This window comes from Tursiops truncatus, chromosome 1, assembly GCF_011762595.2.
Source record: "Tursiops truncatus isolate mTurTru1 chromosome 1, mTurTru1.mat.Y, whole genome shotgun sequence".
NCBI classification, from domain to species: domain Eukaryota; kingdom Metazoa; phylum Chordata; class Mammalia; order Artiodactyla; family Delphinidae; genus Tursiops; species Tursiops truncatus.
In genome coordinates this window covers 68160088-68304266 of record NC_047034.1, presented here as the reverse complement: position 1 = coordinate 68304266, position 144179 = coordinate 68160088, and the positions used below count along the sequence as shown (strand labels likewise).

General features: G+C 39.0%; 2 protein-coding genes across 9 annotated transcripts; both read right to left on the bottom strand.

Moving 5' to 3' along the window:
- Positions 1-40281: 40281 nt before the first annotated feature.
- Positions 40282-70614, bottom strand: SLAMF6 (SLAM family member 6). The gene is made up of 8 exons (XM_019932598.3): positions 70487-70614; positions 50067-50390; positions 47042-47305; positions 46453-46569; positions 46100-46138; positions 44967-45046; positions 42373-42447; positions 40282-42023 (listed from the first exon to the last, which is right to left on the bottom strand). The coding sequence occupies exons 1-8, from the start codon at positions 70590-70592 to the stop codon at positions 41970-41972; spliced, it is 1059 nt and encodes a 352-aa protein (XP_019788157.2). The 5' UTR covers positions 70593-70614; the 3' UTR covers positions 40282-41969.
- A 2599-nt stretch (positions 70615-73213) lies between these two features.
- Positions 73214-123183, bottom strand: CD84 (CD84 molecule). Of its 8 annotated transcripts, none has more exons than XR_004526537.2 (9): positions 123100-123183; positions 106327-106674; positions 94454-94705; positions 93935-94054; positions 93245-93277; positions 91977-92074; positions 89095-89284; positions 83959-84130; positions 73214-73585 (listed from the first exon to the last, which is right to left on the bottom strand). XR_004526537.2 is itself a non-coding variant. In XM_019932658.3 (8 exons), the coding sequence occupies exons 1-8, from the start codon at positions 123143-123145 to the stop codon at positions 89219-89221; spliced, it is 1041 nt and encodes a 346-aa protein (XP_019788217.1). In that variant the 5' UTR covers positions 123146-123183; the 3' UTR covers positions 86212-89218. The 8 variants fall into 8 exon arrangements, 3 of the variants coding, with proteins under 3 accessions (XP_019788217.1, XP_019788197.1, XP_019788207.1); XR_004526528.2 differs by lacking the exon at positions 73214-73585 and adding an exon at positions 81585-81839; XR_004526534.2 differs by lacking the exon at positions 73214-73585 and adding an exon at positions 81585-81839 and having other exon boundaries at positions 83959-84112.
- Between the last annotated feature and the right edge of the window lie 20996 nt (positions 123184-144179).

The following is a 144179-nucleotide window of genomic DNA, read 5'->3' as shown; positions in this document are numbered from 1 at the left end:
TCCTTGGGTTTATCCTGTTTGGGACTCGCTGCACTTCCTGGACTTGGGTGGCTATTTCCTTTCCCATGTTAGGGAAGTTTTCGACTATAAACTCTTCAAATATTTTCTCTTGTCCTTTCTCTCTCTCGTCTTCTGGGACCCCTATAATGCGAATGTTGGTACATTTAATGTTGTCCCAGAGGTCTCTTAGGCTGTCCTCACTTCTTTTCATTCTTTATTGTGTCTGCAGCAGTGAATTCCCCCATTCTCTATTCCAGGTCACTTATCCGTTCTTTTGCCTCAGTTAATCTGCGATTGATTCCTTCTAGTGTAGGTTTCATTTCAGTTATTGCATTGTTCATCTCTGTTTGTTTTTTCTTTAATTCTTCTAGGTCTTTGTTAAACATTTCTTGCATCTTCTCGATCTTTGCCTCCATTCTTTTTCCGAGGTCCTGGATCATCTTCACTATCAGTATTCGGAATTATTTTTCTGGAAGGTTGCCTATCTACACTTCATTTAGCTGTTTTTCTGGGGTTTCATCTTGTTCCTTCATCTGGTACATAACCCTCTGCCTTTTCATCTTGTCTATCTTTCTGTGAATGTGGTTTCTGTTCCACAGGCTGCAGGATTGTAGTTCTTCTTGCTTCTGCTGTCTGCCCTCTCCTTCCAAGTTTTTTGTATGCATACAAAATACATTTATATCTTCTTCTTTGCCCACCTTTCATACAAATGATATTCTACTGTTTTGCACCTTGTGTGAAGACATGAAAAGGACAAACTGTAGAAGATAATATTGATAAGCTTCACTGCATTGAAGTAAAACACCTTTTGTTTAACTAACAAATTCCTTGAAGTGAGTAAAAAAGATTCATCATAGATGAGGAGAAGATATTTACAATGTATATACTTGTATTATTATAAGAGATAAATATATATAGATCTCCTATAAATCAAAAGAGAAAAGACAAATGATTTAATTAAGATTGGGCTGCAGAGATGACAGGGAATCCAAATGCCCAATAAATTATTAAAATATCAGAGAAATACAAAATAAAATTGCATTGTGAATTAAAACTTCCTTTCACATTCATCAGATTAGCAAAAATGGAAGTCTGACAATATCAGGTGCTGGTTGCAGATGAGGCAACAGAAGTGAGAACTGCTTCAATCATTTGGAAAACAATTTCATAATATCTGGTAATCTTGATGAGGCCCCCACCTGATAACTTGTAATTCTGCATTTAGGCAGAGGACTTAGAGAAACTCTGACTATGTACATAAGGAGACATGTACATTTCATTCTTCTTTTAAATAGAAAAACAAAGCAAAGGGGACAAACCCTCAATTTAAATATCCACCATTGTGGTTTATTCATATAGTGGAATACTACACAGCCATGAAAACAAACTATAGCATCATGGATAAACATGAATGAATTTTTCAATCACAATATTGTGCAAAAAAGAAAATTATAGAAGAATACATGTAGTATACTACTTGAAAACATACATCATAATAGCTTTTGTTGTCTAGGGACACAAATGTAGTCAAAATATTTTAAAAATGCACAGGAATAATAAGCACCAGTATACTTGGCAAGTATACTTTCAATTAAGCAAAGGTAATTTATATGGTAATCTAAATTTATAAACTAGGTGCTGACTACACAGATTTTATTATTATCCTTTATATTTTTCATTTGTCTGAAATATTGAAAAATAAATTGTGTGATTTTTTTGTAATGTTGTTAATTTTGCTGAGACCCAGATGTTTTTCTGAGATCCAAATATTCATATTAATTGAATATTTGAAAAGCATTTTAAAATTTCCACAGCATTTTCTTATTTTATTTAATCTACAACATAATTTTTGATCATTGGTTGCAAAGAAATATACTAACTCACATAATAAAATAAGAAGTTTGCTAGCATAGGGAGACTCTCTACATGAGCTATGGAGCCTGAGTCCAGGTACCAGCTCTCCCACTTGTGTTCTTGTTCCCTATTTGCCTTATCCATGAGTATTTTTCATTTATGCCATTATGACTCAATATTAGACTCACAAATTTCCACTTACTTCGTCAGAGCACAGCCAAGACCTTCTCTTCAGGAAAACCTTCACTCTTGCCCAAAGGTGTGAGGTGTTTCCTTGGGACCTCCACAGGTCCACCGAATAATAATTCAAGGTTGTAACTACCCATAGTAGCAACGTGTCACAGACAGAGAGCTGGAGGGGTTGGAGTTTATTTAACAAATTAATGGATAAGAACCTTACCTATCATTGTGGCTCTCATCCACTGCAAGCTAATGACTAGGCCAAAATAATAGTGCAGCCTTCTCTGTGGTCCCTGAAGTGGTCTGATGGAGGGTAGCAGTCATTAATACTTGCCAGGTTTCCCATCACTTGCAACATGTCATTCTAAGCTCAGCAATTGGACACCTGTCCAATGATTGATGGGGTAATACCTCAATTTTAGCTTCACTATCACTATCTCAGGCTGTAATAAAGATTTAATAGACAAACAAGAATCTTCTTCTTATGCTGCTATAACTGTAGCTGGACCATAGTATTCACTCAATTTTAAACACGAGTTGGTCTCTGTGAGTAACGGTGGAACTGGACAAAGGTGAATTTTGGCCAGTGCAGTTGAGGAGCTAGGGCCTTTTTCATACATGCTCTAGGACTGAAAAAAATCCATATAGTACTTTCAAACTGATCACCTTTGCAGGTGGTCCTCACAAGGTTGTACACTTTTGTACACCTTAGACTTGAAGGAATTCCTGACAGGTGCACCAGGAGACATATGCAAGAATGTTCACAGAAGCATTGTGCTTATTGGCTCAAACCCAGAAACAACCCAAATGCTCTTCAACAATAAAATGCATAAATAAGCTGTGATTTATTCACATGATATAATATTATACAGCAACAATCAAAAAAACTATAGTTGCAGGCATATAGTTGCAGGCATACTGTTTTGCTACAACAGTAGCAAAACCATTCACGATTTTTCACTTCTGGGCCATGCTTTTGGGGTTTGGCAGCTTCACTACATGAAGTAAGTAATCATTGATGACTAGTCTAGCCACTGCAACACAGGTCACACATACCCTGCAAGCATCTTTGTAAAGGGGATCTTCTGAGTAAAAGATAATGTAAGCTAAATGGGGGAAGAGTATTGTGTTTGCTCAGTCTAAGTATTTTCATTTTGAATTTTTTTTAATATTTGGTTTCTTTAGAGATTTTGGAATAGTACTGGACCATAATTTATGGTGAGAGCTACCAAGGGGAGTTTCTCTATTATTAAATGATTAATTCAAGAAAACAGAGGCCCAGAGATTAGATCCAGATATCTGTGACATCACAGGCTGAGGGTATCTTAGGAATTTTTAAAGGATGCAGCTCACACTTGGCTCTGAATTTTGGAAAGCCTGTTGCTTTGTCTTAATTCACCTGAAGTATCAGCCGAACTATAGCATAAAACTTGATGTTCTCACCTGAAATTTGAAAAACAGAGCTACACAGTGTTTACATTTTTGTATAAATTTCCTTCTTTCCGCATGTTTGTTTGTTTGTTTTAACTAAGCTGGTTGAGACTGAATATAAAATAAGTCAGAGATTTTAAACGTTCTTTTGGTTCCAGGTTTAAACTGAGCTTCCAGCCTTTGGTGCCTCTTGCTGATGGTGAGTGGGGTGCTGTAACTTATGAAAGTGGAGTGAGGACCATCGGCAAAGTCCGTTCTGTTTTTGCAGTGGATACCTCCCGCTTCCTATTTATTTTTTAATGTTCTATACAGAAATAGCATGAATCCAAATTTAAAAAAGGAGTTTCAGAGTGGAAAAACCAAGCCACCTGCTGACTTTGGTGAGGCAGAATTCCACCCTGGTCTGAACAGCCTGCAGCTCTATCTTAAAATGGACCTTGAACATCCAAGGGCTGCTGCCACTGCTACCCTGAAAGTCTCGGCAGACCAAGCCTCACTGGCACATCTGCGTCTCCTGGAAAGGCAACTTGGCATTTGTTTTAGACTCCTTTCGGGGCTTTTGTTCTTTGTGAATTGAAGGGGTTTGATTGGGTGACCTCTAGGTGGATTTTTGAGAGGTCTTGTTCTCTTGAGTTCTAGGATCTCAATTTTGCACTAGCAGGTTGGGGTTAGAAAGAGTATGGCTTAATTCCCTCTTGAGAAACTCAAGTGTTGAGTTCACATCTGCCTCTGTGTGGAAGGCAGTGTTGGCTCTATCCTAACTCCTGTTGGCTGCTTTGCTTCCAGTGCTGTCAGGGTGATCAATGATAATGGACTAACATGGACATGTAAGAGGATAAAAATAGTCATAGTGCTTGCATGGAAACGTGTGCTTTTTTCAAAACATATTCATAAAACTTTTTGCACCTTTCTGAAACTCTCTGAAGAAATATGAGGGAAGACAATGGGACCCAATAACATGACTAGCATCAGTTATTTCCAAAGTACCAAACATTGTGCTAAGCTATTTATATACACTGTTAACACATTCTTCATTTAAATTTATGTATACACTTCAGAACAGCTCTATAAGATAGGTACTACTGCTACAGCTGATTTACAGATGAGGAAATCAATGCCTTAATAACTTAATCAGGTCACAGGGATACAGCTTGTAAGCAGGGCTGGGATTTAAACCTAGGTCTGTCTGACTCCAGAACCCCAGTGCTTACCCACTAGTCAACATTGCTTCTCTACAGAAACAGGGGTAGAAAGCTCCTATGTGGTCTTAGAATCCAGGTTGGAGCCTAATTAGTCATCTTAGAACCTAGGTTTCCTGACTGCTATCTAATGCTTCTTTCTTTTTTTCGTTTTTTATTGTGAAATAGATCGTATTGTATAAACACACATACATACGTATATTTTATATTGTAAAACTGTCATGTAAATTTGTCAATATTTGCTCAGATTTGACATATAAAATGGCAATTTCATGATTTAATATACTATATACTTTTTCATGAACTAGTTTAAAGTTAAAACACATTCTAGTATAACCACCATCCCAGTTTAAAGAATAGAACATTGCTTTCTGTGTCCCTCCCTGGCACATGCTCCTTCTTTCCCCTTCTAGGTAACACTGTCCTGACCTTGTGATAATCGTTTCTTTTCCTTATAGCTTAACAACTGTTAAACTTCAGGGATGTTGACATCCCTAAAGAATATAGCTTATTTTTGCTTGGGTATGTCTTTATATAAATGGATCACACCATGCATATTATTTTGTGACTTGCTTTTTTCATGCATCACTATGTTTGTGAGCTAGATTGATGCCTGCAACTATAGTTTTTTTGATTGTTGTTGTATAATATTATATCATGTGAATAAATCACAGCTTATTTATGCATTTTATTGTTGAAGAGCATTTGGGTTGTTTCTGGGTTTGAGCCAACAAGCACAATGCTTCTGTGAACATTCTTGCATATGTCTCCTGGTGCACCTGTCAGGAATTCCTTCAAGTCTAAGGTGTACATTTATGGGTAGAATTTCTAAGTGGAAGAAAAGACTAAACTATTTGTACCAAATTTCTCTGCACCCAGCAGGTGTAACTTATACCAAGTTTACATTGCTCTATGTTCTTACACTTGATATTATCAAACTTAAATATTTTTGTATTCTGAAGGCATGTAATGGTACTTCATTTTGGTTTTAATTTGCATTTCTGTGATTATTAAAAAGGCTGAGCAATTTCTCATGTCTTCATTGACCATTTGGAGTTCTCCCTTGCCCTTTGGGAGATGTCTGCTCATATCTTTTGCTTCTTTGTTTTATTGTCTCTCTCTCTCTTTCTTCTTCGTAGGAGTTCATTATATATTTCTGGATATTAGTCCTTTGTCAGTTGTATATATATTATAAATATCTGCTCTCAATTTGTGGCTTGGCTTTTCACTTTCTTGATGATATCTTTAGTTGAATAGATTAAAAAAATTTAATGTATGAGTATGATTAGTGCTTTTTGTGTCTTGTTTAAGAAATCCTTTCTTATGCCAAGATCATCAAGATATTCTCCTATATTGTCTTTGAAAATCTTTATATTTTTGCCTCTTATATTGAGGTCTTTAATATTCCTGGAATTGCGTTTTGTGTATGGTGTCAGATAGGGGGAGGAGTCCAGTTGTTCCAGAGTGATTTATTTAAAAAATCCATCCTTTTCCCACAGATATGCACCACCACTTTCCACTACGGGTAATCAATGACTCCCTGTTCAAATTTGAGAACAATGGAATTATTAACTTTTTATACTTATTGTTTTACTCTTCTCACTTATTGTTTCCATGTGGTTATTTTACAGATGTAGTACTATGAAAATACTGAAGTATTATCAATATTGTGTATCTCTTAACTTCCCTGAGTTGAGGACTACCACATTCATAACGACCTGTAAATTCCCCTGGATACCTGTCCCCTTCTGCTACCTTGCTCCAAGCCACACAGATCAGAGATGCCTGTGTGGTGACTCTTGTCAATAGCTGACTCTCAGGTTTTGAAACTTTGGAGACAACAAAGGGATAATTCAAGTCACCGAGCAAAGAGTTAGGGAAATGAGCCAGGGGAGCCAAGTTGTGTACTGGGCCTGGAAGCAAGAAAACATGGGTCCCTTCTGTAACTATTTTCTGTGTGATCTTAGACTGACCTCAGTTTTCTTATTTGTTGGGCTACATGAATTATAATGACTCTTTCACTTCTAAAATTCAAATGGGACTCAGTCATTATCTTTCTGTGTGACTATAAGTATACATACATATATAGATTTTAGTTTCTTTTTCTATAACTCTAGTTTCTTTTGCATGTTTATTCAGAGTCAGTGCTTAATAAATATCTGATTTCTTACCTGTTTTAGGACAATAGCACGGATGTACCCAGGGAAGAAGTGGAAAGGAGGTATGGCAAGAGTTGGTGAGAAGTTTACAAGAAAGGGTAAGGCCCACCAGTCTGCCCCCTCAGTCACTATAAAGTTCTTTAACAACAATACATGTACCTCTTTGAAACTGTTTCCTTCACTTGCAAATGAGGATAACAGTACCTACCTCATTTACTTTATATACTTTTTGGGAAGATCAAAGGAGATATTAGAAATATAAATAATGAAGTATTTTAAAAAATGGAAGCAGTTATATATACACTCACTGGGTACTGTCTCTGATCCTGCAAAAACAACACATAATCAATTCCAGCCTTCAAGGAGCTCACAATCCACAGATATAACATGGTATAGTGGCAAAAACACTGCAGTAGAAAAAGACACCCTATTTCCTGGTATTATATTTGTTGTGTGAACTTGGACAAGTCTTTTAACCTCCCTGAACCTGATCTTTTATTTGCAAAATGGGCAGGAAAAGATTAAGCCACACAGTTGATAACATTGCTTCTAAAATTCCCCGATTCCATGTCCCTGGACAAATTACAACTATTCTTCCTCTTTTTTTTCTTTAATATTTATTTACTTATTTATTTATTTTGGCTGCACTGGGTCTTCATTGTGGCAGGTGGGATTTTCATTGCGACACACGGGATCTTCATTGCGATATGTGGGATCTTTAGTTGTGACATGAGGACTTCTTAGCTCAGGCATGCAGACTCTTAGGTGCAGCATGCAAACTCTTAGTCACAGCATGCTGACTCCTAGTTGTGGCATGCAGGCGGGATCTAGTTCCCTGACCAGGGATTGAACCTGGGCCCCCTGCATTGGGAGTGCGGAGTCTTACCAACTGGTCCACCAGGGAAGTCCCTCCTCCTTTTTCTTTTTTTTCCTTCTTAAAAGAAACATTGTGAGGGTCAAGCAAGATGTGCCAAAGGACTTTGAAATCTTAAGGGGCTGTGTGAATGTGATGTGTGGTTATTTCTATCTCCCCCACCTCCTACCCTTGGTGTGAGTGGGTTTCAGGACCAGCTGTGTAATTTGCATGGCCTGTTGCAAGATGAAAACATGGTCCCTTATTAAAAAGTTATTAAGAATTGCAGGACAGCAACATCAGAGCATTAAACCAAACACAGGGACCTTCTCAGCGTGTGGCCCTGTGTGACAGCACAAGCCACAAGACCGTGAAGCCATCCCTCGTGGTTTTGTAATTTCCCAAGTATCCAGCTCTCCTAGCACCGCTTGGTGGTTTACAGGTTTATGACCTGTCCACCTGTCTTTTTACTCGTCTGTTGCAATACACAAGGACCAGTCATGCAAGTTATTATCCACTTAGTAGAAAGTGAGGGAATTCATGGCATTGGGTAATATACCAAAATGGAAGTATTCTTAGTTTTAGTTTCATTTAAAATTACACAGTAGTGTTTTGATCTACTTTACTGACAGGTCTTCTTGACTTGGTCGACCTCAAAATTCTTCCTTGAATGGTTTTAAACAGTCCCTTGGACTTTTCAACTCGTGTCACCTAACTTCTTGCTCTGTTGCTTCTCATCCTCTACCCCAGAAAAGTTCTACAGACATCCTGCTATTCCAGCCCATCTTCCAAGCCTATGATCAATCGGCTTCTTTTACTTACTTCAGCTTTCTGTTTGAAACTCAAGTGCTTAAGAATAATACCTTTTAAACCTTCCCTGGTACTTCCCTTGGATACTAATTTAATGCTCGGTCCCAGAGATCCCCAATTTTTTCCTACAACAGATAGTTTTGATTCTTACAGTCTTAAGTTTTCTGGAGTTAAGACTTCTTGAAGTTTTTGAGCTGAGGGTTAGGGCTTACAGGAGGTAGCCCATGTGAGGCTTCAATGCTTTAAAGAATAACTGCAATAAATGGACCTGACCAAGGATGAAACGGTTTGTTAAATAAGACAGTTACTTACCTATCGCTGAATGTTGTCTAACTAGGCTCGGTAACTATAGAGGCATTTGAGCATGGGTGGAAGTTTGAGTGAGATGGTCTTAAAAGGTCTACAACACTGACAGTCTGGTGATTCTGTGTTAGCAAAGTTATTATCAGGTTGACTCCTCCTCCTTTACTTTTTTGAAAATCTCTTAAACTGCAAATGGGCATAAGGTTCTTTTCTGGAGTGATGGAATGTTTTAAAATTGGATTATAATGATGATTGCACAAGTTTGCAAATTTACTAAAAATCATTGAACTGTACATTTGAAATGGATGAATTATGGTACATAAATTATACCCCAATAAATCTGTTTTTAAAAAGTCTTGAGAACTTACACTGTCATATTTTTAAAACAATATATTTATTTTACATTATACATTATATATGTTTAAAGTATATGCTAAGAATTGGGATAGTTTTAAGAGACTAGATACTCAAATAAGAAGTTAAATCTAATGCCTGGAAATTTATCTAGAATATGTTAAAATGATGTAAACGTAAAAAAATGTATGTGAATCATCACTGAAGTTACTGACTCATTCTTTAAAAAATTATTTAATTAGTTTTAAATTTACACACAGTAAAATTCATTCTTTGTGATATATACTTCTGTGGGTCTTCTCAAATGCATATAGTTATATAACCACCACCACAATCAAGATATGGAACAGTTCTATCACATTCAAAAATCCTCTTGTGCTGCCCATCTGTAGTCAGCCTGTCTCCCACCTACAGACCCTGGTAACCACTGAGCTGTCCTCTGTCTCTATAGTGTTGTCTTTTCAAGGACATTACATGATATATACATTTTGGAAAGATTTTCAAACAGCAATTACTAATTTTAATTTTTAACTGAGATATAATTGACATATAACATTATATTAGTTTCAGGTGTACAAAATAATGATTCAATATTTGTATATATTGGGAAATGATCACTACAATATGTTTAGTTTACTAAACATCTGTCACCTTACAGAAAAAGTCGTAACAAACTTTTTTTCTTGTGATGAGAACTTTTAAGAACCACTCTTTTAGCAACTTTCAAATATACAATGAAGTATTATTAATTATAGTCACCATGCTGTGCATTACATCCTTATGACTTACGTATTTTATGACTGGAAGTTTTTATTTTGTGACCAACTTCACCCATTTTGCACCCACTCCCCCTTCCAATGACACCACCAATCTGTTCTCTGTATCCATAAGCTTGTTTTTGTTCTTTGGAGGGGGGTGGGGGGAAAGTTTAGATTCCACATATAAGTAAGATCATATGGCATTTGTCTTTCTCTGTCTGATTTATTTCACTCAGCATAATGCCCTCAAGATCCGTTTAGGCTGTCGAATTTTAATTTTTGAATTACAAAAATAATGGCTATTTTGGGGTTGTGGGAATTTCCCTGCTGATAACTAGTCAGATTGAGAAGGCTGAGATAGTCACAGACAGGATGAGGTTAGTCTGAATTCAGTTATTCTCATAGACTCACACTCAGTTAGAGCTGGAAGGATTTTTAGAGTTATTTAGCTAAAATCCTAATTTTAAATATAAAGAAACTGAGGTCCAGAAGACAAGAGTGAATCTCAAGCTTGTGTAACTAGTAGTAGAATTGACCTGGCACTCAGTTTCTTTTTTATAAAATTTAATTAAAAAAAATTGAGGTATAGATGATTTACAGTGTTTCAGGTGTATAGCAAAGTTACGTATATGTATGTAAATATTTCAGATTCTTTTCCATTATAGGTTATTACAAGAAATTAAATATAGTTCCCTGTGCTATATAGTAGGTCCTTGCTGGTTATCTATTTTATATACAGTAGTAAGTATCAGTTAATACCAAATTCCTAATTTATCCCTTCCCACCCCTTTCCCCTTTGGTAACCATAAGTTTGTTTTCTATGTCTGTGAGTATATTTCTGTTTTGTAAATAGGTTCATTTGTATCATTTTTTTTTAGATTCTACATATAAGTGATATCATATGGTGTTTGTCTTTCTTTGCCTGACAACTTAGTATGATAATCTCTAGGTTCATTCATGTTGCTGTAAATGACATTATTTCATTCTTTTTAATTGCTGGGTAGTATGCCATTTTATGTATATATCACATCTTCTTTATCCATTCATCTGTTGATAGATATTTATGATGCTTCCATGACCTGGCTATTGTAAATAGTGTTGTTATGAACATTGGGGTGCATGTATCTTTTCAAATTAGTGTTTTCATCTTTTCAGGGTATATGTCCAGGAGTGGGATTGCTGGATCAAATGGTTACTCTATTCTTAGGTTTTTAAAGAAATTCCATACTGTTCTCCATAGTGGCTGCACCAGTTTACATTCCCACCAATAGTATATGAGTGTTCACTTTTCTCCATACCCTCTCCAGCATTTTTTATTTGTAGACTTTTTGATGGTCATTCTGACTGGTGTGAGGTGATATCTCATTGCAGTTTTGACTTGCATTTCTCTAATAAGTAATGATGAGCATCTTTTCATGTGCCTATTAGTCATCTGTATGTCTTCTTTGGAGAAATGTCTGCTTAGGTCTTCTGCCCATTTTTTGATTGGGTTGTTTGTTTTCTTGATATTGAGCTGTATGAGCTGTTTGCATATTTTGGAGTTTAATCCCTTGTCAATTGCATTATTTACAAATATTTTCTCCCATTCTGTAGGTTTTCTTTGTTTTGTTTATGGTTTCCTTTCCTGTGCAAAAGCTTTTAAATTTAATTAGGTCCCACTTGTTTATTTTTGCTTTTGTTTCCATTTCTCTAGGAGATAGATCCAAAAAAATATTTCTGTGATTTATGTCAAAGAGTTTTCTGCCTATGTTTTCTTCTAGGAGTTTTAGAGTATCAGGTCTTACATTTAGGTCTTTAATCCATTTTGAGTTTATTTTTGTATATGGTGTTAGAGAATGTTCTAATTTATTCTTTTACTTGTATCTGTCCAGTTTTACCAGCACCACTTTTTCAAGAGACTGCCTTTTCTCCATTGTATATTTTTGCCTCCTTTGTTGCAGATTAATTGACTATAAGTGTTTGGGTTTATTTCTGGGCTTTCTACCCTATTCCATTGATCTATGTGTCAGTTTTTGTGCCAGTACCATACTGTTTTGATTACTGTAGCATTGCAGTATAGCCTGAAGTCAGAGAGCATGATTCCTTCAGCTCCATTCTTTCTCAAGATTGTTTTGGTTATTTGGGGTCTTTTGTGTTTCCACACAAATTAAAATTTTTTTTGTTCCAGTTCTGTGAAAAATGCCATTGGTAATTTGATAGGGATTGCATTACATAGTGTTAATCTCTATATTAGCACTCAGTTTCTTAACAGTCAGATTAAGTATGCTTTTAACTATTATATAACATGATTTTTACTATTGGTTTTGTCTGACTTTCAGTTCTAGCACAAATTCTGCCTTTTTGTACTTCCTCTGCCACATTCCTGATTGCTGATATCAAAGCAATACTTGGTATATATCACTAATACTGGAAAAAGGATGGTTTTGGACTACCATCTCATTGTTAATTCCTGACTCTTTGCATCACGAAACTATTTCAGTAACTCACTAATTAATATGTATTTGGTGGCTGTTCATTCTGCTTATAGGAAAAATGCCCAAGAGAAAACACACAATCCAGACTCAAATCATTTTATTTTATTTTTTATGGTCAGAGAGGTAAAGTTTTTTTTTTAATTGGGGTATAGTTGTTTTACAATGTTGTGTTAGTTTCTACTGTACAGTGATCAAGTCATTTTAAATGGTGAGAACAAGAAAGGTCTTTATAGATCATTTGAGGTGGTTCTGAGGCATTGTTAGGCATCTGTAGAGTCCCCACCTGGGGCACCTTAGTAACGGGGTAAAGAAAGGGGCTGAGTGGTAGCTGTGCTACCTCCTCTGATGAAACCATTTGGTATCATTATCATTCTTCCTGAAAGGCTTCCTTTAACATTTCTTGTGGTGCCAATCTGCTGGTGATGATTCAGCTTGTGCATGTCTGAAACAGTCTTTATTTCAGCTTTGTTTCTGAAGGCTATTTTCACTGGGTATAGAATTCTAGGTTGACAGTTTTTGTCTCTCACTCTCAAGATGTTGCTCCATTGTCTACTGTCTTGCATTGTTTCCAATGAGAAATCTGCTGTTGTTATTACCTTTATTCCTCTGTACATATGTCCTTTTTCCTTTGGCTGCTTCTAAGCTTCTCTCTGTATCACTGGTTTTAAACAATTTGATTATGATGCACCGTGGCATAATTTTCTTAAGTTTTTTTGTGGTTGGAATTTATTGAGTTTCTTGGATCTATGGGTTTATAATTTCATCAAACTTGAAAAATTTTACTGTTAATTTTACTTCAGACATTTTCCCCATCCCCTTTTCCTGGACTCAAGGTACACGTATATTGGTCCATTTGAAGTTGCCCTAAATGTCAATAATTCTTGGTTATTTTGTTTTCAGTCTTTATGTTTCATTTTGGGTAGTTTCTATTGCTAATCATTTTTTATGCAGAGTTTAAGTTCACTAATTTTTTTTTTTTAATGCAGAGTTTAATAAGTTCTTACTTTCAGCCAGTGCATTTTTTCATCTCTAGAAGTTCAGTTTGGGCCTGTTTTATATCTTCCATGTCTCTCCTTTTTTTTTTTTTTTTTCCTGGCCATGCTGTATGACTTGCAGAATCTTAGTTCCCCAACCAGGGATTGAACCCAGGTCACGGCAGTGAAAGTGCCGAGTCCTAACCACTGGACCACCAGGGAATTCCCTTCCATGTCTCTCCTTAATATGCTCATGCTTTCTTCTACCTTCCTGGACATATATAATATGTTTATAACAGTTGTTTAAATGTCCTTTTCTATTATTTTTACCATTGGTGTCATTTTTTGGCTCTTTTTCTTTTTTTTGTCCTCAAAATGAGTCACATGACCCTGATTCTTTGCATGTCTGATAATTTTTTTTATTGGATGTCAGTTTTGTGAATTTTAGGTTATTGGAGGTTTTTGTATTTTTTAAAAATAATTCTGAGTTGTGTGTGTTGTTAATTTATTTGGAGATTGTTTAATATTTTCAGTTTTGCTTTTGAGTTTGTTAGGTGAGATTAGAGCCAATCCTCTTTATTCCTTAGTGTACATCCAAATTTCCATCTGCAATCTTTGTATTTTAGCCTTAAGAACTTATTTTAATATTCTTGTAGTGTATGTCTTCAGGTCATGAATTCTTCTATCCTTTTATTCTTCTTAAAAAGTCTTTATTTTGCCTATTTTCTAAAAGATATTTTCTCTGGAAAGAACTCTAGATTTAGTGTTTTTTCTTTCAACACTGTAAAGATGTTTTTTGTCTGCTTGCTTACAAAATTTTTTTACTAGACATCTGCAATAATGCTTATCTTTCTTCCCCTGTATGTAAGGCTCCTCTTTCCCTTGGCTGCTTTTAAGATTTTTTTATCACTGGTTTTCAACAATTTGTTTATGATATTACTTTTTGTGGTTTTTATGTGTATCTTGCTTGGGGTTGACTGAGCTTCTTGGTGCTGACTGAGCTTCTGTGAGTTTATAGTTTTATCAGATTTGGAATATTTTTGGCCATTATACCTTGAAATATTTCTCTGCTCCCTCTTTTTGGTCTCTGATTACATTTATGTTATTCTGCTTAACAGTGCCACACTTCGCTGAGGTACTGTCCTTGTCTCTTTTTTAAAGTAATTTTTTCTCTGTATTATTCAGTTTGCCTCTCACTCTCAAGATGTTTCTTGAGAGTGTTGTTAATGGTTTTAATGATTTAATGTTTTTAATGGTTTTTTATTACTATGTTATCAAGTTCACTGGTCATTTCTTTTGTAACTGTTAAGCCCAGCTAGGGAATTTTTATTTCAGATATTGTATTTTTTAACTTTATAACTTCCATTTAATTGTTTTCTGTGTCTTCTATTTTTTCCCATATGAACACAATAAGGAGAGAAGTGGAAGTATAGAAAAGAACCAAATGCAACATCAGCTTAAAACATTTTAAAAAAATTGATGTAGTCCTGAAAGTATGTCACTGAGATCTTTTGTTGCAGAAAGGCTAATTGATTGATGACTCCAGCAGCATGCTCTGAAGCCAGCATTGTGTTTGTACTGAAGTCATGGTTTTCATGGGCTGCACTTAGTCAGTGATTGAATGTGGTTTGTATACTAATGCAGGCTTTTTCTTGTAAGATGCAGACTCCTCTGATGGGTGATTTTGGCTTGAGGACTCATCAGCCTAGCTGAGACTTTCTTAGAACTGCATGGCAGTTGGAAACTCTACTAATCCAATTCTTCTTCCTTTCCTCTCTTTTTCCTAAGGGTCAGATCTACATCATGGTCTGAAAAGCCTCCCTCCTGCTCCAGTTCCTTCTCTTTTTCTCATAGGCATCTCCCTCAGTAAATCTTTGGCATCTTGTTCATTAGAGGATCTGAACAAATATATTTATTATTATTTTATTTTTGTTTTCAGCCAGTATAGAATTTCATTTAAATAAAAGGTTACAGATCTAAAAGTTTTTGAGAACTAGTGATCTATTTTATATCATTTATAGTTTAGATACTGAAGCTCAGAGGGTCCTTCTGAATATTGAGTTTGTGAAGCAAAACCAACTTATATTATGGCAATAGGTGATAAAGGCTTGTTCTCCTATCTGGTGACCTGAGGTCCTGGATAAAGAATCAGGAGCCCTGACATTATTGCTAACTCTCTTTTGTACCTAGACAAGACACTTAACTTCTCTAAGTTTATTAAAAGGTTTGGGCTAGCTCACCTATATAGACCCTTTAACTCTAAATGTAATTTTATAGAAGAGAAAGCTTAAGTAATTTACCTGTCCAATTATCCAAAGTCTTGTTAGTGAATATCTGGATTGGACTTTTTTTTCCTAACAGCCAACAAATGGCCCAAGACTTTTTTTGTATTGAACTGTCTTTAGGAAAATACCTTGATAAACCACTCGTGGTAAAGGATGTAATCTGAGAACATGGATTTTGGGGCCAATATAATGAAAAAAGTGGTTGAACTGTTCTGTATAAAAAGAGAAGGCATTTAGTTTTCACTCTAGGAGGGAATAGAAAAAAGAAGGAAGAAGCAAGGAAAAAGAGTGAAGCTATCAAAAGAGTAAGAAGCTAGAGAGCTACATGGGGTGAACATTCCTGGGTGTAGAATGGGGAAAGGGTTTTTAAGCCTAGAGATACACAACATTTAATTGAAGCTTTTTTTTGTTTTGTTTTCTCTGTATGAATTAGGCTTCTGTGTTTGAAAGTAACACAAACCCAATTCAAAGAAGCTTCAATAAAAAAAATCTTAGTGGCTCACAAAGTTTGGAAAGATACTAGGAGAGTTTGTATCATCTAAGGAAGAGTTACAGAAACCAGAGCTGCAGGAACTGGAACCACAAACTTGATTTAAAATTGCCAGATCTCAGGAGGAGCTTCAAGATGGCGGAAGAGTAAGACGCAGAGATCAACTTCCTCCCCACAAATACATCAGAAATACATCTAAATGTGGAACAACTCCTACAGAACACCTGCTGAACGCCGGCAGAAGACCTCAGACCTCCCAAAAGGCAAGAAACTCCCCACGTACCTAGGTAGGGTAAAAGAAAACAGAAAAAACAGAGACAAAATAATAGGGACGGGACCTGCACCAGTGGGAGGGAGCCGTGAAGGAGGAAAGGTTTCCACACACTAGAAGCCCCTTCGCGGGCGGAGACTGCGGGTGGCGAAGGGGGTGAGCTTCAGAACCATGAAGGAGAGCGCAGCAAGAGGGGTGTGCAGGGCAAAGCGGAGAGATTCCCGCCCAGAGGATCAGTGCCGACCGGCACTCACCAGCCCAAGAGGCTTGTCTGCTCACCCACTGGGATGGTTGGAGGCTGGGAGGTGAGGCTCGGGCTTCGGAGGTCAGACCCCAGGGAGAGGACTGTGGTTGTTGGCTGTGTGAACACAGCCTGAAGGGGGCTAGTGCGCCACAGCTAGCCGGGAGGGAGCCCAGGAAAAAGTCTGGAGCTGCCGAGGAGACAAGAGACTTTTTCTTGCCTCTTTGTTTCCTGGTCCGTGAGGAGAGGGGATTAAGAGCGCTGCTTAAAGGAGCTCCAGAGACTTGCGCGAGCCGCGTCTATCAGCGTGGACCCCAGAGACGGGCATGAGACACTAAGGCTGCTGCTGCCGCCACCAAGAAGCCTGTGTGCGAGCACAGGTCACTCTCCACACCTCCCTTACGAGGAGCCTGTGCAGCCCACCACTGCCAGGGTCCCGGGATCCAGGGACAACTTCCCCGGAAGAACACACAGTGCATCTCAGACTGTTGCAACGTCATGCTGGCCTCTGCCAGTTCAGGCTCACCCCGCACTCTGTACCCCTCTGTCACCCCGGCCTGAGTGAGCCAGAGCCCCCGAAGCAGCTGCTCCTTTAACCCCGTCCAGTCTGAGTGAAGAACAGATGCCCTCCGGCCACCTACATGCAGAGGCGGGGCCAAATCCAAAACTGAACCGTGGGAGCTGTGCGAACGAAGAAGAGAAAGGGAAATCTCTCCCAGCAGCCTCAGGAGTAGTGGATTAAATCTCCACAATCAACTTGATGTACGCTGCATCTATGGAATACCTGAATAGACAACAAATCAACCCAAATTGAGGAAGTGGACTTTGGGAGCAACAATATATATATTTTTAATCCTTTTTCTCTTTTTGTGAGTGTGTATGTGTATGCTTCTGTGTGTCATTTTGTCTGTATAGCTTTGTTTTTACCATTTGTCTTAGGGTTCTGTCTGTCCATTTATTTTTTATTATTTAACTTAAAAATTTTTTCTTAATTATTTTTTATTTTAATAATTTTATTTTATTCTATTTTATTTTATCTTCTTCTTTCTTTCTTTCTTTTTTTTCTCACTTTTATTCTGAGCCATGTAGAGGACAGCTCTTGGTCCTCCAGCCAGGAGTTGGGGCTGTGCCACTGAGGTGGGAGAGCCAAGTTCAGGACACTGGTCCACAAGAGACCTCCCAGCTCCACGTAAAATCAAATGGTGAAAATCTCCCAGAGATCTCCATCTCAAGGCCAAGGCCCAGCTCCACTCAACGACCAGCAAGCTACAGTGCAGGACACCCTGTGCCAAACAACTAGCAACACAGGAACACATCCCAATCCATTAGGACAGAGGCTACCTAAAATCATAATAAGGCCACAGACACCCCAAAACACACCACCAGACGTGGACCTGCCTACCAGAAAGACAAGATCCAGCCTCATCCACCAGAACACAGGCACTAGTCCCCTCCACCTGGAAGCCTACACTACCCACTGAACCAACCTTAGCTACTGGGGGAAGACACCAAAAATACCAGAAACTATGAACCTGCAGCCTGCGAAAAGGAGACCCCAAACACAGTAAGTTAAGCAAAATGAGAAGACAGAGAAACACACAGCAGATGAAGGAGCAAGGCAAAAACCCACCAGACCCAACAAATGAAGAGGAAATAGGCAGTTTACTAGAAAAAGAATTCAGAATAATGATAGTAAAGATGATCCAAAATCTTGGAAATAGCATGGAGAAAATAAAGAAACAATTAACAAAGAACTAGAAGAACTAAAGAGCAAACAAACAAAGATGAACAACACAATAAATGAAATTAAAAATTCTCTAGAAGGGATCAATAGCAGAATAACTGAGGCAGAAGAACGGATAAGTGACCTGGAAGATAAAATAATGGAAATAACTACTGCAGAGCAGAATAAAGAAAAATGAATGAAAAGAATTGAGGACAGTCTCAGAGACCTCTGGGGCAACATTAAATGCACCAACATTCGAATTATAGGGGTCCCCGAAGAAGAAGAGAAAAAGAAAGGGACTGAGAAAATATTTGAAGAGATTATAGTTGAAAACTTCCCTAATATGGGAAAGGAATTAGTTAATCAAGTCCAGGAAGCACACAGAGTCCCATACAGGATAAATCCAAGGAGAAACACTCCAAGACACATAATAATCAAAATATCAAAAATTAAATACAAAGAAAAAATATTAAAAGCAGCAAGAGAAAAACAACAAGTAACACAAAAGGGAATACCCATAAGGTTAACAGTTGATCTTTCAGCAGAAACTCTGCAAGCCAGGAGGGAGTGGCAGGACATATTTAAAGTGATGAAAGACAAAAACCTACAACCAAGATTACTCTACCCAGCAAGGATCTCATTCAGATTTGACGGAGAAATTAAAAGTTTTACAGACAAGCAAAAGTTAAGAAAATTCAGAACCACCAAACCAGCTTTACAACAAATGCTAAAGGAACTTCTCTAGGCAGGAAACACAAGAGAAGGAAAAGACCTACAATAATAAACCCAAAACAATTAAGAAAATGGTAATAGGAACATACATATCGATAATTACCTTAAACGTAAATGGATTAAATGCTCCAACCAAACAACATAGACTGGCTGAATGGAAACAAAAACAAGACCCTTACATATGCTGTCTACAAGAGACCCACTTCAGACTTAGGGACACATATATACTGAAAGTGAGGGAATGGAAAAAGATATTCCATGCAAATGGAAATCAAATAAAAGCTGGAGTAGCAATTCTCATATCAGACAAAATAGACTTTAAAACAAAGACTATTAAAAGAGACAAAGAAGGACACTACATAATGATCAAGTGATAATGATCAATCCAAGAAGATAAAACAACTGTAAATATTTATGCACCCAACAGAGGAGCACCTCAATACATAAGTCAAATACTAATAGTCATAAAAGGGGAAATCGACAGTAACACAATCATAGTAGGGGACTTTAACACCCCACTTTCACCAATGGACAGATCATCCAAAATGAAAATAAATAAAGAAACACAAGCTTTAAATGATACATTAAACAAGATGGACTTAATTGATATTTATAGGACATTCCACCCAAAAACAACAGAATACACATTTTTCTCAAGTGCTCATGGAACATTCTCCAGGATAGATCATATCTTGGGTCACAAATCAAGCCTTGGTAAATTTAAGAAAGTTGAAATCGTATCAAGTATTTTTTCTGACCACAATGCTATAAGACTAGATATCAATTACAGGAAAATATCTGTAAGAAGTACAAACACAAGAGGCTAAACAACACACTACTTAATAACCAAGAGATCACTGAAGAAATCAAAGAGGAAATCAAAAAATACCTAGAAAAAAGTGACAATGAAAACACAATGACCAAAAACCTATGGGATGCAACAAAAGCAGTTTTAAGAGGGAAGTTTCTAGCTATACAACCTACCTTAAGAAATAAGAAACATCTCAAATAAACAACCTAACCTTACACCTAAAGCAATTAGAGAAAGAAGAACAAAAAACCCCCAATTTAGCAGAAGGAAAGAAATCATAAAAATCAGATCAGAAATAAATGAAGGAAATGATAGCAAAGATCAATAAAACTAAAAGCTGGTTCTTTGAGAAGATAAACAAAATAGATAAACCATTAGCCAGACTATCAAGAAAAAAAAGGGAGAAGACTCAAATCAATAGAATTAGAAATGAAAAAGGAGAAGTAACAAATGACACTGCAGAAATACATAGGATCATGAGAGATTACAAGCAACTCTATGCCATTAAATGGACAACCTGGAAGAAATGGACAAATTCTTAGAAATGCACAACCTGCCAAGACTGAACCAGGAAGAAATAGAAAATATGAACAGACCAATCACAAGCAATGAAATTGAAACTGTGATTAAAAATCTTCCAACAAACACGAGCCCAGGACCAGATGGCTTCATAGGCGAATTCTATCAAACATTTAGAGAAGAGCTAACACCTATCCTTCTCAAACTCTTCCAAATTATAGCAGAGGGAGGAACACTCCCAAACTCATTCTATGAGGCCACCATCACCCTGATACCAAAACCAGACAAGGATGTCACAAAGAAAGAAAACTACAGGCCAATATCACTGATGAACATAGATGCAAAAATCCTTAACAAAATACTAGCAAACAGAATCCAACAGCACATTAAAAGGATCATACACTATGATCAAGTGGGGTTTATCCCAGGAATGCAAGGATTCTTCAATATATGCAAATCAATCAACATGATACACCATATTAACAAATTGAAGGAAAAAAACCCATATGATCACCTCAATAGATGCAGAGAAAGCTTTTGACAAAATTCAACACCAATTTATGATAAAAACCATCCAGAAAGTAGGCATAGAGGGAAATTTCCTCAACATAATAATGGCTATATATGACAAACCCACAGCCAACATCATCTTCAATGGTGAAAAACTGAAACCATTTACACTAAGATCAGGAACAAGACAAGGTTGCCCATTCTCACCACTATTATTCAACATAGTTTTGGAAGTTTTAGCCACAGCAGTCAGAGAAGAAAAGGAAAAAAAAAGGAATCCAAATCGGAAAAGAAGTAAAGCTGTCACTGTTTGCAGATGACATGATACTATACATAGAGAATCCTAAAGATGCTACCAGAATGTTACTAGAGCTAATCAATTAATTTGGTAAAGTAGCAGGATACAAAATTAATGCACAGAAATCTCTTACATTCCTGTACAATAATGATGAAAAATCTGAAAATGAAATTAAGAAAACACTCCCATTTACCATTGCAATAAAAAGAATAAAATATCTAGGAATAAACCTACCTATAGAGACAAAAGACCTGTATGCAGAAAATTATAAGACACTGATGAAGGAAATTAAAATGACACAAATAGATAGAGAGATATACCATGTTCTTGAATTGGAAGAATCAACATTGTGAAAATGACTCTACTCCCCAAAGCAATCTACAGATTCAATGCATTCCCTATCAAACTACCACTGGCATCTTTCACAGAACTAGAACAAAAAATTTCACAATTTATATGGAAACACAAAAGGCCCCGAATAGCCAAAGCAATCTTGAGAAACGAAAATGGAGCTTGAGGAATCAGGCTCCCTGACTTCAGACTATACTACAAAGCTACAGTAATCAAGGCAGTATGGTACTGGCACAAAAACAGAAATATAGATCAATGGAACAGGATAGAAAGCCCAGAGATAAACCCAGGCACATATGGTCACCTTATCTTTGATAAAGGAGGCAAGAATATACAGTGGAGAAAAAACAGCCTCTTCAATAAGTGGTGCTGGGAAAACTGGACAGCTACATGTAAAAGAATTAAATTAGAACACTCCCTAATACCATACACAAAAATAAACTCAAAATGGATTAAAGATCTAAATATAAGGCTAGACACCAACAAACTCTTAGAGGAAAACATAGGCAGAACAGTCTATGACATAAATCACAGGAAGATCCTTTTTGACCCACCTCCTAGAGAAATGGAAATAAAAACAAAAATAAACAAATGGGACCTATTGAAACTTAAAAGCTTTTGCACAGCAAAGGAAACCATAAACAAGACGAAAAGGCAACCCTCAGAATGGGAGAAAATATTTGCAAATGAAGCAACTGACAAAGGATTAATCTCCAAAACATACAAGCAACTCATGCAGCTCAATATCAAGAAAAAACAAACAACCCAATCCAAAAATGGGCAGAAGACCTAAATAGACATTTCTCCAAAGAAGATATACAGATTGCCAACAAACACATGAAAGAATGCTCAACATCATTAATCATTAGAGAAATGCAAATCAAAACTGCAATGAGATATCATCTCACACCGATCAGAATGGCCATCATCAAAAAAATCTACAAACAATAAATGCTGGAGAGGGTGTGGAGAAAAGGGAACCCTCTTTCACTGTTGGTGGGAATGTAAAGTCATACAGCCACTATGGAGAACAATATGGAGGTTCCTTAAAAAACTAAAAATAGAACTACCAAGCAACCCAGCAATCCTACTATTGGGCAGATACACTGAGAAAAGCATAATTCAAAAAGAGTCATGTACCAAAATATTCATTGCAGCTCTACTTACAATAGCCAAGACATGGAAGCAACCTAAGTGTCCATCAACAGATGAATGGATAAAGAAGTTGTGGCACATATATACAATGGAATATTACTCAGCCATAAAAGGAATGAAACTGTTATTTGTAGTGAGGTCAATGGACCTAGAGACTGTCATACAGAGTGAAGTAAGTCAGAAGGAGAAAAGCAAATACCATATGCTAATACATATATATGGAATCTAAAAAAAAGAAAAGAAAGAAGAAAATGGTCAGAAGAACTTAGGGGTAAGACCTACTAGAGAATGGACTTGAGGATACGGGGAGAGGGAATTGTAAGCTGTGACAAAGTGAGAGAGTGGCATGGACATATATACACTAGCAAACGTAAAATAGATAGCTAGTGGGAAGCAGCCGCATAGCACAGGGAGATCAGCTTGGTGCTTTTTGACCACCTAGAGGGGTGGGATAGGGAGGGTGGGAGGGAGGGAGATGCAAGAGGGAAGAGATATTGGGGACATATGTATATATATAACTGATTCACTTTGTTATAAAGCAGAAAATGACACACCATTGTAAAGCAAATATACTCTAATAAAGATGTTAAAAAACAAACAAACAAAAAACATTGCCATCTCTCTCTCTCTTTCTCTTCTTCCCCCCTTCCTTCTTTTCCTATCTTGCTCATCTCTGCTTGACTTTTTCTTTCCATGCTGACTTCACTCTTTACTGCAGACAGGACTTTGCCATGTGGTAGGAAACATGGTTCCTGCCAGACCCAGCTCAGTGACCACGGAAACAGAGCTTTTTGGGTTCCAGGTATGCATATAACAATCCTAGGGACCTTCTCTAATTAGCCTTGCTTGGATTACATTTCCATCCCTTGGATCAATCATCAGTGCCAGTGATACTAGGCACTATGATTGTCCTACAGAAGTCATGTGACTACATTTTTGCCTAGAGGGGAAGGGTCTATTACCAGAAGAATGGGAATAAAAATACTTACTGGGAAGATAAAAATAAGAGTGGAACTTTGTGTTGCTTAAACTCTCTTCCAAAAACCTTCAGTACAATCTCTATCCATGCAACAGCTTTGTGTACATGGAGATTTTCAGGTGGAAATTTTGGAAAGGATCTTAGGCCTTGTCGGCTCTTTTTAAAAAAATACCTATTTATTTATTTATTTAGGCTGCACCGGGTCTTAGTTGCAGCATGCCGGATCTTTGTTGCGGCATGCAGGCTCATAGTTGCAGCATGTGGACTCTCAGTTGCAGCATGCAAGCTGGGTCTAGTTCCCCAACCAGGGATTGAACCTGGGTCCCCTGCATTGGGAGTACAGAGTCTTACCCACTGGGCCGCCAGGGAAGTCCTCTTGTCTGGGTTTAAGGTAGTAAGGGGTAGGGAAACACACATAGGTGGTCAAATGATCCATAAACTGAACTAATTTAGCAGAAGCAGGAATTTGGAGCCAGAAGTGACAATGAGAACAATGCCATGAAAGAGGGCATCGGATTACTAAAAGATGTAGGTGGAGATCTGAGGCCATCTTATGTAGTTCTGTGACCTGGAAATGGGCAGATTAATATTGTTGGCTTATTAAAATGGGGTATTGTAAGTTCTTCAAAGATTCCCCTGCTAGGAATCTGTAAGTGTAATTCCTGTCATGTGGTTGATGCTTCTTATCTGACAGGCCGGTTTTAACTTCAACTCCTAGGAATGAGCCTCCTATAGTAAACATAAGGTACCTCTATGGAGTCATGAGTTTTCAAACTGGCTCCAGGTCAACTCCATTTTAGAAAACCTGTGTCTGGTATGAGGAAACATTCTTATTTCTGTTCTGCCCTCTGTGGATGGTCAGCCTTCTTTTTTCTCTGCTCTGTGGCCTCAGGTCCATCTATCCACAGCCTCTCTTCACAGTCCTTATAAACCCCAAACTCCAGAGGACACAGGTCACTCTGAATGATCTGCTGTTTATGATTCTATTGAAGCCCATCCAGTTGGCTTAGGGTGAAGGGAAGTCCCCCTTCCTCGTGCTGTGAACATGAGCATTTACACAACTCTTTTAAAGAAATTCTGTGCTTCCCCTTCTCTTCAGCTTTAACTCCTGATACAGGGGATGTGCTAAGGGTCACAAAGCCAGCTTTTGATCATCTCCTTAGTAAATTCCTGAAAAAGAGGGCAAGCTTTGTACTGTGAGGAGAGCTTGGCATCTACTGTTTTATTTTTGGTTTTGTAGACTTAGCCCAAACTAACAAAGAAAGAATACTGTTTTAAGCTCCTTTTACACAAGCATTACCTCACTTAAACATTTCAATATATTGGTCCCATTTTACACATGAGAAAACAGGTTTAAAAAGGTTACGTGACTTGTATGAGATCATATAGATAGTAAGTGGCAGGGATAGAATGTGAACGCAGATCTTTCTCACTTCAAACTTTATGCTCCTTCCACTTTAAAAGTGTTAACTGATTACCAGGGAGGCCGAGCGTCTTGTGGTTAATGCTCTGAGTCAGGCTTGAGGAGCCTTGATCAAGTGCTGGTGCCTCTGACTCACTATGGTGCTAGTCCATTTGCCTTTGTGTCTCAGGTTTCCTTTATGTGAGCTGTGGAACATAAAAGTAATACAAAATCTTATGTACAGAATCTTACTTCCTCTCCTTGTGACAGTGCTCCCCAATCAAGATACATGTGCATTACTGAGAGCAATACAAAAGAAAAAGAAAGAAGGACAGTGGGGGAACAGATCAAAAAGAAAGAAAGGGAGTCAGAGAAAGACAGAGAAGAAAGGAAGGAAGGAAGGAGGGAGAGAAGAAAAAAAGCCAGCAAGAAAGAAAGCATTCAGAACAGGGCTAGTTCTGGAGCTTTGTTTCTACAGTTTAATCAGATAGGCTCACAGTGAATGGAAAGTTTGCAAATTTAGAAGTTATTTCTGACTCCCTAGCAGCTTTCAACATCAAAGTGCTTCAGACTCCCCAGAGTATTCACTCAACACCAGGGCTCCGGTAATCATGACCTGGGAGGGGAGGTAAGGGTGAAGGGTACAGACTCAACTGTTACTTGTGGAAAAACCAAGGATAAACAGGAAGAATTAAAACAGGAAATGACTCATAAACCATAGAAGGGGGCACTCCCTTTACCTTGATCATTCCTCTCACAGAAAGAAGCATTTCCATTATCTTTGTTTTTAGGATTTTTCCCTCAACAACTCAAACTCTCTTAACTCCCTCCTATGAGGCAAATTCAGTTTTTCCGAAGAAGTCATGACAAACCTCTCTGGCCTCTTCTTTCACTCTTCTTTCAAGCATACTGAATACTTGTGTTGAGTTTTTGCTATTGAAGAAAACAGGATTAGTCAAAGATTTGTAAATACATTGCTTATAAAAAAGCACAACAGCAGCTGCAAATTTTATGGGTCTGGTAAAATCATTTAGAGAAGTGATGGGTTTAGAAAAGCTCCTCAACAGGCCTGTTTGGTTCAGATCCTGTTCTGATCCTGTTCTGAAAAGGGAACAACTGTGACAGAGTTCAAATTGGTCGGCATAATAAAGTAACAAGTGTGTTTCAGTTTTCCCCTTGGGGGAAGGCAAGTGGTGTGCTAGCAAATGTTTAAAAGCCATTTCTCTGGGCTTCCCTGGTGGCGCAGTGGTTGAGAATCTGCCTGCTAATTCAGGGAACATGGGTTCGAGCCCTGGTCTGGGAAGATCCCACATGCCACAGAGCAACTAAGCCCGTGAGCCACAACTACTGAGCCTGTGCGTCTGAAGCCTGTGCTCCGCAACAAGAGAGGCTGCGATAGTGAGAGGCCCGCACACCGCGATGAAGGGTGGTCCCCGCTTGCCACAACTAGAGAAAACCCTTGCACAGAAACGAAGACCCAACACAGCCAAAAATAAATAAATAAACAAATGTGGGTTTAAAAAAAAAACAAAGCAAAAAACCACTTCTCTAATAAAAACTACAGACGAACAGAAAACCCACAAAACCCTGATTTATAGCGCTTGTCCATTCTGTGGTAGCATTTGCATAAAGATGTGTACCATTATACAGTATTTCCACTCAACAGGTAAAATAGATGTAAATAGTCTCAAGAGCATCGAATACTAAAGTGTAGTAAAATAATTAGGAAGTGAATATTTACTATCTTTTAAAAATATAATTTATTTGAACGTAAGCTTATATAATTTAGTTTTTAATAACGGCTGTGTTTAACAACAGGCTTGTGAAATTCCTGAAATTTTAGCAATGGACTTATGTGTACCTGTATGCAGCTATGGCATACCACTAGCTTTGGGGGCCTGAAACTTTAAGAGGAGAAAGAGAATGGTCTCTCAGGAAGGGTACATGCCAAAACAATAACAAAAAAGCGATACCCAATGAGAAACTCTCTGTGCAGAGATGACCAATGGACTTTGAGGACAGTGATTTAAATAATTCAATTTTAATTTGTTTTTTATTCCAGCCTTTTTCCTCAAATCTTTAAGTGTGTTAAATAATGATTAAAGAAGACAATTTAGGTGATACAAACAATCTTTACCTACCATTTTATGAAGTGGAATGTCTCCATTTGGAGAACTGCAAAATGGGGCGGAGGGCAGGAGCTTTTCTTTTTTTTTTCTTTCTTTCCTTTTCTTTTTTTCTTGAAGTATCATTGATTTACAATGTTGTGTTAGTTTCAGGTGTACAGCAAAGTGATTCAGTTATATATATATATATATATATATATATATATATATATATTTCAGATTCTTTCTGGCAGCAGCTTTTACAGGGTAAAGACTAAGGCAAAAGCAAGTAAGTATAGAGCCCAGAGTTGGCTTGGTGTTTAGGGACTGGCTGACTGGATATACCATGTTTCTGGTCAAGCAGAGTGTAGGTGAGCAAAACTTGCCACCCCAAAACATCTCTTTCGCATGAGCATTATTTTGAGCTGAAAACAATCAAGTCTTAAAAGACTCAGGAAGAAATTTCGACCTTCCCCCTAACTGCCTAAAAGAATTTAGATAGACTGGTCCTGGAATAGGGCTGTCACCAGAGATAATCTGCAAAGAATATGGGCTAGGGGTGCTGGGGAAACTCAGCAGGGCCTATTGATAAGAGTCCACTCTGTGCACTATTGTCTCAGGTGGCCCAGCAAACATTTGTTTACCAAACATTTGCTTTTCAATCTCCATGTGAATTGCCTACCACCCCTTTGAAGTCCCAAACCACTACACCCAGCATCCTTTTTTGTCTTTAGCTGAAGATGATATTTAAGGTGAGGGTTTTGACCATTTTGGTAAGTTACTCAGTTTTCCGGGATCTCTCCCAGTTGTACATGCTATTAAACTTTTGTTTTATTTTCTCCTGTTCATCTGTTGCATGTCAATTTAATTCTTGGGTCAGCCAGAAGAACCTACAAGGAAAATTTCCTCCTTCCTGACAAGAGCATTTACTAGGACATGAAAGTTGTCAAAGTTTTGGTTTGATGACATGGCATCTGGGGCAGGCAGAGCTCCATCTTGGGCCTAGAAAGTTATTTGAACAAGTGAAAGTGTGATAGACACACAGACTAGTGTTTGATGGTACTTTCACGGTCAGGGTCCATGCAAATGTAAAACAAAGAATGTTGCCCACCATCCTTGGGCTGTCTGTGAGGATTAAGACATTAGCCACTGCAGTTGCTGACTGACAGTATGCCCTGAAAGGAATTACAGATGAAAAACAGCATAAGTCACTCTGTGCTTTGGAAAAACAAGCCCCTTAGTTAGTTAGAGATCCCAGAAATAATTTTAATGAACCCAAATTCTTGTGTTTTCCCACATATATATTTTAAAAAACACTTAGATCACTAACAGAGATACCTGTTCCTCGTGACTAGCAGTTACCTTTTACTGAGGGGTGTGTGTGTGTGTGTGTGTGTGTGTATATATATATATATATATATATATATATATATATATATATATTGGCTGGTCCTCCTACCTCCTCAGAGCACTTAGCCAGAGCTACCTGAGAGGCTGTTTCCCTGGCTATAGTTCTCTGTAAGACCCTGAATAAAATTCAACTCAAAGCTCTGACATGTACTTTTTTTCAGTCAACACTAGTGATGAAATAGTATGGAGAGAACACAGCTGTAGAAGGTGAAAGGACAATAGGAAATGGAAACTCTATAGGTGTAGCAATTTGGAGTGAGGTTACCAGGTGAGTATAAGCACTGCTTCCTTCCCAGCCATACAGCAATCCCCTGGAACAGGAATTTCTGAGTGTGGGATGGGGCTTGAGGTGTTTTATCTGGGTGTTAAAGGAAAGGGTGACCCTAGAAGTCTAGAAGAATTAAAAACATTTGGCTTGGACTTCCCTGGTGGCGCAGTGGTTGAGAGTTTGCCTGCCAATGCAGGGGACATGGGTTTGATCCCTAGTCTGGGAGGATCCCACATGCCGCAGAGCAAATAAGCCCGTGTGCCACATCTACTGAGCCTGCACTCCAGAGCCCACGAGCCGCAACTACTGTGCCCACGTGCCACAACTACTGAACCCTGTGCACTCTAGGGCCCGGGTGCTGCAACTAGTGAAGCCCATGTGTCTAGAGCCCGTGCCCCCACAACAAGAGAAGCCACTGCAACGAGAAGCCCATCCACCACAACAAAGAGTAGCCCCTGCTCACGACAACTAGAAAAAGCCCATGTGTAGCAACGAAGACCCAACGCAGCCAAAAAAACCAAACTAAAACAACAACAGAAAAAACATTTGGTTTAAATATTTAAGGAATACTTTATTTAAAAAATGGTTAAGGAGGATTGGGAAGATGGCAGAAGAGTAAGATGCGGAGATCACCTTCCTCCCCACAGATACATCAGAAATACATCTACACGTGGAACAACTCCTACAGAACACCTACTGAATGCTGGCAGAAGACCTCAGACCTCCCTAAAGGCAAGAAACTCCCCACCTACCTGGGTAGGGCAAAAGAAAAAAGAATAAACAGAGACAAAAGAATAGGGACGGGACCTGCACCAGTGGGAGGAAGCCGTGAAGGAGGAAAGGTTTCCACACACTAGAAGCCCCTTCGCAGGCAGAGACTGCGGGTGGCGGAGGAGGGGAGTTTCGGGGCCGCAGAGGAGAGCGCAGCCACAGGGTGCGGAGGGCAAAGTGGAGAGATTTCCGCCCAGAGGATCAGTGCTGACCAGCACTCACCAGCCCGGGCGGGCGTGGGCTGGGAGCGGAGGCTCGGGCTTCGGTCGGAGCGTAGGGAGAGGACTGGGGTTGGCGGCGTGAACACAGCCTGCAAGGGGTTAGTGGCCCACGGATAGCCGGGAGGGAGTCCGGGAAAAAGTCTGGACCTGCCGAAGAGGAAGAGACTTTTTCTTCCCTCTCTGTTTCCTGGTGCGCAAGGAGAGGGGATTAAGAGCGCTGCTTAATGTAGCTCCAGAGACAGGCGCGAGCCGCGGCTATCAGCGCGGACGCCAGAGACTGGCATGAGATGCTAAGGCTGCTGCTGCAGCCAGCAAGAAGCCTGTGTGTGAGCACAGGTCACTCTCCACACCTCCCTTCCGGGACCCTGCGCAGCCCGCCACTGCCAGGGTCCCTGGATCCAGGGAAAACTTCCCCGGGAGAACGCAAGGCGCGCCTCAGGCTGGTGCAACGTCACGCCGGCCTCTGCCGCCGCAGGCTCGCCAAGCATCGTGCCCCTCCCTCCCCCCCGGCCTGAGTGAGCCAGAGTCCCTGAAGCAGCTGCTCCTTTAACCCCGTCCTGTCTGAGCGAAGAACAGATGCCCTCCAGCGACCTACACTTAGAGGCGGGGCCAAATCCAAAGCTGAGCCCTGGGAGCTGTGCGAACAAAGAAGAGAAAGGGAAATGTCTCCCAGCAGCCTCAGAAGTGGATTAAAGCTCCACAATCAACTTGATGTACCCTGCATCTGTGGAATACCTGAATAGACAACGAATCATCCCAAATTGAGGAGGTGGACTTTGAGAGCAAGATTTATTATTTTTTCCCCTTTTCCTCTTTTAGTGAGTGTGTATGTTTCTGTGTGAGATTTTGTCTGTATAGCTTTTCTTTCACCATTTGTCCTAGGGTTCTATCCGTCCGTTTTTTGAATTTAAAAAAAAACTCTTTTTCTTAATAATTATATTTTTATTTTAATAACTTTATTTTATTTTCTTTTATCCTCTTTCTTTCTTTCTTTCTTTCTTTCTTTCTTTCTTTCTTTCTTTCTTTCTTTCTACTTTTTCTCCCTTTTATTCTGAGCTGTGTGGATGAAAGGCTCTTGGTGCTGCAGCCAGGAGTCAGTGCTGTGCCTCTGAGGTGGGAGAGCCAACTTCAGGAAACTGGTCCACAAGAGACCTCCCAGCTCCACGTAATATCAAACAGCGAAAATCTCCCAGAGATCTCCATCTCAACACCAACACCGAGCTTCACTCAATGACCAGCACGCTACAGTGCAGGACACCCTATGCTAAACAACTAGCAAGATAGGAACACAACCCCACCCATTAGCAGAGTGACTGCCTAAAACCATAATAAGTCCACAGACACCCCAAAACACACCACCAGACGTGGACCTGCCCACCAGAAAGAAAAGATCCAGCCTCATCCCCCAGAACACAGGCACTAGTCCCCTCCACCCGGAAGCCTACACAACCCACTGAACCAACTAAGCCACTGGGGACAGACACCAAAAACAACGGGAACTATGAACCTGAAGCCTGCAAAACGGAGACCCCAAACACAGTAAGTTAAGCAAAATGAGAAGACAGCAGATGAAGGAGCAAGGCAATAACCCACCAGACCTAACAAACGAAGAGGAAATAGGCAGTCTACCTGAAAAAGAATTCAGAATAATGATAGTAAAGATGATCCAAATTCTTGGAAATAGAATAGAGAAAATCCAAGAAACATTTAACAAGAACCTAGAAGAACTAAAGATGAAACAAGCAACGATGAACAACACAATAAATGAAATTAAAAATACCCTAGAAGGGATCGACAGCAGAATAACTGAGGCAGAAGAACGGATAAGTGACCTGGAAGATAAAATAGTGGAAATACCTACTACAGAGCAGAATAAAGAAAGAAGAATGAAAAGAACTGAGGACAGTCTCAGAGACCTCTGGGACAACATTAAACACACCAACATTTGAATTATAGGGGTTCCAGAAGAAGAAGAGAAAAAGAGAGGGACAGAAAATATTTGAAGAGATTATAGTTGAAAACTTCCCTAATATGGGAAAGGAAATAGTTAATCAAGTTCAGGAAGCACAGAGAGTCCCATAAGGATAAATCCAAGGAGAAACATGCCAAGACACATATTAATCAAACTGTCAAAAATTAATTACAAAGAAAACATATTAAAAGTAGCAAGGGAAAAACAACAAATAACACACAAGTGAATCCCCATAAGGTTAACAGGTCAACAGAAACTCTGCAAGCCAGAAGGGACTGGCAGGACATATTTAAAGTGATGAAGGAGAAAAACCTACAACAATATTACCCTACCCAGCAAGGATCTCATTCAGATTTGATGGAGAAATTAAAATCGGCAAAAGCTGAGAGAGTTCAGCACCACCAAACCAGCTTTACAACAAATGCTAAAGGATCTTCTCTAAGCAAGAAACACAAGAGAAGGAAAAGACCTACCATAACAAACCCAAAACAATTAAGAAAATGGGAATAGGAACATACATATCGATAATTGCCTTAAATGTAAATGGATTAAATGCCTCCCACCAAAAGACACAGACTGGCTGAATGGATACAAAAACAAGACCCATATATATGCTGTCTACAAGAGACCCTCTTCAGACCAAGGGACACATACAGACTGAAAGTGAGGGGATGGAAAAAGATATTCCATACAAATGGAAATCAAAAGAAAGCTGGAGTAGCAATTCTCATATCAGACAAAATAGACTTTCAAATAAAGACTATTAGAAGAGACAAAGAAGGACACTACATAATGATCAAGGGATCTATCCAAGAAGAAGATATAACAATTGTAAATATTTATGCAACCAACATAGGAGCACATCAATACGTAAGGCAAATACTAACACCCATAAAAGGGGAAATTGACGGTAACACATTCATAGTAGGGGACTTTAATACCCCACTTTCACCAATGGACAGATCATCCAAAATGAAAATAAGTAAGGAAACACAAGCTTTAAATGATACGTTAAACAAGATGGACTTAATTGATATTTATAGGACATTCCATCCAAAAACAACAGAATACACATTTTTCTCAAGTACTCATGGAACATTCTCCAGGGTAGATCATATCTTGGGTCACAAATTAAGCCTTGGTAAATTTAAGAAAATTGAAGTTGTATCAAGTATCTTTTCCGACCACAACACTATGAGACTAGATATCAATTACAGGAAAAGATCTGTTAAAAATACAAACACGTTTTTTTTTAGTCTTTTAAATTTATTTACATTTATTTATTTATTTATTATTTTCGGCTGCGTTGTGTCTTCATTGCTGTGCACAGGCTTTATCTAGTTGCAGAGAGCAGGGGCTACTCTTCATTGTGGAGCATGCGCTCTGGGTGCACGGGCTTCCGTAGTTGTGGCAAGCAAGCTCAGTAGTTGTGGCTTGTGGGCTCTAGAGCACAGGCTCAGTAGTTGTGGTGCACAGGCTCAGTAGTTGCTCCGTGACATGTGGGATCTTTCTGGACCAGGGCTCGAACCCGTGTCCCCTGCATTGGCAGGCAGATTCTTTACCACTGTGCCACCAGGGCAGTCCCTATTTTTAGTTTTTAAAGAAACCTCCTTACTGTTCTCCATAGTGGCTGTATCAATTTACATTCTCACCAACAGTGTAGGCGGGTTCCCTTTTCTCCAAACCCTCTGCAGTATTTATTGTTTGTGGATTTTTTAAAAAGACTTTATTTTTTTATTTTTATATTTTTAAAGTTATTTATTTATTTATTTAATTTATTGATTTTTGTCTGCATTGGGTCTTTGTTGCTGCACGCGGGCTTTTCTCTAGTTGTGGCAAGCGGGGGCTACTTTTCATTGTGGTGCGTGGGCTTATTGCTGTGGCTTCTCTTGTTGAGGAGCATGGGCTCTAGGTACACAGGCTTCAGTAGTTGTGGCTCATGGGCTTAGTTGCTCCATGGCATGGAGCATGGAGTTGCTCCATCTTCCTGGACCAGGGCTTGAACCCATACCTCCAGCATTGGCAGGCGGATTCGTAATGACTGCACCACCATGGAAGCCCATTTGTGGATTTTTAATGATGGTCATTCTGACTGGTGTGAGGGGACATCTCACTGTATTTTTGATTTGCATTTCTCTAATAATTAGTGATGTTGGCCATCTGTATGTCTTCTTTGGAGAAATGTCTATTTAGGTCTTCTCCCTATTTTTGGATTGGGTTGTGTTTCTTTTGATATTGAGCTGCATGAGCTGTTTGTAAATTTTGGAGACTAAGATCTCATCTGTCACTTTGTTTGAAAATATTTTCTCCCATTGTGTGGGTTTTCTTTGTTTTGCTTATGGTTCCCTTTGATGTGCAAAAGCTTTTGAGTTTAATTAGATCCCATTTGTTTATTTGTATTTCCATTACACTGGGAGACAGATCGAAAAAGATATTGCTGCAATTTATGTCAAAGAGGGTTCTACCCATGTTTTCCGCTATGAGTTTTATAGTATCTTGTCTTATATTTAGGTCTTTAATCCATTTGGAGTTTATTTTTGTGTATGGTGTTAAAGAATAATCTAATTTCTTTTTTTTGCTTATATGTGGAATTTTTTCTTTTTTTTTTTAACATCTTTATTGGAGTATAATTACTTTAAAATGGAGTGCTAGTTTCTGCTTTATAACAAAGTGAATCAGCTATACACATACATACATCCCCATATCTCCTCCCTCTTGTGTCTCCCTCCCACCCTCCATATACCACCCCTCTAGGTGGTCACAAAGCATAGAGCTGATCTCCCTGTGCTATGAGGCTGCTTCCTGCTAGCTATGTGGTAGTATACATAAATGCGTGTATATTTGGTAGTATATATAAGTGCATGCCACTCTCTCACTTCTTCCCAGCTTACCCTTCCCACTCCATGTGTCCTCAAGTCCATACTCTATGTCTGCGTCTTTATTCCTGTCCTGCCCCTAGGTTCTTTTTTTAGGATTTTTTTTTTTTAGATTGAATATATATGTGATAGCATACGGTATTTGTTTTTCTATTTCTGACTTATTTCACTCTGTATGACAGGCTCTAGGTTCATCCACCTCACTACAAATAACTCAATTTCATTTCTTTTTATGGCTGAGCAATTTTCCATTGTGTATATGTGCCACATCTTCTTTAACCATTCATCTGTTTATGGACACTTAGGTTGCTTCCATGTCCTGGCTATTGTAAATAGTGCTGCAGTGGACATTGTGGTACATGACTCTTTTTGTTTATTTTATTTTATTTTTAACATCTTTGTTGGAGTATAATTGCTTTACAATGGTGTGTTAATTTCTGCTTTATAACAAAGTGAATCAGCTTTCCATATACATGACTCTTTTTGAATTATGATTTTCTCAGGATATTTGCCCAGTAGTGGGATTGTTGGGTCATATGGTAGTTCTATTTTTCATTTTTTAAGGAACCTCCATACTGGTCTCCATAGTGGCTATATCAGTTTACATTTCTACAAACAGAACAAGAGGATTCCCTTTTCTCCACACCCTCTCCAGCATTTATTGTTTGTAGATTATTTGATGATGACCATTCTGGCCAGTGTGAGGTGATACTTCATTGTAGTTCTGATTTGCATTTCTCTAATGATTAGTGATGTTGAGCATCCTTTCATGTGTTTGTTGGCAATCTGTATATCTTCTTTGGAGGAATGTCTATTTAGGTCTTCTGCCCATTTTTGGATTGGGTTGTTTGTTTTTTTGATATTGAGGTGCATGAGCTGCTTGTATATTTTGGAGATTAATCCTTTGTCAGTTGCTTCATTTGCAAATATTTTCTCCCATTGTGAAGGTTGTCTTTTCATTGTTTTTATGGTTTCCTTTGCTGTGCAAAAGTTTTTAAGTTTCATTAGGTCCCATTTGTTTATTTTTGTTTTTATTTCCATTTCTCTAGGAGGAGGGTCAAAAGGATCTTGCTGTGATTTATGTCATAGAGTGTTCTGCCTATGGTTTCCCCTAAGAGTTTTATAGTGTCTGGTCTTACATTTAGGTCTTTAATCCATTTTGAGTTTATTTCTGTGTATGGTGTTAGGGAGTGTTCTAATTGCATTCTTTTACATGTAGCTGTCCAGTTTTCCTAGCAGCACTTATTGAAGAGGTTGTCTTTTCTTCATTGTATATCCTTGCCTCCTTTATCAAAAGTAAGGTGACCATATGTGCGTGGGTTTATCTCTGGGCTTTCTATCCTGTTCTATTGATCTATATTTCTGTTTTTGTGCCAGTACCATACTGTCTTGATTACTGTAGCTTTGTGGTATAGTCTGAAGTCCAGGGGCCTGATTACTCCAGCTCCATTTTTCTTTCTCAAGATTGCTTTTGCTATTCGGCATCTTTCATGTTTCCATATAAATTGTGCAATTTTTTGTACTAGTTCTGTGAAAAATGCCATTGGTAGTTTGATAGGGATTGCATTGAATCTGTAGATTGTTTTAGGTAGTATAGTCATTTTCACAGTATTGATTCTTCCAATCCAAGAACATGGTGTATCTCTCCATCTGTTTGTATCATCTTTAATTTCTTTCATCAGTGTCTTATAGTTTTCTGCATACAGGTCTTTTGTCTCCTTAGGTAGGTTTATTCCTAGGTATTTTATTCTTTTTGCTGCAATGGTAAATGGGAGTGTTTCCTTAATTTCTCTTTCAGATTTTTTTCATCATTAGTGTATAGGAATACAAGAGATTTCTGTGCATTAATTCTGTACCCTGCTACTCTACCAAATTAATTGATTAGCTCTAGTAATTTTTTGGTAGCATCTTTAGGATTCTCTCTGTATAGTACCATGTCATCTGCAAACAGTGACAGCTTTACTTCTTCTTTTTCAATTTGGATTCCTTTTATTTCTTTTTCTTTTCTGATTACTGTGGATAAAACTTCCAAAACTATGTTGAATAATAGTGGTGAGAGTGGGCAACCTTGTCTTGTTCCTGATCTTAGTGTAAATTTTTTCAGTTTTTCACCATTGAGAATAATGTTGGCTGTGGGTTTGTCATATATGGCCTTTATTAGGTCGAGGTAGGTCCCTCTATGTCTACTTTCTGGAGAGTTTTTATCATAAATTGTTGTTGAATTTTGTCAAAAGTTTTTCTGCATCTACTGAGATTATCATATGGTTTTTATCCTTCAATTTGTTAGTATGGTGTATCACATTAATTGATTTGCATATACTGAATAATTCTTCCATCCCTGGTATAAACCCCACTTGATGATGGTGTATGATCCTTTTAATGTGCTGTTGGATTCTCTTTGCTAGTATTTTGTTGAAGATGTTTTCAGCTATGTTTATCAGAGATATTGGCCTGTAGTTTTCTTTTTTTGTGACATATTTGTTTGGTTTTGGTATCAGGGTGATGGTGGCCTTGTAGAATGAGTTCAGCAGTGTTCCTCTCTCGGCTATATTTTGGAAGAGTTTGAGAAGGATAGGTGTTAGCTCTTCTCTAAATGTTTGATAGAATTCGCCTGTGAAGCCATCTGGTCCTGGGCTTTTGTTTCTTGGAAGATTTTTAATCACAGTTTCAATTTCAGTGCTTGTGAATGGTCCATGTATATTTTCTATTTCTACCTGGTTCAGTCTCAGAAAGTTGTGCTTTTCTAAGAATTTGTCCATTTCTTCCAGGTTGTCCATTTTATTGGCATATAATTGCTTGTAGTAATCTCTCATGATGCTTTGTGTTTCTGTAGTGTTTGTTGTTACTTCACCTTTTTCATTTCTAATTCTGTTGATTTGAGTCTTCTCCCTTTTTATCTGATGAGTCTGGCTAATGATTTATCAATTTTGTTTATCTTCTCAAAGAACCAACTTTTAGTTTTATTGATCTTTGCTACTGTTTCCTTCATTTATTTTTCATTTATTTCTGATCTGATCTTTATGATTTCTTTCCTTCTGCTAACTTTGGTTTTTTTTTGTTGTTGTTGTTCTTTTTTTGTTGTTGTTGTTACACAGGTCTCTCACTGTTGTGGTCTCCTCCGTTGTGGAGCACAGGCTCCAGACGCGCAGGTTCCGTGGCCATGGCTCACGGGCCTAGCCACTCCATGGCCTGTGGGATCTTCCTGGACCGGGGCAAGAACCCTTGTCCCCTGCATCGGCAGGTGGACTCTCAATCACTTCGCCAACAGGGAAGCCCTGTTGTTGTTCTTGTTCTTCTTTCTCTAATTGCTTTTGGTGTAAGGTTTGGTTGTTTATTTGAGATGTTTCTTGTTTCTTGAGATAGGCTTTATTGTTATAAACTTCCCTGTAAGAACTGCTTTTGCTACAACCCATAGGTTTTGGGTGGTCGTGTATTCATTGTCATTTGTTTCTAGGTATTTTTCAATTTCCGCTTTGATTTCTCCAATGATCTCTTGGTTATTTAGTAGTGTATTGTTTAGCCTACATGTGTTTGTATTTTTTACAGTATTTTCCCTGTTATTGATATCTTCTCATAGCACTGTGGTTGGCAAAGATACATGATATGATATCAATTTTCTTAAATTTACCAAGGCTTGATATGTGACCCAAGATATGGTCTATCCTGGAGAATGTTCCATGAGCACTTGAGAAGAAAATATATTGTGGTGTTTTTGGATGGAATGTCCTATAAATATCAATTAAGTCCATCTTGTTTAATGTGTCATTTAAAGCTTTTGTTTCCTTATTTATTTTCATTTTGGCTGATTTGTCCATTGGTGAAAGTGGGGTGTTAAAGTCCCCTACTATGATTGTTGTACTTTCAGTTTCCCCTTTTATGGCTGTTAGCATTTGCCTTATGTATTGAGGTGCTCCTACATTGGGTGCATATTTACAATTGTTATTACTTCTTCTTGGATTGATCCTTTGATCATTGTATAGCGTCCTTCTTTGTCTCTTGTAATATTCTATTTTGTCTTCAATGAGAATTGCTACTCCAGCTTTCTTTTGATTTCCATTTGCATGGAATATCTTTTTCGTCCCCTCACTTTCAGTCTGTTTTGTCCCTAGGTCTGAAGTGGGTCTCTTGTAGACAACATATGTATGGGTCTTGTTTTTGTATCCCTTCAGCCAGTCTATGTGTGTTGGAGCATTTAATCCATTTACATTTAAAGTAATTATCGATATGTATGTTCCTATTACCATTATCTTAATAGTTTTGGGTTTGTTTTTGTAGGTCTTTTCCTTCTCTTGTATTTCCTGCCTAGAGAAGTTCCTTTAGCATTTGTTGTAAAGCTGGTTTGGTGGTGCTGAATTCTCTTAACTTTTGCTTATCTGTAGAATTTTTTTTCTCCACTGAATGTGAATGAGATCCTTGCTGGGTAGAGTAATCTTGGTTGTAGGTTTTTTCCCTTTCATCACTTTAAATATGTCCTACCACTCCCTTCTGGCTTAAAGAATTTCTGCTGAAAATTTAGCTGTTAACCTTATGGGGATTCCCAGGTATATTATTTGTTGCTTTTCTCTTCCTGTTTTTAATATTTTTTCTTTGTGTTTAATTTTTGATAGTTTGCTTAATATGTGTCTTGGCATGTTTCTCTTTGGGTTTATCCTGTATTGTACTCTCTCCTGTATGGATTTGATTGACTATTTCCTTTCCCATGTTGGGGAAGTTTTTGACTATAATCTCTTCAAATATTTTCTTAGACCTTTTCTTTTTGTCTTCTTTTTCTGGGACCCCTATAATTCGAATGTTGGTGCGTTTAATATTGTCCCAGAGATCTCTGAGACTGTCCTCAATTCTTTTCATTCTCTTTTTCTTTATTTTGCTTCCTGACAGTTAATTCCACCATTTTATCTTCCAGGTCACTTATCCGTTCTTATGACTCAGTTATTCTGCTATTGATTCCTTCTAGAGTATTTTTAATGTCAGTAATTGTGTTGTTCATCACTGTTTGTGTGCTCTTTGGTTCTTCTAGGTCCTTGTTAAATATTTCTTGTATTTTCTCCATTCTGTTTCCAAGATTTTGGATTATGTTTACTATAATTACTCTGAGTTCTTTTTCAGGTCCGTTGCCTATTTCATCTTCATTTATGTGGGCTTATAGGTTTTTACCTTTCTCCTTCATCTGTAACATAATTTTTTGTCATTTCTTTTTTTTTTGCTGGGTGGTGCTGTATTCCTGGTTGTATGGCCTGAGATGTCCAGCACTGGATTTTACAGACAGTTGGATAGAGCTGGGTCTTGGTGCTGAGATGAGGACCTCCAGAAGTTCTCACTCCTACTGATATTCCCTGGGGTTTGACGTTCTCTGTTAGTCCAGCGATTTGGTCTTAGAGCTCCCACCACAGGAGGTCAGGCCCGGCCTCTGGCCTTGGAACCAAGATCCTGCAAGTTTCGTGACATGGTAAAAAAAGAAAGAAAGAAAGAAAGAAAGATAAAAAGGAGCAGTACAATATCAAAGTTAAAAACCAATATAAAATTAGAAAGATAAAAAATATATTAGGAAAAATAAAAGTTTAATTGAAACAACTGCAACAAGGTAAAATAAAACCACAACAGGAAAAAGAAAAAAAAAAAAAGGTGGTGGTGGGGAATGAGCCAAAAGTAGAGAACAATAACAAAGTATAAAGAATAAAATAAAATTAGAAAAATAAAAGATTTATTAGGAAAAATGAAAATATAAGAGAATCAACAAGGTAAAACAGAATCCCAATCTAAAAGAAGAAAAAAGAAAAAAAAAAAAACAGCCTTGGCTCTGGGAGTGGAGTTTAGGCAGTGGTGGAACTAAGGCAGGGGCAGAGTTTAGGGTGGGGTGGGACTTAGGCAGGTGGGAGCATGATGTTTGTGTGTGGCCCGGGGCCTAGGCTCAGGACCACATAGCCAGAAAAGGCCCTGGGGGCGGGGTTTAGGCTGGACGATGTTCAAGCATGCGGCGGGGCCTCTGCTTAGGACCTGCATGGAAGGGAAGAGGCAGCACGTAGCAAGGAGGGCCTCTGGAGTGTGGAGTTCCGGAGTTTGGAGGAAGGGCCCTGAGTGAGGGTGTATGGGTGGTGTTTAGGCCCAGCACATTGAAGGGGGTCTCAGAGGGTCTCCGATTGTAGAGGTAGAGCCCTGGGTGGGGGTGTAGGAACAGGGCTTGAGCTCTGCGGGTAAGGCGGGAGACTCCAAGGGCAGAGGAGTAGGCCAGGGAGCCCAACAAGCTCCCCAGTGCCTAAGTGGACAGGGAAAGCACTGGCCACATTCCCTTCCATTCCTTTGCGCCCCTCCCCCACTGTCACCTCCAGGGTCTCCCCTGTAGCCACTGGACCCCTAACCATGAGTGGGTGCCCCTAGGTGTAGGAACTCCTCCCCTCCCCCAGCCACCCCTCAGGGGTGCCGGTCCTAGAGGTCGGGCCTTTACTTTTGCTCCCCCTTCCCTCCCTCCCTCTCCCTCAGATCCGTATGGCTGGAGGATACCTAGGTGGGCAGAGGATCAGGCCCAGGATCTCAGCAGGCTCCTGGGGGCCCAAGTGGGCAGGAGAAACCTGGCCACACTCCTTGTTCATCCTTTGCCCTCCCAGTGGTTCCCCAATTTCCCCCTTCGAGCATAGGATCCCTTCCCCTCCTGCAGCCAACCCTCAGGGACGCCAGTCCCCTCTGACCTCCACTTCTTCTACCCCTACACTCCCCCCACACCCTACCTGGTTGCTGGGGGTTCCTCCTGTCCACTTAGGTGTTCATGGTCCCTTACCAGTGCCCAGTAGGTGCCTTAGTTGTGAGGAGATGCGAATTCCGCATCCTCCTAGTATGCCATCTTGACTCCACCCCCGTATCATACGGTTTTTATTCTTCAATTTGTTGATGTGGTGTATCACATCGATTGATTTGCAGATATTGAAATTGATCAATTGATAGTGATCATGGTGTATGATCCTTTTAATGTATTGTTGGATTCGGATTGCTAGTATTTTGTTGAGGATTTTTTCAAGCATGGTATCTGATGTATGTTTTCACTTGGAGCTGATTAGAAATTGTTATTTGGGTCATATGCTGGAGATGATGTTATTCCTTGAATGTTTGACCCAGGTAAGCAGATTCAAATCTGATAATCCTAGATATTCAAATTCTGTTGTCAGACAGAAACCAAGCTCTGTTCTTTCCCATAGGATTAGAAGATGTGTTGTTCCTGAATTCCTTTGAAGACTTTCAGCAAATTACATGACACTGTGAAGGGCAGTTGTCCTGGAATAGGTGGGCTTTCTGTAATGGAAAAAAGAGAAAAATAAAGTAGGTAAATAGGGACTAGAGTGTCAGGCCACTCCTCATGGATATAGAGGTGGTTTGGAGAGCACTAACAGGCAGTAAGGGATATTGACAGCATAAGCAGGATTAAATTTAAAAAACAAGTAGGTTAAAAACTCAGTTATGTGTGGTGATCCTAATACAAGGTAGCTTCTTGGATATGTTTTGGAGCTGTCCTGAGACTTTCTGTATCCTGCTGATATTTGTGCATCTGTAAAATGGCCCCTTTACTTTTACCATATTTGCAATGTCATAGGTCTGAGAAGAGAGGTAAGAATGTAAAAAGATGTGCCAATCATAGGCTTACCTCTTGGGACTGTTGAACTTCAGAGTAAATTGTGGTGGAGTCATTGTTTTTCACAGGTTTTGGGATTTCCATTTCCTGTAAAACACAATCATACCAATTCGGCTCACATAAAGAGAAATGTACTCATTCACAGATACAGTAAGTCCCCTACTTATGAGACTTCAAGTTGTGATATTTCAAAGATGTGAACGTGTGTTCACATGTCCAATCATGTAAGTTAGTTCACGTGTCTGGTGTACATTGTCATGTCAAGTGGTTGTGTACTTGACAACAAAGTAAGTGCACAAGCTTTTGTGTACTTACTTTGTGTAGCTTACTAATGAAGACCTGATAGAATTGGAGGCTCAAAGAAAGAAGAGAGACAAGAGGAAGAAGAAGTAATTGAAGAACTGAAGAGATTCACGATACAGGAAATGGAAAGGGGATTTTCTTTATTTGAAGAGGCACTGTTAGTTTTTGAGGCACAGGACGCAAATATAGAACAGTACATGAAGGTTGCCGCAGCCGTTCAGAATGCAATCCAGTGCTACCGTGTCATTTATGGTGAGAAAAAAAAGCTACTACCCAGACATCACAGGATCATTTTTTCAAGAGAATAGTTAAAATTGAATGCAGCAAGGAACCAGAACCTGTGACATCAACATCAGGCATGGGTGAAATTGCAGCTTGCCCTCCACCTCCTATTGCAGGAGATCCTTCAGCTCTGCCATCTCCCATGTCCTCTTCCTCTGCCAGTCAGTAACTCTTCTTGCCTGTTCACTCGATACCAGCCCCTGTAAGCCAGCTCTTGTACCGTATTACTGTACTTTTCAAGGTATTGTACTGTAAGATTAAAAATGTTTTCTTTATTTTTTTTGTTTTTTTGTTTTTTATGTATTATTTTTGTGAAAAGTATTATAAACCTATTACAGTACAGTACAGTACTATATAGCTGATTGTGTTAGTTGGGTATCTAGGTTACTTTTGTTGGACTTAAGAACAAATTGGACTTACGAGCATGCTCTTGGAATGGAACTCATTTGTATGTAAGGGACTTACTGTATATTCTTGGGAAAAGCAGTGTGACAAATGAGGGATAATGTCAAAGTTCTTTAGGAGGAAGGCTAGGGAGTGTCTAGCAAGAGAAGCTGGAAACAAAGCACCACTAGCTCTTAAACCTGTGAAGGATTAGTCACCTTTCCTGAGGCCCAAACAGAAGCACAACACTCCAGCAAACCGGTGGTCTCAAGAACCAGAGAGAGAGAGAAGGGTGACCTTGTTGGCAGTGGTGTGAAGGAAAGAAAACATTCTTGTCCTGCATCCAACTCTGCTCTCCTTCCTCTATTTTTAGGAACTAACCTACACACCAGATGGTTATTGTATTACAGCTTTTGTCTCAGATCTTTACTACCTATAACTGGAGTTATTGCCTGCTTCATTTTACCCCTGTGATTCTATTTGCCTGGTCATCATGTCACTGGGGTTCTCCTCAAGCATGGGGAACTGGTAGAGCAGGAATATCTTGGCTTAAGAATGGCTCTGCCTGGAATAAAAAGTGTGGCAGTAACAGAAGTCCCCCATCCTCATAGTTTTTGGCATTTTAAATTAACTAAGGCATATTTGGGGTGTTATCAAAACCTCTGAAACTCTCCAAAGTACCATGTTTTGCTAAGCAAAAGTTAACAAACTTGCCGGAGAGTTTCTTTGTTTGTTGAGAGTAATTCATCTTGTCTTCAAGAGGAAATTGGAAAGGCAGTTGAAATATCTGAAGTGAGAGCACTTCTTATTGTTGGCTAGCTTCAGAGTCTACTTTGCAAATACCTGTGAGGGGCTTTGTGAAGGGAGATTTGCTTGTGGAATCCAAGATTTCTAGCCAGACCATTGTTTCCATCAACTGAAGAATGCTGGCTCTCTTGGGTTATTTTTCAGAAGACATGGAAAATGGCCTCCCAGGATGTGTAGTGTTATTTAGAAATGTACCACCTGCAGGTGCTTTATTTTGCGGTTGATGGGGAATTACTGATGCATGGTGAGGAGTTCCTGATGCCTGACCAAGGCCATCCTGTTATGTTGCTAGAGGGCAGGGGACGATTGAGGACTGCTCATGCCGTTAGTGTCCTCTACTGTTGAGGGATTGCAAATTCTTGCCCCTCTTCCCTCTTGAGAGACTCTTCTGAGCTCCCCTATTTCCCCTACATCCAGGATGAGAAAGCCCCTGATACAGAATCATGCCTTCTGGGGGCTCTCAAGCTTAAATGAACTCTGATCCATCCAGCAAGTATTTACTGAGCATCATGCTAAGACATAGGGGAAGAGAGAGGAAGACATAATTTTCACTTCCAGGCAGCTTGTAATTAAGCTGAAGGGACAAGACTCACTGATGCATTAAGCAGTTAGATTAAGCAATGTAAAGCAGGGTATGAGTCAACATTCTACTGAGGTGTGAGCATTGAGGTCTAGAAAGGTCCCGCACATAACTCTGCAGTTCTTGTCGCTGCCTTTGCTTCTCCTCAATGGTGTATGTCATTTGAATTTAGAAAAGTTTGGTGACAATGTCATGTATAATGACTGTAAAAATAATGACCATGAAGGAGTATAAACCTGAAAGTACTCACCCTCTTTGAATGGGTGACCTGAGCATACACAGTGCTCCCTGGAGAGAAGGAAGCATACTCTACGTTCCTCACAGTCTCTGCTGTTAACACAGGAAGGCACAGTCAGTAGCTGAAGGACTCTGGTCTGCTCTCCCAGGACCTTGTCTACCCCAGGCCATTCTCTGACCCCAGAGAGGCAATTGTTCAAAGCATGGCCCTTCCTTAGGGTTCATTCATTTTTGACAGTCTTTGGAGTTCTGGGTTGAACCAGAACATTCTCAGTCATGTGATCTATTTCTGACCTCATCTCCTCAGGGGCACATGGTCTTGAGCTATCCTAAAGCCTCAGAGTCTCCCTCTGGCTTCACAGGAAGGGAAGCTTCTGGGACCAAATAACACTGCCTACACAGGAGCTAGAGAACCTCACTGGTGAGCATAATGGAGCCAGATTATTTCACATATATAATACTATTAAACTTTTCAGAGCTCCTTAGAGTGGGTTTGATTATATTAGAGATGAGGAACTGGAGGCTCAGAAAGTTTTACAGACTTGGTGCAAACTCACACAGGAAGTGATCAGACAAGAATTTGAATGCATGCCTTCTGACTCCAAACCTCATGCCAGGTCCTCCATGCATGAATTCATGTATCTCTCACCCATGAAATAAGACTCAATGCCAGTCTGAGTCCAGAGCCTGTGTTTCTGTCTCTATATCATACTTTCTTTTCTGACTGTGTCCACTCAATGCCCAAACCCTGGCTGAAGAGAGTGATGGGGTCAGGCAGTTTGTCTTTGGGCATGTGATGCTGTAATCCTGTCTTTACCCTGCACCTCCTGTTGATAATGGACAGGTCATGAGTCCTTTCACTGGCGCTTAGTCTCTCCATTGGCAGAGTGGGGAATGACCCTAATCCTACCCCAAGAAATTGCATGAGTGACCGGTTTGCATGCTTGTAAGGAACCCTGTAAGTCACACAGGGGACAAACTTGCACAGTTCCAGGTGTTATCCCCTTGCACCATCTGGTCCATCTGAGTAGTGACATTCTGACTCCCTCCTCTCTCATTATACAGCCCTCTGACTGCCCTCCTTTCCTTTTCACTTGGTTCTTCCCATCTGTTTTATGATTGGGAGTTAAGAGTCTGGAAGCTCACCAGGACACTGGGTTTGCTGAGTAGAGAATTGAAAGAAACCTGAAAAATAAAATTAATTGAAATCTGTGACTATAGTGAGAGAAGCCTTCCACCCCCTACCCCTAGATGTGTCTCTCTAGAGGGTGTGGTGGAAGGGGACCCGAAAGGGTCCTGCATTTTCCAGTAAGACACTTTTCTAGGAGATTAGCACATGTGTATTCACAACCCAGGTGTTGTCCCAGTGGACCAGCTGAGCCAGGGTTTGCATGCTCCCTCCCTTTATCTGTCTTCTACAAGACAGAGTCTTTTGGAGGCCCCAAATGCTAAGTCTCTGGAACCTTGGAGAAGAAACAGTAAGTAGGAAGAAAGGAAACCTATTTTTTTCCTCCAAACAAATAATAACACGATGATGACCACGACTATACATATTGAAGAAACTGCCACTACAATCCACATGGTATCCAGGTGTTCATTTTTTTCATTAGTAACACCTAAAAAGAAAAAAAAAAGAAGTTGCACTTGAGACACATCGAGTGAGGCCCAGAGTGGTTTTTTAGAGCCTCTACTGCATCTCTTCTAGACCATCTTTGGGAGTTGGGTGGGTTCATCTATACCCAGAGGCTCTGGGGGTATGAGCAGGCTTTCTGGGAGTGGGAGTCCCATTTAGGCAGACAGGGCATGGTGGAGCCTGGTAGAGCCAGTGGGAGGAAGCAATCCTGCCTTCCCAAGGACTTTGCTCTTGGGATCTGAGTAGGCTGGAGAAAGGGTTGGTGGAGGGGGAGGGAGGAAGGAGAGACCTCTGAGGGAGTGAGAGGCATGGAGCCCCAGGGGATGTCTGTCCCTTCCCAGTGTCACTTGGCTGTCTCCTACTGGGCTGCTGTTTTAGGAATCATAAAGGGCACAAGAGACACCCCACACCTCACAGCCACTCAAGGCTCTCAGAGAGACCTGAGACATACTTACTTTTGCAGAGACTCTGGACAGAGACAGAGAAGGATGAATTGCTGACAGCATTCTCAGCTACGCAGGTGTAGGTCTCTTCATTGAAACTCTTGGGGTCCCAGGAGATAGTAAGGTTTGCTTCACTTTGAAGTGTGTTTCCTGAGACCTGCCACCTGAATAAGATGTTATCATTTGGATTCTCCACAGAGCAGGTCAGGAGGATCTCACAGGTCCTATTATTAGACCATTTGGTGTGAGGGACAACTTGTAAGTTCCTCAGTCGTCCTGTGTGCAGAGAAGAGGCCTGGATTAAGGACAAATGTCTTGGCTCAGCCCTCTGTGAAAAATATCTCTCACCTCGATGTTTCTGTATTCCACCTGACACAGCTGTGTATTCTGTAAATAAGTCTGCATGTACTGCCTAATTGATGACATCAAGGTATGGGGTGACCAAATGATAAGGGACATCAGTATGAGACAGAGTAGGCAGTGGGAGAGAGGGAAGGGAAAGACTGGGGTTGTCGCCAACTAGTCAGGTGATTTTAAGCTGATCACTTTAATTTTTGGAGCTCCAGTTTCTTCCTGGGGGTCCTTCTAACACTTGTTCACTGCCCCTTATGTAAAGATAATTTGGAGACTAAACTAAGGGCCAGCCCTACCTCAGCCAGGTCCAAAACCAGAAGACCAGGCACACTTCTCCATTGTCAGAGTTCCCTAGATGGGATGGAAGATAAAAGCTTAACACTCTTGGAGAACTGTATTTCCCACATCTGTGGGAATATTGGTTCTCACTGGAGCTGATGCTGGCTCAAATGATGACAAAGAGACCTTGATGTAGAGTGTCACCAAGTCAGAAAGGGAAATGTTGAGAATTAAAGAATTAGGAAAGGAAGAAGTGAAGAAACAGAGAGAAAGCAAGAAATTCTGGGGAAGAAAGAAGTGCAATATATTTGGGACTACATATGTTGCAGAAATATCCGAGAGCAGAGACCAGAAAATATCACCTCTAAGGTGTCAGTGGCTGTGAATCAATGGGGACATGAAAGCAGTACAGAAAAGCCCTCTGACCTAGACTCCGCCCAAGGGTTGAAATAAAGGTGACCCAATAGAAACAGAATGACTCCAACTGTCTGATTAGAAGAGATTAAGTAATGCTTTAAGCTTAGCTAACTGAGTAGGGGTGGTGGAACATACCTTGCTGGAACAGAATTTTCATGTCATGGCAAGAATGTTGGATTTAGAGTTAGGAAGACCTAGGTTAGAATCACGGCTTTGTCATTTACTGGCTACATGGACAAATTATAGTCTCTTCATGCCTAAGTTTCCTCATCTATAAAACTGGGCAATAATACTTACTTCTTGGGTAATTATGAGAATTACATGAGACAGCATGTAGCACAGAAATGGCAAATATTTGGCATGAATATTACATCTCCTTCAGCCAATGTCTGTTGCTGACCTCAAAAACCTATCTTGATATCTTTCTCCATTTGATGAATATATAACTACTGATTTGACATTTCTACCTGGATATAATGTGTATCTCCAACTCAACATGTTCAAAAAGACTCCTGTTTTTCTCTCCAAAACCTTCTCAATCTGCAACTTTCCCCATCTTAGTTGACAACAACTGCATCCTTCCAGTCATCCAAGCCAAAAGCCCTGGAGTCATCCCTGACTCATCTTTTCCTCTCATACTCCCACATCACAAAATCCTGGTGGCTTTACCTCTAAAATATATCCAGAATCCAACCACTTCTCACTACCTCCACTGCTACGACTCTGGTCCAAGCCAGTATTACCTCTTGCTTAGATAGTTGCAATGGCTTCCTAATTGGTTCAGTGGCTTCCACACTTGTCCAAAGAGATCCTTTAAATAAGTAAGTTAAATTATATTACTTCTCTGCAAAACCCTCCAATTGTTGTCCGTTCCCCCAAAAATGAAACCAAAGTCCTTGTGATGGCTCTTATAGCCTTAGAAGATATGGCCCCCTACTTCCTTACTGACCTCATTTCCTATTGCTCTCTCTTACTCTGCTCCTTGATGTTTGACCTTCTTTATATTCCTTGAGCTGCCAGACACAGGGAGTGCTTGTGTGGGATGGCTCTTCATCCAGATATCTGCATGGCTCACTCTTTTACCTCCAACATGTCCTGGCTCTAATGTCATCTTCTCAATGAGGTCTATTATGATCATTCCATTTAAAATTGACCACTGCTTTCTGGCACTTCTGATGCTCCTTATTCTGTTCTAATCTCTCTTTCTCCATAGCACTCGCAGCTTACTGTGTCATTTGTTTATATATTATGTGTACTGTTTATTATTGCTCCCATATTCCCTACTCAGAATGTCAGTTCCATGAGAGCAGGGACCTTTGTTTTGTTCACTGATGTATTTCAAGGGCCTAAAACAGTGTCTCGTATATTATCCCTGATTAACAAATATTGTTGACTCAGTGAATAAACAACATGACTCTGATATCTTTCTTAACACTGAACCCTAGAAAGTTACTCCCAATTAATTGATATTGGCCCATAAGATCAAATCTTTGCCATCCCTAGCCTAGTACATACAGAACAATTGGCCAGTGTTTTTTAAAAGAAAACCTATATAATTTATATCTTAAAATACCTTTGCACAATTGTAAAACATGTTGGTGTAGCTTACACATCTCTCTGTGTATGTGCTTTTGAAGGAGAGGCACTCCAAAAGGCCCTGAGAAGCCATTGGCATTCAGCCTCAGGAGTGTGGCTGTTGCAGAAGAAGTTGTGCTTGGTCTTCTAAATAGTGGCAGAAGAAACTTGTCTCAACAAGTGTAATGGAGCCTAGTACAGGGTCTAGAAGTCACAAGATTTAGGTTCTAATCTTAGCTCTGTCACTAACTGCTGTGCAATGCCATTGAATAGTTTTGTTGCTGGACCTCAGTCTAGCTCCAAATGCCATGCTTTTTACCACTAAGCTATAGTGCACACTTGCAGTCACATAGACTTGAAATATGTACTATTTTTCAGTCCATACACAATTAAACCCCATGATTTGACTCACTGAAGATCCTCAGATCATAATCGGTAAACAGTGAAGAGGTCAGTGTGGTTATCTGGGCTCTGTAAAGTCCTGAGTCTGCCATCGTCAGGTTGCTGAGCTGCAAGGAATAGGACTCGGTGACATTCAATCGATTTTTCCGCTTTGGGTCAGTCACCCTGTTTAGTGCTTCATTTGGCTCTATGAAGATGGCAGATTTTCCCTCATGTAGCCAGGTGATGGACGTGATCTTCTCTTCCACAGGAAACTTCAGGGTAAGTGTTACAGACTCCCCCAGGACCCCATTCACAATCAATGGGGTTGAGCTGGTTTGTGAAACTGTGTTCCCTGTGAACACAGAAAGAAAACTGCTATAACTCTCCCTGCCCTCCCCCTGTTCCCCACACCCTTTCTCCATCCTCTGCCAGTCAGTTAGAGCTCTCTGATACTGAAGTCCAGAAATATGATGAAAAGGGAAAGGGTTAGGAGGAGTGTTGAAATGGGCAATCACAGAGGCTCCACCCCAGCAAAATGTCTGGCACTCTTGTTTAATGAGTAGTTGATCCAGATGATCCTGGCCAGTCTACCCTCCCACACTAGCTGGTCACTCCTGAGTCATGGCCACACTATCTGATCCCAGCTTCTGAGTTATCTGGGCATGAGATAGAGAGGGACAACTATATCAACTCTCTGGCACAGACTTCAAAACCCACAAGTCTTTGCTGATGAAATATAATCAAAGCTTGACATTTATTAAATACTTACTGTGTTCAGCATAGTAGGCTTGTGAGATTTAGAGGACTAGTAATAGGAATTTACAGTTCTTATACATTATTTCATTCGACGCTGACAACAATTCTGTGAGGCAGTAGGATGAATATTACCATCTCCATTTATAGAAAGGATCTGAGGCACAGAGAGGTTACCTAGTTTTCCCAGGGTTACCTAGCTAAGGAATAACAGAGTCAGGATTCAGACCCAACTCCTTTGACTCTAACTACTTTGTGCTCTTTCCATGATACCAGAAGATATCTTTTATTCTCCCAAAAGATTATTGTCTAGTAGTTGAGGAGATAAAAACTGATAAGCATAAAAATAATAGTTAACCTCAAAGTAACATACAATGACTATACTCTCATGAGCCTCTCTCAGAGCCATTAATGTTCAAGCAAAAAAGGTGAGATAGTCACAGTCATTCTTAAAGAAGATGTTTCTTTACCATCTTTTGCCAAATTCCTAGCATTTATCATACCATTTTTTTAGCCCTCTGTTTACTTGTTTGTCCAGCTGACCATGTCTTAATTATCTTTATATCTCAACACTGTGCCTAACACAAAGTAGGATATGGAAATGTTTGAGTGAATCAATGAATAGGTAACCATTACCACAACCTCAACCTTCTCAAGATCTCTTAATTCTCAGGAGAGGATCTGAGTAGGTGAGGAAATGTCTCAGGATCTTTGCACTCAGCTCCTGGGTGACCTCACACTTCCTCTCTTTTTCTCAAATTGTCACATGCATGCCCATCACATGAACACTGCCACCAATTCCCCCTCTTTACTACATCTTTCCCATCAGCACTTTAACATGCTGTTGTTTGTCATTTGACCATTCTTCCCTCTCAGAATCACATGGGTGAATATCACAAGCAAAATCTTGAGTGAAAAAAGAAAATACAGATACAAATAGAATACAGTGGCATGCTTACATTTATTTAAAGTTAAAAAACAGGCAAAACAAATCTATTACTTTAGAAGTCAGGATAGGGTTACCTTTGAGGAGGAGGGAGGGATAGCAAATAGGAGGGAGCATAGAGGGGGTTTTCTGGGCTGCTGATAATGTGCCATTCCTTAACCTGTGTCTGGATACACAGATTTATTCATTTTATGATTATTCCTTGAGCTGACACTTAGGATTTGTAATTTTCTCTTTGTATACTATATTTCAGTAAAAGAGGTTAAAACAACAAGAAAAAACAAAACAAAACAATTACAATGGCCTATGAGGGCTAGAATGATCTGGTCATTTTTCTCTTTTTAGCCTAATTTCCTATAACTCTCCCCCTTACTCCCTTTGCTCACACTATGCTGGCCTGGTTATTCCTTGAACAGGCCAGAGTCGTACACTTGTAATTCCTTCTGCCTAGAATGCTCTTCCCCCAAGTGTCCACGTGGCTCACTCTTTCGTCTCCATAAGGTCTTTAATGCAAACATCCCCTCTCAAGGAGGCCTTCTGTGACCACGCTTTCCTCACCACAAGCCCTCACTCCTGTGTACTCATTGCCTTTGAATTTGTTTTTCTCTGTAATACTTACTTTCTACCATACTCTGTAATTTGCATATTTGTTTTTTTGTTCTTTTCCCCTTCTATAAGAATGTAAGCTCCATGAAAGCAAGGATTTTTTTCTGTCTTGTTCACGGTGCTGGACATTCTTGAACAGTGCTTGGCACAGAGTAGGCACCCAATGAATACTGCTGGGTGAATGAGCACAGCTCCATCCCTTGTTTTGCAGGTTCTCTGCCCAGGATGTTTAGGACCGGTTTCTCTTTGTAACGGGTCTCGGCATACCCTGTGGCCCAAAGACTCTCCAAGAACTGTTCTTCCTTCTCTAGCACAGACCTTTAAGTTTCCTTTGTTGTTATAGATCGAAATCATTCATTTATTTAACAGGCCATTCATTGTACTATTTGCTCAGCTTTATGCCAATTCAGTGAGTAAAAGCCTTAGAAATCATGGCATTCAGACCATACTTATTAGATTCATTTTATGTACCAGTTTCTGGACTGAAGACTGAATATAGAAATGAATAAGACATTATCTGTTCTCTGGACTCACCGTTTGGTAGAGGAGTCTGACAGGTAAACATGTAGCTATGGTGTGGTGAGTTAGGCGTTGACCTAGGATAGGGTTTGCTTCTGCATTGCCCTCACACCACTAATTGCACACTCAATATCGAGTGTTTCTTTCTCTTAGATATAGTTAAAATGTTCTTTTCCTCTATTTTTCATAATCTTGAGGTAGGGATTATGCTTATCATCTCTGTATTCCTAGCATTTAGCACAATTTTGAGCTCAATAAATGTTGAATTGATAGAGATAACTGCTCTATAGGAGCACAAATAGTGAAAATGATGGGGTAGAAAGGGTTGGGGGTTGTCAGGGAACACTTTGCAGAGAAGGTAACATTGTAGTTGGGTTTTGAATAAAAACAAGAAGTTCTCCATTGCTTGATTATTTCAAGAATGCCCGGCTCTTTCTTTGCTCCATTGTTCCCTTTGCCTGAAATACCTTGCTCACATTTTCCCATCTGGTGAGCTCCTATTTATCCTTCAAGGATAAGTTCAAATATCTGTTTGCCTTTGTTTATATTTGTGGGGTTTGCATTTGGTACAGGGGAGGAGACAGGAGTTTGTGGTTGGAGAAGAGGAAAAGTTATAGAAGGAGGAGAAGGGGTTGGTAGAAGTAATTCCCTGCAAGTCTAAGAAAAAAAAGAAGATAAGAGCCACTGTGCTTAAGGAAGGTGAAGGTAAGAAGTTACTGAAAAAGCTCAAAGGCTCCTCTGAAAGACTTTGGACTCTAGGAGAGCTGCTTTTGGACCCAGATGACGTGGTGTGGCCCAGAAGGCACAAGAAGGCCTTTTTCTCTACTCTGCCTGGGATCAGCACTGATGCTTTGGGAATGTCTTGGGTCAGCATCCTTGGCATGGATATCCACGTTCTCTGCAGAGCATTGAGGTCTTCTGTAAGTGGTTCAGCTAGCTGCAGATTTGGAGGACTAGAATCAGAAGAGACTAAGAATTGGGAGGATGCCTCATGACCTTAACAGAAGGCTGCTTTGGGGGCCTATGGGAAGCATCCCTTATAAGTCACTGGGAGCCACTTGGAGCATGTGGGTGGTGCTGAGGTCCAACGCCTGGTGTGGATGTTCAGTCAGCAGAAATTTGGAGTATGTTTGTTTACATGTTTCACTCACTCTGGAAACATGAGTAATGTATCAGTCAGCTCTTTATGCCCCCAGAATCTGGCCCAGGGATCTTGGAATACTAAATAGGTTGAGATCAGAATGTAAAGTGTCTTGAATGATTATCTGAATGATTTTTTTTGAATATATTAAGAAACATGGAGTATTTTTGAGAAATGCAAAGGAATAAAGAAAGCAGGTAAGGCTGAACTGATTCTGAAAAAGAGAAAAGTCAGAGAAACTTTGGGATATCTAACCTAGGGGAATGGCTTAGGCCTAGGACTGGCTTAGGCCTATCTATAGGAAAAAGAGATATAGTGGGTTGTTTCAGCTCAGCATGAAACAAGTTCAGAAGGAGGGTAGGGGTTGATTTCTCAAGAGATTTAATAGAGAAGGGAAGAGATATATAAGGCAGGATCTTGAGTAAGACAAGTGAAAATGAAAATACAACATACCAAAACTTACAGGGTGCAGCGAACACAGTGCTCAGAGGGAAAATTTGTTCTTTGAAAAGATCAGGAAGATTGACATAATTTTAGCTAGATTAATTGAGAGAACAATAGAGAAGGCTCAAATTACTAAAATTAGAAATGGAAGAGTGGACATTACTGCAGACCTTATAGAAATAAAAACGATTATAAGAGAATAATATGAATAACTGTATGGTAACAAATTAGATAGCCTAGATGAAATAGACAAATTTCTATAAACAAACAGATTACCATGACTGACTTAAGAAGAAATAGAAAATCTAAGAGGATCTTTAACAAGTAAAGATATTGAATCAGTAATCAAAAACCTTCTGGCAAAGAAAAGTCCAGGACCAGATGGCTTCACTGGTGAATTCTACCAAATATTTAAAGAATAATTAATGTCAATATTTCTCAAACACTTCCCCAAAAAAGGAGAGGAGAAAACACTTTCTAATTCATCCTATGAGGCCGGCATTACCTTTACCAAAGCCAAAGATATCATACACACACACACACACACACACACACACACACACACACACACACGCACGCACACACAAACTATGGACCATTATCCCTTATAAGCATTGATAGAAAAACCCTCAACAAAATATTAACAAACTGGATCCAGCTGCATAGTAAAAGGATTATACACCAAGACTAATTGGAATTTATTTCAGGAATGTAAGAGTGATTCAACATATGAAAATCAATCAATGCAATATGCTACATTAATATAATTAAGGGAAAAAGACACATGATCATCTCAATTAATACAGAAAAAAACACTTAACAAAATCCAACACTGTTTCACACATAAGAATCTAAAAGTAGAAGGGAAATTCCTCACCTTGATAAAGGGCATTTGAGAAACCCACATCTAACATTCTATTCAAGAATGGAAGGGACTTCCCTGGTGGTGCAGTGGTTAAGAATCCACCTGCCAATGCAGGGGACACAGAAGATCCCACATGCTGTGGAACAACAAAGCCTGTGCACCACAACTACTGAGCCCGTGTGCCACAACTACTGAAGCCTGCATGCCTAGAGCCCGTGCTCCACAACAAGAGAAGCCACTGCAATGAGAAGCCTGCCTACTGCAATGAAGAGTAACCCCAGCTCACTGCAACTAGAGAAAGCCCACCCACAGCAACAAAGACCCAATGCAGCCAAAAATAAATAAATAAATAAATAGATTTTTAAAAAAAGAATGAAAGACTGAAAGCCTTCCACATAAGGCCAGGAACAAGATAACAATGCCTACTTTCATCACTTCTATTTAACATTGTACTGGAAGTTCTAGTTACAGCAATTAGACAAGAAAAAGAATAAAAGTTATCTTAATTGGAAAGGAAAAAGTGAAACTATTCCTATTCACAGGTGATGTGATCTTATAGATAGAAAATCCTAAAGAGTCCACAGAAATAGATTGGTGCAAAATGGTAGAGTAGAAGGACATGGGCTCACCTCCTCTTGCAAGAGCACCAAAATCACAACTAACTGCTGAACAGCATTGACAGGAAGATGCTGGAACCCACCAAAAAAGATACCCTACATCCAAAGACAAAGGAGAAGCTGCACTGAGACAGTGGGAGGGGCACAATCACGATAAAATCAAATCCCATACCTGCTAGGTGGGCGATCATCCACAAATTGGAGAACAATTATACCACAAAAGTTCTCCCACTGGAGAGAAGGTTCTGAGCCCAATGTCAGGCTTCCGAGCCTGGGGGTCTGGCAATGGGACTAGGAATCCCCAGGCAATCTGACTTTGAAGGTCAGTGGGATTTGATTTCAGGACTTCCAAAGGACTGGGGGAAACAGAGACTCCACTCTTGGAGGTCACACACAAAGTCTTGTGTGCATGAGGACCTGGCTAAAGGAGCAGTGACCCCATAGGAGACTGAACCAAACCTACCTGCTAGTGTTGGACGGTCTCCTGCAGAGACAGTGGGCAGCTGTGGCTCACTACAGGGACAAGGTCACTGGCAGCAGCAGTTCTGGGAAGTACCCACTGGCATGAGCCCTCCCAGAGGCTGCCACTAGCCCCACCATATAGCCTGTAGGCTCCAGTGCTGGGTCACCTCAGGCCAAACAACAGGGAGGGAACACAGACCCACCCATCAGCAGACAAGTGGATTAAAGTTTTACTGAGCACAGGCTCAGCCCACCAGAGCAAGACCCAGTTCTACCCACCTCCAGTCCCTCCTATCAGGAAGCTTGCATAAGCCTCTTGGATAGTCTCATCCATCAGAAGGCAGACAGCAGAAGCAAGAAGCAAACCTACAGCCTACAGAACAAAAACCATAGTCACAGAAAGATAGACAAAATGAAAAGGCAGAGGACTATGTCCCAGATGAAGGAACAAGATAAAACCCCAGAAAAACAACAAAATGAAGTGGAGCTAGGCAACCTCCCAGAAAAAGAATTCAGAATAATGATAATGAAGATGATCAAGGATCCTGGAAAAAGAATGGAGGCAAAGATTGAGAAGATGCAAGAAATGTTTAACAAAGACCAAGAAGAACTAAAGAACAGAGATGAACAATATAACAACTGAAGTGTAAACTATACTAGAAGGAATCAATAGCAGAATAACTGAGGCAGAAGAACTATCATTATTCTGAATTCTTTTTCAGGTAGACTGCCTATTTCCTCTTCACTTGTTTGGTCTGGTGGTTTTTACCTTGCTCCTTCATCTGCTGTGTGTTTCTTTGTCTTCTCATTTTGCTTCACTTACTGTGTTTGGGGTCTCCTTTTCACAGGCTGCAAGTCCGTAGTTCCCGTTGTTTTTGGTGTCTGCCCCCAGTGGCCCAGTGGCTAAGGTTGGTTCAGTGGGTTGTGTAGGCTTCCTGGTGGAGGGGACTAGTGCTTGTGTTCTGGTGGATGAGGCTGGATCTAGTCTTTCTGGTGGGCACAACCATGTCTGGTGCTGTGTTTTGGGGTGCCTGTGACCTTATTATGATTTTAGGCAGCCTCTCTGCTAATGGATGGGATTGTGTTCCTGTCTTGGTAGTTGTTTGGCATAGGGTGTCCAGCACTGTATCTTGCTCATCATTGAGTGGAGCTGGGTCTTAGTGTTGAGATGGAGATCTCTGGGAGAGCTTTTGCCGTTTGATATTACATGGAGCTGGGAGGTCTCTGGTGGACCAATGTCCTGAACTCAGTTCTCCCACCTCAGAGGCACAGGCTTGACATATGGATGGAGCACCAAGACCCTGCCAGCCACATGGCTCAGAAGAAAAGGGCAAAAAAAAAAAAAAAAAAAAAAAGAAAAAAGAAAAGAAAAAAGAAAAGAAAAGTTATTAAAATTAAAAATAATTATTAAAAATAAAAAAGTAATAAAAAAAGAAAGAAAGAAGAGAGCAACAAAAACAAAAAACAAATCCACCGATGATAACAAGTGTTAAAAAGCTATACTAAAAAGAAAAACAACAAAATAACGGACAGACAGAACCCTAGGACAAATGGTAAAAGCAAAACTATACAGACGAAGTCACACAAAGAAGCATACACATACACATTCACAAAAAGAGAAAAAGGAAAAAATCTATCTATCTATCTATCTACAAAAGGAGGAAGAGAGCAACCAAATCAATAAACAAATCTTCCAATGATAATAAACTCTAAATACTAAACTAAGATAAACACAAAGCCAGGATCAAATTAGATGCAGGAAAGCAAACCCCAAGTCTACAGTTGCTCCCCAAATCCACCACCTCAATTTTGGGATGATTTGTTTTCTATTCAGGTATTCCAGAGATGCAGCGTACATCAAGTTGACTGTGGAGATTTAATCCACTGCTCCTGAGGCGGCTGGAAGAAATTTCCTTTTCCCTTCTTTGTTCGCACAGCTCCTGGGTTTCAGCTTTGGATTTGGCCCTGCCTCTGTGTGTAGGTCACCTGAGGGTGTCTGTTCTTTGCTCAGACAGGACGGGGTTACAGTAGCAGCTGATTAGGGGGCTCTGGCTCACCCAGGGCAGGGGGAGGGAGGGTACGGAATGCCAGGTGAGCCTGCGGCGGCAGAGGCCAGCGTGATGTTGCAACAGCCTGAGGAGCACCGTGTGTTCTTCTGGGGAAGTTGTCCCTGGATCACGGGACCCTGGCCTGGCGGGCTGCACAGACTCCAGGGAGGGGAGGTGTGGATAGTGACCTGCTTGCACACAGGCTTCTTGGTGGCTGCAGCAGCAGCCTTAGCATCTCATGCCTGTCTCTGGTGTCTGTGTTGATAGCTCGCACCTGTCTCTGGAGCTAATTTAGGGGGTGCTGTGAATCCCCTGTCCTCATGCACCCCTAAACAAAGGTCTCTTACATCTTAGTCAGGTCCAGACTTTTTCCCGGACTCCTTCCCTGCTAGCTGTGGAGCACTAGCTCCCTTCAGGTTGTGTTCATGCAGCCAACCCCAGTCCTCTCCCTGGGACCTGACCTCCAAAGCCCAAGCCTCAGCTCCCAGCCTCCACCCACCCCGGCTGGTAAGCAGACAAGCCTCTCAGGCTGGTGAGTGCTGTTGGCACCGATTCTCTGTGTGGGAATCTCTCCACTTTGCCCTCTGTACCCCTGTTGCTGTGCTCTCCTCCATGGCTCTGAAGCTTCCACCCCCGCCCATCCCCCATCTCCACCAGTGAAGGAGCTTCCTAGTGTGTGGAAACTTTTCCTCCTTCACAGCTCCCTCCCAGAGGTGCAGGTCCCTTCCCTATTCTTTTATCTCTGTTTTTTCTTTTTTCTTTTGCCCTACCCAGGTACGTGGGGAGTTTCTTGCCTTTTGGGAAGTCTAAGGTCTTCTGCCAGTGTCGGTAGGTGTTCTGTAGGAGTTGTTCCACATATAGATGTATTTCTGATGTATTTGTGGGGAGGAAGGTGATCTCCACGTCTTACTCCTCCACCATCTTGAAGGTCTCTCTGGCATGATATATTTAAAATGATGGAAGGGAAGAACCTACAACCAAGAATACTCTACCCAGCAAGACTCTCATTCAGATTTGGACAAGAAGTCAAAACCTTTACAGACAAGCAAAAGCTAAGAGAATTCAGCACCACCAGACCAGCCTTGCAACAAATGTTAAAGAAACTCCTCTACGCAGGAAAGAGACTAGCAACTTAAAACAAACAAACAAACAAAAACAATAACCACAAAATAAACTTGCACATATATAGACTGATATATCAAAACCTCATGGGAACAGCAAACCCAAAAACTGCAACAGATACCCACACACAAAAGAAAAAGCAACCCAAACACAACACTAAAGACAGTCATCAAATCACAAGAGAAAAGAGCAAAAGAGGAAGGGAAGAAAAAAGACCAACAAAAACAAACCCAAAACAACTAAGAAAATGGCAATACGAATGAACATATATATATATATATATATATATATATATATATATATATATATATATATATATATATGTTTTTTTTCTTTGTGGTACACAAGCCTCTCACTGTCATGTCCTCTCCCGCTGCAGAGCACAGTCTCCAGACGTGCAGGCTCAGTGGCCATGGCTCACGGGCCCAGCCGCTCTGCGGCATGTGGGATCTTCCTGGACCAGGGCATGAACCTGTGTCCCCTGCATTGGCAGGAGGACTCTCAACCACTGCACCACCAGGGAAGCCCACGAATGCACATATTGATAATTATCTTAAATGTAAATGGATTAAATATGCCAACCAAAAGACATAGACTGGCTGAATGGATACAAAAACAAGACTTGTATATATGCTGTCTACAAGGGACCCACCTCAGACCTAGGGACACATACAGACTGAAAGTGAGGGGATGGAAGAAGGTATTCAATGCAAATGGAAACCAAAATAAAGCTGGAGTAGCAATACTCATATCAGACAAAATAGACTTTAAAATAAAGCCTGTTATAAGAGATAAAGAAGGACACTACACAATGATCAAGGGATCAGTCCAAGAAGAAGATATAACAATTGTAAATATATATGCACCCAACATAGGAGCACCTCAATATATAAGGCAAATAACAGCCATAAAGGGAGAAATCAACAGTAACACGATAATAATGGGGGACTTTAACACCCCACTTTCATCAATGGACAGATCATCCAGACAGAAAATCAATAAGGAAATACAGGCCTTAAATGACACATTAGACCAAATGGACTTAATTTATATTTATAGAGCATTCCATCCAAAAGCAGCAGAATACATATTCTTCTCAAGTGTACATGGAACCTTCTCCAGGATTGACCACATGCTGGGCCACAAGGCAAGCCTAGTAAATTTAAGAATATTGAAATCATATCAAGCATCTTTTCTGATCACAACGTTATGAGATTAAAAATAAACCACAGGAAAAAAACTATAAAAAACACAAACATGTGGAGGTTAAAAAATATGCTACTAAAGAACAAATGGGGGCTTCCTTGGTGGCGCAGTGGTTGAGAGTCTGCCTGCCATTGCAGGGGACACAGGTTCGTGCTCTGGTCCGGGAAGATCCCACATGCCATGGAGCAGCTAGGTCCATGAGCCATGGTCACTGAGCCTGCAAGTCTGGAGCCTGTGCTCTGCAACAGGAGAGGCCACAACAGTGAGAGGCCCGTGTACCGAAAAAAAAAAAAAAAAAAAAAAAAAAAGAACAAATGGATCATTAAAGAAATTAAAGAGGAAATTAAAAAATACCTAGAGACAAATGAAAATGAAAGCACAATGATTCAAAACCTATGGGATGCCTCAAAAGCAGTTCTAAAAGGTGAGTTTATAGCAATACAATCTTACCTCAGGAAACAATAAAAATCTCAAATGAGCAACCTAACCTTACACCTAAAGCTATTAGAGAAAGAAGAAGAAGAACAACAACAACCAAAAAAAACCCCAAAGTTAGTAGGAGGAAAGAAATCATAAAGATCAGAGCAGAAATAAACAAACAGAGACAAGGAAAACAGTAACAAAGATCAATGAAACTAAAAGCTGATTCCTTGAAAAGATAAACAAAATTGATAAACATTTAGCCAGGCTCATCAAGAAGAAAAGGGAGAGGATTCAAAACAATAATATTTGAAATGAAAAAGGAGGAGTTACAAATGACACCACAGAAATACAAAGGATCATAAGAGACTACTACAAGCAACTGTATGCCAATAAAATGGACAACCTGGAAGAAATGGACAAATTCTTAGAAAGGAACAGTCACCCAAGAATGAACCAGGAAGAAATAGAAAATATGAACAGACCAATCACAAGTACTGAAATGGAAACTGTGATTTAAAAACTCCCAAAGAGCAAAAGTCCAGGACCTGATGGCTTCACAGGCAAATTCAATCAAACATTGAGGGAAGAGCTCACACCTATCCTTCTGAAACTGTTGCGAAAAATTGCAGAGGAAGGAAAATTCGCAAACTCATTCTATGAGGCCACCATCACCCTGACACAAGACAAAGGTACCACAAAAAAGGAAAATTACAGGCCAATATCACTGATGAACATAGACTCAAAAATTCTCAATAAAATACTAGCAATCTGAATCCAACAGTACATTAAAAGGATCATACACCATGATCAAGTGGGATTTATCCCAGGAGTACAAGGATTTTTCAATATCCACAAATCAACCAGTGTGATACACTACATCAACAAATTGAAGAAAAAAACCATGTGATCATCTCAATAGATGCAGAAAAATATTTTGAAAATTCAGCACCCATTTATGATAAAAACTTCCCAGAAAGTAAGCAAAGAGGGAACATACTGCAACATAATAAAGGCCATATATGACAAAACTATAGCTAACATCATACTCACTGGTGAAAAGCTGAAAGCATTTCCTCTAGGATCAGGAAAAAGACAAGGATGTCCACTCTCATCACTTTCATTCAGCATAGTTTTGGAAGTCCTAGCCATGGCAATCAGAGAAGAAAAAGAAATAAAACTAATCCAAATTGGCAAAGAAGAAGTAAAACTGTTTCTGTTTGCAGATGACATGATACTATACATAGAGAATCGTAAATATGTTACCAGAAAACTACTAGAGATAATCAATGAATTCCGTAAAGTTGCACAATATAAAATTAATGCACAGAAACCTGCTGCATTTCTATATACTAACAATGAAATTCAGAAAGAGAAATTTAAGAAACAATCCCATTTACCACCACATGAAAAAGAATAAAATACCTAGGAATATACCTACCTAAGGAGAGAAAAGACCTGTACTTTGAAAACTGTAAGATACTGATGAAAGAAATCAAAGATGACACAAACAGATGGAAAGATATACCATGTTCTTGGATTGGAAGAATCAGTACTGTTAAAATGACAATACTACCCAAGGCAATCTACAGATTCAATGCAATTCCTATCAAATTACCAATGGCAATTTTCACAGAACTGGAACAAAGAAAATCTTAATTTGTATGGAAACACAAAAGACCCCAAATATCCAAAACAATCTTGAGAAAGAAAACTAGAGCTGGAAGAATCAGGCTCCCTGACTTCAGACTATACTACAAAGCTACAGTCATCAAAAGAGTATGCTGCTGGCACAAAAATAGAAATATAGATCAATGGAACAGGATGGAAAGCCCAGAAATAAACCCACACATCTATGGTCAATTAATCTATGACAAAGGAGGCAAGACTACACAATGGTGGAAAGACGGTTTCTTCAACAAACGGTGTTGGGGAAACTGGACAGCTACATGTGAAAAAATGAAATCAGATAATTCTTTAACACCATACACAAAAATAAACTCAAAATGGATTAAAGACCTAACCTATAAAACTCCTAGAGGAAAACATAGGCAGAACACTTTCTGACATAAATCACAGCAATATCTTTTTTGATCCATCTCTCAGAATAATGGAAATAAAAACAAAAATAAATGAATGAGACCTAATTAAACTTAAAAGATTTTGCACAGAAAAGGGAACCATAAACAAAATGAAAAGACAACCCACAGATTGGGAGAAAATATTTACAAATGATGTGACCAACAAGGGATTAGTCTCCAAAATTTACAAACAGCTCACGAGGCTTAATATCATCAAAACAAACAACCCAATTTAAAAAAATAGGCAGAAGACCTAAATAGACATTTCTCCAAAGAAGACATACAGATGGCCAACAGGCACATGAAAAGATGCTCAACATCGCTAATTATTAGAGAAATGCAAATCAAAACTACAAGACATCACCTCACACCAGTCAAAATGGCTATCATCAAAAAATCCACAAACAATAAATGCTGGAGAGGGTGTGTAGAGAAGGGAACCCTCTTACACTGTTGGTGGGAATGTAAACTGGTACAGCCACTGTGAAGAACAGTATGGAAGTTCCTTAAAAAACTAAAAATACAGCTACCATATGACTCTGCAATCCCACTCCTGGGGATATATCCAGAGAAAAACATGCTCTGAAAGGATACATGTACCCCAATGTTCATTGAGGCACTGTTTACAATAGCTAAGACATGGAAGCAACCTAAATGTCCATCAACAGAGCAATGGATAAAGAAGATGTGCTATATATATACGATGGAATATTACTCAGCCATTAAAAAGAATGAAATAATGCCATTTGCAGCAAAATAGATGGACCTAGAGAATGTCATACAGAGTGAAGTAAGTCAGACAGAGGAAGAAAAATATGTATGATATCCCTTATATGCAGAATCTAAACAGAAATGATACAAATGGACTTATTTACAAAACAGAAACAGACTCACAGACTTAGAAAATGAACTTATGGTTACTGGGGGGAAGGATCGGGGGAAGGGATAGTCAGGGAGTTTGGGATCGACATGTTCACACTGCTATATTAAAAATGGATAACCAACAAGGACCTACTGTATTACACAGGGAACTCTGCGCAATGTTATGTGGCAGTCTGGATGGGAGGGGAGTTTGGGTGAGAATGGTTACATGTATATGTATGGCTGACTGAGTCCCTTTGCTGTGCACCTGAACCTATCACAACACTGTTAATCAGCTACACTCCGATATAAAACAAAAAGTATATATAAAAAAAAATCCACAAAAAATCTATCAGAGCTAATAAATGAATTAAGCAAAATTGTAGCATAGAAGATCAATTTACAAAACTTTACAATTACAACACATATTTTTACAATTGTAAATTTACAATTGTATAGTTTAAATTTGTATTTTACAAATACACATTGTATTTTTATTATTTTAATTAATTAATTTTTTACACATTGTATTTTTAAACACTAGCAATGAACAATCTGAAAAGGAAATTAGGAGAACAATTCCATATATAATAACATCTAAAATAATTAAATATCTATGAATAATTTAGCCAAGGAGATTCGAGACTTATATGCTGAAAACTATGAAATGTTTTGAAAGAAATTAAAGAATACCTAAATAAATGGAAAGACATCCTATGTTCATGGATTGTAGGATTTTTTTTTTTTTTTTTGGATTGTAGGATTTAAGATTAAGTATTTGGCAATACTACCCAAAGCAAGTTACAGATTCAGTTCAATCTCTATCAAAATTCCAATGACCTTTGTGACTTTCTTTTTCATAAATAGAAAAGCCATTCTTCAAATTCATATGGAATTGTAAGGGACCCCAAATAACCAAAACTATATTGAAAATAAAAACAAATTGAAGAACTCGCACTTCCCAATTTAGAAATTTTCACAGCTACATTAATCACATGCCAGTGCATTGCTGGTATCAAGATAGACATATAGATGTCTATATGGAATTGAATTGAGAGTCCATAAATAAACCCATACATTTATGGACAGTTAATTTTTGACAAGAATACCAAGATCTTTCAATTGGGAAAGAATGGTTGCTTCAACAAATAGTGCTGGGACAACCGGATGCCTATAAACAAAAGAATGAAGTTGAACACCTCCCTCACACCTATGCAAGAATCAACTCAAAATGTTTCAATGACCTAAATATGAAAGCAAAAAATTATGAAACTCTTAGAAGAAAACATAGGTGTAAATTTACATGATCTTGGATTTGGCAATGAATTCTTAGATATCACAACAAAAGTGTGAGCAGGAGAAGAAAAAATAGATAAATTAGACTTCATCAAAATTAAAAACTTTTGTGCATCAAAGGACATTATCAGGTAATGAAAATAAAACTTACAGAATAGGAGAAAATATTTATAAATCATATATCTGATAAGGGTCTAGTATTCAACGTAGTTAAAGAGCTCTTATAGCTCAAAAAAAAAGAAAGACAAATAATCCAATCAAAAAGGGACAAAGGACTTGAATAGACATTTCTCCAAAGAAAATATACAAACGGCCAATAAGCACATGAAAAGAGGCTCAATATCATTTGTTGTTAGGGAAATGCAAATCAAAACCACACTTTACAATCAAAAATACACTTTACATGTATTAAGATGGTGATTAATAATAATGACAACAATAATAATAGTAAATAATTGGAAAATAAGTTTTGGTAAGGATGTGGAGAAATTAGAACCCTTATACATTGCTGGTGGGCTTGTAAACTGGTACAGACACTGTGGAAAAAACTATTTAGTGATCCCTCAAAAAATTAAGTACAACATTACCATATGATCCAGCAATTTCATTCCTGGTTATATACCCAGAAGAATTGAAAACAATACTTGTACAAAAGTCTTCATAATAGAACTATTTGCAAAAGCCAAAAGGTGGAAACAACACAAATGTCCATCAGTAGATGAGTGGATAAATAAATATGGTACACACATACAATGGAATATTATTCAGCAATAAAGAGGAACAAAGTACTGATACATGATACAATATGAATAAACATTGAAAACATTGTACTAAGAAAGAAGTCAGACATAAAAAGTCACATGTTGCATGACTTCATTTATAGGAAATATTCAGAATAGATAAACCCATTGAGCCAGAAAGCAGATTAGTGTTTGAAGAGGGATAGGGGGAAGGAGAAATGAGAAGTGATTGCTTAATGAGTACAAGGTTTCCTTTTGGAGTGACTAAATGTTTTGGAGCAGTAGAAGTGGTGGTTGCCCAACATTGTGAATTTACTAAATGTCACTGAATTGTACATTTTAATATTATTATTTTGTTTTGTGAATTTCACCTTAATGAAAAAAAAGAAAGACAAAAATTTTGTGTGCACATGGAGACACAACTGAGGCTAGATCTGTAGTGGGAGACTGAAAACTGGGAGGTGTGGAAGGCTGGTAGTCCAGTGGGCACAGACCACAGATTCTGAGAGGTGGAAAGACACAGTTGTCCTTGAGGATAGTGACAAAATATAAACAACTCTCTGCCTGTGGTGAGCAACAATAAACATTTGAAGGTGTGGATGGTTAGTAAGAAGTAGATAATGCTGCTCAGGGGAAGGGGAGTCATCGGATTACAATCTCTTAGCAGAAGAGCCTGTAAGTTTTTGACTCAAAACGTCAGAATCATTTGGTTGGCCCATGTGTATTGGCTGTACATATATTTCCTACCACTGTTCTCTCTTCAGCATCAGAATACCTGTATCTGCTTCCTGCAAACACACTTGAAGAATTTGTTCTTATTTCTCCATCCCTCCAACCCCACTGTGACTAAAGTCTCATGAGTGTGGTTCATGAAGCAGCACTGGGGTTGCCTGGGAGCTTGTTATAAATGCAGAATCTTAGTCTCCATTCCACAATCAGCATTATAATAAGATTCCCTAATAATTTGTGTGCATATTGACATTTGATAAGTAAGTTCCCACCTATAAAGAATAAAACGGAGAAGCAAATGAGATTCATTTTCTCCAGGGCATGATAATGTCTGATTTCAGTTATACCAATTGGGATTATTTCTTAACATGGTTTATCTTTTCAGATACATTTCTTAAAAGGAGCAAGTTATGGTGTCCAGCCCCTTGAAAGAATGTAGGCTGGCATGAGTCATCTTCCTTCATGCTTGTTTTCAAGAGTGATTTTATTTGTGCCATACTCTTGTCACAGTAGTTTTCTCTCCCTTCCTTAATCACTCCAAACTCTTCCCTGAACCAGGGCCTTCGCACATGTAATTCCCACTGCTTTGAATGCTTCTTCATTAGACTCCTCCCCTGTTTGACTTCTCACACTCCTTAAATATCAGAGGAGATGCTACCTTTCCAGAAAATCCATTCCACATCACCTCATCCAAAGCAGATCCTCTTGTTTTTCTCTGCAATGGTACTGAAACCAAGAAGGACACTGTGGGGACTCCTGGGCATGGAAGGCTTTATGTCCCCCATTTCTTGTTTGTAGGGAATAGACTCCAGCCTCCATGACCTTCCCTGAGTTCCTAAGGGCGGATTAGAATAGTTGCTAATCAAGGAAGAGAGGGGATGCAGAGACGAGAGAGGAGCAGCCAAGAAACAATAGTGCAACCTTGGGGCAGGGTCCTGGTTCCGCCTCAAGGGTTAAACAGCAATATCTTTGAGCTCTTCTACAGAACTAAAACCCCCAAAATGGAATATATCAGCATTCTTCATTCCAGATTAAAGGAACCAGAGAAGCTCTTCAAGAAGACCACCTGAGGCCAGATTAAAGGAACCATAGAAACTCATCAGATTACCTGAGAACAAATTGAAGGAGTGCAGGTCCTGCACACACCCTAATCTTATCAGCAACCCCAACCTTGAACCGTTGCATAAAACTCCTCACCAGGGCTTCCCTGGTGGTGCAGTGGTTGGGAGTCCGCCTGCCGATGCAGGAGACACGGGTTCGTGCCCCAGTCCGGGAGGGTCCCACATGCCACGGAGTGGCTGGGCCCATGGGCCATGGCTGCTGGGCCTGCGCGTCCGGAGCCTGTGCTCCATGGCGGGAGAGGCCACAGCAGTGAGAGGCCCGCATACCACAAAAAAAAAAAAACCAAAAAGCTCAGGTTGGGACACACAGTTTTTGAGGACAGGAGCCTGCTTTGTCTCCCTTGTCTGGCAAAGCAATAAAGCTACACTTTTCTATTTCACCTAAAACTCTGTCTCTGAGATTCAATTCAGCACCAGTGTACAGAAGCCAAGTTTTCAGCATCAGTACGCTGCTTATTTTCTTCCTAGTATCACAGTTTATAATTATATATACATTTATGTGAATATATAACTGTGTATAAACTAACTAGCAGAGTAAAGTGGTTATGAATACAGACTCTGGAGCCAGGTTCTAACCCTGGAAATCACTGCTTTCCTCCTGGGCTTCAGAACACCTGCAAAACACATTCAAGTATGTTTCTTTTCTGCACCATCCCCACTTCCCCCATAACAGTGTGACATTAAGCAAGTTACTTAACTGTTGTATGCCTTCTTTCCTCTTCCTTAAAGTGAGGATAGTGTATATTTCATAGGGCCCAAGAGAAGTATTGATGGGAATGAGGAGAAACAGGGGAATTTTAACCTGAGGACGTTCAGAACATTTAATTCTAGAGATGGGTTCAATTTTGCAAGGAGGCAAAGACACGGGTCTCTGCTCCCATGCTGGGGAGTGGCTCTTGAATGTGTAAGTAAATTCTCCCTCTTTCTACATCTTATACTTATTTCCCAAGTTTCTGTCCTTACACTTTTCTCCTTAACTTCATTTATTACTTCTATGCTGTGACTTCTAAACTTCCAGCCTCAGCTCTACCTCCAGTCCTAAATTTCCAGCTGCTTTCAGGAAATCTTCTCATGGATATCACACCTAACATCTTAAAATTAGTAGCTCCAAAATAGAAATCACCTTCTCTTCATGGCTGCTCCCTCATCCCCGCAACTTTGTAACCTTCTTTGGCTACTCTGAAATTTCACCCCCCCCCAATATTTCATATCTCCTTTCCCTGCTTGATTTATTTCATTCTTATCATTTATCACTATCAAATATACTATTTCACTTATTTATCTTGTTTATTGTTTGTCTCCCCCGCTAAAAAGTTAACTCCACGAGAGCAGGAATTTTTGCCTCCTTTGTTCATGGTGTATCCCCAGGAACTAGAACAGTGCCAGGCATCCAGTAGGTGCTCAATGAATATTTATTGGATGACAGTGAATTCTCTTCCCCCCTAATTCCCATTGCCAGTTAATCTAGTTAATTCTACATCTATGATGATTTTTGCTTCTGTCCTTCTTCCTCTTGTGCTGCTACCGTGTTTATTCAACTGTCACTGTTCCTCAAAAATATTGCAAGAGCTTGCCACCTAGTGTCTAATGAAATTTGGGCAAGTTATTTAAAAAGGGGATAATAATAGTATAGACTCATAGAACTGTCATAAGGCTTATGTATATGATGTATGTACAATATTTGACCCAGTTCCTGGAACAGTATGAGCCCTCAATGAATATTAACTATTTTTATCTGCTACCCTGGGCTAGTTCTGGGCTAGCTTTCCTGTTTTGTCTTCTGCCCCATCCTATACTTTGGCCCCAGCTGACCACTTGTGGTTCTCCAAACCTGACATGAACCTTCATGCTTTCCATGAAATGGACAGCAGGGAATGAGAAGCAGGCAGGATCAGATAATTCCTTTCTGTCTGCCAAATTGGGTGCTGCTGGACTAGATAGCCCCTGATTTGCATCAAAGGAAAGGAAAGCTGGAGAACGCTTTTTATCACAGTAAGCAAAAACTGAGAGGACTATTTCTAGTGTTTTAGTTGGGTTCAGAAATTTCGGCTAAGCCCAACCATAGAATTTCAATATTTCCAATGAAGATTGTGAGGCTCAGGAGGAACGTGTAACCTACCTGTGACACCACAGTAAGTAAGAAGACCTCTTTTCTTAACTTTCGGTCTCTTTATACCACAACATGCTGGTCATAAAACCCAAAGAGTCTTGTCTCATAAAAGCACATTTACCATGCCCCAGCAGATAATTCACTTAAATGAAAACACAGTTGGAACTCTTAACTCTGAACCATCTCAGGCCATAAGCTTTTAGGTTGAGAGACAACGGCAGTTTATCAGGCACCACTGTGAGCCCCACCGGATCCCTTGGCAGAGAGATAGACAGACACCTATAAATAGGTGATTTAGATTGAGCAAGCTGCACAAAACCAGGAGTGACTCATGACTACATGGGTCCGCTTCAGTATTTACCTGGGCCAAGGCAGGAGACAAGCGTGAGAGACTGGAACAGCCAGATCATGCTCTTAGCAGTGGAGAATGGTGCTGGAGACCTCAAGGCAGTCAATGTTCTTGGCATTCTCTCATAGACTGAAAGTGCTTCTACTGAAACTGCCCTCTTCCTCTCAGAGGCGTGGCAAGGCTTTCTTCCCCCATACAAAGTGTTCCAGTTTTATTTTATTACTCTATTTATTTCTTTTCTGAGTAAAGTGCAAAAATCTTGTGTGTGATGTGAATTGGAATTTTCACTATCTATATCCTTTTTTCTTTCTTTTATATGGTAGTAAAACAACCTAAATTACATATTGTGGTTATGTAACCTAAAATTAACTGGGTTTTTTTTTGAATTTTATTTTATTTTTTTATACAACAGGTTCTTATTAGTTATCCATTTTACACATATTAGTGTATATATGTCAATCTCAATCTCCCAATTCATCACCCCCCCACCACCAACCCCCTACCACTTTCTCCCCTTGGTGTCCATATGTTTGTTCTCTACAACTGTGCCTCCATTTCTGCCCTGCAAACCGGTTCATCTGTACCATTTTTCTTGGTTCCATATATATGCATTTATATACGATATTTGTTCTTCTCTTTCTGACTTACTTCACTCTGTATGACAGTCTCTAGATCCATCCACGTCTCTACAAATGACCAAATTTTGTTCCTTTTTATGGCTGATTAATATTCCATTGTATATATGTATCACATCTTCATTATCCATTCATCCATCAATGGACATTTAGGTTGCTTCCATGACCTGGCTATTGTAAATAGAGCTGCAATGAACATTGGGGTGCATGTGTCTTTTTGAATTATGGTTTTCTCTGGGTATATGCCCAGTATTAGGATTGCTGGGTCATATGGTAATTCTATTTTTAGTTTTTTAAGGAAATTCTATACTGTTCTCCATAGTGGCTGTATCAATATACATTCCCACCAAGAGCGCAGGAGGGTTCCCTTTTCTCCACACCCTCTCCAGCATTTATTGTTCATAGATTTTTTGATGATGACCATCCTGACTGGTGTGAGGTGATACAACATTATAGCTTTGATTTGCATTTCTCTAATGATTAATGATGTTGAGCATCCTTTCATGTGTTTGTTGGCAATCTGTATACCTTCTTTGGAGAAATGTCTATTTAAGTCTTCTGCCCATTTTTGGATTGGGTTGTTTGTTTTTTTGATATTGAGCTGCATGAGCTGCTTGTATATTTTGGAGATTAATCTTTTGTCAGTTGCTTCATTTGCATATATTTTCTCCAATTCAGAAGGTTGTCTTTTCATCTTGTTTATGGTTTCCTTTGCTGTGCAAAAGCTTTTAAGTTTCATTAGGTCCCATTTGTTTATTTTTGTTTTTATTTCCATTTCTCTAGGAGGTGGGTCAAAAAGGATCTTGCTGTGATTTATGTCAGAGTGTTCTGCCTATGTTTTCCTCTAAGAGTTTGGCAGTGTCTGATCTTACATTTAGGTCTTTAATCCATTTTGAGTTTATTTTTGTGTATGGTGTTAGGGAGTGTTCTAATTTCATTCTTTTACATGTAACTGTCTGGTTCTCCCAACACCACTTATTGAAGAGGCTGTCTTTTCTCCATTGTATATTCTTGCCTCATTTATCAAAGATAAGGTGACCATATGTCGCAGGCAGATTCTTAACCACTGTGCCACCAGGGAAGTCCCTGATAGTATCATTTGATGCACAAAAGTTTTTTGTTTTAATGAAGGCTGGTTTATTTGTTTTTTCTTTTGTTGCCTATGCTTTTGGTGTCATATTCAAGAAATTGTGCCAAATCCAATGTAACGAAGATTTTCCCCTGTGTTTCTTCTAAGAGTTTTATAGTCTTAGTTTTTATATTTATCTCTTTGATACATTTAGGTTGATTTTTCTATATTATTTAAGGCAAGATTCACCTTCATTCTTTAGCATTAGGATGTCTTATTTTCCCAGTACCATTTGTTGAAAAGGCTGTCCTTTCCCTATTGAATGTTCTTGGCGTCCTTGTCAAAAATCATTTGGACATATATTTGAGGGTTTATATCTGGTCTATTCTGTTTTATTCTACAGCACCCTGTGTCTGTCTTATGCCCCTGCCACACTCTTTTGATTACTGTAACTTTGAAGTAAGTTTTGAAATCAGAAAGTGTGAATCCTCTAACTTTGTTCCTTTTCAGGATTGTTTTGGCCATTCAGGGTTGAATTTAATAAAATACATGTTTTGGAATCTCTCCAGATGATTATTTCTTTTCTCCCCTTTAATTTGTTTAAACAAAACCTTGCAATAAATGATTTCTTTTGCAAAATATATTCAAAGTCTTAAAAGAGAAAAATCTTCCACCTAGAATACTCTACCCAGCAAGATTGCCATTTAGAATAGGTGGAGAAATAAAGAATTTCTCAGACAAGCAAAAACTAAAAGAATACAGCAATACTAAACCTATCCTAAAAGATATATTGAAAGGCCATCTCTAAATAGAAGAGAAGCAAGAAGAAATAGGAAGGAGTAAATCCAGCTGGAAAGTAAATCACTTAAATTACCCAGTATACAGATCAAAAAGAAAAAAAAAACTGTTTGTGAAAGCAATGATAAACACAAGGAACAGCAAAAGGATAAACATGAAGATGTAAAAAGGGACATCAAAATCATAAAGTGTGGGGAAGGAGAGTAAGAAAATCCATATTCTTTTTCTTTATTTTTTAAAATTTATTTATTTTATGTGTTTTTACTTTTTTTGGTTGTGTTGGGTCTTCGTTGCTGCACAGAGGCTTTCTCTAGTTGCAGCGAGCAGGGGCTACTCTTCACGGCAGTGCATGAGCTTCTCATTGTGGTGGCTTCTCTTGTTGCGGAGCATGGGCTTTAGGCATGCAGGCTCAGTAGTTGTGGCTTGTGGGCTCTAGAGCACAGGTTCAGTAGTTGTGGCACACAGGCTTAGTTGTTCTGTGACATGTGGGATCTTCCCAGACCAGGGCTCGAACCCATGTTCCTTGCATTGGCAGGCAGATTCTTAACCACTGTGCCACCAGGGAAGCCTTCTTTTTCCTTTTTTTAGAACGTGTTTGAGTCTATATCACTATCAGTCCAAAGCAAGCAGATATAGGAATGGGTTAACATATTGGAAAAACAGGGCAACCACAAATTAAAAACTTACAATAGAGTCACAAAAACCTAACAGAAGAGAACACAAGTATAAAATAAAAAGAAATAATCAAACCACAAAAAGAAAAAAGAAAGGAACACAGAAGAAATAAAGAATCAACTGGAAAGCAAGGTTTGAAATGGCAATTAATACACATATATCAATAATTACCTTAAATGTTGATGGACAGAATGTTCCAATCAAAAGACATAGAGTTGCAGATTGGATTTGAAAGACAAGAGCTTACAATATGCTGCCTACAAGAGACCCATTTTAGGGAAAAAGGCACACATAGATTGAAAGTGAGGGGATGGAAAAAGATTTCATTCAGGGACTTCCCTGGTGGTGCAGTAGTTAAGAATCTGCTTACCAATGAAGGGGACATGGGTTTGATCCCTGCTCTGGGAAGATCCCACATGCCACGGATTAACTAAGCCTGTGCACCACAACTACTGATCCTGTGCTCTAGGGCCCATGTGCCACAACTACTGAGCTCACATGCTGCAACTAATGAAGCCCACTTTCCTAGACCCTGTGCTCCACAACAAGAGAAGCCACCACAATGAGAAGCCTGCACACCACAACAAAGAGTAGCCCCCGTTTGCTACAACTAGAGAAAGCCCACATGCAGCAATGAAGACCTAATGCAGCCAAAAAAAAAAAAAAAGTTATTTCATGCAAATGGACATGACAAGGAAGTGGGAGTTGCAATACTCATATCAGACCAAATAGTCTTTAAAGCAAAGGCTATAAAGAAAGATAAAGAAGTACAGTATATAATGATAAAAGAATCAATACAAGATGAGACTTTTACACTCATCAACATATATGCACCTAATATAGGAAGACCCAAATACATAAAACAAATACTAACAGACATAAACGGAGAAATTGATATGAATACAATAATACTAGGAGAGGTTAACATCCCACTCACATCAATGGACAGACCTTCCAGACAGAGAACCAATGAGGCAACAGAGGTCCTAAATGATACAATAGAACAGTTAGACTTAATTGATATTTTCAGGGCACTACATCAAAAAAACCCACAGAATATACATTCTTTTCAAGTGCACATGGAACATTCTCTAGAATTGACCATATCCTAGGGCACAAAACTAACTTCAAGAAATTTAAGAGTATAGAAATTATTTCAAGCATCTTTTCTGACCACAATGGCATGAAACTAGAAATCAACCACAGGAAAAGAAATGAGAAAAAAAAAAGATTATATGGAGACTAAATAACATGACACTAAAAAACCAATGGGTCAATGAAGAAGTCACAAAGGAAATTAAAAAATGCCTTGAGACAAATGACAATGAAAACACAACTTACAAAATCTATGGGATGCAGCAAAAACATTTCTCAGAGGGAAGTTCATAGCATACAGACTTTCATCCAAAGAAAGAAAAATCTCAAATAAACAACTTAACCTACCACCTAAAAGAATTAGAAAAAGAAGAACAAAACCTAAAGTTAGCAGAAGGAAGGAAATAATAAAGATCAGGGAGAAAATAAATAAATAGAGATTTTAAAAATACAATAGAAAAAAGCAACAAAACCAAGAGCTTGTTCTTTGAAAGCATAAACAAAATTAACAAATCACTGGCCAGATTCACAAAGAAGAAAAGAGAGAGAACCCAAATAAACAAAATAAGAAATGAAAAAGGAGAAATCTCAACTGATAGCACAGAAATTAAAAAAAAAAATAAGAGAATACTATGAACAATTATATGCCAACAAATTTGACAACCTAGAAGAAATGGACAGCTTCCTAGAAACATACAGCCCAGCAAAATTCAATCAAGCAGAAATAGATAATTTGAACAGACCTACTACTAGAAGTGAAATAGAATTTGTAATTAAAAAACTTTCTACAAACAAAAGTCCAGGACCAGATGGCTTCACAGGTGAATTCTACCAAACATGCAAAGAAGAACTTATACTGATTCTTCTCAAATTCTTCCAAAAGATTGAAGAGGAGGGAACACTCCCAAAGACATCCTATGAAGCCACCATCACCCTGATACCAAAACCAGACAAAGACACCACCACAAAAGAAAATTACAGGCCAATATCTTTGATGAATATAGATGCAAAAATTCTCAACAAAATATTAGCAAACAGAATCCAGCAACACATAAAAATCATCATACACCACGACCAAGTGGGATTCATCCCAGGTTCACAAGGATGGTTCACATATGCAAATCAATCAATCAATGTAATACACCACATTAACAAGAGAAAAGTCAGAAAAGTCAAAAACCACATGATCATCTCAATAGATGCAGAGAAACCATTTGACAAAATTCAACATGAATTCATGAAAAAAAAAAAAAAACTCTTACCAAAGTGAGAATAGAGGGAACATATCTCAAGATAATAAAAGTCATTTATGACAAACCCACAGCCAATATAATAGTCAATGGTGAGAAGTTGAAAGCCTTCCTCTAAAATCTGGAACAAGACAAGGATGCCCACTCTCACCACTTCTATTCAACATAGTATTGGAAATCCCAGCCACAGCAATCAGACAAGAAAAAGAAAAGTTATCCAAATTGGAAGGGAAGAGGTAAAATTGTCACTGTATGCAAATGACATGATACTATATATAGAAAACCTAGGGATTCCACGCAAAAACTACTAGATCTAATAAATGAATTCAGCAAAGTAGGATGATAGAAGATTAACATTCAGAAATCAGTTGCATTCCTTTACACTAACAATGAAATATTAAAAAGGGAATTCAAAAAAAAGACACTTTTTTAAATTGCACCAAAGAAAGAAAAATACCTGGAGTAAACCTGACCAAGGAGATGAAATATTTATATGCTAAGTACTATAAAACATTAATTAAGGAAGTAAAATAGGATTCAAAGAAATGGAAAGATATCCCATGCTCTTGGATTGGAAGAATTAATATTGTTAAAATGGCAATACTACCCAAAGCAATCTACAGATTTAACGTGATTCCTATCAAATTACCTATGACATTTTTTCACAGAACTAGAACAGATAATCCAAAAATTTATATGGAACCATAAAAGACCCAGAATTACCAGAGCAATCCTGAGGGGAAAAAAACAAAGCAAGAGGCATAACTCTCCCAGACTTCAGACAATACTGCAAAGCTACAGTAATCAAAACAGTGTAGTATTGGTACAAAAACAGGCATATGGATCAATGGAACAGAACAGAGAGCCCAGAAATAAACCCACACACCTACAGTCAATTAATCTTCAACAAAGGAGGCAAGAATATAAAATGGGGAAAAGACAGTCTCTTGAGCAAGTGGTGCTGGGAAAGTTGGACAGTTTCATGTAAAGCAATGAAGTTAGAACACACCCTCACACCATGCACAAAAATAAACTCAAATGGCTTAAAGACTTAAACATAAGACATAACACCATAAAACTCCTAGAAAAAAGCATAGACAAAACATTCTCTGATGTAAACTGTACCAATGTTTTCTTAGGCCAGTCTCCCAAGGCAATAGAAATAAAAGCAAAAATAAACAAATGGGACCTAACCAAACTTACAAGCTTTTGCACAGCAGACCATAAAAACAAACAAAAAACCAAACAAAAAACAAAAGACAACCTACGGAATGGATGGGAGAAAATATTTGCAAATGATGCGATAGACAAGGGCATAATCTCCAAAATACACAAACAGCTCATACAACTCAACAACAAAAAAACAAACAGTCCAATCAAAAAATGGACAGAAGACCTTAATAGACATTTCTCCAAAGAAGACACGCAGATGGCCAGTAGGCACATGAAAAGATGCTCAACATCACTAAATATTAAAGAAACGCAAATCAAAACTACAATGAGGTACCACCTCACACCAGTCAGAATGACTATCATTAAAAAGTCTACAAATAACAAATGCTAGAGAAAGTGTGGAGAAAAGGGAACCCACCTACACTGTTGGTGGGAATGTAAGTTGGTACAGCCACTATGGAAAACATTATGGAGGTTCCTCAGAAAACTAAAAATAGAATTATCATATGATCTAGCAATCCCATTCCTGGGCATATACCTGGATAAAGCTATAATTCAAAAAGACACATGCACCCCTATGTTCATAGCAGCACTATTCACAATAACCAAAACATGGAGACAACCTAAATGTCCATCGACAGATGAATGGATAAAGAAGATGTGGTACATATATACAATGGAATACTACTCAGCCATAAAAAAGAACAAAATAATGCCATTTACAGGAACATGGATGCATCTAGAGCTTATTATACTAAGTGAAGTAAGTCAGAAAGAGAAAGACAAACACCATATGATATCACTCATATGTGGAATCTAAAATATGGCACAAATGAACCTATCTACAAAACAGAAACAGACTCATAGCCATAGAGAACAGACTTGTGGTTGCCAAGGGGGAGTGGGGAGGGAGAGAGATGGACTGGGAGTTTGGGGTTGGTAGATGAAAACCGTTACATTTAGGATGGATAAACAACAAGGTTCTAATATATAGCACAGGGAACTATGTTCAATATCTTATGATAAACCATAATGGAAAAGAATATAAAAAAATGTCTATATGAGTATAACTAAGTCACTTTGCTGTACAGCAGAGATTGGCACACCATTGTAAATACACTATACTTCAATAAAAATTTTTTTTTAAAGATTTCTTAAAGATAACTAATTTCTGCATTCTGGAGAGAGCCCCTACTTGATTGCACTTTTTTCCTTTTCATTCCTTGCTTGGTTCAATTTACTAAAATTTGAATTAACATTTTTAACAATTATATTAATAAGTGAGACTGATCAATATCAGGAATTGACAAATTTTTTCCATAAAGGCCAAGATAGTGAATACTTTTAGACTTTGGGGGCTGTACAGTCTCCACTGCAACTATTCAACTTCGCTGTTGTAACATGAAAGCAGCCCCAGTCAATATGTAAATGAATGAGTATTGGGGGGGTTCCAGAAAAAATTTATTTATTAACACTGAAATTTAAATTTCATATAATTTTTGCATGTCACCAAATATTATTCTTCTTTTGAGTATTTCCAACTTTTAAAAATTGTAAAAACTATTCTTAACCCACAAGCTATATAAAAACACTTGGCAGACTGGATTTGTCCACAGGAAGTAGTTTGCTGATCCCTGGTCTATATTTTTCTTTTTTGGGAATCGTCCTCATCTAGTTTGGAATCAGTGCTATATTAATAGGGCTCAATGAATTTTGAAAATTTCCACTAGTTTTTACACTTTGGAACAGTTAAAATTACATAGAAATTATCCTTTCATTGAAGGTGGTGGAGTTAGCTCATAAGACCATCTAGGCTTGGTGCCTCTTGGGGAATTAGATAACTGAGTATATTTTCCATTTTATCTCTGGTTAAAGAAGTTCTTCCAGTTATAACCTTTCAACTTATGAACTATTATAAGTGTAAAGCTATATACCAGAGCAATCCATTTGTTCTTCCTGCCACAAGATGGCATTGTTTGTGTTTTGAAAAGATCACTCTGGCTGTGGTGTAGAGAATGAACTGGACCACGGCAAGTATGACTTCAGGAGGTAAAGTGCTGTTGTCCAGGTAAGAGAAGATAGTGCCTTGACTGCTGTAGCTACTGCTGGATGGAAGAAGAAAAGTTGGATGGATTATAAAAACATTCAAAGAGGTATGTCAGGGATTTTCAAGACCACTTCCACGTTCAATGGTTCACTACGAGGACTTATAGGATTCAGCATATAGTTATACGCATGGCTGTGAGTTATTACAGTGAATAGATAAAAAGCAAAATCAGTAAAAAGAGATGGTATATAGAGTGGTGTCCAGGAGAAACCAAGGTACAAGCTTCCAAGAGGCTTCTGCCAGTGGAGTCACATAGGATATGCTTAATTCCTCTAGTGACATGTGATGACAACATGTGTGAAATATTTTCTACTAGAGAAGTTTGTCTGAGCCTAGGATTCCAGGGTTTTTATCAGTAGTCATGCAGGCGCTATCTACCTAGCATGTATAAAATTTCAGAATCCCAGAAGGAAAGCAGATGTTTAGCACAAAGCAAATTGTTTGTATAAGCAGTTCAGTGACTCCCTTTTATCAGGGAATGGTAGAACTCTCCCCAAATCCAAGTTCCGAGACACCAGCCAAGGGCCAACCTTGTAAGCACACCTTTCAAAGGATAGCAGTCTTAGGCCCACATTGTTAATGTTAACTCTTTTCTGTGTTTTCTAATTCCTAATTATGTTTTATACACAGGAAGTAAAGCCAGTATTTTTCTATTGCATTTCCATCTGAAGGTTGGAAACTTATTAAGGGAATATACTTTGGAATAAATAGCTTTGTCATTCAGACATGTGCCAAAGAATTACTCATTCCAGGTAAGGTAAGACAGTTAAAAGCTGTACAAACTTTTGCATCTTCACTAGTTAATCAAAATATTATACATTGAGGACTTCCTCTGTAACTTGCACAAGATCAGATATTGTGGTTACAAATGATGAGCAAAATCAGGTGTGATCTATGCCCTGATGGAGCTCACAGTCTAGTGGGGAAACAGAGACATTGATCAGATAATCACAAGGAGAAACCTGCTGTGGTGGAAAGAGATCTAGTATAATGAGAGTAAAAATGGGCATCAGACATGGATTGAAGAACAGGAAGACTTCCCTCAGGAAGGGACATTTGAGCTGAGCCCTGAGGGATTAACTAAGTGAAGTGTGTATTAGAGGTAGTGAAGGTACGGAGTGGGTGGTAAAGCATTTCAGACAGAGGGAGAGTCCTAAGGCTAACGTGTAGATTAAATTAAATGAAATGTGCCAGGACCTCAGAGGGCACTAGAAAAACACCACCAAAAATTTAAAAAAATCTTCTCAAGATTATCTGTATCTGTTTATAAAGTTGCTACACAGGTGGCACTGAAATTGTTCTGGGTAGTGGTTCCATTTCAGCCCAACAAAAAACGGATGAAGAGATGTAACTGTGGGAGCTGGGAGCCCAAGCGTGTTTGCAAAGAGTTGCTCAGAGCAGAGGATCTGAAGCTTCTTTGATAAGTAGAGAGTAAAGGAAGTGGTTTCAGATCTAGAAGATACTGTTTGCTGTCTCACATACCACCTCTTAGCAAGTCATTTCTTCAAAGTTTTACAAAACATCCTGAGGCCCTGCACCCATAGTTCTGAGGGAACCGCACCCTAGTCTCGTCATTGAAAAACCTAGTCCTTTTATCCCTTTTCTCCAAGTGGCACTGTGGGTGACCTATACAATCTTACTCTCAAATTCCCTAGAAACAGACTCAAAGTGGTTTCCAGGACTTCTTTTCTACTCTTGATGTCTGGGTCCCAATCCGAGTTCAGTTCAACAAATTATTTATTTATTTATTTATTAACATCTTTATTCTTTATTGGAGTATAATTGCTCTACAATGGTGTGCTAGCTTCTGCTTTATAACAAGGTGAATCAGCAAATATTTATTAAGCTCTCCTAAGGCATTGGCTTCTGTGATGAGCGCTCTTACTGAAAAGGTGAATAAGACAAAACTCTTATACTAGAGGGAGAGGGACCCCAAAACATATGATTTAAGTGCCCAGTTTCTCTGTTTCTAGGATGATCAAGGCAGAACTCCCTGCTCTACCTCTAGACATACGCATCTGCTGTGCTCTGGTTTCTTGTTTCTGGTCCTGGTCCTCCTTATCTCTAGGTTTTCCACCTTCTCTCAGGATCCTGGTCATCTCTCTCACAGCAGACTTCCTTTTCCCCATTCTCTGTCTGACTACCTCAATCCATGGTAACTTTGTGTCTATTCAGTGTCTGAGTTCTCAGCTGCACAGAGCCTTTATCATATTGTTGATAGTTTTTGATGTTTCAGCTACTTATTTTATCTCTTCTTTTCCTGAAAAAGCCAAGTAAGACACAAACAGAATAGATGTATCATCAAATATTCGTGTGTTTACTTGCTGAAATGGAGCTTGTAGTCTCATTTCTTAGGCACTTACAAGGTGCAGACAATACTTTATTAATAGAAATTTACAAATACATGAAATAAAAGGTAACATGTAGAAAGGATAAAATACCCTGTTACAAACATGGCACCTGGCTTCTGAAATAGGTTTAGCAGCATTTGCTACTAGTAAGCATAATCTTCATGCTTGTATTAATTAATCCAAGTTTTTGAGGATCCAAGGTTTATTAGGTACTGTGGACACAAAGAAGAGGAGAAAGTCTTCTGAGCCAAAACAACTTATTGACCAGTTGGGGAGACAGTTAAAAAAATGCCACAGCTATATAATTATAAAAGAATATGATAAATGCTACTATTATGCACTTATGTACTAAATGCTGCAGGAGTGTAAATAAGGAGCTATATATTTAGCTTTGAGTGGGAGGTTTTGGAAGGCTACACAAAGAGGGGATACTTGGTCTGATCCTTGAAATATGAAAGAGCCAGAGATGGAATGGAGAGAAAGGCATTTCAGGTGGGGGACGCAGCATGGGCAAAGGCATGGGAGTGGGAAAGGATTTGGTGAGTTTATGGACCCACGATATTCTATGTGGCTGGATCCTAGGGAATAGGCAGGTGAGGGGCCTGGAAAATCTGATAGGTTAGATTGCTAAGGAGTCTGGTCCCACAGGAAAATGAAGTGATAACTTCCATGTTTTAGAAAGATTGCTCTTTGTGTGATAGCAGCCCAGGTTATAAAGGATAAAGGAATGAACTGAGAGACTGGGATAGAGAGGGAGGGTGTGTTTGAGAATTAGACAGATTGAGGAGACATGGTTGAGAGGGGCCAAATAGAGGAGTTGGAATTTTTTTTTAATTAATTAATTTATTTATTTAACATCTTTATTGGAGTATAATTGCTTTACAATGGTGTGTTAGTTTCTGCTTTACAACAAAGTGAATCAGTTATACATATACATATGTTCCCATATCTCTTCCCTCTTGCGTCTCCCTCCCTCCCACCCTCCCTATCCCACCGTCTAGGTGGTCACAAACCACCTAGCTGATCTCCCTGTGCTATGCGGCTTCTTCCCACTAGCTATCTATTTTACCTTTGGTAGTGTATATATGTCCATGCCACTCTCTCACTTCGTCACAGCTTACCCTTCCCCCTCCCCATGTCCTCAAGTCCATTCTCTAGTAGGTCTGTGTCTTTATTCCCATCCTACCCCTAGGCTCTTCATGACATTCTTTTTTCTTAGATTCCATATATATGTGTTAACATATGGTATTTGTTTTTCTCCTTCTGACTTACTTCACTCTGTATGACAGATGAGGAGTTGGAATTGACAGGACCTAATAGCTGATTAGATGTAGTGGGGAGGTGAGGTGATGGGAAGAAAGAAAGAAGACTCAAGGATAAAAGATTTTTTTGCTTTGGGTGGCAGCTGACTGGTGAAGCAGTGAAGAATAGCAGTTCAGGACACAGTCCCTGGAGTTGGAAGACTAGGAATTGATTCCTGGTTTTAATATTTGTTTGTCTGAGTTACTTAGCCTTTCTGTGACTCAGCTTCTTAACTTGTAAAATGGAGGATGATTGCAACTATTTTGGGGGTAGATAAGTTTTAATGTTTCTTATGGGCTTTAAATGAGTGAATACATATAAAACATCAGGATGGGAATTGTACATAGTAAGCACTCAGTAAGTGTCAGCTATTATGATTTGGTGGGCCATTAACTAGCACAGTGGAAACAGACAGAAAGCAAGTTGGGGAGGTCAAGGAAAGACTTGTGAGTTCAATTTTGGGCACACTGAATTTAAGATGACTTCTGACATCCATGCAGAAATGACCCATAAACAGTTGGAAATATAGATTATAAATTAGTGATTGAGATTATGTGTATTTTAAAAAATTCCCTGACAGATAATTTATGTAATTATCTGCCTATGATAAAACCTCATAAGAAAAAAATCTCTATTTCCCACTTGCAAAGATATGGCCACTTTCAGGTCCCAGAGTTGATGCAGCTAAACCCAGAGGCTTGTGTAGGGCTATTCAGAACTGCCTGGGCAATCAGCCAGCAAGAGTGATGATAATAATTATCATCCGAAGAGAGGATAGTTCTCTTATGCATCCTCTAAATAAATTTCTCAAAGTCTACAAGCCTCTAAAGAATGTACTAGTCATTACTTTGCTTCCTCAAATCAGAAATTCCGGACTTTTACTAATGGGCCTTTGTCAAAATGTATTAACACTTTTATATGAAAAACCATCATGGGCTCCTCACACTTGGATGGAGGATCATTAAAATCTCAAGGTGTGTAGCTGTTTCTCAACCATAAACTAGTATAGCACAACTCCCCAGTTCTTACCTCTTCTGTTCCTGTTTTTCTTGTGGTGTAAATAGTGGAAATTTACACTGTGTTTTTCTCATTTTGTAACAACTCATCAGAAATGTTTAAGACCTGGATTCCTTGTTTGCTGTCCAAAATGCAGAGAGGGCTTCTATCCAAGCTTCTTTAATGGCTGTTTCCAAAAGGAAAGCTGGGTGGTTATCCAGAGAACAATGGAATTAATATATGAACATGTTGACTTGGAGTTGCAGTTATTGTCTTTAAAATATTATTATATGTACATATTCATTCAACAGATATTTGTGGGCCACCTATTATGTGTCAAGCAAGGTGCCAGGTGTGTGCTATACTTGAAGCAAAGTGCCAGGTGTTGGGAATCCACAGCAGGTAAAGGGAGGCAGCATGGTAGACTGCAAGTACTTAGCCCTTGATGACAAGAAGTCCTGAGTTCAAATCCTGTCTTCCTAAGCTTACTGGCTTTGCTAAGGTATTTACTCCCTCAGCCTTAATGTAAACTAGAAGAGTTAATTTCTATTTTACAGCATCTAGTGTAGCAGTTGGTGTACAAAGTAAGCCCTCAATTAACTAATACAGGCTCCCTGCCCTCAAATAGCTCTTTATTTCCATCACTACTATTCAGACATAGCCCCTGTGCTCTCACTAGTTGAGGAGACAGGTATGCTATCAGGTAATTAAGATGTAGTGTAATAAGTGAAATAATAGGAGCAGGTATTGAGTTGAGGATTGAGAGTTAAAAGTTTGATATACCATGTTAATCTAGCACAATATCAGATACATTTGTGTTACAAGAACCTTATTTCATAATTTTGGTTTAGCATCTTATGATGGTTTCAGGCCTATAAGAACAGCTAATATAATGATCCAGGGTTTTACTGTGTGCAGGCACGGAACACCTCATTTAATCCCCACACCAACCCTACAAGGTAGGAGCCAGTATTATCCCTATTTTACAAACGGGCAAACTGAGGCACAGAGAGGTTAAAATAACTTGCCCAAGGTCACATATCTAAGAAACCAGGATTCAGACCCAGGTACTCTAGCATCAGAGCCCACATTTGTGACCACTCATTACACTTTTTCCTATTATGTCCTTAAGCTTCATTTTACAGCCAATAGGTATTGTCACTAATTACATGCGAGAAAATTTTACAAATCAAGTGAAATTCAGAGAAAATTCAAATAGAAGGAAAGTAATGGATCTTGAAGAAAATATAGCCCGGTCATTTCTTTTCTCCAGGAGTAACCATGAGAAGTGCTCTCTGTTTACATAGCCTGGACCAGCCAGGCTCCTTCCTATGCACCACTTTCCACAGGTGGCCCAGTGCAGCTCTTCTCTTGTGGGCTGTGCAGTTCATAATGTTCTATAGCTTTAAAAAACTCTCATTTTAAATCAGCTTCACTTTCTTTTTCTGAGAGGCATTAACTCAGTTCCCTGGTAAAGCCCACGCTGACTTGCGAGGGAGTGTCCTGTCTTACCTCTGTTTTCCACTAGAGGGCCCTGCCCCTGAGATTTCAATTTCAATGCACATTTTTAAACTAGCACATCTTTGTCTGATACAAGATCCTCTCCATTGAAAGAATACTTTGATTTTATAGACCTGTTGTTCATAATTTAGGTTGTATGGAAATATGTGAAGGGGAAAATAAGATCACAGTCATTTTACAGAAGGATTATCTGAGAACTGAGCCCTTGGGAATGGGGTAAGTAGCTTACGTCTTCATAAATCAGAAGACTCACAGGAAAGAATCAAACACGGTGGTCCTGAGTCCCAAAGCCCACTTGAAGAATTTCTGTGCACTGGTTCCATCCCAGGTTAGTTCTCCTGGAAGACCTAAGGAACACTTATCTCTGGTTCTTTCCTTTCTTCTTTCCTTTCTCCCTCTTCCTTCCTTCCTTCCTTCCTTCCTTCCTTCCTTCCTTTCTTTCTTTCCCTTTCTTTCTCTCTCTCCCTTTCTTTCTCCTTCCTTCCTTTCTCTCTCTCTTCCTTCCTTCCTTCTTTTCTTTCTTTCTTCTTTCTTTCTTTCTTTCTTTTTTTTTCTTTCTTTCTTTCTTTCTTTTTCTTTCTTTCTTTCTTTCTTTCTTTCTTTCTTTCTTTCTTTCTTTCTTTCTTTCTTTCTTTCTTTCCTTTCTCTCCCACCCCACCTTTCCACTGGGGTGTTAGTATACTAAGAATGTGACTGAGTGAGCACACCAGAGAAAGGCAGGGACAGCAGTTACAGAATGAAGATATTCAGGAGCAATCCCTCAACTCACATAAAAGAGTACTTTTATTTTAGAAAAAACAGCCTGTTAGTGTGACTTTGGAACTTCTTCATCCTTTAGGACCACATTTTTTTATTTCCTCCTTCATACCCTTCCCTAGGGTGACTGCCTTTCACCTCTTCACACCTGGTTCATTGCATCACTTGATGTCTTAGCTGGTCTGTCTAACTCTGAAAATCTTCTCCCTCCAAAGTGTCCTTATACTAGGAATAGCCTCTGATGTCTGCCTCTTGATATGTAATGCTTGCCATGATTCGATTCCACTGTGCTTATTGGCTCCTATCCATCAGTATTTCCAATATGTATCTTCTTTGCAAGCTGGCTGGTCACTTTCAATTCTATTCAACAGCATTTATAGCTCACAAGCAAGGTACAGGACACCATGCTGGCTGGCGGTAGATGCAGAGATGAATAAAGCTATTACCTCTTCATGATCATGAAGTCACGGGCCTTGCCTTTAAGTAATGGGCAACATAGAGGGAAACAAATAATAATCTATACTGTAAGGTAGAATGAAATGAGTTTTAATGACAGAAAGACCAAAGGGGTGGGGGAAGGAGTGCAAAAAGAACCATAGTTAATTTGACTAGTGATACCCGGGAAAGCTTCATAGATGAGGTGACATTTGAGCTGGGTCTTGAAGGATGTGTAAATGCACAGGGGATGGGGGCATACATTCCAGCTGAGCACTGCGCCACACACAGGCAAGAGACTGTGAACATGCATGGTATATCAGGGAGGTATCCCAAATACATGACACAGATCCAGTCCTTTTCTTTCTTTCATGCCTTCCTCACTTGGATGCCTTCTGTCTTCTTCATTCTCTGCCAAATTCCATCCATCCTTTGAGGTCCAGCTTCAGCAGCACTTCCTCCATAAGATTTTTTCTGACTGTGCTAGCTCATGCCACTCTCTGTAGCATGTAGTTCAGAATTTAACTGTAGTATTTGTACTGTAGTTAGACCAGGGCAGACATCATGCTCATCTTACTCTTTGGAGGCCTTGCAACCCCCAACACAGTGCTAATGAGAGTCAGGGCTAGGTGGTTCTATGGACCCATTAATGGGGACTAACAACTTCATTCTGCCTAAATGCAGTTTATTTCTGCTATCCAGCCTGGGATTTTTCATGGGGTTTTAGGATTTAGCTGGTTATGTTTGCTGACACTTAAGGGAAACAATTTTTCAAATGCTTACTTCAATGTTCTGCTTAGCCATAGGTGATTCCTCCTTAGTGTTGTCAAGGAAAGAGGGAGGGTCATTAACATCAGCTTGAACTCCACGACTTTCTGGGATGAGCCTTAGGAACTGAGGTGAATCCAATTTCATCATCTATACTGTCATCTACGAAGTTCCCTCTAGAGAATGACTGCTTCCTTCAAGGGCTATTGTTTTGATGGTTGGGTTCCCCTAAAGTGCCAGAAATATAGCTTAGCAATTCCTTTTAGAGAATGAGGTTACTGGATATGGCTTCTACTTCTTTTTTTTTTTTTTGCCGTACGCGGGCCTCTCACTGTTGTGGCTTCTCCCGTTGCAGAGCACAGGCTGCAGACGCGCAGGCTCAGCAGCCATGGCTCATGGGCCTAGCCGCTCCGCGGCATGTGGGATCTTCCCGGACTGGGGCACGAACCCGTGTCCTCTGCATCGGCAGGTGGACTCTCAACCACTGCGCCACCAGGAAGCCCTGGCTTCTTCTTCTTGATGAGGCTGTTTGGAGTGTCTATTAGCCTGGTTCTGCAGAGAAACAGATCTAACAGGAAATAACTATAAAGGAATTGACTCATGTGGTTATGGAGATTGAAAAATTCCAAGATCTGTAGTCAGCAAGCTGGAGAGGTGATGGTGTAGTTCCTGTCTGAGTCCAAAGGCCTGAGAACCAGGAGAGCTGATCGTGGGCATTCCAGTCCATGTGCAAGTCCTAAGGCAGGAGAAGACTGATGTCCCATTTCAGACAGGCAGAGAGAGAGAAGGGATTTTCCCTTACTCTGCCTTTTTGTTCTATTCAGGTTTTCAGTGGATTTGGTGATGCCCACCTACACTGGAGGGGAATATTAATCTGCTTTACTCAGTCTACCAATTCAAATGCTTACCTCTTCCCTCACACTTACAGCCTGAATAATGTTTAACCAGATATCTGGGCATCCCATGGTCCAATCAAGTTGACACATAAAATTAACAATCACAGAGTGATATAGAAGGAAAACTTGGCCAGAAAAAATATATTATGAGGTTTCTGAAGTGGAGCCTGAAGAAAAATGCCCTAGCAGTCTAGTTCCTACAGAAAGAGCATTTTCCAACACTCTATTGGGAGACTGTGTCTGCACAGCTGAGAGCTACAACTCTGATGGCTTCCCATGCCACACAGTTATATAGGGTTGGGCTGGTCCAGCCAGGTGTACCCTGAACAAAGTTTCCCAGGCAAAGGGACAAACAGAGACTGAAATGCAGTACACGCCAAGCCATGTACTCAAGTGAGGGGCTCATCTGCCCAAGGTGCTGTGTGGAATTGGGGAAGCCATGGACCAGGGCTCCTCCCATATATTGAGTGTGAGAAGAGGCTCCTAAGTGGTGTGTCATGGCAGATTACAGGTGTGCAAAATGTGAATCCTTCACATATGGGGTTGCTGGGAAGAGTCATCACCTCCGGTCATACACAGCCTCCAGCCATGAGCAATCTTGACTGTTTACCCCATTGGGCCACAAAAATATTTTCTCCATGTGCTGCGATGTGAAGAAGGGTGGGAAGCACTGTGCCAAAGGACATTCCTTGTCATTCATCAGGAAGGGAGCAATTTCAGAAAGAGCATGTATCCATTTGCTTATCTAGGCATGAGCTATGCCCAGCAACAAAGTGTTTGCTTCTTTGCTTACGTGTTGGGATCTGGTGATTTGCAATCTCCAGGTAAGTTCTGGGCAGAGCAAGTCTAGGTCTGGAGCATCTGCCAGTAGGTATGGTTGTAGCTCAGTTTCCATGGGGAGAATTCCATCTGGGAGCCTAGATTACAATTTCATAGCTTGAAGTCCCAGGAGGTTTGCTGTCCTGCGTGTTGGTTTTCCCCATCTGCACAAAAAGGAGGAGGACATGTTGACTGAAAGGTGCTGGTAGGGAATTCCAGTCTCACGAGGAGTCCTCTAGAGTCATGCAAATGTCACAGACCGATGCCTTAGATTTCCCTGGTTCTGGGGTAAACTGGGGTAGTAGGGCCTTGACCTTTGCTGAGTCCCTCACCTCTGTTCCAGCCACCCAATTTGGAAGCCCTTGGGTAATCAACTTCTTAGCTTAGAAAAAGCAGCAGTAGAGAATGTGGATATCTGCACTGATTTTTATTATAGGCTTGAGGCAGCATCCAGGCTCAAGCTACCCATGTTCCATGTTCCTAGTTCAGCCTTCATTCCTTCTGTACCCCGGTAACTGCACCTTGGCCTATATTTAGTGGTGAGTCACCTCCACTGGTGTCATATGCTCTAGTTACTTAGAATACTGCAGACAACCCTCCCACTGGTTTGCAGAGTCCTAGGTTTTAAATTACACATTATCCAAATTAATAATTGTCATCCAACTTGTCTAGAGGGTTTACTTTGAGATGTCTCAATCCAAGAGTCCCTGATTAATCCCTCAAGTCTAGTCTTTTCCAGTGGTATTTTCTTCTCTGTTTCCTCCCACTCTCCTTCCAATCCTGGTTCAAACATGTGGACACCTTGCTTCCCACTTCCTGCTTCTCCTTCCTTTTCCCTCCTTCTCCTCTTTCCTCACTCACCTCCTTCTTTTCCTTCTCCCTCCTTTCATCTCCTGATCACTGAGGAAGTCAAGGTCCTTTTATCTTGTTCTCCAGGACACTTGGCTTATCTTTACATTCAAAATGACCTGTGCATTGAGTTCCCTTACGATCTTCCTACTTGGCCAACTCGTAGATGCCTCATAGAATCAGCTCTTAATTCTTAATCATGGATTCATTTGCATTCCGTTTTGGTATCCCGATATTTCTTCTCACTCTTCATTTGTTATCATTATTATCCCTTTCCTCCGAGACTTCCGGGTTCAAATTTATTTTTCATGATTAGCTTCCTACCTGTTAGCTCAGCTATTAAACAGAAACACTTCCAAAATATTTGATTCACCCAGATACCCCAGAGCTGTCCTTACTGTAGCAGAAATCAGGACCCTCAGACAGTATCAACTCCTCACCAGATTCCCCAAACTGAAAGTCCTGTCAAAGATCAGGACTTACCTTCTCTCTTTGCATAATTGAGAGAAGGACACTGAGGCACAGGGAATGTGAGTGTCACTAGAGCTCTACAAATGGTTGGGCATGTTGCACACTGTGAGGGTCTGCTGAGGGAGCAAATGGGAACTGGGGTTCAGCCTGTGTTCTACTTGCCCCTGTGTTCTACTGTGCACTTGGTGTGGACCTGTGTCTGCCCAGGGTAGGGGGAAGGTGGGGGACACCTGCTTTCTAATTTCCACACTGTGAGCTAGCAATGGCCTTGGATGTTATAGAGGCTGGAATTTCCACACTGTAGTTCAGAGGCCTAGGGGCTCCTGCATACAAAGTGTGGGATCAGCATCAAGGAGGCCAGCTTGTGGATGGTCATGGACCTGGGGAGTAAGGCTGTGTGCATGTGTGGAATGAGACCAAGGCCCTCAGCAATTAATCCTGAGAAGCGTAGAGTCCCAAGGGAACCAGCTGACTCCTGGTTGGATGGACAAGATACAGCAGAAAGGTTGGAATAGACAGAACAACAGGGCTAAAAATCAGAAAGTCTTTACCTTATCAGAGTACTGCACTATGGAATAAATCGCGTTCACTGGCTTCTCCTTGGTGGGGAGCACGTGTAAAACACCCATCTTCCCTCAGTGAGGGAGCCCAGGCAAAATCTTATGAGTCCCCCTTCTTACTTCTGCTTCTGCCCATCAGCCCTCCCTGGTTGCACTTTCACTAGGTGGCCTCCTCTCCAGCTTCAACTTTGGTTCCATCCAGCTTTGGAGAGGATCAGGTTCAGGTGGGGGTGAGCATGGGACAGTTGGCAGCCATTGGGCAAAATCTTCAGGAGCCAAGAGGAGGGGTCAGACTGAGTCTTGCTTAGTCAGAATTTTAGCTTTCCATGGGCTCTATGGACCCAGCTGATCTATCAGTCCAAGTACAAGGCTGGATTGACCGGGCAGACCTCAGTTTCCCTTTCACTCCTTGGAGACTTTAGGAGAGCAGGCTGGTGGGGGCACAGAGAAAGGCAATACCATGTAGAAGCCTGGTTCAGGGTGGAGATGAGGGAGAGACAGGCAGGTAAAAGTCAGGCGAGAGGGGAGGCTGTGGAACAGAGTGAAGCAGCCTGAGGAAAGCAAGCTGTTGCTACAGCCAGACCAAGAAGTCAAGTTCAAGGGGACCTCTCTCAGTTCTGTGTCCTTGAACCCCGCTTAGCAACTTGTTCACCTGTCAGTGGCCACATAACAGCTCTCACCTCACATCAGGGACTCCCCTGTTGTGGGTCCCCTATAGAAGGTGCTTTGCTCTTAGTCATGACTCTCATCTAATCTGGAGTGAGGCTCTCATGTGGAAGCATGAGGCTTCAACCCCGGGAGGCTGTCATGGGGTGACACTTGACCACATTCTTGTCCTCATAGAAAGACTCATGGCATCATTTCCCTGACCTGGTATTTCCTGGTTGGACCCCATCAGGCTCTTGGCTGTGCCTGCTGCCCATGACTCCCTGTCCTGGGGGCCTGTGGTGGAGACCCACAAGTAGCACCACCTCACCTTGGACTGGGGGATTTCATCATAGATCCTGAGCTCTGCTGTCTGGGTGTCTCTTGGAACTGTGACGTATGTGTATATTGTTTTCTTTGAGGCAGCATCTGTGTCACAAACAAACATAGAACCACAGTATGTGAAATGTGGATGAAGTTTTCGAGGTGATCTATTCTAATGTTCTCTTTTTCAGATGAAGAAATAAAACCCCAAGAAGTTAAATGACTCCCATCCTCTTGAGATGGATGCTTGGATCCTTGACTGTCTTTTCCTTTTCTAGGGATGGCATGTGGTATGGGAGACACCTGGCTCAGGTTTCACCCAGAGCTCAGTGGGAATTCTTTTCTGCTCCAAAGCCCACATTAGGGTAAAGAGATTCTCCCCAATCCCTGTGGGGGCACTGAAGGTAGCTTTTCCACCCAGGGTCTTAGTGTCTCTGGCACTTAGCATCCACTGCCTTGCATGGTTAGTTTTCTTTTCATGTGAGGGTCTTAATTTTTTGACTAGAACGATTCCCTCTAGTTATACACTGTGTTGGCCTCTTCTGGTGCACACCTTTCCTTTACCACCTCAATGTTAGACCTGTGGTAGATGCTCCACAAATATTCGTTGCTTGACTGATTCACAGAGTCAAAGATTTGTTAAGCTCTCTCCACATGCCAAGCCATGTATGAGGTCACGGAGCAGCAGACAAGAGAGATAAGTTCCTACTTTTAAGAATTCGTGGGAATTCCTCCCAGTGTACTGCTTTTCTTTGCCCCAACATGGAACATTTGAGGGTCAAGTTGAAAAGAGATAGCCAGAATTTGGGGCCTTCATATTCCAGGGCACCAACATATCTGCAGACAACAAGCCTGAGCTGAGTGATATTATAGCAGGTTGTGTGATTTCTCCCCATCATGAGGCCATTTGAGTTACAGTTCATGTCACAAACTCTCTGCCCCCAGAATGCCTCCTTCTGTGCCAAGCCCAGGTTGGTCAATTGTAAGTATAGTATCTAACACTGACTGAGTACTTACGAGGTACCAGACACTGGGCCAAGTATTTTATATGTGTAATTCATTAAATCCGTTTAATAAGTATATGCAGCAATCCTATTTTTATGCATATTTTACAACTGAGAAAACTGAGACAGTGATAAAATAACTGGTAGTTGATAAATGGTCAAGCTGGCACCTTCATCCCAGACTGCCTGCAAAGTACAAGCTTAGGCTTAATCACTGTGCTGTGAATGCATCTCTTCCATCATACAGGGAAACTCGTGGCTGAGAACTTACCAGGGTTCTTACTGAAGATCTTCAAGTAGGAACCTGAGGAATCAGACACAAAGGAGAGTCAGGAACATGGAATCAGATGTAGAGCCTCGCTACATACAGGCTTGTTATTACGATCGGTGGGAAAGCAAGATTTTGGGTGGACACGGAGTTAGGAGGAATAGGAGGGTATAACGATCCCCTAGCGCCCCAGATCAGGTTTTCTGAATTGAGAATGGTTACAATTACAGAATGATCCAGAGGGACCCAAAGGGATCTAGTGACAACCATGAAATATAAAATTAGTACATGTCCCTCAATGACATTTCAAAGGTCACAGTTTTGATGGAATTGGAAGTGACCTTGGAGACCTAGTCCAAACCTCATTTCATATGTGAGAACACAGAGTCAGAGAGGTAAAGACATGTCTCTCATGAAGCACTGCTTGTTAATGGCAGTGCTAAACTCAAACCCAAGTTCTGGGCCCACCACACCTTGGTGATCCCAGTAACATATTTTGAAGACCATTCAGGGTAATGTTATATAGTCCTCGGGACCATCTTTCTGGGAGATAGTAAGGTGAGGGGCTGGGGATTTTAGGAAGGCTAATTCCCTGGAACAAAGGACATCCCACCTTGGATAAATGACTTCAGTCCCAGGAAGAAGGAAGAAGGCAGGTGCATTTCCACATTTTAACTTCTGAGAAAACCTTACCTTGTCCTCTTTTGTGCAAAAGGAACAAAATCACTGAAGGGAGAATGATTAGAAGCAGAGAGAGCACAGCCAGCCCACTCAGCAGCCCAGTGCGGTGAGTATGGAGGCCCATTGCGATGTCTGGAAATAGAAGATGTGGTGAGACTTGACTCTCAGGAAATAGGCCTTAGAGGCTGGGCAAGCTTGTCCACATTCAGGGGCACTCCCCTGAAGGACACTCAATATGGATAGAGGGGAGTGCCAAAGCTCCGAGGGAAACTCTACTTCCTGCTATTAAAGGTCAAGATCAGAAACTGAATTGGGGAGCTGAGCGGGGGCTGCTTCAGAACACCCTGAAATGCCCGGCATCACCCAGAAGACTTTGGATTCTTTTCCAGGGCTTCTTGGGAAGAGAATTCCCCTGAGTCCAGCCCTGGCATAAGGGAGGCACCTTTCCCTGGAGAACTAGGGCCGATTCAGGCCTTGCAGCAGGTTAGAGTGATTTCTGAGACTCCAGGAGAGATGGACAGAGATGGTTACCTGCACAGAGCTGCTGGGCAGAGATGGAGTCAGAATTGTTGCTGACAGGGTTCCATGCTGTACACGTGTAAGTCAGCTCTTGGTTGTCAGGGGTCTGGAAGACTCGAAGAACATTGCCTTCTTCCCCCAGTGGACTCCAACTGTATGTCACATTCTTTTCTTCTTTCTCGACAGAGCATGTCAGTGTGACATTGCAGGTCCTATTCACAGATGTCATTAAACTCTGAGTAATTTTTGGCTTTCCAAGCCGACCTATGAGGAGAAAACACATGAGCCAGTGGTAAGCTGGAGCTGGCCTATACCAGCTTGTGCGAGTCAACTGTTAAATTTTCAGAAATTTTCATGATGGATGTTAAAAACTTACAATGAAATAAATTATATTAAAAACAAGTCTAATAACTCTTCAAAACTCATCACTTACTAATTTTTTTGGGACAATTTACTATAATCTATGCTCTAGAGGTTATTTACATCTATTGTATCTATCCCTTGTAATGATGTATCAATACAAAACCTTCCCAACTCTGCAGGTCTTAAAATCAACCAAAGTGGGAGTATTTACACCAAAGAAATTGGCAAATGCTGCAAACTAGGGCTTGACTTATTGTTTTCTTGATTGTCACACTAGACTTAAGAAAGCAATGGAGGAGAGGGTACTGAAACAGATTAAAATAACAATGCATCCTGTCTGTAGCCATTATATTGTGAATAACACACAAAAAATTGGAAATGTTCTTCCAGCATTGGAAAACCACTATCCAGTTCAGCAAAGAAGTTGCTCACGTCATTGATGAACAAGTGAAGTTCCAATATATGTCTTTGTTCAATCACTTTTTTCTTATTACTGAACTTAAATGAAAATAGCAACCAATATATATGTTGGTTGTGTTTATCCACTCCTCATGTTGGTTCCTTCATCAGTTGCAACCATATGTTGGCTAGGAATATAAATGCTCAACAAAGCATTTGAAAGGGGGGAGATCTTCAAGATGGAGGAGGAGTATGACGTGGAGATCACCTTCTTCCCCACAAATACATCAGAAATACATCTACATGTGGAACAACTCCTACAGAACACCTAGCTATTGAACGTTGGCAGAAGACCTCAGACTTCTCAAAAGATATATGTATTTTTTTCCTTTTCCTCTTTTTGCGAGTGTGTATGTGTATGATTCTTGGTGTGATCTTGTCTGTATAGCTTTGACCTAGCGTTCTGTCTGTCCGGTTTCTTTCTTTTCTTTTTTTTTTTTTTTTTAGTATAGATTTTAGTGCTTGTTATCATTGGTGGATTTGTTTTTTGGTTTGGTTGCTCTCTTCTTTCTTTCTTTTTTTTTCTTTTTTTATTACTTTTTAAATTTTTCCTAATGTTAATAATTATTTTTTATATTAATAACTTTATTTTATTTTTTCGTTCTTCCTTTTTTTCTCCCTTTTCTTCTGAGCCATGAGGCTGACAGGGTCTTGTTGCTCCAGCTGAGTGTCAGGTCTGTGCCTCTGAGGTGGGAGAGCTGAGTTCAGGACATGGGTCCACCAGAGACCTCCCAGCTCCATGTAGTATCAAACAGTAAAGGCTCTCCCAGAGATCTCCATCTCAATGCTAAGACCCACTCCATTCAATGATGAGAAAGCTACAGTGCTGGACACCCTATGACAAACAACTACCGAGACAGGAACACAACCCCACCCAGTAGCAGAGAGGCTGCCTAAAATCATAATAAGGTCACAGGCACTGCAAAACACACCACCAGATACAGTCGTGCCCACCAGAAAGACAAGATCCAGCCTCATCCACCAGAACACAGGCACTAGTCCCCTCCACCAGGAAACCTACACAACCCACTGAACCAAACTTAGCCACTGGGGACAGACACCAAAAACAATGGGAGCTACGAACCTGCAGCCTGTGAAAAAGAGACCCCAAACACAGTAAGTGAAGCAAAATGAGAAGACAGAAAAACACACAGCAGATGAAAGAGCAAGGTAAAAACCCACCAGACCAAACAAATGAAGAGGAAGTAGGCAGTCTACCTGAAAAAAAATTCAAAATAATGATAGTAAAGATGATCCAAAATCCTGGAAAAAGAATGGAGAAAATACAAGAAACATTTAACAAGGACCTAGAAGAACTAAACAGCAAACAAACAATGTTGAACAACACTATAAATGAAATCAAAAATTCTCTAGAAGGAATCAATAGCAGAATAACTGAGGCAGAAGAATGGATAGGTGACCAGGAAGGTAAAATAGTGGAAATAACTACTTCAGAGCAGAAAAAAGAAAGAAAAGAATTGAGTACAGACTCAGAGACCTCTGGGACAACATTAAAGGCACCAACATGCAAATTATCGGGGTCCCAGAATAAGGAGAGGAAAAGAAAGGGACTGAGAAAATATTTGAAGAGATTATAGTTGAAAAGTTTCCTAATACAGGAAAGGAAATAATCAATCAAGTCCAGGAAGTGCAGAGAGTCCCATACAGGATAAATCCAAGGAGAAACATGCCAAGACACATATTAATCAAACTATTAAAAATTAAATACAAAGAAAAAAATATTACAAGCAGCAAGGGAAAAACAACAAATAACATACAAGGGAATCTCCACAAGGTTAACAGCTGATCTTTCAGCAGAAACTCTGCAAGCCAGAAGGCACTGGCAGGACATATTTAAATTAATGAAAGGGAAAGACCTACAACCAAGATTACTCTACCCAGCAAGGATCTCATTCAGATTCAACAGAGAAATTTAAAGCTTTACAGACAGGCAAAAACTAAAAGAGTTCAGCACCACCAAGCCAGCTTTACAACAAATGCTAAAGGAACTTCATTAAGCAGGAAACTCAAGAGAAGGAAAAGATGTACAATAACAAACCCAAAAACAAATAAGAAACTGGTAACAGGAACATACATATGGATAATTACCTTAAATGTAAATGGATTCAATGTTCCAACCAAAAGTCATAGACTGGCTGAATGCATACAAAAACAAGACCCTTATATATGCTGTCTACAAGAGACCCACTTCAGACCTAGGGATACATACGCATTGAAAGTGAGGGGATGGAAAGATATTCCATGAAAATGGATATCAAAAGAAAGCTGGAGCAGCAATTCTCATGTCAGACAAAATAGACTTTAAAATAAAGAATATTACAAGAGACAAAGAAGGACACTACATAATGATCAAGGGATCAATCCAAGAAGAAGATATAACAATTGTAAATAATTATGCACCCAACATAGGTGCACCTCAATATGTAAGGCAACTGCTAACAGCCATAAAAGGGGAAATTGACAGTAACAGAATCATAGTAGGGAACTTTAACACCCCACTTTCACCAATGGACAGATCATATAAAATGTAAATAAATAAGGAAACACAAGCTTTAAATGATACATTAAAGAAGATGAACTTAATTGATATTTATAGGACATGCCTTCCCAAAACAGCAGATTTCACTTTCTTCTCATGTGCTCAGGGAACATCCTCCAAGATATATCACATCTTGGGTCACAAATCAAGCCTTGGTAAATTCAAGAAAATTGAAATCATATCAAGTGTGTTTTCCGACCACAACACTATAAGACTAGATATCAATTAAAAGAAACAATCTGTAAAAAATACAAACACATGGAGGCTAAACAATGCACTACTTAATAACCAAGAGATCATTGAAAAAATCAAAGAGGAAATCAAAAAATACCTAGAAACAAATGACAATGAAAACATGATAACCCAAAACTTATGGGATGCAACAAAAGCAGTGTTATGAGGGAAATTTATAGCAATACAATCCTACCTGAAGAAACAAGCAACATCTCAAATAAACAACTTAACCTTACACCTACAGCAATTAGAGAAAGAAGAACAAAAGAACTCCAAAGTTAGCAGAAGGAAAGAAATCATTAAGATCAGATCAGAAATAAATGATAAAGAAATGAAGGAAACAAGAGCAAAGATCAGTAAAACTAAAAGCTGGTCCTTTGAGAAGGTAAACAAAATTGAGAAACCATTAGCCAGACTCATTCAGGAAAAAAAGGGGGAAGACTCAAATCAATAGAATTAGAAATGAAAAAGAAGTAATAACTGACACTGAAGAAATACAAAGGATCATGAGAGATTACTACAAGCAATTATATGCCAATAAAATGGACAACCAGGAAGAAAGGGACAAATTCTTAGAAAAGCACAACCATCTGAGACTGATCCAGGAAGAAATAGAAAGTATAAATAAATGAATCACAAGCACTGAAATTAAGACTGTGATTAAAAATCTTGCAACAAAAGCCCAGGACCAGATGGCTTTATAGGAAAATTCTATCAAACATTTAGAGAAGAGCTAACACCTATCCTCCTCAAACTCTTCCAAAATATAGCAGAAGGAGGAACACTGATGAACTCATTCTACAAGGCCACCATCACCCTGATACCAAAACCAAAGATGTCACAAAGAAATAAAAGTACAGGCCAATATCACTGATGAACACAGTTGCAAAAATCCTCAACAAAATACTAGCAAACACAATTCAACAGCACATTAAAATGATCATACACCATGATCAAGCGGGGTTTATCCCAGGAATGCAAGGATTCTTCAATATATGCAAATCAATCAATGTGATAAATCATATTAGCAAATAGAAGGAGAAAAACCATATGATCATTTCAAGAGATGTAGAAAAAGCTTTTGACAAAATTCAACACCCATTTATGATAAAAGCCCTCCAGAAAGTAAGCATAGAGGGAACTTATTTCAACATAATAAAGGTCATATATGACAAACCCACAGCCAACATAGTTCTCAGTGGTGAAAAACTGAAACCATTTCCTCTAAGAGTGGGAAGAAGAGAAGATTGTCCACTCTCACCACTATTATTCAACATAGTTTTGGAAGTTTTAGCCACAGCAATCAGAGAAGAAAAATAAATAAAAGGAATCCAAATCAGAAAAGAAGAATAAAGCTGTCACTGTTTGCAGATGACATGATATTATACATAGAGAATCCTAGAGATACCACCAGAAAACTACTAGAGCTAATCAATGAATTTGGTAAAGTAGCAGGATACAAAATTAATGCACAGAAATCTCTTGCATTCCTATACACTAAAGATGAAAAATCTGAAAGAGAAATTAAGGAAACACTCACATTTACCATTGCAAAAATAAGAATAAAATACCTAGGAATATACCTACCTAAGGAGACAAAAGATCTCTATGCAGAAAAGTATAAGACACTGATGAAAGAAATTGAACATGATTCAAACAGATGGAGAGGGCTTCCCTGGTGGCACAGTAGTTGAGAGTCCACCTGCCAATGCAGGGGACACGGGTTCGTGCCCTGGTCCAGGAAGATCCCACATGCCGTGGAGCGGCTGGCCTGTGAGCCATGGCCGCTGAGCCTGCGTCCAGAGCCTGTGCTCCGCAATGGGAGAGGGCATAACAGTGAGAAGCCCGCGTACTGCAAAAACAACAACAACAAAAAAAAAACAAACAAAAAAACCCGAACAGATGGAGAGATATACAATGTTCTTGGATTGGAAGAATCAACATTGTGAAAATGACTCTACTACCCAAAGTAATCTACAGATTCAATGCAATCCCTATCAAATTACAAATGGCATTTTTCACAGAACTAGAAAAAGATTTTCAAAATTTGTACTGAAACACAAAAGACCTGAATAGCCAAAGCAATCTTCAGAAAAGAAAAACGGAACTGGAGGAATCAGGCTCCCAGACTTCAGACTACACTACAAAGCTACAGTAATTAAGACAGTATGGTACTTGCACAGAAACAGAAATATAGATCAATGGAACAGGACAGTAAGCCCAGACATAAACCCATGCACATATGGTCACCTTAACTTTGATAAAGGAGGCAAGAATATACAATAGAGAAAAGACAGCCTCTTCAATAAGTGATGCTGGGAAAACCAGACAACTACATGTAAAAGAATGAAATTGGAGCACTCCCTAACACCATATACAAAAATAAACTCAAAATGGATTAAAGATCTAAATGTAAGGACAGACATTATAAAACTTTAGAGGAAAGCATAGGCAGAACAATCTATGACATAAATCACAGCAAGGTCCTTTTGACCCACCTCCTAGAGAAATGGAAATAAAAACAAAAATAAACAAATGGGACCTAATGAAACTTCAAAGCTTTTGCAGAGCAAAGGAAACCATAAACAAGACGAAATGACAACCCACAGAATGGGAGGAAATATTTGCAAATGAAGCAACTGACAAAGGATTAACCTCTAAAATTTATAAGCAGCTCATGCAAATCAATATCAAAATAACAAACAACCCAATCCAAAAATGGGCAGAAGACCTAAATAGACATTTCTCCAAAGAAGATACACAGATTACCAACAAACACGTGAAAGAATGCTCAACATCACTAATCATTAGAGAAATGCAAATCAAAACTACAATGAGGTATCACCTCACTCCAGTCAGAATGGCCATCATCAAAGAAATCTACAAACAATAAATGCTGGAGAGTGTGTGGAGAAAAGGAACCCTCTTGCATTGTTGGTGGGAATTTAAATTGATACAGCCACTATGGAGAATAGTATGGAGGTTCCTCAGAGAACTAAAAATAGGACTACCATACAACCCAGCAATCCCACTACTGAGCATATTCCCTGAGAAAACCATAATTCAAAAAGTGTCATGTACCACAATGTTCATTGCAGCTCTATTTGCAATAACCAGGACATGGAAACAACCTAAGTGTCCATCGACAGATGAATGGATAAAGAAGATGTGGCACATATATACAATGGAATATTACTCAGCCATAAAAAGAAACGAAATTGAGTTATTTGTAGTGAAGTGGATGGACCTAGAGTCTGTCATACAGAGCGAAGTAAGTCAAAAAGAGAAAGACAAATACCGTATGCTAACACATATATATGGAATCTAAGTAAAAATAATGTCATGAAGAACCTAAGGGTAAGACGGGAATAAAGACACAGACCTACTAGAGAATGGACTTGAGGATATGGGCAGGGGGAAGGGTAAGCTGTGACAAAGTGAGAGAGTGGCATGGACATATATACACAACCAAACATAAAAAAGATAGCTAGTGGGGAGCAGCCGCATAGCACAGGGAGATCAGCTCGGTGCTTTGTGACCACCTAGAGGGGTGGGATAGGGAGGGTGGGAGAAAGCCGCACGATGGAGGACATATGGGGATGTATGTATAGGTATAGCTGATTCACTTTGTTATAAAGCAGAAACTAACACACCATTGTGAAGCAATTATACTCCAATAAAGATGTTTAAATAATAAAAAAATAAAAGTTCATTTAAAAAATGTTTTTACTAAAGCAAAGAAAAAGTAAATGATAAAAGTTGTAGGTAGTAAAGGGTTACCAAAAACCCAATTATATATAAGTTGAGGCAATATCTAGATCTGGAGCTGGCAGAAGGAAAGGAAAAACCTTTTACCAGGAGATAAGAAAAGGACTACATTCAGAGCTGATAAGTTTAGTTCATTCTTGTCAAAACTGCTGCAATGTGGTTTGCTCCTCCCACTATTGCCATGTGAGAGAGGAAATAGAGGAAGGAACTGGCACATAACTTTCTAATTAGTGTGAAGTCTGTAAAGGCAATAAATTCAGCACTGTAAATATAGGAACCATTTGTCTGTACATGTGAGGGAGTAGAACATGGGAACTAAGAGCTGTAAAGTCTTTGATTCCAACCTAACCAGATACTCTGGTCCTAAGAGTCTCTTAGAGGGAACCATTCCAAATCAGAATTAGTGATAACTTGCCAAAGAGCTTCTAAAGAAGTTTGGAGTAGAGACCTTGATCAGCTATAACAGTGATAGATACAGATATGTATAGTGAAAAAGGAACCAAATGGTGTGTGTGTGTTTCCGTAGAAATTTGATTTACAACAGTGTTGAAGTCTCTGCTTGTTGTTCACTTATTTTTAAAAAGACCTTTTTTTTTGTGGGTGTCAAGGTGGGGGATAGTGGTGAAGAATAGGATTCCATCTCATTTTTCTCTGCAGGAACAGAGATGTTACCTACACAAAGCTGATGGGCAGAGAAGGTCAGGGTTGTGGCTGACAGGACTTCATCCTCCCAAGTAAAAGTGTGGAGAAGCCATTGGAGACTAGGTTCAGAATCCAGGCTCCACTGTTCTCTAACTATGGAATGGTGGAGAAGGTATCCAGCTGCACTGAGCTTTGGTTTCCTCAATTATAACACGGGGACAACAATTTTCTCTAGCTAGGGTGGTTGTGAGGATTAGATGAGCTATTATATATAAAGACCACTCTACTATCCATCTATCATCTATCTATCTATCTATCTATCTATCTATCTATCTATCTATCTATCCAGCATCAATCTATTTATGCTTATATGTACTTTAATTTTCTACTGAAGAAGCAAAATAAACTGGCAATAGTGACTGCCTCTGAAAAGGAAGAGTTGCATTTCATTGTATTATCTTTTGCTCTGTTTGTGCACATATTGCCTAAATATGTATAATCTTTATGTATTTTAAAAAATTAGGTGGTAGAATGCCATACAAATAGTGTTCATTAAATGTCAGTTTCTTTCTCTTTATCTTCTCAGCTAACTACCCAAAAAGTGCAGATTTTGTTGTATGGACTTTCTCTAAGATTTTACAGTAGTCTGCCCTAATTGCAGATGGTTTAACACCCCCTAAAGACTGAGTGGGTAAAACTAAACATATAACGGGATGAAAACAAACATCATAAGATTGAACGCCCTCTATATTTTCTCAGCCAAAGTTCTTGAATGAGTCAGATGTTTTCTGAAGTGTCCACACTTGGGTATGGTTCTTTGACTCTGTCGCTCATGCCCAGTTCAGAGCCTTCTTCATCTAGGAAGTTCTTCCTAGCTAGAATCTAAAAAGGGGACAAGGGTTAAAAAATTAATAACAACAGCTAGTTATTGAGCATCTACTTTAAGGCTTGCACTGTACTAGGAGCTCAACTAACACTATCTCAATTAATCCCACCTATTACAATCTACATTCTATAGATAAGGAAATTTAGGCCCAGACAAGGTAAACAACTTTGCCAGGGTCACACAGTTGGCAAGGGTTCTAATTCTGACATTAATGCTCTTTACAGTATGCGTCCTATCCAGATGCAACCTGATTGAATTATGCTATATTAATTGAGCACTTACAATTGTCAGGCACTGTATTAGGACCTGGGACTATTATGATTAATTCACTTTTCCATTCAACAAATACTTCTGCAGCACCCACTATGTGCCTGGCAAGGTAGGAGCTGGGAACATGAAGTGTATCATATACCAGTCTCTGCCTTTATGGAGCTTGAACTTTAGTGGATTAACTGTATAACTGAATTTTATCTATTAGTCGCATTTCTGTGTTTTTCTGCTGTGGGGCAGATGGACAGTAAAATCCTTGAGACATGGCTCAAATATTCTCTATGCTATAAATTAGTGCTGAAATAAAATGTTAATCACTTATGTAATTTAAATTTTTCTAATAGCCACATTAAAAGTAGTGAAAATAAACAGGTGATGTAATAATGTATTTTATTTAACTCAATATATCCAAAATGTTATCTTAACCTGGAACCAATATAAAATTGATTAATAAGATATTTTATGGGTTTCTTTATTGATGCTAAATCTAGTGTGTATTTTACACTTAGAGCACATTTCAATTTGTACTCACCACATTTCAAATACTTAATAGCTACATGTAGCTACTGACTACCATGTTGGACAGAGCAGTTCTAGATTAGCACTTCTCAAACTTCAGCACACATAGGAATAGTTCAGAGAGAATGTTAAAACACAGATTCCTGGGCTTCACCACCAATGGTAAGGATTGTGGCCTGAGAATTTGCATTTCCAATAAGTTCCCAGGTGATGCTGATGTTGCCAGCACACAGGCCACACTTTGAGTAGCATTGCGTAACACACCACACACATCTCCTAGTGAACTGCGTAATTTTAGTGATGATAACAGTACTAATATTTTACCTTTTAAAGGCACTTTGCATTAGCTACTGGAGAAATTAAAATTAAAAACCAAAATGAAATATACTACTCATCAGAATGACCAAAATAACAGTGACAACACTAAATGCTGTGAGGATGTGGAGATACTGATCATTCGTACATTTTTGGGGGGAATGCAAAATAATTTGGCAATCCTTTTAACACTAAAAATGACTCAAAAGTTCTGGAGAGAGTTATGAAGCCATGAAAAGATACGAAGATAACTTAAATGCAGGTTGGACGAAGCCAACCTGAAAGGGTTACATACTGTTTGATTCCAACTACATGACATTCTGAAAAAGACAAAACCATGGAGACAGTAAGATCAGTGGTTGCCAGGGCTTGGGGGGAGGGATGAATAACAGAACACAGAGGGATTTTAGGGCAGTGAAACTATTCTGAATGATACTGTCATGGTGGATAAATGTCATTATATATTTGTCATTACCCATAGAATGTATAACACCAAGAGTGAACCCTAATGTAAACTGTGGACTTTGGTTGCTAACGATGTATCAATGTACATTATTAATTGTAATAAATATATCATTCTGGTGGGGGATGTAGATAACGTAGGAGGCTATGTATGTCGTAGGAGGCAGGGTGCATATGGGAACTCCGTACTTTTTACTAAACTTTTGTATGAACCTTGAACTGCTCTAAAAAATAGAATCTATCTAAAAGGGGAAAACAATTTCTGGAGTTGAAAAGTGGTGATGATTGCACAACAATGTAAACATACTTAGTGCCACTGAATGTTACACTTAAAAATGATTAACATGTTAAATGTTATGTATATTTTATCACAATAAACCATTTAAAGAAAGACAAATGGACTTACCATATGATTTCATTCTTGGACATTTATCTTAAAGAAACAAAAACTTACTTCATGCAGAAACTTGTACACAAATATTCATAGCAGTTTTATTTGTAATAAGCCCCAAACTAGAAACAACTAATATATCCCTCAATAGGTGAATAGTTAAACAAAGTAGTACATCTGTACCATGAAATACTATCCAACAATAAAAATATATAACCTGTTGATACTTGCAACAATTAAGATGGCTCAAAGAAATTATGCTGAATGAAAAAAGCCAATCTCCAAAGCTTGCATACTGCATGATTCTATCTATGTAACATTTGTGAAGTAACATAATTTTAGATATGAAGAATGGATTAATGTCTTCCAGGAGTTTGGGAGGGGAAAGTGGGTGGCAATGAGTGACTATAAAGGGATGAAGGAATCTTGTGACATCGGTACAGTTAAGTATCTTGATTATGGTAGTGTTTACATAAGGCTATTTATGTGAATAAATTGTACAGAGCTACACACATACACATAAATAAGTGCCTATATAACTGGTGAAATCTATTCAATAAATAAGCTCTACAGATTGTACCAATGTCGATTTCCTGGTTTTGATATTGTACTCTGGTTATGTAAAATGTTATCATTGGGAGAGGTGGGGGTGAAATGCACGCAGGCCCTCCCTATACATTTCTTTACACCTTTCTATGCAACTATAATTATTTCAAAATAAAAAGGTTTTTAAAAAGTACTTTGCATACACTGTCTTACTTGATCTTCACAATAACTATGGGAAATAAATAGTATGATTATTTACATTTTATAGAAAAGGGAAACAAGGTCCACAGGAAGAGTACATAGCTAAAAGCAAACAAAGCCACATCCTCTTAAGTACTGATATATTTATGTAAGTATTTATAAGTATAAAAAGATTTAGAGAACCCAGCTGTCAGAAATAAAAGTGTTCTTTAGACAGCAAATTGCAAAGTAAAAATAAAAAACAAGCCCTCTGTCTTCCCACAACTTACGATAGACTTGAAGATTGTAGCACCTAGTGGTGGTGGTGATCATTTCAGAGGTCATTACATTTATGTCGGCTTTGTAGATCCCTGAGTCTTCCAACCTCAGATTTCTGAGCTCCAGGTTATAGTTCTGACCTGAGACATTTATTCGTTTATGGTAATTTTGGTGGGTTATGGAAATTGTGGGTGCTGCTCCTGAGTTTCCTGGTGTTACAAAAGCGACAGATGTTTTGGAATTCCAAGAAATGCTGATAACTTTCTGTGATTGTTGGATATTTAAGGGGAAAGTAACTAACTCCCCCAGAATCCCATTCACCATGAAGATGTCTGTGTCACTTCCAGCTGCTTCCAGACCTGAGGACATAAATAGAAAATCATAACCATTTGACTGTTGCACCTTTTAGAATTCCCTGTTCCCCCAGGTTTGGATCTCCCCAAGGAGCCGCTCATCCAGTTTCTTGATGATATCTTCTTTTTTGTGGGGGCATTCTGCTTTAAATATATTTAATATGATGGCTAAATATTCTAAAGGATTCTCTTTCAAAAACTAAGTTTCCCAGTGAATTTTAAGCGATCCATTTCATTAAAATTTATTTATCTAGACATATAGACTCTGAGAGCTAGATGGAATTTGAGAGATGAAGGCCATAAATTTCCATGAGGTCTGAGATATTAAATGTTCTTTCTTTCCCAAGTCATATTGCCAAGTGGTCAAAGAGCTGGGACAAGAGCCTATGATGGCTACTGTGGTCTTTGCAAATAGAGAGCTACACGTATGCCTCTATTCCTAGAAGATATAGGCAGAGAGTGCTTTAGAGGCTCTGGAGTAAATATTCCCCAAGCTGGTGATTTTGGGGGGGCTTTTTTGTTCATTGCTATATCCCTAGTCTTTAGACAAGTACTTGACACATAGTGGGTGCTTAGTAAATATTTGTGGAATGAGTTAATAAATGGAATTAAGTTATGTGTTGCCTAGGATCTTTTGGAGCAACTTCTGAAGTAAGCAAAGTTAGTTTATTCATTTATACTTTTATGAATGAATGAATGTATGTATTCAAGGTCAGCTTTGTTCCAGATACTATGGCAGGTATTTATTAATTTAATTATAATACAAAAGTTTGTTGAGCATCTACTCCTTAAAGCATGATGTAAGGAGATGGGGGTACAATGGTGAGTAAAAATAGACGTAGTTCCTGCTCTCTGGAACTTAACAGTTAAATGAAGAGAACTGGTTTGATTGGATAAGTGCAAATGGTATTAAGTGTTATGGTACTTTGAGAGAGAATAAGAAGGGGACTTGATTTGTTCTGGGAATCCAGCAGTACTTTAGGGTAAAAGCTGAAGGATGAATGCTTTTAAAATCTAACACGGAAAAAAATGAAATGTTTATTTTTTTCTCTTCTCCTCTATTACCTTATGAAGATAAATTGATTTAATACATAGTTTGTAAAATGAAAGGCAATATAATTATAGGGTGTTTTTTCTCGTTTTCCTTCTATTCTTTCATCACTTTGTTATTCTCACTGAGCTATATAGTGTGAAATAGTGTATTAAGCCAGCATGTATGATATTCAAAATGCTTAATAACCAATAAATACAGGCCCTGACCAATCAAGTAGGGCTTCAGCCATAAAGAGTAACAGGGCTATTCTGATGAGTACTGGTTGCATGCAAGCCACGAAGAACAGAACAAAAGTTTCCCACGTAAGTGAGTTCAGGCTGACACTAAATTTTATCCAGGCTTGGCATAAAGAGGGCAAGAATAGGGCTTCCCTGGTGGCACAGTGGTTAGGAATCTGCCTGCCAATGCAGGGGACACAGGTCCGAGCCCTGGTCTGGGAAGATCCCACATGCCATGGAGCAACTAAGCCCGTGTGTCACAACTACTGAGCCCATGTGCCACAACTACAGAAGCCCGCATTCCTAGAGCCCGTGCTCCACAACAAAGAGAAGCCACCACAATGAGAAGCCTGTGCACCACAACGAAGTATAGCCCCCGCTCGCCACAACTAGAGAAAGCACATGAGCAGCAATGAAGACCCAACACAGCCAAAAATAAAAATAAATTAATTAAAAACAGAAAAGAGGTCAAGAATAAAGGTCATTGAGAATACAAGTCATTTTGAAGTGTCAGAAAAGCAAAGATATTTCTTAACCTGATGGTGCTGTCTCACTATGGCCACCCCCGCTCTCCAACACAGTAACTCCTTAATGAGCCAGGGACTTCTAATATAAACGTCTTTCCTTTCAGAACATCCAAGATTTTCCCTTAGGAGGAATATCCCAGGCAAGGAGTGGTGACTTAGGTGGGGTGGGCTAAGTACAGAATGAGACATAACAGGGCCCTGAGGGAAAGAGCGACACAAATGATCCCTATCTACAAACATTTATTAAGTGCTAATTAAGTGTCAGATGCTGTGTTAGGGACTCAGGGATGAATAGAACATGGTGGCAGCCCTGAGGAGCTCACAGCCCAGAGAATAAGACACATGAGCATTCAAGTAAACAATAATACAATATGATGAGTACTAAATGGTAAAAGCAAAAGGAACAAACCACTAGGGGAACAGGAGAGACTAAGCTTGCCTTCAGTGACAGGAGTCAGAGTTTATTAAAATCTATTCCTTGAACATTAATTCTCCCCAGAAAAACTCTTCCGCTGGGCTGATAAGGTCGGGTAGAGGGGCACTTAGAGTTTCCCAGCCTGAATTCTTGGATGTGCCGGATATGGACATGTGACCTGTGCAGTCGTACAGAGCCTTGAGCTCAGAAGGACCTGAACTTGATTTAATGCTGCCATGTCACTTTGAACTTCTTAATATTATTTGAAGAAGGGACCCCATATTTTCATGTTCTACTGGGTTCCACAAATTATATGGCTGGTCCTGGTGCCAGATCTCCCACGTCTCATAAGGATTTTTTTTTTTAGTCAGGTCCTTGTGCCTAATTTCCATTCTGTTCTTTGGATTCAGGTTCAGTGTGAGAAGACTCATAATTCTCTTATCAAACCCCAGGAAGTGGTGGGAAGTTTGCTAAGGCTGAGGCTTTCTTAATAGGAACACAATTGTGTGGTCACAAAATGATTGGTGTGTGGTGTTGTTTTTGAAGTTTGTCTTGTCTTCTGCAGCAAGTCATTCAGGAAGTGATGCTGGGGCATCAAAGGATAAGGCAGTGGGGGTGGCAGATATGTTAAGCTAGTGGAAGCCCTGTTGCTATTTTGTGCTGTGGTGTTGGGGATGAGATTCCTGGGCTTGCTGAGAAAAGGTGTAGGCCTTGCACAAACGTAATATGCACCTTTGGACATTCCATCTGAGGTCTGAGGCAGCTGCAAAACCATAGCATGCAGCAGAAAGATAAGGAGGCTTGAAGACATAGGTGCTAGTACTTCTACTTATGAGCTGGGCAAACTTAATAAAACCAGAAGACTTTTCTGAGTTTCAGTATTTTCATCCACAGAATGGAAATAATAACTATAAAAATTGCCTATCTAATTAGTGATCAGAAAATCGTATGAGTAGAAACTCTGGTAACCATCAAACCAAAATAAATGTTAGTAATGATTCTCATTCTCATCCTCACCTTAACAATTAGGACATGCCCTTTAGGGCTTCCCTAGTCCCTCTCTATGATGGCCTTCATGACACCAGGGCCATACTGAAGAATGTATGAAGAGCCATTATTAAGGGCTAATTCAAGTAAAGCAAAGAGGGATAGAGTTTTCAGTACCACTCCACTTGGTGGCCTTTATTCTTCTCTTAAAGACTTCAGTCTTTTAAAAAAAGAATCTCCGTATCAACCAACCCTAATATTTATATTTCTAGGTGCTGAGGGGACTCAAACATTATATTAGTGTTGGAGGAGACCTTAAGAAAACTCAATTTCAGAGAGAATTTGTGGCACAAAAATGTCTTAAGGACTTACTAAGAAATGCACTATGCAAGTCTATGATCAAGAAAATTTCCTTGTCTTTTTTAGAAATTTCATATATGCTTAGGGAAATGAGACACACACACAGACACACATAAATCTCCTTTACAATATGAAGTGGTAAATGATAAATTTAAGCAAATGGTAGAGACAATAATTGCAGTAGGATTTCAAAGAAGGGAGAGATCACTTTGATCTGCAGTTGTTAGAGAAAACTTCTTGGAGGAAATAGAATTTGAGGAAGACCTTGAAGAGTGAATAGAATTTTATTGGATAGAAAGGGAAAGGATTGGTGTCTCGGGTCCTCAGGTTCTGAATAGAAGTTTAGAAGCAGGAGAATGTGTGATATAGGTTGAATAAGTATAGATTTGCATAACAGAGTAGAGAGCAATAAGGCTGGAGATATAAATTGTTTAGATTTGGGACAGCCCTGAGTTTGAAGTCTACACCACAGGCAGAGGGGAGCTATTAAAGTTTTTGAGAATAAAAATTAAATGATGTTTTAGGGTCATAGTAGTATGGTAATAACATGTAAGAAGAATAAGAGGAAAGAGAAGCTGGGCTTAAGAAACCATTTCATAGGCTATTGTAGCCATCTGGGCATGAATCGGGGGATGATGATGAGAGTGGAAAAGAAGGGCTGAATTTGAGAGAGAGCGCAAATAAAGGCAAGGAATAAGGAGGCATGTCACAGAATTCAACAATATATTTTGAGTGTCTACTTCATGTCAGTGGAAAACTAATAGCTACTGGAAATTGATTAAGTTTATGCTTGAAAGAAGTCAAAAGGAGAAGACAAGTTTAGTATCAGAAATATTGAATGTGAGATGATGGTGGACCATCTAAATAAGGAGTTGGAAGGATGGAAGATAAGAAAAGTTAATGGATTCAAAGTATTATTTGGGGGGCTGTGACAGAATCTGCTAGTTGTTTTCCAATATTTGTTTTCATCTCCATTCTTAGTAACACATATATATGGAATCTAAAAGAAAAAAAAAGAAAAAAAGGTCATGAAGAACCTAGGCGCAGGACGGGAATAAAGACGCAGACCTACTAGAGAATGGACTTGAGGACATGGGAGGGGGAAGGGTAAGATGGGACAAAGTGAGAGAGTGGCATGGACATATATACACTATCAAATGTAAAACCGATAGCTAGTGGGAAGCAGCCACATAGCACAGGGAGATCAGCTCGGTGCTTTGTGACCACCTAGAGGGGTGGGATAAGGAGGGGGGAGGGAGGGAGATGCAAGAGGGAAGAGATATGGTGTTATATGTATATGTATAGCTGATTCAATGTGTTATAAAGTGGAAACTTACACACCATCGTAAAGCAATTATACTCCAATAAAGATGTTAAAAAAAAAAAAAAGACTACATTGCCCAGCCTTCTGCTAGCTCAGTTTGGTCACGTGACTAAGTTCAGGTCCATAGGATGAAACTGAAAGTATTGTATCAACTTTTATATCTTTAAGAAGAGGATGCTTTGTTTTCTTCATCTCTTCCTTGTCTCTCGCAGGCTGGAATGCCATGACAACTGGATCTTGGACATTTTGGATCAAGAAGAGGAAGTCAAGTACTGAGAATTGTGGCGCAGGAAGACTGAAAAAGTATGGATTCCTGATGACCTTGTGAACTATTCTACCAACCGAACTGCCAACTCCAGACATTTTACATGAGCAAGAAATAAACTTTTTTCTTCTTTAAGGAATTCTTTTTTTTTTTTTTGAGTCTCTGTCATTTGCCATCAAACTGAAATTCAAGTGGTTTAGGAATCATCTATGGAGAGGAGATGATTGAAGAAGAGGGTCACTCAGGAAGAGTTGGCTGAAGTCCAAGGCTGAGCCTTGTGAACAGTGCTCACAGTTCTAAAAGAGGCACTGTCAAAAGAAACTGAATAGACCAAGTGGTAGGAGTGGCAAGAGAGGAACCAGTAGTGGACAATATCATGAAATCCAGGAGGACAAAAAATCTCAAGAAGGGGGCTGTAACTGATGTCTAATGATTCAGTCTTCAGGTAAGATAAAGACTGAAAGTGATCCCTAGATTTGTCCATTAGGAGGTTATTGATGGTGCTTGAGAATGTAGTGCAAGTTAAGATGATTCAAATGGAGCCCAGAGTACAGAGGATTGAGGATAGAATATGTGGTAAAGAAGTGGAAAAGCTTAATAGTGAAAGAAATGTTATAAGATAGAATAATAGCTAGAGGGTCAAGCAAAACTACTATTTGATTTTGTTTTAAAATAGAAGGTATTGGTGGGGGAAGGGTGGTAAGGAGGGAATTATCCAAATTCTTCAAAGCTGAGCAAGGGAAACTTACTAAGAAGTGTTGGGTGGAATCTAAAGAGATTTTGAAATATCAAATATTGATGACAACAAAGAGGGTGTTTAGACTTAAACCTCATAGTTCCCCTAGAGTCTATTAAAAACAAAGACAGTGTACATTTGGGGTTTTGAGGGGCTCCCTAGTCTCCTTTCATATACTTTGCCACCATCTACTAGATCCTGTCTGGTCTGCCCCTGCTCTCCTGCCTCCTCTCCTACCCTTCTCTCCCCTACTCACTCCAACCACACTGACTTCCTCATTCTTCAAACCAGCTGCTGTTGCCTTAGAGACTTTATACTTGCTGTCCTCCTTTTCTACACTGTTTCTAGCACTCCCTTACTGTGAAACTCTGCTCCAATGTCATCTCATCAGAGAGAGCTTTCTTAAACACCATGTTTAAGTAGCAGTCTCCTTCCCATCACTCCCTATGGCCTTGCCTTACTTTATTTTTCCTCATAGCAGTTTTGACTACTAAAGCATTGTATGTGTGTATTTACTTATTGTCTTCCCCACTTTGCACCCCCATGAGAATATAATTGCCATGCAGTCCTTGTCTTTTTTGGTCACTAGTATTTCCCTAACAATTAATGGATGATTATTAAATATTTGTTGAAAAACTAAATACTTTTTTGGCTACTGACCCAGTTGCCCTTTTTCTAGCAATAAAAAGCAAGGTAGAAAACTCAGAGCAAGAAAGAGTGAGGACAAGAGATAACTCTACTGGTCTCTGGGTCTTGGTGTGGAAGGTCCATGGTGTAAACTGATTAATAAGAAGGAGCAGTTGGCTAACTGTAACTACTTTCCATTCCAATATTCTCATGTTGTTAACAACAACAACAAAATTGCATAGGTCCAGAGGCTGGGGCTTCATAGCATGGTTAGTAAAAGTGTCCTGAACTAGGGATCAAGAAACATGTTCTAGTCAAGGCTCTGTTGCCAACCAGCTAAATGACCATGACTAAGTCACTTACCTGCTAAACCTCAGGATTCTAGTTGGTAAATGAAATAAAATTCCTCTACCACTTTGAGGAATTCTGAAGATTAAATGACACTAGGCAGCTCTACCCACCACCAGCCCCTCCCATCAGGAAACTTACACAGTCCTCTTAGATAGCCTCATCCACCAGATGTCAGACAGCAGAAGTAAGAAGAACTACAGTCCTGCAGCCTGTGGAACAAGAACAACATTCACAGAAAGATAGACAAGATGAAAAGGCAGAGGGCTATGTACCAGGTGAAGGAACAAGATAAAACCCCAGAAAAACAACTAAATGAAGTAGAGATAGGCAGCCTTCTAGAAAAAGAATTCAGAATAATGATAGTGAAGATGATCCAGGACCTCGGAAAAAGAATGGAGGAAAAGATCGAGAAGATGCAAGAAATATTTAACAGAGACCTAGAAGAATTAAAGAACAATCAAACAGAGATGAACAATACAATAACTGAAATGAAAACTACACTAGAAGGAATCAATAGCAGAATAACTGAGTCAGAAGAACGGATAAGTGACCTGGAAGACAGAATGGTGGAATTCACTGCTGCAGAACATAATAAAGAAAAAAGAATGAAAAGAGATGAAGACAGCCTAAGAGACTGCTGGGACAACATTAAATGCACAAACATTCGAATTATAGGGGTCCCAGAAGGAGAAGAGAGAGGGAAAGGACAAGAGAAAATATTTGAAGAGATTAGAGTCAAAAACTTCCCTAACATGGGAAAGGAAATAGCACCCAAGTCCAGGAAGCGTAGCGAGTCCCATACAGGATAAACCCAAGGAGAAACACGCCAAGACACATAGTAATCAAATTGGCAAAAATTAAAGACAAAGAAAAATTATTGAAAGCAGCAAGGGAAAAATGACAAATAACATACAAGGGAACACCCATAAGGTAAACAGCTGATTTCTCAGCAGAAACTCTACAAGCCAGAAGGGAGTGGCATGATATACTTAAAGTGATGAAAGGGAAGAACCTACAATCAAGATTACTCTACCCAGCAAGGATCTCATTCAGATTCGATGGAGAAATCAAAAGCTTTACAGAGAAGCAAAAGCTAAGAGAATTCAGCACCACCAAACCAGCTCTACAACAAATGCTAAAGGAAGTTCTCTAAGTGGGAAACACAAGAGAAGAAAAGGACCTACGAAAACAGATGCAAAAGAATTAAGAAAATAGTTATAGGAACATACATATCGATAATTACCTTAAATGTGAATGGATTAAATGCTCCAACCAAAAGACACAGGCTTGCTGAATGGAAACAAAAACAAGACCCATATATATGCTGTCTACAAGAGACCCACTTCAGACCTAGGGACACATACAGACTGAAAGTGAGGGGATGGAAAAAGATATTCCATGCAAATGGAAATCAAAAGAAAGCTGGAGTAGCAATACTCATATCAGAAAAAAATAGACTTTAAAATAAAGAATGCTACAAGAGACAAGGAAGGACACTACGTAATGATCAAGGGATCAATCCAAGAAGAAGATATAACAATTATAAATATATATGCACCCAACATAGGAGCACCTCAATACACAAGGCAACTGCTAACAGCTATAAAAGAGGAAATCGACAGTAACACAATAATAGTGGGGGACTTTAACACCTCACTTACACCAATGGGCAGATCATCCAAAATGAAAATAAATAAGGAAACAGAAGTTTTAAATGACACAATAAACCAGATAGATTTAATTGATATTTATAGGACATTCCATCCAAAAACAACAGATTACACTTTCTTCTCAAGTGCGCATGGAATATTCTCCAGGATAGATCACATCTTGGGTCACAAATCAAGCCTCAGTAAATTTAAGAAAATTGAAATCATATCTAGCATCGTTTCTGACCACAAGAGAAATTAGAACTCTTGCATTCCTATACGCTAATGAAAATTCTGAAAGAGAAATTACAGAAACACTCCCATCTACCATTGTAACGAAAAAAATAAAATACCTAGAAATAAGCCTACCTAGGGAAACAAAAGACCTGTATGCAGAAAACTATAAGATACTGATGAAAGAAATTAAAGGTGATACCAACAGATGGAGAGATAGACCATGTTCTTGGATTGGAAGAATCAATATTGTGAAAATGACTCTACTACCCAAAGCCATCTACAAATTCAATGCAATCCCTATCAAATTACCAATGGCATTTTTTACAGAACTAGAACAAAAAATCTTAAAATTTGTATGGAGACACAAAAGACCCCGAATAGCCAAAGCAGTCTTGAGGGAGAAAAACGGAACAGGGGGAATCAGACTCCCTGACTTCAGACTATACTACAAAGCTACAATAATCAAGACAATATGGTACTGGCACAAAAATAGAAATATAGATCAATGGAACAAGATAGAAAGCCCAGAGATAAACCCACACTCCTATGGTCAACTAATCTATTGCAAAGGAGGCAAGAATACACAATGGAGAAAAGAGAGTCTCTTCAATAAGTGATGCTGGGAAAACTGGACAGCTACATGGAAAAGAATGAAATTAGAACACTCCCTAACACCATACACAAAAATAAATTCAAAATGGATTAGAGACCTAAATGTAAGACAGGACACTATAAAACTCTTAGAGAAAAACATAGGAAGAACATTATTTGACACAAATCACAGCAAGATCCTTTTGACCCTCCTTCTAGAGAAATGGAAATAAAAACAAAAATAAACAAATGGGACCTAATGAAACGTCAAAGATTTTGCACAGCAAAGGAAACCATAAACAAGACAAAAAGAAAGCCCTCAGAATGGGAGAAAATATTTGCAAAAGAATTAATGGACAAAGGATTAATCTTCAAAATATATAAACAGCCCATGCAGCTCAATATTAAAGAAACAAACAACCCAATCCAAAAATGGGCAGAAGACCTAAATAGACATTTCTCCAAAGAAGACATACAGATGGCCAAGAAGCACATGAAAAGCTGCTCAACATCACTAATTATTAGAGAAATGCAAATCAAAACTACAGTGAAGTATCACCTCACACCAGTTAGAATGGGCATCATCAGAAAATCTACAAACAACAAGTGCTGGAGAGGGTGTGGAGAAAAGGGAACACTCTTGCACTGCTGGTGGGAATGTAAATTGATATAGCCACTATGGAGAACAATATGGAGGTTCCTTAAAAAACTAAAAATAGAATTACCATATGACCCAGCAATCCCACTACTGGGCATATACCCAGAGAAAACCATAATTCAAAAAGACACATGCACCCCAACGTTCATTGCAGCACTATTTACAATAGCCAGGTCATGGAAGCAACCTAAATGTCCATTGATGGATGAATGGATAAAGAAGATGTGGTACGTATATACAATGGAATATTACTCAGCCATAAAAAGGAACGAAATTGAGTCATTTGTTGAGATGTGGATGGATCTAGAGAGTGTCATACAGAGTGAAGTAAGTCAGAAAGAGAAAAACTAATATTGTATATTAACACATGTACGTGGAACCTAGAAAAATGGTGCAGGTGAACCAGTTTGCAGGGCAGAAGTTGAGACACAGATGTAGAGAACAAACGTATGGACACCAAAAGGGGTAAGCCGCGGGGGTTTGGGGATGGTGATGTGCTGAATTGGGCTATTGGGATTGACATGTATACACTGATGTGTATAAAATTGATGACTAATAAGAACCTGCTGTATAAAAATATAAAATAAAATTCAAAAATTCCAAAAACAAATGACACTAGAGTGCTCTCAGGTGTATATATCAACAGAGAAGAATCTAGAATCCCCAAAGGGAGTCTTGCCATGAAGAGCACCCTCTTTCTGCCCCTGTGTCAAGCACCATGACTTAGTGATGAAGATCCAGACTGCCTGAGCTTGAATCCTGCTTCTGCCAGGTTCTAGCCATGAGACTTTGGGAAATTTAACCACCTCTCTGTGTCTCAGTTTTATCAGCTTCTAAATGAAGCCAATAGACTAATAGTAGCACTTACTTCATAGAAGCGTTATGAGAGTTAAACAAGTTAATATTTGTAAGCCTTTTGGAAAAGTACCTTGCATGTACTAGGCACCATATGTGTTTGTTATGTAAAATGAAAGCATTATTACAGAGATTAAGATAATATCACCAGACAACTTTTATGTGTTCCAGAAGAAGAGCTGCAGTATTGGGGAGATGTTAGAGAAGGCCAACATGAAGCTATTCATGGGAGTGGAAATAAGGAAGGGTAAACTCTTGCTTAATAGTGACCCAAACCCCTCACTTCTTTAGGATTCTTCAAGTCAGTATTTCTTGTCCTTTTTTTGACTCCAGCTAACCTTCCCCTCCTCTCCTCCCATTCACTGCCTGCCTGAATATTCCAGGCCTGGAAGGGTGACCAGACGTAGCACCACCCAATGGCACCCAGAAGAGAGGTGGTTGTAACCAGTTATTCTGAGTGAAGTGAAGTAGCAGACAAAGAGGAAACAAAGTGTTAGCAGCCAGAAGTTTTGTGTTATTCTCCATGAGCATGGAAAGTCCTTGGTTATGAGGTTTTAAAAAAAAGGAACCTACCACCCCCATACAATAGTATGCTATTTTCTGCTGGATTTTTTTTTTTTACTTTATATTATCTTTACTGAGATTTGGGTTGACTTGATTCCACTTCTGCAAAACACACCCACACACCCCCCACACACACACACAGATTCTCAAAACAGAGTTGGGGTCCTGACCACCCATTGTTTTATCACTACTCAGCACTGTAAGCATATAATCAAAAATCGAGTATAACAAAGGAAATGTGGGTACATACCTCTACTAACATCAGCTCCCCAATTGATTGTTCACACCTCTTTCTTTTCCAACTTCCACGTAGATGAGTTTAGATACCCCCAAACTTACAGATTCATCCTTCTCTTAGGTTCAAGAGAAGAAAGGTTTGATTTAGAAAATACTTGAGTAACCCAAGTGGCCTAGCACTGACTTTTGGGCTCCTGTTGTGAAGGCACTCTGGCTGCCTTGTGGGTCACCATATTGATCTCTAGGGCTGCTTTGTGGATTGGGTTGGTGTGGTGGGTCACTACCCCCTCTACTGGAGTCCTGTGTTGTCACAAGTATGCAGCTTCGAGCCTCTACTTGGAGACTGGATTTTTAAGCTAATGTCCTGACACCTAGTTTTCCCCATACTTAATATATTTTTTCTTGTCTATAACTGGGCTTTTGCTCTTTTTTTTTTTTTGAGCAATAGCCAATATTTATTGAGCACTTACTATGTGCCAGACATTTGTGCTAAGCTCTGTATCATGGAATCTTTACAATGATTTGCTTTATTTATTTATATTTTTCAAATTTTTATTGATTATACTCCATTTAAAATTATTAGAAAATAATAGCTATATTCCCCTGTGCTATACAATACACGCTTTTGCTTGTCTGTTTTATACATAGTAGTTTGTTTTTCTTTTTTAACAACTTTATTGGAGTATAATTTCTTTACCATGGTGTGTTAGTTTGGGCTTTTGCTTTTAAGCCCTTTCTGAGTGTCTATGGTAGTAGTCTGCTCAAATCGCTTTCTAGAACAGAGGCTTGGTCTTTATCTTGAAGGCCCCTCTTCATTAGGACTTTGGACTAGTGGCAAATTGACTCTTGCCAGGACCCTTCTCCAGGCATGAAGTTCTCTCCCTAACCCACAGGATGATGGTTGGGGCCTACTTATCCAGGAACAGATATCCAGAGGGGCCCGCTCACTTCTCTTGTACTTTTAAGTATCACCTGCTGGAACACACCATGATGTGCTCTACATTCAACAAGACATCAAGACCTTGTTGATACTGGACGCTTGTTTGTTCTGAAGAAGAAAATTCAAGTCAACACATAACCATGTTCATGTGAATGATACCTGAACCATGTCTGGATATGGTCATTTCCTTGGATATTCTGCCTTGCTGGCCTGCCTAAACTTCTGATATTGGCAAAGGTCTGGCCTCTAACCCCCATCCTCCTCTGTAGGTAGGTATAGAGATAGGCCCAGCTTCTGCTGAATAATCCTTTCTTGTTGGGAATAAATCACCATTCATGATAAATCCCAAAGTGGGATAACCATCAATCTCAGGGACAATTCCACTTCAGCATCAAAGTGGGTGAAGGCAGCACTGCTCAGTGGTTAAGCCTAAAGACACTGGAGTTCAAATCATACTTCCCCCACTTTTTGGCTAAATGACTTCTGATTTTCTGTGTTAATGTCTTCATCTGTAAACTGGGATATTAATAGTATCCATCTCATAAGGTGTTGTGAGGATTAGACAAAATAACAAACGTACACTACTTAGAGTAATGCCAGACATGTAGTGATTGCTTCATAAATGGTTAATTATTACTATTATTGACAAGAGAGAGGATAAGGGAGCAAGTGGAGGGGCTGAAGAAAGAGAAGTGAGAAAGGTGTGGAGAAAAGGAAGAATTAAAGGAGTGTGAGAAAGAACACGTAGAGGAGCATGAAGCAAAAGCGGTGGATTCTTGTTTTCTACCCCAGAGGGTAGGTAGCTAGCAGAATACTTGGAGGGACAGTCAGAGTCACAGTGTTCACAGGTCATGATGAGGAAGTTGAGATTATAGAGCATAAGACTGTGAGTCTTGGTTCTTAGAGAAAACTTTTCCAACATGGAATGGTCATGAGCTTTGCACACTCAGACTCCTCTTATTTCAGTGATTTCAAGGGAAAATGGGATTTCCAACCCCCTTTTCCCACTGCATTTCAGCTGCTTCCACTGCTCTGAATTCCAGGGAAGTAAGTAAAGTCAGTGTTGATGTCTAAGCCCAGTGCTAAATATAAGGGACCACCTTTGCCAGGAATAGCAGCAGGAGGGATTTCGGGTATATTTTTGACTCAGGAAATGTTGGTGGAATAAATTTTAAAAGGTAAACAGATCCATTCAGCAAAGGCAAATTGTACCTGAAAGTACTTTTAGTTTTGCTGCTATAAAAACAAGTCCCCACCCCTCATTTATGGATCCCTGACAAAATGAATATTTCATCCCTGGTTTTCTCTTATGGAACCCCAAAATCCCACACCTAAGCTCAAATTCCCACCATCTTTTCATCTGCTCATGTTCCTTGGATCATCCTAAACAGAGGAGTCTCGCCCAGGATCTCAGTGCAAGAAAGCCCTGGCTCCTCCTAAAACCACGTGAAAAGCAAGTGTGAAAAACAACAGCATTAGCTAATATTTGTTAAGCACCTACTATATTCAGATACTGTGCCAAGTGTTGTACATGGATTATCATTTTGGTTCTCAAAACAATCCTATTGTACTAATAGTTCTCCCATTTTGAAATCTAAATAACATTTTTGGGACCCAGGATGGGCTGTCCCCAAATATGCCACAATGACGTATTGATTATTATTATTACTTTTTGGCCGTGCCACTTGCAGGGATCTCAGTTCCCCTACCAGGGATTGAACCCGGGCCATGGCAGTGAAAGCCCAGAATTCTAACCATTAGGCCACCAGGTAACTCCCAATGTTGATTATTTTGAATTGAAGTTCCTTAAGAAGCAGCCAATGCAAGAGGGAAACTCTGACTCTTCTCTGTCCCCCTGAAAGCAGAAAATAAATCTCCCATATGAAAGGTGCACTCCCTATATCTGGAGGTACAAGGACATCCTTATCACCAGAGACAGGGAATTTGGGGCAGGGAGCTTGTATAAACAAACCTTGTTACTTTAATTTACTACTTCAAGCCCAAACTCTGTTTACATTCTTCACTGATTGAGCACCCAAAGCCTAAGTTTCTTTGTCCTGTTGATTCTTCACAAGTTTATTTTTTCTTTGTCTAAAAAGTATAAAAGCTGTTTGTGTTGGCCACTTGTTAGGTCTAATTTCTATGAGACTTCTGTGTGCACAAATTAAAATTTGTCTCTTTTCTCCTATAATTTGTCTTGTGTCAATTTTATTATTAGTCCAGCCACAAGAACTCAAGAGGGGGAAGAGGGGAAATAGTCCTCTTCCTGACAACAGGTGGAGTTTATATAATTTTCCCAAAGTCCTAAAACTAATGGATGAATGATTCACTGCTAGCTGATTTGACAACTTCGATTTCAGTTTCAGTAGATGAGGCAAGTGTATCTTAGAGCTGCCTTTCATCGTAGCATGTTTTGCCCTTTGAAGAGTATCAAGGACGTAGAAACTGAATGAGTGAAGAGGTCAGAAAAGTGTGCAGCAGAAAGAACTATAGCCCTGGGGTTAACAGAACAAATGTCCATTTCCAGCTCTACCAATTTCAGGTTGTGAAATTTCAGGTGAATTGTTTAACTTGAATCTTAGATTACACTTTTTTGCATAATGGAATTAATAATATCTATCTTGCTTATTTAAATGATTTTAGTATGTATCACATAAGAATGTGGGCATAAAAATTGTAAAATGCTTTCCAAGTTAAGTGGTATCAAGTACCACCCTGTCCAGCCCTTCTTTGGAAGATTGGGGACATCCCTAGATTTACACTTAGGTTCTATTCAACTTTTTTCCCCATCTACTTGCATCTTCTACTTGTATGTCCGGATGACTAACATAGGCTCTAAAACCCTGACCTGCCCAGTGGATACAATACCTATGAAGCTCACATTAAATGAGCCACAGTTTTAAATGGTTAAGGGAACCAGAGACACCAAAGTGCATGGATTCTACCTTTTCAAGAAATCCTAACCCACTAGATTCTCTGTGTTCTAACTTATGCCAGGAATTTGCTAATGCATTTCCAAAGCTGGTAAGAGACACTATAAGTAGATTTAGAAATGCCAAATATAGTCAGTTTTTACATAAATAAGGCAATTGTTAGGATTCAATGAGATAATATATGCAATGACAAAGCACTCCCAGAACTATGTTGATGTTACATAAGTTTTCTTTGTACTAACAACAACCAATATGCATTTAACCTTTATAATTTACTGTTCAGCCATAAGTAAGAAAAACAGAATTTTCAGTTCAACTTCTCTGTTTCTTTTTTGAGAACTAACTTATTTGTAGAACAGGGATAATAATCTCTTCTCCATTTATTTTAGGATTTTTGGAGGACAGAAGCAGAGCAATAGCTCTGAATTTACTTTGAAAATAAAGGGGGCTTATAACAATGAAACTTTTACAACGATAATTATAGTCATGCATCTCTCTAATCTGCTGGAGAAATGAAATAATTGAGAAGGGTCTATCTCTGTTAAAGTCTATATAACACATTCTAACACCAAAAGAAAATTGCTTTTAAGTTTTTCAAGGTTTTGGATTATCTGTTCCTCTGTTGGTTTTCTGGGCAGGTCTACCATATGCTGACTCTTCTGAGCAGAAGGGTTTGTCTCAGATCTTTAGAGACTGAATACAAATAAAATTCAGAAATATAAACTCTAAACCTGAAAAACAGTTAGGTTTGGATTTTAGGTCTCTCCCCAGTCAGTTGGATTCCTTTTGAGACCCAGGGTGTTTCTGTCAAAGCAGATCAAAAGGGCAATTCAATGTCTTCCTTAAGGGAAATTTCTAAAACAACAGAAAATTAGGAGGGGATCATCAAGGGTCAGAACTCACAGGTTTGTAGACAAAGGAGCAAGATCCATAGGTGGTGAAGAGCCATCTTCTTCCAGAGTATAAACTTCTGTGTAAAAGTATGACTCTCTTCCAGCGGAGAATCAGTCTCACTTCTGTTTTCATGCCCCTTTTTATAGAAGGCATTGCAGAAAGGAAGTGAGTTAGCTGATGAAGGACATGCTAGTTTTTTTTTTCTATTGTATGATTAGTTATTTTTTCAACAAATATTTATTGAATGCCTACTATGTGTCAGACACTCTTCTGGGCACTGGCAATATAAAGAACAACAAAGCAATTGATCACCCTCCTTTCATGGAGCTCATATTCTTGTTGGGGAGATCAATATTAACAGGCAATATAGTGTGATAAGTGTTGCCAAAGAGAAAATAATGGGAACTGAGAGGGCAGTGGGGAGTTCTAACCCAGACTAGGACAGTGTGGGGAAGGCTTCCTGAAGGAACTGACAACCAAGCTGAGTCAGGTCTGAAGAGTAAGTTAACATTATTAGGAGAAAGGTGGTAGGGATTATGAATAGGAAGAATGTGTTAACACTATAGGAGCTTAATAAGTGGTAGCAGTTAATATTACATAATTATAGTTGCATGTAATAATAATTATTTATAATTCTATTATATAATTTTATAATTGTATATAACTGTAAAATTATTTATACTGTATAATAATTATATTATATGTAATAGTAATATAATGTATATTATCAGATAATATATTATACATTTTAATGTATATATGTATATACATAAATAATATATATAATGTATAATTTGTATAATTATGTTATGATTGAGCTAGATGTAACACAGGACTGTTCTCTAGTATACTTCTAGGATACTCCTCTAGTTATGCTCCTAGCCAATCCCTGTTAGAAGTATAACAAGGACCTTGTCTGTGTGGGGTGTGTTGGAGAGTGGTAATATGAGTAAATATTTGGGACCAGATGCTAAGCAGTTTGAACTTGGACCCAGATGTTTTGGGAAGTGCTGGGAAAACTGAGGAGATAGGTCCTGAGACCTGGGGAAGTAAGACCTTATGCAGCCTTTCCCTCAGCCAGCTAGCTCATTTCTAGGGGTCCTGAGCATCTGGAGTCATTCATAAAACAATCCTGCTCATCATTCTCCATATATACTTATTCATTATTGGATAGTTGAGTGCCTTTATGTAGATATAGTGAACTGGGAAGCTGAGACCAAAGAAGGATTAAAATAAAAATAAAATTTCCCAGTTTTATTTTTTCCTTTCACAAGATAAAACCATATTACTTTCACAGTTTTAGCAAGAATATCTTCCTGAAATATGTAATTAATACATTTGCAAAACCACACATCTATCTTGTATTAGTTGTACAGAGAAGGGAGAAAGACTATGAAGTTGCCAAGAGCTGCTGGAAACCTGACTTTGTATCCTCTTTTTCCCTTCTTCAGTCTCTGAAAAAATGTTTCTTCATCTCTTGCATTTAAAACTCTTGCTTGGTCTCATGTGTATGTCTTTAGAACGCCTTTATTGGATGAGATAGGGCACATTCAGGGTGGTATGGCCATAGACAAGAACTCCTATATTGGTATCTTACTCAAGGACTTATGTTCTCTTAAGCTTGAACCAGTGTCTTATCTCTGTCTTTCAGCCTTAACCTGCCACACAGTATTTTTTTTTTTATCAAGAAGATACTAGGGCTTCCCTGGTGGCGCAGTGGTTGAGAGTCCGCCTGCTGGTGCAGGGGACACGAGTTCGTGCCCCCATCCAGGAGGATCCCACATGCCGCGGAGCGGCTGGGCCTGTGAGCCATGGCCGCTGACCCTGCGCGTCCGGAGCCTGTGCTCCGCAACAGTAGAGGCCACAGCAGTGAGAGGCCTGCGTACTGCAAAAAAAAAGAAAAGAAAAAAAAAAAAGAGTCCTCCTACTTTAGATGGCAACCAGGAAAATAAGTTTTAGAGTATTTCCTCTTTACATACATTCAGTAATCAAGTAGATTTTTGAATTGTTCTATATTTGGGTTTTAACTTTTCCAGGGGTACTAATTATACATAACAGTAACTATTGGCCACTATACATGGCTCCCTTTTTTTTTGGCCAAAATATAATTTAAAGCAATTTTATTAGCTAATATTATTCTGACTAAAGAAACAAGTGCCTTTTGCTGGGAGGCTATAGCTTGAGCTGTCTAATTTGCCAATACTATTTCTAAAGTGAGAAAAGGTTTCATAGTTACAAGGAGACCTTGAAACCATAAGGTTGCACTTGGCAGCTGTTAGTAGATATTGTTTAGAGAACAGCTGGTGATGTCCTTAAGTCTAATAAAGTTTAGAAAACAAGTTCTCAGTAACATAGGAATGTGGCTGAACCCAGGTCCACAATGGCCACCTATCTCCATTTTGGATGTCTGAACCACAGTTACTCCATTCTGATTTTTTTAATGTATGTTTCTTTAATGGCTAAAGCAGATATACAATGCATGTTTAATAGCCCACAAACAGGCTGTTCTGGTTAGCCTAAAGCTAGAATGACCTCCACATACCTCAATATGTAAAAGTTTCTTTCATTATTTTCAACTTTTGATGGCAAATCTTTCAATAGAAAGTATTGATAATCAGAATATCTGTCCCTTGATGCTGGGGTGGTTCAGCTGCCTGCCCCAGGGTTAGATCATGTCCCTAGGTGCTAGGCCTCCTTTATATTTGCCTAGTTATGCACATTGAGGGAAACTAATCAGATATTGTGAACAGGCTCAGAGGTATGTTAATGGGGAAACATTTTATAGGCTATACATTTTATCAATAATTGTCACAAAAATCAGTTGTCACATAAGCATTGTACATGTGCTTTCAGCAATAGGTTTAAGCCAGCAGTTTTCCATCATGAGTAGTTATACTCTGTGAAAGCTCCATTAGAGAATTATATTCCTATCCTAAACACTGAGGGCAACAGTGTGGTTAAAAGTAAAACAGTAACTTTCGATGTTGATAGGGTGACAAACATTTGGTAAACAGTTCCATTCGATTTGTATGATAGGCCTTACAGGTCCAGTCTGGTTCAACTGCCTACCACTGCTGTTGTCTTCTTCTCATTCTGGTATTAATATTGTTTGGAGTCAGCAGTCCTTTCTATAGACTAGTCCAATGCAGAGGCCTTTCTTAAGTAAGAAATATGAATTTGAGTTAATTCACTTCAGTTTCTTTGTCCATGATGTACTTAAGAATACCTGATAAGTAGTCTTTCATCTAGTTTGGAGATAGTCCTTTAAATGATGCTTTTCCCGGTATGCATAATCCCCTGGGTATAGATCATGGGACATCTGATCTTCATCCAAAAATAGATTACAGTGATCAGAAACAAGCTTAGAATATCTTCTTAATAACTCAATTAAGCTTTACAATAATGTAACATAGCAACAAAGAGCTATTTGGGAATTGAGTTTTAGACAGTAAATACTGATGTCAATTAACAAAACTAGAATTTAATATATAACAAAACACAATCTTTTTCTCTCTAAAATTACCCTCATTTTTACCAAATATAGCCAAATTAAGATTAATTTGTTTGTAAAATAAGTCTGATTCATTGATCACATAGGCTTTTAAAAAATTGGCTGGGCTTAAACTTTTCATAAGGAATCTCAGGCTGAACTTTTAAAAGGAATCTCAAGGCCAGTAAAGCCACACCAAGGGCTGTCACAGATTCTGCCTGCAGTATCTATAGATTTGGGTGAATTCTTCTCTTCTCAAGGTCCCCAAAATAGCTTGAGATTTTACATGCGCACATGCACACACACACACTCACACACACACACACACATATATATGCCACAGCAGTGACAGCACTGAATCCTAAATGCTAGGCCACCAGGGAACTCCCTTGAGATTCTTGAACTTGTTAAGAGGTGGCCTTCCTTATTCATCTGATTAGGCTTCTGGGAACCTGAGAGTTTCTAATTTCTGGAGAGATCAGGTAGAGAGAAAAGATAAATATTTCAATTTATAAGGTATAATTTACCAAATTGTTATAAATCATAATCAGCTTAAGGGGAAAGGTTCCCTTACATCTGAAAAACAAAGATTGAATGCCAGTAATATGTCAGACAAAAAGTCATAAAAATTATAATCATATTTTTCAGTTCATTCAGTCCCATGTAATTAATTTTTGTTTTGTTTGAGTCCATTTTTTCCATTAGTTTTGTTGACCTTGCCTGATGATTAAGAATGATAGTGACAGTGATAATTTCAACAAGTTTGTGGGATTTTTTTAAGGCTTGTATATTTTGTCCAGTGAAGTGGATGCCTTGATCACTGGAGATTGTAGAAAGTATACCCCAAGTAGAAAATACATTTTTAACCATTTCTTTTTTTTATTGTGAGAGCATCAGTGTTGGAAGGCTTTAACCCACCAAGTAGAAAAATGGGGTTTTCCAGGGAGCCGGGAAGAGCCAATTGGCTGTATTAGATTTCCCATAGCCCTGATTATTTAATTCACAACTATTGTTTACCCATCTTAATTTCTCTGATTTAGGAGCAGACTGTTGCCATGACACAAGGCTATCAGGATGACAAAAGTCTGACATGCGGGGTTAATTTTTTATAGAAGTAGAATGGACTTTATCTATATGTGCCATAATCTTTATAGATTCTGTTGTTGCCTTTACATGAAAGTCAGCTAGGGCATTTCCTTAATACTCGGGTTCAGTCCCCTTAGAGTGAGCCTCAGTTTTGATGACAGATAACATTTTATGTTAGGACATATATGATTTCCAGGAACTTCATATAACTTCTGGAACACCTATAATATATATTTATATAGACATAACATAAGAAGTCTTAACATTACCTTTTATTTGACAATGCTTCCCCTGTAATCCAATCTACCAAATAATCCTAGTTAGTTTAATATTTTTCTGAGATGCTTCAGGGGCCCTGTAAAGCATCCTAAAGTTAGCTAGAGAAAGAGATTTAGCCTGTTATCAAAAGCAGCATTCTAAGGAAACTTTGTTCTCTTAACAGAGAGAGAGATCAGATTCCAGCCTTAAATTAGTTTACTGTTAATAACAAAATTCATTTAACTAATTAAATTCACTAAAATCTTAATCAATCCTGACCATGTACAAAACTCTTTTTTCAAGGTTCTTTTTCTACATTTTTTTCATAGTTTTCTGAATCCATATTAATTTGTCCCATTTTTCCATCCAGAAATAATCAACTCTAAGAAAAAATTATTCTTCTTTTTTCTCCAACAAATGTATATCTAGTCTTCATATTTTATATCACTGACAACCTATTTCCTACATTCTTTACACACTGAAATGCTTCCTTTGTCATTTTTAGTAGCTTGAATTACATATATTACCATTTTTAACCATTAAAAACCTTAATCTCAAATGAAAATCAAGAAACAAGCAATTGTGAACTGTATGTCATACCAATATTTCCTGAATAGCAAAGAACTTAACAACATATACCATAACCTCTAAAAACACACATTTTTATAGCATAATTTTTAATGTGGTACAAAACATGTACCTAATAAACCCAAATATCTTTAAGTTTTTTTCTCTTAATAAAACAGCTTCTCTAGCAAACAATGTTCTAGTATCTTATCTTAATTAAAATGACGTAGACGTTCAATGAATTTTTATCATTGAAGTTAACTTAGCAAAACCCTAAAGTTTCAAGTACTAAGAATCTATAAAAACTAAAACATAATTATTTCTAAAGATTTCACGTAAGACATCTTTACCATTTACCTCTTTTTCATTAGTTATGACAATATCATATCAAGATAATTTTATTGCTGAAAAATTTTGTAATAAATATAATATGAACTATTGATTTTCAGGATAGCTAGGTACAGTAAAAAAAAGTATTATACTTAATGTTGATGACTCTAAAGACATGTCTGTATTAATTAATAAACTTAACCAAAATTTAATACTAAACATTAGTTTAGTACTGAATATTTCCCAGATCACGTGAAGCTGAAAGTCATTTGGATTATTTTCTGTTGTATTTTATTTATTTATTTATTAAAAAAAATTTTTAACATCTTTATTGGAGTATAATTGCTTTACAATGGTGTGTTAGTTTCTGCTTTATAACAAAGTGAATCAGCTATACATATACATATATCCCAATAAGATCTCCTTCTTGCGTCTCCCTCCCACCCTCCCTATCCCAAACCTCTAGGTGGTCACAAAGCACTGAGCTGATCTCCCTGTGCTATGCGGCTGCTTCCCACTAGCTATCTATTTTACGTTTGGTAGTGTATATATGTCCATGCCGCTCTCTCGTTTGTTCCCAGCTTACCCTTCCCACCCCCGTGTCCTCAAGTCCATTCTCTACGTCTGCATCTTTATTCCTGTCCTGCCCGTAGGTTCTTCAGAACATTTTTTTTTTTTAAGATTCCATATATATGTGTTAGCATACAATATTTGTTTTTCTCTTTCTGACTTACTTCACTCTGTATGACAGACTCTAGGTCCAACCACCTCACTACAAATAACTCAATTTCATTTCCTTTCATGGCTGAGTATTATTGCATTGTATATATGGGCACATCTTCTTTATCCATTCATCTGTTGATGGACACTTAGGTTGCATCCATGTCCTGGCTATTATAAATAGAGCTGCAATGAACATTTTGGTACATGACTCTTTTTGAATTATGGTTTTCTCAGAGTATATGTCCAGTAGTGGGATTGCTGGGTCATATGGTAGTTCTATTTTTAGTTTTTTAAGGAACCTCCATATTGTCCTCCATAGTGGCTGAATCAATTTACATTCCCTCCAACAGTGCAAGAGGGTTCCGTTTTCTCCACACCCTTTCCAGCATTTACTGTTTGTAGATTTTTCGATGATGGCCATTCTGAGTGGTGTGAGGTGATACCTCATTGTAGTTTTGATTTGCATTTCTCTAATGATTACTGGTGTTGAACCTTCTTTCATGTGCTCTTGTTGGCCATCTGTATATCTTCTTTGGAAAAATGTCTATTTAGGTCTTCTGCCCATTTTTGGATTGGGTTGTTTTTTCTTTTGATATTGAGTTGCATGAGCTGCTTGGAAATTTTGGAGGTTAATCCTTTCTCATTTACTTCATTTGCAAATATTTTCTCCCATTCTGAGGGTTGTCTTTTCATCTTCTTTATGGTTTCCTTTGTTGTGCAAAAGCTTTTAAGTTTCATTAGGTCCCAATTGTTTATTTTTGTTTTTATTTCCATTTTTCTAGGAGGTGGGTCAAAAGGATCTTGCTGTGATTTATGTCATAGAGTATTCTGCCTATATTTTCCTCTAAGAGCTTTATAGTGTCTGGCCTTACATTTAGGTCTTTAATCCATTTTGAGTTTATTTTTGTGTGTGGTGTTAGGGACTGTTCTAACTTCATTCTTTTACATGTAACTGTCCAGTTTTCCCAGCACCACTTATTGAAGGGGGTGTCTTGCTCCACTCTATATTCTTGCCTCCTTTATCAAAAATAAGGTAACCATATGTGTGTGTGTTTATCTCTGGGCTTTCTATCCTGTTCCATTGACCTATATTTCTGTTTTTGTGCCAGTACCATACTGTCTTGATTACTGTAGTTTGTAGTATTGTCTGAAATCCAGGAGCCCAATTCTTCCAGCTCCATTTTTCTTTCTCAAGATTGCTTTGGCTATTCAGGGTCTTTTGTGTTTCCATAAAACTTGTGAAATTTTTTTTCCCAGTTCTGTGAAAAATGCCATTCGTAGTTTGATAGAGATTGCATTGAATCTGTAGATTGCATTGGGTAGTATAGTCATTTTCACAATGTTGATTATCCCAATCCAAGAACATGGTATATCTCTCCATCTGTTTGTATCATCTTTGATTTCTTTCATCACTGTCTTATAGCTTCCTGCGTAAAGGTCTTTTTCCTCCTTAGGTAGGTTTATTCCTAGGTATTTTATTCTTTTTGTTGCAATGGTAAATGGGAGTTTTTCCTTAATTTCTCTTTCAGATTTTCATCATTAGTGTATAGGAATGCAAGAGATTTCTGTGCATTAATTTTGTAGCCTACTCCTTTAGCAAATTCATTCATTCACTCTAGAAGTTTTCTGGTAGCATCATTAGGATTCTCTATGTATAGATAGTATCATGTCATCTGCAAACAGTGACAGCTTTACTTCTTCTTTTCCAATTTGGATTCCTTTATTTCTTTTTCTTCTCTGATTGCTGTGACGAAAACTTCCAAAATTATTTTGAATAATAGTGGTGAGACTGAATCACCTTGCCTTGTTCCTGATCTTAGAGGAAATGGTTTCATTTTTTCACCACTGAGAATGATGTTTGCTGTGGGTTTGTCATATATGGCCTTTATTATGTTGAGGTAAGTTCCCTCTATGTCTACTTTCTGGAGGATTTTTATCATAAATGGGTGTTGAATTCTGTCGAAGCTTTTCTGCATCTATTGAAATGATCATATGGTTTTCTCCTTCAATTTATCAATATGGTTTATCGCATTGATTGATTTGCATATATTGAAGAATCCTTGCATTTCTGGGATAGACCCCACTTGATCATGGTGTATGATCCTTTTAATGTGCTGTTGGATTCTGTTTGCTAGTATTTTGTTGAGGGCTTTTGCATCTATGTTCATCAGTGACATTGCCTGTAGTTTTATTTCTTTGTGACATCTTTGTCTGGTTTTGATATCAGGGTGGTGGTGACCTCATAAACTGAGTTTGGGAGTGTTCCTCCTCTGCTATATTTTGGAAGAGTTTGAGAAGGATAGGTGTTATCTCTTCTCTAAATGTTTGATAGAATTCACCTGTGAAGCCATCTGGTCCTGGGCTTTTGTTTGTTGCAAGATTTTTAATCACAGTCTCAATTTCATTTCTTGTGATTGGTCTGTTCATATTTTCTATTTCTTCCTGATTCAGTCTTGGCAGGTTGTGCATTTCTAAGAATTTGTCCATTTCTTCCAAGTTGTCCATTTTATTGGCATAGAGTTGCTTGTAGTAATCTCTCATGATCTAGGGACTAGTGCCTGTGTTCTGGTAAATGAGGCTGGATCTTGTCTTTCTGGTGGGCAGGATCACGTCCAGTGGTGTCTTTTGGGATGTCTGTGACCTTATTATGATTTTAGGCAGCCTCTCTGCTAATGGGTGGGGTTGTGTTCCTGTCTTGCTAGTTTGTTGGCATAGGGAGTCCAGCACTGTAGCTTTCTGGTCGTTGAGTGGAGCTGGGTCTTATCTTTGAGATGGAGATCTCTGGGAAATCTTTCACCATTTGATATTACATGGAGCTGAGAGGTCTCTGGTGGACCAATGTCCTGAACTCAGCTCTCTCACTTCAGAAGCACAGACCTGACATACGACTGGAGCACTGAGACCCTGTCTGCCACATGGCTCAAAACAAAAGGGATAAAGAAAGAAAGGAAGAAAGAAAGAAAGAAAGAGAAATAAAATTATTAAAATAGAAAATATTTTTTAAAATTTTAATAATTAAAAAATAATAAAAAAACAGACAGAACCCCAGGACAACTGGTTAAAGCAAAGCTATATGACAAAATCACACAAAGAAGCATACACACACCCATTCACAAAAGTAGAAAAAGGAAAAAAAATATATATATATATATTTAAAAAACGACGAGAGCAACCAAATCAATAAGCAAATCTACCAATGATAATAAACTCTAAATACTAAAATAAGGTAAAAATAAAATCAGAAACAAATTGGATGCAGAAAGCAAACCCCAAGTCTACAGTTGCTCCATAAGTCCACTGCCTCAATTTTGGGATGATTCATTGTCTCTTCAGGTATTCCACAGATGCAGGGTATATCAAGTTGATTGTGGAGATTTAATCCGCTGCTCCTGAGGCTGCTGGGAGAAATTTCCCTTTCTCTTCTTTGTTCGCCCTGCTCCTGGGGTTCAGCTTTGGATTTGGCCCCGCCTCTGCATGTCAGTTTCCTGAGGGCATCTCTTCTTCACTCAGACAGGACGGGGTTAAAGTAGCAGCTGATTCAGGGGCTCTAGCTCACTCAGGTTGGGGGGAGGGAGGGGGACGGAATGCGGGGCAAGCCTGCAGCTGCAGAGGCCAGTGTGATGTTGCAACAGCCTGAGGCGCGCCGTGTGTTCTCCTGGGGAAGTTGTCCCTGGATCACGGGACCCTGGCCATGGCAGGCTTCACAGACTCCCCGGAGGGGAAGTGTGGATAGTGACCTGTGCTTGCACACAGGCTTCTTAGTGGCTGCAGCAGCAGCCTTAGTGTCTCATGCCCATCTCTGGTGTCCGCGCTGATAGCTGCAGCTGGTGCCCACCTCTCGAGCTTGTTTTCGGGGTGCTCTGAATCCCCTCTCCTCGAGCACCCTGAAATAATAGTCTCTTGCCTCTTAGGCAGTTCCAGATTTTTTCCCAGACTCCCTCCTGGCTAGCTGTGGTGCACTAGCCCCCTTCAGGCTGTGTTCATGCAGCCAGCCCCAGTCCTTTCCCTGGGATCTGATCTCCAAAGCCCGAGCCTCAGCTCCTAGCCTCCACCCGCCCCAGTGGGTGAGCAGACAAGCCTCTCAGGCTGGTGAGTGCTGGTCGGTGCTGATCCTCTGTGCGGGAATCTCTCTGCTTTGCCCTCTGTACCCTTATTGCTGCTTTCTCCTCCGTGGCTCTGAAGTTTTTTCCCCGCCACCCCCCGACTCTGCCAGTGAAGGGGCTTCCTAGTGTGTGGAAACTTTTCCTCCTTCACAGCTCCCTCCCAGAAGTGCAGGTCCCATCCCTATTCTTTTGTCTCTGTTTTTTCTTTTTGCCCTACCCAGGTACGTGGGGAGTTTCTTGCCTTTTGGGAAATCTGAGGTTTTCTGCCAGCCTTTGGTAGGTGTTCTCTAGGAGTTGTTCCACTTGTAGGTGTATTTCTGATGTATTTGTGGGGAGGAAGGTGATCTCCAAGTCTTACTCCTCTGCCAACTTGAAGGTCTCTTCAGTTGTATTTTTAAATGATTGATTTGTAAACATTTACTTTTCTTTAAGCTAATTAAATAGAGCTCATTTACAAATTAACCTCAACAATATTATCCAAAGACCAAGACACATAATCATATTGAGACATACATATATCCAGACAGAGATCTCATAGCCTCATCTTAAAATTTAATCATGAATTAGATATTTTCATATAAAATTTATTAGTTTATAAATTTTACCTACTTCCCTCTCTATTGTAAAACAGCTGTAATTGCATAAGTCGCATAGTTCAGGGATCTACTTGTGGGTCACTTTTTCCCCTGAATCTTAGGAGTATTACCGCTAGGCCATATTACAAGGGAAAATCATCTTTTTATATATCACTGGCTTATAAATGAAATTCTCCAATTCTGGAGAATGCACCTCAACGGGCTGCATCTGGGAAACAATTTTGAGTTTCCCACAGCTGACACACTTACACACAAGATAAAATGCAAACATACACACAAAGAACAAAATCTAATTCCTGTGGGACAAAAACAAAAGGGTGAAGTCCAACAATTTTCTCAAAGTTTTTCAAACAAGGATCCCTCTTTTTAACAACAAACAACATGTAAATGGAAAGATAGGGAATAATGACCACACGTGTCATGGCAATTTACCTGGCAAATGCAAAATCAAAAAAATAACATTAGGAATAAGTTAAGTTTACTTACTTGAGCTTAAAAAGTCTCTTTATACTTTTTTCCTTGGTTTGAAGTTCTATTAATTAACCCAAGGCCAAAGTCTCAGGCAAAGGTGAGCTGTGTTTGTATTTCAAGGACATGATAAGAGTTAAAACTTCAAGCTTTTTCCTAGGAATATTTTTGTTTTCTCAGGGTCAGAATTCTGAAGTATTTTATCAAGCCAGCTTTTTCTAACTACCTGTGCAAAAAGAACCAGTTTGGGAATTTCAAAAGAGTTTCATCTTAACCAGTTTTCTCCAGAGTCTAAACAATATTGTGGCCACAGAGTTTTAAATCATTTTTTCCTTAGTCATATGTTCATAGCTATAATAAGATCATTTTTCCAAAATATGTCCCAGAGGGAATGTTCCCCAGACAAGAGAAACAAAACACAAATGGTGCCCCCAAAACCAAATGTTAGCATCCAAATAAACAAAGAACCAGTTCACAAATAGGGTAGAAGTTCAACAACTGTTCCTCTTTCCAACAAGGTACCCCACACCAACATGAAACAAACAGGCTTATTCTGGGGAGGAAAAGCCCAGGGTAGAGAGGAAAGGAATTTTTGGTTTTACACACAAAAGCATCTTACCCTCCTACACTGAGTCGGTCAACTCCCAAATGTCTGTTCATTAGTAGAGACAAATCAAAAACAGAGCTTTTTTCCTTCATCACAGAATTGAAAGCACTGTGAGCCGATAATGTCTGGTCAATCGCAAGCACTTGGGGCTGTCCCCAAGACAAAGGTGCTCAGGCAGCTGCTGAACAGGATTCAAGAGCCACCTTCATCCAGGCGCTGATGTGCCACAGGCAAAACACCCACTTGGGACTTCCACCCCAGCTGGGGTGCCAACATTGTTACCAAACAAAACTTGGGTCCACTTGCCTGTGCACAGTAAAGCCAATCTACTGACATCAGGTTGTGGTGAAGGAAAGTGTAATGTTTATTACAGGGCACCAAGCAAGGAATCCATGTAGCTAGTGCTTAAAAGGCCTGAACTCCCGGAAGGTTTTCAGGGAAAGGTTTTTAAAGATAGGGTGAAGGAGAGGGTTGTGGGGTATGTGATCAGCTCATGGACATTCTTTTGATTGGCTGGTGGTGAGGTAATGAGGAGGCAACACCATCAACCTGATTCCAATTGGTCTGGGGTCTACATGCTTGTGGGCAGCATACAGTTAACTTCTCCCACCTAGTGGGGGTTTCAGCATCTACAAAACAGCTCAAAGGACAGGGCTCAGAATATTATCTATAGTTCTTCAGGAGGAACTAAAAGCCCTTGACTTTGATTAATGGCTGAAGTATTATTTTGTCTTGCTTGACTGGTTTCCTTTTTTTCTGTGTTCTCTCACTTCTTTGATTCATTTTGTTCTTTGATTAAAAGTTTTCTACAGAGAAAAGGCAAGCAGAGGATATTGGGAGGAGGGGTGTTCTGGGAGGGGCCCATAGGGTCCTGCTTGGTTACACTTGGATTTCTAGATTTCACCAGGATGTGTTCAAGTGTGGGGTTTTTTTTTCTTCAATATATTCCTGTATGGCACTGATTATTTTTCTTCAGTAAAGGGCAATTTTCTTCTGTTTCCTTGATTATTACTTCTTTTCTGGCCTCTCTACTTTTTATTCCTGAAATTCCTATTAAAATATCTGAATCTATCCTCCATACGGATGAATTAACATCTCCCAGTTTTCTCTTTGCCTTTCTGTTTTACATTCTGATATAATTCCTTATAGACATCTTATAGAACATCTTCCAAACACAGGTTTCAACCATATTCATACTGCTCTTCAGCTTTTTGCTTGAGTTTTAAATTTGGGTAATGTAAATTGATTTCTAAGAGTCTTTTCTTAGCCTCCATTTGCACCTGACTCTGGATTTATGATTATCTTTAATTCCATGTTTGGGAATTCTCTACACTAGAAAAAGTGTATACTAAAAAAAAAATACATAACGACAAAACCCTGTAAGAAACAACTATGACTGGAAGAGAAGGAAACTGTGAAAGAATTGTTAAAGTGGTCAGAGGAAAACAGGAGAGTAATGTCATGAAATTCAAAAAAAGAAGGGTTTAAATAAGAAAGGAATGTTGAGGCTTTTTTTTTTTTTTTTTTTTTTTTGCGGTACGCGGGCCTCTCACTGCTGTGGCCTCTCCCATTGCGGAGAACAGGCTCCGGTCGCGCAGGCTCAGCGGCCATGGCTCTCGGGCCCAGCCGCTCCGCGGCATGTGGGACCTTCCCTAACCGGCGCACGAACCTGTGTCCCCTGCATCGGCAGGCGGACTCTCAACCACTGCGCCACCAGGGAAGCCCGAGGCATTTTTAATTCTGCAGATAATTGAATGAGAAATGAAAGAGTATGTGCAATTTTTAAAATAATGTAAGCAAAATTTAGGCTCTGAGAAAGAAATAAACCAAATAACCAAGTGGCATAAAAAGGCTCCAAGTCCATTTACCTGCACGGCCATAGCTTTGAGCTTAACAAAAAAATCCCCAAAAAAACTGTCAAGAGGGAAGAGAAAGGAGGATACCACAATTTAAGTGAAAAACAAGGGGAAAGTTATAAGATGACAATGTTGTACAAATAGTTGAAAACATGAGAGAAGATACAGAAGACTACAGTCCCCACCCCTTTGCTATATTACCCCATCAGGTTTTTTTAACCATTCTAGGCCTTGGTTTCCTGATTTGTAAAATAAGGGCAAACCATAATAGTACCCTAAGTTTGTTTTGCAGTTTCAATGAGAATGTCTGTAAACACTTAGCAAAGTGTTTGGCACATTGTGAGCTTTCAATAAGTGTTAGTTCTTAACATTATCATTACTAAGAAATGAATAATAAATAGCATATCATTTGAACAACATTAATGATCAGGAAACTGTCCACCAGAGGGCAACTGATGGTGAAACATTAGGCACTGACAACAATAAGAAAGACATAATTATCTTTTATTGATTGCTGAGTTTGTTTCCAGGACTATGTTAAACAATTCCAGATGAGAAATATTTGAAGGAATTGGGGTTGATTAGCTTGGAAAAGAGAAAATCTGGTGAGGGGGCTGGGATTAAGGCAGGGAGTGAAACAGTGTAATAACCATGGCCAGATATTTGAAACACTGTTGTTTGGATGATGACATCAAGGTGTCTCCATAAGGCAGAAATAGTCACCATGGATCTTGTTCCAGGAAGCAGACTTCAGTTCAACATAAGGTTTCCTGTTGGTCCTCCTGCCTCCACCAACAAGTGTAGTCATTCCCCAGGGACTACACCTGGACCTCTAGTTAGCAGATGCTGCTGTGGGAATGTCTCATTTTGTAGTTGAATCTTGAATGTACCCAAACAAAATTTTTTAAATTCTGTGTTTCATTCTTATGAAATCCTCCCTAGCTACCTAGTGTGTGGGGCCATGAAATTAGAGGTTGTTTATTTAATAGATTTTGTTTTTCTAGCTGGCTTAAAATACCATCAGCAGCTTGTGGGTAACCTAAAATGATAAATATCAGTGGAGGAGGGGATAAATTCTGCAACAATTTTGATATTCTCAGCATGCAAACTAAAACCAATCACTTTTTATATCAACATATGGAAATCTATTTGGGAGTCATGAAAATCAAAGATGCTCATGTTTAATTGTTAATCAGAGACAGTGTGAAACACCTGAAGCTTACTAGTGCTCTCTGTCCAGTTGTTTGGAGAAAAAATCATGTGAAGAACAGTAAGCCCCCCTACACACACACACACACACACATACTCAAGTGCATATCTTCCTTAACTTATTTGCTCAGAGTCCATTATTAACATCTAGTTCATATCTTTTGTGCATAGGGAGAGGTTCAGTTTTTAAATACAACTCACTATTTTCTTCCTCTCTCCTCATCTCTCTTATTTCTCTCCTATTTTTTTATCAAAAATTATTTGAAGAGAAGGTAAGAGAACTAACTTAAAAACAGAAAGATCAATGTTAGTTTAAAAAATATATTCTTCTAAAAAATTCCAGTAACCTGGAATTAGAGACAGATACAAATGAAAAACTAGAAAAATTCTGTGACTATGTACCAGGTATAATTATTCTATTTATGTTATTCTATTTATGTGACTTTAAAAAAAGACAAATAATCATGGAAATTAAGTGGAATAAAGAAGAGAAAACAAATATGCTTTTCGGAAGGGACAGTATGGTGGCTCTGAGTGAAAGGTCAATCTTCCTCCTTGTTATTTGGACTTTACCCTTTTCCCTCTCTCTATCCTGCATCACCAATTTCTACCTCATCACTGGACAGCAATGTAAATACACAAACATGCTTTATAAACTAATCCCCACAGTATTATATCCTAACCTCACATCTTCTACCACAGGGGTCCCCAACCCCCAGGCCATGGACCGATATTGGTCCGCGGCCTGTTAGGAACCAGGCCACACAGCAGGAAGTGAGTGATGGGTGAGTGAGTGAAGCTTCATCTGTATCTACAGCTGCTCCCCATCACTCGCATTACCACCTGAGCTCCACCTCCTGTCAGATCAGCAGCAGCATTAGATTCTTATAGGAGCCTGAACCCTGCTGTGACTGCACATGTGAGGGACCTAGGTTGCACGCTCCTTATGAGAATCTAATGCCTGATGATCTGAGGTGGAGCTGAGGCAGTGTTGCTAGGAATGCGGAGTGGCTGCAAATACAGATTATCATTAGCAGAGAGGTTTGACTGCACAGAGACCCTAATGAATCAATTGCTTGCAGACTCATATCAAAACCCTATCAGTAAGTGGCAAGTGAAAACAAGCTCAGGGCTCCCACTGATTCTGCATTATGGTGAGTTGTATAATTATTTCATTATATATTACAATGTAATAATAATAGAAATAAAGTGCACAATAAATGTAATGTGCTTGAATCATCCCAAAACAATAGCCCCCACCCTAGTCTGTGGAAAAATTGCCTTCCATGAAACTGGTCCCTGGTGCCAAAAAGGTTGGGGGCCACTGCTCTACCATATACCATCTCATTTTCTTTCCTCCTATTAAAAGCAAGACTTATTGAACTATGAAAATATTGTCATTGTCTTCATGCCCTTACTTTACTTTCTTATTTCAGCCGTCTCCAATAAATCTCGGCTCCACTAAAACTCTTCCTGTCAAGTTAATCTGTAACCTCCACATTGTGAACTGTATTGGTTGATTCTTTGTTCTCTTCTTTTTAAAATAATTGTATAATTTATCATCGAAACCAGATGTTTGAGATTTAAAGGGGCACTTTAATACTATGCAATTATTTGGAATATTAGTATTTTGGATGACAAATTGATTTTTATTATAATGGTGAACTGGTAAAATAGTTTTGTAAGAATATTTTCAAAGTGAAATTTTTTTCTAAAAAGACATGTTTATGTTTATTGAAGTAAAATAAAAACTTTATTACTATTTATACATTAAATTATATTTATATTATTGGTCATCTGAACATCAAAAATAACATAAAATAAAAATTTTTAATAACATAAATAGAATAATTATTCCTGGAATATAGTCACAGAGTTTCATTAGTTTTTCAGTTGTATCTATCTCTAATATCAGGTCACTGGAATTTTTTATCATTTAAAAAATTTTATTGGAGTATAGTTGATTTACAATGTTGTATTAGTTTCAGGTGTACAGCAAAGTGAATCAGTTATACAGATACATATATCCACTCTTATTTTAGATTCTTTTCCCATATAGGCCATTACAGAATATTAAGTAGAGTTCCCTGTGCTATACAGTAGGTTCTTATTAGTTATCTATTTTATATAGAGTAGTGTGTATGTCAATTACAATCTCCCAATTTATCCTTCCCCCCACCCCTTATCCCCTGGAAACCATAAGTTTGTCTTCTACATCTGTGACGCTTTTTCTGTTTTGTAAATAAGTTCATTTGTACCACTTTTTTAGATTCCACGTATAAGCCATATCATATGATATTTGTCTTTCTGTGTTTGACTTACTTCACTCAGTATGACAATCTCTAGGTCCATCCATGTTGCTGCAAATGGCATATTTTGTTCTTTTTTGTGGCTGAATAATATTCCATTGTATATATGTACCACATCTTCTTTATCTATTCCCCTGTTGATGGACATTTAGGTTGCTTCCATGTCCTGGCTATTGTAAATAGTGCTGTAATGAACACTAGGGTGCATGTATCTTTTCAAAGTATGGCTTTCTCTGGATATATGCCTAGGAGTGGGATTGCTGGGTCATGCTGGTTCTATCTTTAGATTTTTAAGGCCAGGTCTCTGGAATTTTTAAGAAAAATGTGTTTTAAGCTAACATTTATCTTTTCATATTAGGCTAATTCTCTTATAAAATGACCTGTAAGCTTCCTAAAATTTACATTTTATTATTATTTTGAATTGTTAGCACCTTCAAATGACTTTTCTAGAAATACAATATTTTTAGTTAAGAAGCTGATCCCTCCATAGGTGCTGAGGTTCATGGTAAACTCAGAGAAAATTCTGTTAAGTGTATACTCTGAATTCTAAATTTTTATATGAAAACCTGTGAACATTTTAGCCCAAATATTTTCAAATTCCATATTAGTACCTCCATTCAAAATATTTTCTTTTACAAATATTATTTATGATACAATGTTTGTCAAATAAATTATATCTAATTATAATTCTTTGGTTATTTTGCTAAATTTAAGTGCTACAAAATTATAAGCCTTATTAATTGCATTCAAATCCAGTACAGAATAAAAATGTGACCAATAAAAAATAAGAATTTGATTCAGAAATTCTTTGCAGAAGTCAAGATATTGCAAAGCATAAGTTTTCCACTTCCAAGTGGGATGTAACAGTTTACACCAGGTCAATGCTGAAAACATTTTAAACAAATTTTAAAAGGCCAGATGAATTACAAATTCTTATTTTTAAAGACATCAGAGGACTGTGGAAAGGATGGGACCCCATGACCTAAAATTCCAGAGAGGCAAAACTTTTCTGAGGTAAGCTAACAATCACCAGCCATTTTTACACTTGGAGGTAGGGGAAATTGCTTTACTCTATTCATTAGCTGAATATTGAACTTGGTCCAGGTTGAGTAAGGGAGGGACAACAAGGATTTTTGACTGTGAAAATCTAGAGGGAAAATTGGAAACCTGAGACAGTCTCTAACATGGCTGATTTTCTGAACAGACATTTGCTTGGTTCCAGGAGTACAAAGGAGGGTAACGAGCTAGACTGACATCTTCTAAGAGAAGAGTGAAATCTTTCACAGTCCTGCAGCCCTGTGAAAGAGACCTACCATGATGGTCCTTCCCTTAATTCATTGCTAGACTTTGAAGTTGTGTGGGATGGAGACTGAAGAGTTAGATCTTCCACTGTCTTTCAGATCTGAGGAGATGGATGCCTTAAAAAAAGGCCCATGAGAGCCACACCCAAAGGACAGGGTAAAGCAGAGATAAATTAAGTCTTGTTTAAATTGAAGCCCAGCCCAATCAAGCAAACTCTCTGATTGCACTGAGGTGATCAGCCTCTTACCCTATCTGCCTAACAGAAAAAAAAAGGGAACCTTTTCTGCTGAAAGATAACATAATTTGAAGCTTCTTTGGTTCTTTTATACATAATATATGGCATTATATTGAAAAAATTCTATGCAGACAAAACTATGATTGATAATAAAGAGAGTAAATAGACATTAGAAGCAGACCTACAGATATAGATTAAATATTTTAAAACAACTATGATTAATATTTTGAATAAAATAGAGGAAAAGATGTACACAATAGATGAAAAGATGGAGAATTTCAACAGAGAATTTGAGTCTATTAAAAAATTAATTTGACATACTAAACCTATTAGATGATGAAATAGAAGAATATCTTTATAACCTTGAGAGTGAGGAAAATTTTTAACCAAGATATAAAAAACGCAAATATTAAAGTGAAAATTTTGTTCTTTTTTATGGCTGAGTAATATTCCATTGTATATATGTACCACATCTTCTTTATTCATTCCTCTGTTGATAGACATTTAGATTGCTTCCATGTCCTGGCTATTGTAAATAGTGCTGCAATGAACATTGGGGTGCATGTATCTTTTTGAATGGTTTTCTCCAGATATATGCCCAGGAGTGAGATTCCTGGGTCATATGGTAGCTTTATTTTTTTAAGGAACTTCCATACTGTCCTCCATAGTGGTTGTACCAGTTTACATTCCCACCAATAATGTAGGAGGGTTGCCTTTTCTCCACACCCTCTCCAGCATTTATTGTTTGAAGATTTTTTTGATGATGGTCATTCTGACTGTTGTGAGGTGATACGTCATTGTAGTTTTGATTTACATTTCTCTAATAATTAATGACATTGATCATCTTTTCATGCACTTTTTAGCCATCTGTAAGTCTCTTTTGGAGAAATGTCTATTTAGATCTTCTACCTATTTTTTGATTGGATTGTTTGTTTTTTTGATATTGAGCTGCATGAGCTGTTTGTATATTTTGGAGATTAGTATCTTGTCAGTTGCTTCATTTGCAAATGTTTTCTCCCATTCTGAGGGTTGTCTTTTCATTTTGTTGATGGTTTCCTTTGCTGTGCAAAAGCTTTTAAGTTTCATTAGGTCCCATTTGTTTATTTTTGTTTTTATTTTTATTACTCTAGGAGATGGATCAAAAAAGATCTTGTTGCAATTTACATCAAAGAGTGTTCTGCCTATGTTTTCCTCTAAGAGTTTTATAGCATCTTGCCTTACATTTAGGTCTTTAAACCATTTTGAGTTTATTTTTGTGTATGGTGTTAGGGAGTGTTCTAATTTCATTCTTTTACATGTAGCTGTCCAGTTTTCCCAACACCACTTATTGAAGAGACTATCTTTTCTCCATTGTACATTCTTGCGTCTTTTGTCATAGATTAGGTGACTATAGGTGCTTGATTTTATCTCTGGGCTTTCTATCCTGTTCCACTGATCTCTATCAATAAAGGAATAGGTAAAGAAGATGTAGTACATATATACAGTGGGATATTACTCAGCCATAAGAAGAACAAAATAATGCCATTTGCAGCAACATGGATTGACACAGAGATTGTCATACTGAGTGAACTAAGTCAGACAGAGAAAGACAAATATCATATGATATCACTTATATGTGGAATCTAAAAAAAAAGTTACAAATGAACTTATCTACAAAACATAAATGGAATTGTAATTGTAGAAAGAAAACGTATGGTTACCAGGAGATAAGGAGTGGGCAGGGATAAATTGGAAGATTGGGATTGACATATACCCGTTACTTTATATAAAATAGATAACTAATAAGGACCTACTGTATAGCACCGGGACGTCTACTCAGTACTCTATAATGGCCTATATGGGAAAATAATCTCAAAAAGAGTGGATATATGTATCTGTATAACTGATTCACTTTGCTGTACACCCAAAACTGACACAACATTGTAAATCAAGTTACACCAACAAAAAAGT

Excerpts from the sequence above, each read along its gene's own strand:
- SLAMF6 (XM_019932598.3), bottom strand. The coding sequence starts at position 70,592 with ATGCCAAGAACATTGACTGCCTTGAGGTCTCCAGCACCATTCTCCACT. Across the intron at positions 47,306-50,066 it reads TTATGATCTGAGGATCTTCA|GACGACTGAGGAACTTACAA; the intron begins GTGAGTCAAATC and ends CTCTGCACACAG. Across the intron at positions 46,570-47,041 it reads TGTCCAGAGTCTCTGCAAAA|GTGTTACTAATGAAAAAAAT; the intron begins GTAAGTATGTCT and ends TTTTCTTTTTAG.
- CD84 (XM_019932658.3), bottom strand. The coding sequence starts at position 123,145 with ATGGCTCTTCACCACCTATGGATCTTGCTCCTTTGTCTACAAACCT. Across the intron at positions 106,675-123,099 it reads GCTCCTTTGTCTACAAACCT|GTCTGGAAGCAGCTGGAAGT; the intron begins GTGAGTTCTGAC and ends TTATGTCCTCAG. Across the intron at positions 89,285-90,991 it reads TAGTGCAGTACTCTGATAAG|ATGGGGAAAACCAACACGCA; the intron begins GTAAAGACTTTC and ends CTTTTTGTGCAG.